The sequence below is a fragment of the Phaenicophaeus curvirostris genome, chromosome 1 (genome assembly GCF_032191515.1).
Source record: "Phaenicophaeus curvirostris isolate KB17595 chromosome 1, BPBGC_Pcur_1.0, whole genome shotgun sequence".
Classification (NCBI taxonomy): domain Eukaryota; kingdom Metazoa; phylum Chordata; class Aves; order Cuculiformes; family Cuculidae; genus Phaenicophaeus; species Phaenicophaeus curvirostris.
This window is the reverse complement of record NC_091392.1, coordinates 44,459,701-44,589,228: the sequence shown is the minus strand read 5'-3', so window position 1 is coordinate 44,589,228 and position 129,528 is coordinate 44,459,701. Positions and strand designations below refer to the sequence as shown.

The 129,528-nt window shown below is 41.9% G+C and overlaps 4 protein-coding genes and 1 pseudogene across 4 annotated transcripts; 3 read left to right on the top strand and 2 right to left on the bottom strand.

Annotated features, from left to right (window-relative positions):
- Window positions 1-17,292: 17,292 nt before the first annotated feature.
- On the bottom strand, window positions 17,293-26,108 carry IFT27 (intraflagellar transport 27). Its single transcript, XM_069856601.1, has 7 exons — window positions 25,982-26,108; window positions 22,007-22,086; window positions 20,893-20,952; window positions 20,177-20,236; window positions 19,113-19,230; window positions 18,693-18,802; window positions 17,293-18,481 (listed from the first exon to the last, which is right to left on the bottom strand). Exons 1-7 carry the CDS (start codon window positions 26,013-26,015, stop codon window positions 18,374-18,376), a joined length of 570 nt encoding a protein of 189 aa, XP_069712702.1. The 5' UTR covers window positions 26,016-26,108; the 3' UTR covers window positions 17,293-18,373.
- Window positions 26,109-38,502: 12,394 nt separating this feature from the next.
- PVALB (parvalbumin) lies at window positions 38,503-48,230 on the bottom strand. Its single transcript, XM_069856587.1, has 5 exons — window positions 48,070-48,230; window positions 47,713-47,780; window positions 45,618-45,750; window positions 45,102-45,211; window positions 38,503-39,598 (listed from the first exon to the last, which is right to left on the bottom strand). Exons 2-5 carry the CDS (start codon window positions 47,771-47,773, stop codon window positions 39,570-39,572), a joined length of 333 nt encoding a protein of 110 aa, XP_069712688.1. The 5' UTR covers window positions 47,774-47,780; window positions 48,070-48,230; the 3' UTR covers window positions 38,503-39,569.
- Window positions 48,231-73,738: 25,508 nt separating this feature from the next.
- NCF4 (neutrophil cytosolic factor 4) lies at window positions 73,739-84,646 on the top strand. Its single transcript, XM_069856578.1, has 10 exons — window positions 73,739-74,152; window positions 75,909-75,993; window positions 77,284-77,437; window positions 77,737-77,807; window positions 78,607-78,734; window positions 79,763-79,820; window positions 81,367-81,465; window positions 82,204-82,334; window positions 82,427-82,492; window positions 83,285-84,646. Exons 1-10 carry the CDS (start codon window positions 74,121-74,123, stop codon window positions 83,511-83,513), a joined length of 1,053 nt encoding a protein of 350 aa, XP_069712679.1. The 5' UTR covers window positions 73,739-74,120; the 3' UTR covers window positions 83,514-84,646.
- Window positions 84,647-86,949: 2,303 nt separating this feature from the next.
- LOC138720370 (cytokine receptor common subunit beta-like) lies at window positions 86,950-101,404 on the top strand. The gene is made up of 13 exons (XM_069856562.1): window positions 86,950-87,869; window positions 89,516-89,645; window positions 91,588-91,772; window positions 92,068-92,216; window positions 93,078-93,249; window positions 93,345-93,477; window positions 93,579-93,739; window positions 95,595-95,740; window positions 95,844-96,018; window positions 97,051-97,141; window positions 97,415-97,484; window positions 98,625-98,728; window positions 99,015-101,404. The coding sequence occupies exons 1-13, from the start codon at window positions 87,800-87,802 to the stop codon at window positions 100,189-100,191; spliced, it is 2,763 nt and encodes a 920-aa protein (XP_069712663.1). The 5' UTR covers window positions 86,950-87,799; the 3' UTR covers window positions 100,192-101,404.
- An 8,763-nt stretch (window positions 101,405-110,167) lies between these two features.
- Window positions 110,168-127,313, top strand: LOC138720382 (cytokine receptor common subunit beta-like; annotated as a pseudogene).
- Window positions 127,314-129,528: the final 2,215 nt, after the last annotated feature.

The window sequence follows — 129,528 nt, the reverse complement described above, 5'->3', positions numbered from 1 at the left end:
GAGGAGCGCTCCGGGGCCCCCGGTGGTGCTGAAGGACAGCTCCCCGGGCGGCGGCGCGGGAGGAGCGCTCCGCGGCCCGCGGTGGTGCTGAAGGACAGCTCCCTCGCCGCCCGCGCCGCCCGAGCCCCAGCATCCGCGGGCGGCAGCCGCCCTCCTCCGCTCTGCGCGGGAGGCAGGCGGGGAGGGGCGGAGGGCGAGCAGCCTCCCCCTCCACCCCGCGCCCTGCGCCTACCCCGCCGCTGCCAGAGCCGGGGACGGTGGCTCCTCGAGCCGGCCGAGGAGCCCGGGGGAAGGAGCAGCTGGGGCTCGCCCTCTTTCTCGCTTTTCTGCCCTTTCTGCCCCCACCTCCGCCTCACGCAACCCGCGCGAAACTTCAGTCACCCCGGGAGATGGGTGAAACGTAACGTGGAAGGATAATTTTTTTAAAAAAATGAGCGTTTGTTACTGTTATTATTCCCGCTGTTACAATATTTAAGTGCTCGCTCTTCGCTCTTCTTGGTTCCTCTGCAAGTTACATATGTTTTGGTGTTGCTCATTTTCCATTCCTCTGACTTCCCCTGACCGGTGTTGTGTGAATCCCTGTGTTCTGACTTTGTCTTTATAGCTTTCTGTAAAATCCCAACGCCTGCTCCAAGAAGCAGACATTTTGGGAAGATTCTTCACAAGAAAGGAGGATTTATCATTATTAACATTATTTTGTTAAAGAAAGGAATCACCAAAATGAATCCCTGACTCCCCAGCCCCCAGAAAGCAATCCAGCTTTCATAGTCTCATTTTACACAGAAAAGTGCATGAGCTGAATGGATGCAGACTGAAATCTATCACTGCTTAAGTTTCCTGTGTCAGACACAACCCGATAGTACCGGGAATGTATACAAAATTGTGCAATACTGACATCTAAGTATGTCATAATCCTCTCTCTCTTCCTCAGCAATATCATTACACCAGGTTAATTACATTAGTCACCTCCTGGTTCTATACATGTAACTGCTCATTAATGCAATGATCATAAAGAAAAGAAATAATCTAATTCTTGATGCTACCAATTTTGTTTCTCTCTGATCAGATTCATTGTTCAGTGAAGAAGACAGCAGAAGAGCTGCTTCAGGTTCACTGCCATTCTGTGAGGGGAGCAGAGCTGAGGGAATGGGGTGCTGGGAAGTTGGGTCGGTTGTAGGGCTTCAGCCACATTGCAATTTCATAATTTTATTTATCTCTCTTCCCTTCCTCCTTTCTGGGTACAGAAAGGGGTTACCCTTTCAGGACAATCTCCCCCAGGACTGTTGGACATGAAGGGCTCTATAGCAAGCAGCAGCGGGGGGCACTGGCCACCCTACAGACCACTGATGATTTCCCCCATTTGGAGGGCACAGACCAGGCGGCCTTTGCAGCCAAGAGTGAGATAGGGGTGTTTACCAGCAAGCATTTGTGGAGTATGGCATCAGCTGTATGCAGATCACCACCAGCAGGCAGGAAAAGCCCTGGGGAAGAAGGAGAGGGGAATGGGGAAGGAGAGTAGGAGACAGTGCAGGCTGAGACCACTGACACATTTTGGGGGGGCAAACACAGTCCCTAGCTTCAATGAGGGACTCCTGGTCTTGTCATCTGCCACAGTAGCTGCGGGTCTCTTGTTGCACTCACGGAGCTGCCGAATAGCTGAGGAAGGGCGAGGGGGGAGGTGGCCACAATGCGCCTTTAGCTCTCCGAGTACAGCCGGCTGCAGGAGTGCAGAGGATGGTAGCTGTGGACAGGCTTTCTAAACTTGTTCTTGGTTTAGAGGAGTTTGAAAGGCAGAGATGCAGAGAGCACCCCTAAGATGGTGGGAGATCATGGCACTACAGAAATGGCCTGCAGTGAGGAGGAGGAGACTCCTCTTAATTGAGGAAGCTAGAGAAGACCACTTGAGGACCTCTCCTTTAGTTCTCAGATATTTCCACTGAAAGAAGGAAGGGGCCTTGAAGAGGAAATATGTAAGGCAGGAATAATTCTTGAAACTCTGGGTAATTTTCTTTTTGTGTCGGTGGTTGTGCCCCTCCAACCCCACCCTAATATTCAAATCTTTTCACTCTTCAAAGGAGTGTAGAGAAACTGGGCCAGAAGCCTGAAAGACTCTGAAGAGTAAGAACTTTGTCTGGCTATTCTGGCTCTCAAATACATCAGGTACCAACATTTTATGTGTGAATGGGAAAGACATTCTGGAAATCTATGGAGCTTACTCTAGAACTCAAACTGTGGAGTTCCAGGGAAGGCAGGCTCCTCAGTTACTCTGTACTCTCAAAAAACCCGTAGCACGACTCTTCTAGTAATGCGAAACAAAGAAACCTGTCTGGAGTAGAAGCAAAAAGGTCTCAGGCCTTTTGAAACCAGTGCAGTGCATTCAAACAGGAGAGGAAGGGAAAGAAGGGACGATGATGTGTGTTTTCATTTAGGGCTCACCTGTGTAGCCCATGCGGTTATATTTTACTGCTACAAACAGTAGTGGTTAGGGTATGCTGGGCTGCACAGATGGAGTTATCACTGAGTTGAGGAGCTTGCTTCTGTTGGTATCTGAGTCTAGTGAGACTTGTTGGGTGACCAAGCAGTCACTGCAGAGATTGTAGATTGGGGCTTGCAGGGGACCCCAAGCAATGTAAGAAATCACAGTTTTCATCTATATCAAGAAAAACAATGTTGAAATGTCAGGATTACTTATCTTTGCATTTAGCAAATCCAACCAGATACAGAGGATGAAGCTGCAGCTGGGCCAAACCAGAGATTCTCAAACCAATCCAAACGTGTTGTCTTTATTACATATTTCTACAGCTTTGGCCAATTTGATTTCAAGTGACTACAGCAACAGGAGAGGGACATGTTCTCCCCAAAGAAACTGCCAGTGTAAGAAGGTCAGGTTTGGAGGGTGGTGACTCCTTTAATCTCTGGCTAAGAGGAGTGAGACTTGTGAGGGCTCAGTACATCTGAGGATCAGAACTAAACATGACTTCCTGCCTCACGCTTCCCAGTTTCCAGAAATAATTATCTTCCTGCTCTCTGGCAAGGTTTTGGTAGTTGGAGGCGGGGTGGCGGGGCTACAGGGGTGACTTCTGTCAGAACCTAGTAGAAGCTTCCCTCATGTCCAATAGAGCCAACGCCAGCTGGCTCCAAGATGGACCTGCCACTGGCCAAGGCCAAGCCAATCAGCATTGCTGATAGCACCTTTGGGATAACACATTTAAGAATGGGGAGGAAACTGCAGCTGGGGAGTGAGAGTATGTGAGGGAAACAACTTTGCAGACACCAAAGTCAGTGAGAAGGAGGGGAGGTGGTGCTCCAAGTGCCAGAGCAGAGATTCCCCTGGACCCTATAGTAAAGACCATGGTGTGGAAGGCTATCCTCCTGCAGCCCATAGAGGCTGACAATTGAGCAGATATCCACCTGCTGCCTGTGGAGGACCCCACGCTGGAGCAGATGGATGTCCAAAGGAGACTGTTACCCCATGGAAAGCCTACATAGGAGCAGGTTCCTGGCAGGACCTGTGGACCCCATGAACAGAGAAGCCCATGCTGGAACAGGCTTGCTGGCAGGACTTGTGACCCTAAGGGGACCTACACTGGAGCAGTCTGCTCTTGAAAGAATGCATCCTCTGAAAAGGACCCACACTAGAGCAGCTGGTGAAGAACTGCAGAATTTCTTCCCTTCCTACTGAAGAACAGCTGCGGGAAGAACTCATGAGAAGTTCATGGGGAACTGTGTCCCGTGGGAGGGACCCCACACTGCAACAGGGGAAGAGTGTGAGGAGTCCTCCCGCTGATGAGGAGGGAGCAGCAGAAACAGTGTTTGATGAACTGACCAGAATCCCCATTCCTTATCTCCCTGTGCCAGCATGCGGAGAAGAGGTACAGAAAGTCAGGAGTGTAGTTAAGCCCAGGAAGAAGAGGGGTGTGGGGGAAGATGTTTTAAGATTTGATTTTTATTTCTCATTGTCTTACTCTGATTTGATTGGTAATAAATTAAATTAATTTCCCCAAGTTGAGTCTGTTTTGCTTCTGACAGTAACTGCTGTGTGATCTCTCCCTGTCCTTATCTCAGCCCATGAGCCCCTTGTTTTATTTTCTCTCCCCTGTCCAGTCGAGGAGGGAGAGTAATAGAGCAGCTTTGGGGAGCACCTGGCCTCCAGCCAGGGTTGACCTTCCACACCCTCTACAGTTCTAAATGCCACAGAGGAATGGAACAAAGGCAGTGCAAATGCCAGAACGCCCTGTGTGACTGCTTGTGCTGTGGCCAGATGCAGTGCTGAGAATTCATCTTTCCTACAAAGAATCACTGAAAATGATAATGCAAAACAAGAATACAAAATAAAAAACGCTGGTAGATTTTTACAACGGTTGCATCTTACTGAATAGCACAACATAGAATGACATCTACAGAAGAGTAAGGAGAGGGAAATTAATAGTCTGGAGGAAATAGAGAGATTTTAAATTACATTTTAAATTACTTGAAATGAGAAGCTGATGAGACAGTGAGCCGCAGGAAGTCTGCTTCCAATGGCAAACCAAGAGTGCTGCTATTTGTGGAGAGAAGGGGCAGTGCTCTCAGAAAAAAAGGGGCACAAGAAAGATGCAGGAAGGGAGATGAAGGGCATGAAGTCAGAAGCAACTCCATGGGATGGTAATGGAACTGAACAGAATGTTTGTGCATTGAGTGCTGCAGTGGAGATTTGCAGCACACAGGACAAAATCAGAAAGTAATAGTATATGAAAACTGGTATCTAGGAATCTTCATCCTGGGGAGGCCAGCTCAGAAGGAGCTGCTATAATGAGATGTAAAAAGAGATGGAGTTAATGCAGCTGTGTTCACAGGCAGAGCAGAGGTGTTAATAGACAGATGCACCAGCAGAGAAGACGTTAGGAAGAATAAATTGGGGTTAGGGTGATGATTACGGAACTGAAAGCCAATGGGGCAGTGACGATAGAAATGAGATATGATGCAGAAAGAGAATTAATATTTAAGAGACTTCACTGGAGAAAGTGGAAAAAAAAAGTCACCTATCTGTATGGTTATACAAGCAGAGGAGGTGGTCAGAGCAGTCAATGCAGGCACCCAAAGCTGAGGGCCCCAAAGCACTTGAGAAACATTATTCGCATCATATCTGCATAATGGTAGTTTTCTTAGATTGATTTAACAAATCAGCAAACAGAGGAAAGAAGATTTGTGGTTTTGCCAGAGAATTACAGGTGGAGATGATAGAGAGATAGCAATAGAGATAGAGATGGAGATGAGCTAAAGAGAGAGACAGGGAAATAAATACACATGGAAGAAGCCACAGTGGTCCTCTCTTTTTATCTTCAGATTCTATAATGTAAGGATCAGCAAAAAAGGCAGTTTAAATGTCAAATATTCAAATCCTACAGGAGATTCACCTCTAATGTAGCACTGCAACTGGAAAGGAAGAAAAAAGAATGGATATAAAGGGCAAAGAGGTCTAACAATTAAAATGAGTTGGTTTCCATGCAAAATTTATGCTGGTGTTGCCCTGGAAGTGCATTACAATCTCCTGCGTTAGACAACTGTGGAACTCTGGCAGGCACCAAGTATGAGGTTACAAGACTGCAATACCTGGAACTCTGGCAGGCACTAAGAATGACTCCAGGTCACTTTCTGATTTATATCCTCTTCCAAGCTAAATGTTGTGCAAACAATTGATTTAGCCTCATAACATTCTTACAAAGTAATGGTCACTAGTTTGCAGGGGACTGAGGCACTGAAAAATTCAGAACATAATGCCAAAGCCCTGAAGTGAAAATACTTGCACTGATTTTAGTGAAAATTGGGTGCTGTTATAAATGAATTGGGTACCCACAGGTACTCAAGATATCTATTTCAGATTGAGTCTTGAAGCCAGACGTCCTGTGCTTTCCATGCAAGACTAACTTTTCTCACATAACCTTATCTTCCGTTGAATGGCAACCTTTGAAATGTTTGCTGCTTGAAGATGGTTGGAAAAACACAGTGTCAGTGCATGAGCCCTGTGGGGTGATTTCTTCAGAAAAGGAAAGGCTTCCTTCTTTACTTGAAAGAGATAGTGCGGAAAGACTGGGATTCCCAGGATGAATTTTCCACCATGATGAATTGCTGGGATGTGAACTGTTTTGCCTTTCTTTCTCTTTGCATGCTGGGTTGAGCTTTGTATGCACAGCAGCCTCCTAATCAATAGGAACAGAAAAAAAAATCGATGCATGCAACCCATTAGCTCTAACAGAGGGCAGGCTGCTAACAAGTCACTCTAGCTGGAATTCCAGTATTTGGTAAAGCATCCTCAGTGAGGACATATGCATACATGTAGATACAAACATACTGAGTAAGACTAGCAGAGATAATCAGTTATGAGAACATTCCTCATCCCACAAGCATATCTAATCCCATGTATTTGCATAACTACATTAAACTAAAGACATGATTTTCCCTACCCAGATGCTGTCCCTCATACTTTTCCACTGCAGAACACACATTTTTCTACACTTAATCTGTAATTCCTGGCTATCTTCATGCTGGACCATCCTATATATGTATAAGTACACGTCTCTGCACATCCTTACTCTTTCATAAACCATACACCATAGAAATCCAATCTGAGCCCCACCTACTCACAAGCATACAGTTATTCCTTCTTCTTTGCTGTATTCCCAGATTCTTCATGGAAATTTTTTTTCTTACCATTCATATCCAAAATCAGGCACAGGTGTTTCCCATTGACATCCAGATACATCTAACCCTCGAAGTATATTCCAGGAAACAAAAAGCTGGTGAAAAGACTATGGCACAAGTTTTGTAACTAAAACCTGTTCTAAGGTCAAGGCATAGGGAAAAGGTCTCCAGAATGAATCAGAGAGGCAATGGGTCTCACTGCCCATTTTGCATGAAATAAGGGTACAAGTAAACTGTCTTGCTTCTGATAAAGTCTTTGTCCGTCCATCCACTGGCTGTAACTCTTGATCTGCCTCTCATGGTAAGGCATCATCTCTCCTGGTCAACTTCAGAATCCATGAGTTAAAGAAATCATCATTTCTTGACAAATAGATTAATGGAACTCCAATGAGGAAATGTGCAGCAGTTACGGTTTGGGTCTTAAAGAAGAAAAAAGGTTGTTTTCATGTAAACATAGCAGTAATCAGAGAATTGGAAAGAATAAGGTGAGAAAGAGAAAGGCCTTGTTTTTTTTTTCTGAGCTGAAGCTTTTCAGAATCTTCCTGGAAGCATCAGCACAATGACAAAAGCTGAGGGAAAGGTGAGGCCTATAGTAAGGATAGTTCATGTTGACATGGATCAATATTCTGTGATGTCAGGCTTTCTTGCAGTGTAAAGGGCACAGATGGGGATGGAGGAGAGGATCCTGTGCTGCCTCGTCTATTCAATATCATCATTTAAAGCCACAATCCAGCCCAAACATGAGCTTTTGCCACCTGGTCCTCAGCAGCCACTGAGGTATCACTGGGGCTTCATGTATGGGGCAGACTTGCTCTCCTAGATCTGGTGATACCGACACAAGTAACCCTTCTGCAGGCTGGCTAGATGCGCTTTTGTCTTCTTTAGGACATTCTTACCTCTTCTTCTGCCAGATAGTTTAGGGTATTAGGGGAAGAATACTGAACTTTCTTTTTGTTCTAATACTACATAATAAATCAGGGTTAAAAGAGACTCCTTAAGGAACATCCTAAGCAAAACAAGAGAAAAGGTTCATCTCTGGGATAGATTATTTAGTACCTCCAACTTTTCAGAGAAAGAAAGTGAAAGAAGCTCATATCCCAATACCTGTTGGTGTCCCAATACTGTTCAGGAGGTCAGTGAGTGGGAAATCTTAGGAAATTCAAAATCACCAGGTCCCACTGATGTCAATAGCAGGCTACTGATTTTAATAGTAGAAGGGTTTCTTTCTGCAGTCCCACATAGTCTGGGAAGAGTTCCATGAGATGTACATGTATTTTAGACACTGTTTCAGAGAAAGCCAGCTGATGTATTGTGCCCACGGAGTCACTATAGGTACTCCTAGAATTTGGTCTTACATTACCATTGTAATGGTTTAGGATCTCCAGTGTGAATTCCTATAGATAATTCAGAATAAGCCAGTCAGATGCTAGATTGGAGGATTATGATGATGCACAGAAAAGTATACCAGGGACAGAAACCATAGAGAGATGATATATTCTGCCTGGGGAATAAAGGCCCATTTTAAAAAGCAACTGAAATACATGTCTATTTAGGCTTCTAACTCCATGTTTAGACATTGAGAACTGTCCTGATTTTCAGATGTGCTCAGCAGTCAGCATCTCACATTGATTTTGCCAAGATGTAGAGGCTCCAAATAACTCTGAAAATCTAGACGTCTGTTTTGATGTCTAAAAGTCATCTTAGCAGATTAACTTTGGCTTCATATAACAACACAGTTCTTAACAGATGTTAAATCAGAAGTCCCAAGACCAAACACTGGTCTCACTGGGATTTGCCATGTTCAGTCATTTGCTGTGGCTACAGACCACTTGTGAAAATTTCTGGGAATGGCCTGAAAGCAGGCCACATACTGTGGCAAATCACGGGAAGTGATGAATCTACTGCAGAGCAAAACAATACCCAGTGGTGCACTTGGATCATCCAGCTCCACCAGACCAGGCTCAGGTCCTCTCCACGGGCTATGTGAGCTTCCTTGGCAGCACAAACCCCAGCAGAGGCTGGCCAAACACTCCAGCCCATCTTCCAAAGGTGTGGGGGTATTGTTTGTTGTTAATTTGTTTGCTCTGTTGTTGTCCACTTTGACACAATGAGCAAGTCTGGCAGGGGATGGAAGATGTAGCTCAGCCAGCTGTACCCCTCCATTGTACCAGGGACACGGGACCGTGCACAGGAGAAGGCAGTTCAGAGTCAGGAAAAAGGAATCTCAGGTTGGTTATTCCCTGGGTGAAGGGGATGGTTGGGAGATGAGCAGCCCCCTGTGCAGAGTTGGTCCTCCCACTATGCTCACAGCATAGAAGTGCCCTTCTCTGACAGGACACTTTTCCACGTTGTTTGCGACTTTTAGATAAAACTATTCAGTTGCCATCTTTCCAGTAGCCAGTCTGAAACTACAAACCACTTCCCTTGTTTCACAGACCATTGGGACGCTTCTCTGCAACTGACCTATATTAGTTATAAGCTTCATTTGTTCTGGCCTGCGCTCCTCTCTCTTCTCCCACATGGAGCACAGACACTGCTCCTCCCCCTCAAACAAACACCTTTACACATCCAAGGACATTGTAAAAATAAAATGATCACAACCTGGCCCTCCGGGAACCTCAGTTTTACAGTTTGTCCCACTCTGATGCCAACAGAATTCACAACCCAGTTCGAGAGAGACAGACAGTGAGTGAGAGAAAGCAGGCAGACAGGCACATACAGAAGGAAACAGAGGAATCAGAGAGAGATAAAAAGGAGCAGAAGAAAAGAAACAGGGCAAGCAGAAGGAATAAGCTGCAACAACAAAGGAAGGCATGGAAATAAAAGTCTAGAACACAACAGAGAAAGGGAGATGGAGTTACAGGGAAGAGTAGAAATTTTAAATGATAGAAAGTTAAAGGAAGAGATGGAAAAAAGACAGAGGAAAGGACAGAAGAGAAAATAAATGGTCAAAGGGAGTGGGAGGGAGGTCAAAACAGGCAACAAATAAAGGTGGTGTCTATTGTATGTGGCAGAAGAATTAAGAAGGTGCTGTGAATTTGAGAACTGCTTTTTAAAACCTCCTTTTCCACTGAGAGTACACTCTGAGGAAAAGGGCAAGAGGAGGGAGAAGAAAAGGATAAACAAATGCCCGAGCTGCCATCTTAAACAGCTCCGAGCAGTCAAGCAGGTACACTGGAAGCAGGCAGTCCACAGGTTGCAAATGCTCAGGTACACACTGCCATTCAGCACACAGGAAACAGTCTGCACTAGCAAAGAGGCATTTATACACTCCCAGGTCCATTTGGTCTCTGTGCACTGGCAGTGAGCCTGGCATGCGTAAAAATGCTTCTGTTTAGTAGTGAGGGATTGTGCTCTGATCTCTGCCCTGCATCCTCTCTCAGGTTCCAATAAGAAAACCTCAGCCCCAAACATGAGTGCTGTCAGTCTCCTTTCTTCTCATGAATCCGCTCCCTCCCCCCTGCCCAATCCCAGTTCTTGTTTGCACTCTGAGGGCTGCCTTGCCTTCCCATGCCTCTTTCTTCCCCGCAGTTCATCTCTAGCCTTGCTCTTTTGTTCCTCTTGCTTTATCTCTCTCTCATCTTTCCTCATGGCTCTTCCTCCTCACTGCCATTCAGCTCCCCTTTACATATGTCTATATGAACATCCCCCCCCCAACCTCTTTATCTCTATCTCTGTAGTTCTCCACATACATATTACTGTAGTACCTACCTGACACACATCTCTCTCTCACAGACAACCCGTCTATCTCCACACCACACATCTGCCAAATCTGCCTGTCTTTCCTTCTTCCACAGCCTTTTCTCTTGCTGTCCCCCAGCCAGCCCATTTCTTTGTCTCCCCCGCCTCTTTCTTCTCCTCTTTCCTTCTCCCCCACTCTGCCCATCTGTCTGTCTGTTCCACCTTCCCACAGTTCTCTCCAGCTGATACACATGTACCCCAGTACATCTCTCTCTCCCCTCATCTTCCCCCCCTCCCACCTCATACACTTCATCTCTTTGTGTCTCCTACACACCCAGGCCCACGCTTGCTCTCTTCCATACTGAGAGGAGGCGGTGGCAAAGAATTTGCTGCTGACCGCTGCATTGCTAGGAGGCAAACACATGGCTGGCCTTGTGCAGGCCAGTTTCTGCCTGAGTGCCCCAAGTCACATATCCCCAGCATCATCTCCGGCACTGGGAAAACAGATGGTGTAATAAATGAGTGCAGTCTGATAAAAGGAGGGAAGGGTGCCTGCCTCGGATACCCCTCACACATCCAACGTGGGCACAGCACTCTCGATCTTATACCAGTCCAGTTTTGTGCCACAACTCACCAGCTGCGTATGGCACAAGCTCTACCCTAGGAGCAGATGGAGAGGAGAGGGGTAGAAGAGGGTGGCAGTAGATAGAAAGACCAAAGGGCTTTTTCTCTAGCAGCAGCTTATAAACCAAGAAAGAAAACTACATGGGGGGATCTAAGTAGTCTCAGGATAACGAGGAAGGCTGTAAGCATGGGATGCGCATCAGGATTGTGGGAATGCATAGCTACAAGACCTTCATGTGCTGGGACAGTTAGGAGGAAAAAGGCAAGAAGCATGGACAGTGTAGAGGAAACACCTATCAAAGCTGTTGTGGACTGAGACAGCATCCTGTGATCACTTCTGTCTTGGTGAAGAAGGAAAGCCACCCTACTTGTAGTCTTAGCTGGGAGTGCCATCAGAAGTAGTGACTTAATCCACTTAAGGGAAATATCCCCAGGTCACAATAGGTGCAGAAACTAGAGGACAGAATCTGCATTATTCTGCTTTTGTTCACACTAGAACTGTCCTGTGCCCTCACCTGCTTCCATGACATTGTACAAGAATGCTCCTTTACCTCCTCCACTACCTTCCCAGACACCTGCATCCAGAGACTTGCAGCATCCTTTCCTCTGCATTTACCTGAGTCACAAGAAACCCACTTGTTACCCATTTCCAAACCCACCAGTGTTCCTTTCCCCATCTAAGATTTCCACAATCATTGTCGCTGATCTCTCTCTGCTGACAACAGCACTGAAAAGCATTATCTTAACCCTGTAAGACATCTTTCCTAGATACTGTGTTCTGCTGTCCTTACAAGCTGATTTTATGCCCAGTGCTTCCACTGCAACATGAACTAGTTTCACAGTCCCCAAACTGAAGCCACGCAACATCACAAAACCAAAATCCTAGACATAGCACACAATGGCCACACACAACTGTTAGACTAAGAGAAAGTGACACTTCACAGGGATCAAAATGAATTAGCAAAACAGAGAAAGGAAACCAATACAGAAAAGAGTCCTCCCATACAGAGCTGAAAGCATTTTTTACTGCAGGTAATTTTATTCATGAACAGAGTGTTTTCTGTCTGCTTTACATTGACATCACATACATTGCATTTTTCTATTTTTCAAAGTTAAATATCGATACTCTGGGGACATCTTCTGCTGTATGAACTAAACACACAGTTTTTACTGCGAGATGTCAACACTCAGGTTGCAGTGGGACTTCTGCTTGGTCACATGAGGTGCAGGTTCTCTTTTCATTCCCTAACTGGATGTGTTCAGGATGCTGCAGCACAATTAGGCACAAGTTTATGTGTCGTTCCTTCCCCCCTCAAAAAAAAAACAAAAAAACAAACAAACCAGAAGAGTTTAAGCAAATAGGTCACCTCACTTCCTGGCAAAAGCAAAGAGAGCTAGTGCTGCAACTAATTTGTGTTTTAAATGATATAAAGATATGCAGGTAACAATTTTAGGCATTTATTCCTTCCACTTCAGAATCCCCCTGGAAGAATTGTACTCAAAATGAGTTTCCAACATCTCTTAGCACTCTTCTACCCTTTCGGTCTGATAATGTTCTTAGCTTACCTACTTTATTCTTTCTGGTCTCACCTGGATATGGTAAATCCAGCCACTGCTCCTCACAGCACCACAGCTTGCTGTTCCTATCTCCCCACACTACTCCTAGGCTTATCATTCTGGATTCTTGCTATTGTCCTAACAAATCCCAGTGTCAATCCTGTCATGCCTTGTTCTAACTTTCTAATCTTGAACCTACACTGACGATTATCACTGACCTTACTCATCATGGCTCTGAATTTCCCGAACAGACCTTGTGTCTGAGATCTTGGCCCTGAAAATCTCTGTTCAGTTATTTATTCTTACCACCTGCGATGTCATCCACCTCTACTCTGTATCCTCACTTTATTTCCATACATCATTCTGCTAGACAGGAAAAGCCTTTGGTCTTCCCATCTCTAATTCCTACCATCCCACTCTGCCTCAGCAAGCATTTTGGGCTCTTCATTAAAGGATATAAACCTTACTCTTTCCTACATATTCCTATTACACTTCTGCACCTGCATTTCAACTGTGTGGGACGTGGCAGCTGATAAGTTCTGCCTATATACCTATTCTGCTCACAGTCCCTAACTCAAAGTCCCTGTATCGTGTATTTTTCCAGTGCTTGTGCATAAAGATTACACGCTCCACATTTCTCCAATTGAAGCATATCTGGCTGGAGGGAAACTCATCAAACTGACCCCATCCCTGACCCTAGCTTGACATGTAGGGTCTGTCACATTTCCCTTTTAAACATTGCCAGATTTGGGTTTGATTTCAGAGACCAGGAAAGAGAGCAATTCCAGGCTTCTCTTGACAAACAGCTCTAAGGGAGGAAATATGTGAAGCTGTGACAGAAGAACGAGAGAAAGACCCCAAAGGAGTAAGAAAGAAAAAAAAAAGAGCAACCCAAAACTCCAAGTCAGAATGCGAACAGCCAATGTCTGTGAAAGTTACACGGTGGCAAGCTCTGAAGGGCCAACAAGAGGCTGCCAGGACTCCGCTGGGGGCTCCTGGCAGGAAATTACATTCTAGACTGAGCAACATCCCCGTCTCCCAGGTGACTTCAACAGGGAGTCACAACACCCAAAAAGCCCTGAAAAGACTAGAGATTGAGTAGCTCTCTTCGTTCTCCCTCCCCTAAGCATTGTTGTTCTGGGTCAACAGAGCCAAGGGCAACTGGAATAGAAGACGTTGTTCTCAAGGCAAGATGACAGCAGGAGAAGGAAATAGGATGCGAGAAGCAGAGAGATGATGTGCCCTAAGGCTAAGAGAGATGTTGCAGGGGTCAACATAGCCCTTGAAGAGCTTCTGCTCAGATTCCACCTCTGCTGCAGAAGGTGCCCGGTGTCCCTTAGCCCCAGCTTCCATGGAGCACCATCTGCAAGATGCAAAAATTGCTTGCTAAGAACAAGCAAAGGTTGATGTTCTCCATCAAGTGGATATGAGATAGATGGACTGAGAATGCATTGGGACAGAGGGATCCCATCGTGGATGGTGTCAAGAAGAGGAATGTCCTCCTGCTAGCAGATAATGTGCCATCACACTGCTGGCTTTATATAGGCAGATGAGACAACTGCAGGCAGTTGCCACCTGACCATCATAGATGCAGTAATTATTACAAGCAGAGAACAGTCCTGAGTGGGGTATGGACCCCCATGGATCTGTGTAAGCATGAGTAGAAAGCAGTTGCTGCCTACAGAACAGAAACACACTCTTTTCCCTGCTGTCAGCACCTGCGTCAGGCTCCTGGTTTCTCTTGAGATACAGCTCTTAATTGGGATAGATTGTACGTTTTCTGCTGTAGCCCAGCCTAGCTCCCAGTTTAATTGCTAGTTTATGACTTAGCCTGTTTTGTGCTTTCCACACTGCTTCTTTCCCCTCTTAATCTAATAGAATTATAGAAAGTATTGCTGGGAGGACCTCAGGAGGCCACACAGTTTATCCTTCTGCCCCAAGGCAGTATTTCATTTCCAACAACATCATGTGTCTTTTGCTATCAGGTCAGATCGGTCCAAGATGTATAGTGGGTAAAGAAATGAAGCTTACCCAGGGGAGCCAATTGGCATAAAAGCTAGATCCAGCCCTTTAAGTCACTGAAGTTATATCAGAAATAACCCTGGTCCAGATGGTGTCATTTATCTGATCAGTTTTCTGAAAGATGTCCTTTCTTAAGTTTTAAGTCTCTAAAATGAACAAATCCCTAGAAGAAACTGTTCTGACAGCATCATTTCAGTATATTTAATGCTTTATTATAAACAGCAGTGACCACTCCATTGTTAAGACTGAACAAATCTTATCACAGTATGATCAGCTTTGAAACTCCTATTAATTCCCTCAATAAAACCGGATCTTTCTGGAATTTCACATCCTGCATTTCACTCCATAGCAGAATATGTCTGGCAAGACAAAACAAAACCATTAAAGCATTTTTCATATGACAACTTTACACAAATGAATTTCCAGTAAAACTTCAGGATGTCAGTCAGCTTCTTAAGGTTCTTTCTTCCAAGACAATTTGACTATAAATTCCACTTTTGTTTTCTTTTGTCTATTGATCTCTCTAAAAAGAAATGTCTCCCAGCCTTGGGTGTAGATAATATAGAAATTAGAAGGATAAAAAAACCATCAGCTACAGATGTAACAAGCTAAGTAAAGCAGGGCACAAGTATAAAAGGGATTCTGTGCAGCAGAACCAGAAGGACCAAATGAAAGGTAAAATGGAGGGACTCCAGTGAGGAAAGAATTTTTTTTTTTGTCTAATCAAATGAGCAAGCAGGAAGAAGAAGAACTCTTATCTCTTAAAAACGGATAAAAGCCTGTTTGTTTCCTCCCCCTTCTTTTGAAATTTCAGTTCTGGTTGAGCTGGGTCTCTTTTGAGTTATAAACATCCATGCTGAACACCTGCAGCACTGCACAGCTGGACAAAGTAGGGGAGCTGAAAGAAGACAGCAAGCTTCCTGGTCAGCAGACAGCCTTTCTGCCTTCCTCCCACTGTTCTCCACGGTGTCTGTAATTCAGAGTGACACTAAGGCTACAGGCAGCAAATATGCATCCTCACCCTACAGAAGTGACCACAAAACCAAAAAAGTTTCTGAACACATTAAGAGAAACTTAGTAATGGCTTCAGACTCTTACTGATCCTGCTTGTCTGGCTCACCTACCCTAAACTCCTTCACGCAGACACAAAACCATTTTCCACAGCCTTCCCATATCTGGCTCCCATGTTCTCTAACCACTCTTCACTACTAGCCTCTACAACCAAGGTCACAAAGAAGCTAGGAAAACAGTAACAAGCATCACTCGCATTCCTACAGCACATTAGCCAGGAAGAACAATACAGTACGCTTTTAAAGTGAATTTGGAAGGACTAAGATGGTTACTGTCAAACATGCTATTTTGAAGGACATTACATTGTGTCTGCATTAGAGCTTGAAACAGCCCTGTAAAAAGCAAGTTGGGCAGCATGTTTTAGGCACAACCTCTTTTCTAATTCTAGTCATGGCCTGTGGAAAGAGGGAAAGGGGCAGTGGGTGAATCCCTACCGCTAGCTAATTAGATCATATATTTCCTCTCTCAGGCAATATATCTTTCCCTGCATGGGATGCATTTTTCTTCACTAACCTCTCAAAAGCAGCTTCCCTATAAATCACAAATCACCACTGCAAGCATTCCCTTAATGAGATCCTCCAGCTTTTGCATTCATTTAATAAAACACTGTTCACCAATCTTCATCTTGCTGGTGCATTTAGACTGTTTATTTGAAGTTATGGGAGGTCCTTCTGATGCAGAGAGATTGAACTCTCTGGTTAAAGACGGCATAGGACTGATTTTATCACCCATTCCCAAGGCATTCACCCCCCGCATACCACGTCACAGGTGGCACACACACCTAGCAAGCTATTCTCAATATGAAAAAATATCTGTCTTGGGTTGTAATCACATCATCCATGGAAGCAGGGAGAAACGAGCCACCAAATCAGAACAAACTGCCTTTAGTTCTTTAACTAGATCAGCACAGCATCCAAAGTAACTTTCATTCTTAATCGTCAAAGGTATTAGCATCTGCAGACAAGACTCTACTCAGCCCATGTAAAGTCAACACCTCCCCCAGGATTAACAAGACAACTCATGAGGAAAATGCCAATAATGCTAACCCCAATGAAAAAAGATTGAGTCTTCTAGTTACTGTAAGCTCATGGAGGAGTCCTTCCTTCTTTGGAGGTAGCAAGTGCTTTCCCAGAAGTTTCTGTCATTTTTTGAGGTGGCTTCTAACAAAAGAACCCATTCATTTTCTTTTCCTGTGGGCTGAGCAAGTACTTAAACTCTTTAGCTGGTATTCATGGTCCCCAGCTAATTCCCAGCATCAACACTCTGTTGCCAGTGAAATGAGCCCAGCTGCTTCTCCAGATTCTTGAAGTGCTTCATAAACTCTGCTACAACATCTGCAGCCATATTTCTTATGTTCAATCCAATGTACTTTCTCTAGAATTTGGGCATATAAGTGGTTATAAAATGCACGTATAAAAGCTTTGAAACACAGACTCATGAAAAGCCTGCCTGAAAAATCACCCACTACTTACTCCCTACAAAATTCAGCTTCCCTTTCCCAAGGAAAGCTAACATAATTTGGTAGAAGACAAAGGTTACAGTTTTTAACCCGTTGGTGTTAGGCCCATTTAGAAGACAGATGCCTTCACACACTGCATTAGCAAACAGACTCTCACACATGCAGCATCAGTACCCCACACAAAAGAACAGCCACTGGCAACAACATAATCATGGTCTTTAATCCAAAATTAAAGGACAAGCAGGGAAAGTTTAACAACAAAGAGGACTCTGCTTCTGATAAGGTTTGAGAACTGAACCAAATGAGAACATGGTATTGCCAGGTTCAGTTGACAAAACAAAAAATGATACCAAAACACATAAGATGACAGATGCATGAGGAAGGAAAGATAATTTCTTTTAAATTTTGCTCTCATCCCTAGAATAAAAGAGATATTCTTGCTATCTGACCCCATTTTGCAGATAACCCAATTTGGATATTCCTGTAAGAAGTCCTGCTCACTTCAAGAGAAGCAGCTTCTCAAGAAATCTTGTGACCTGGGACCAGCAGAGGGCACTGCGTTACTAAATGACAGCAGTACAGATGCAAGACGGTTCCTACCAGGCAGTGAAATTGAGTGACGTGTGAGAAAAGAACCAGATTCTAGAAGTTAGAAACATGTAATTAGTCACCAACATAGCAGTCCTACAACTGTTAAAGGTAACACTGTTAAAACAGGCCTCAAACTCTGGGTGTTTCCAGAAACACACCTAAATCCAGCTTGGTCCCCACACATCGGTCTCCATGTGTTGATTTTAGGGTATAGGCCACCTTGTGAAAATGCTTTTCGAGCAGCAGGGCTAAATCAGTCCTGCCCTGGAACATATGTATCAAGGCTGGGTTACTTAAGATGAAAAACATCCTGTCAGCTTCCTCTCTCCTTCTCCGAACCTCTAAATCCTTGCTTGTAGCAGCAGGAAGTCTGTTCAGACAAGAGACAAGAAAATATCAAAGCAAAGAGCTGGCAATTTCCATTCTGCCCTCCCCTTTTACTCCCCGCCTCCTCCAACCTAGCAGGCTTTCAGCGAGCAGAGAACCAAGTCAGAGGACATGAAAGGAATGCTGAGGTAGCAGCTTCGGAAGAGTGTCTTTCCACTTGCTTATTTCTAGTTTATTTTGAATTACCAGAAGATGACCATGAAGAAGCAAATAGCTCAACTTTTTTTTCATCTCTCTGTATTCCATCCTGCAGGATTCTAGGCACTAAAAGGAGCTTAGAGGATAAATAAGTCATCCCAGTCACGGCCTCCAAGCTAGTAAGTGAAAAGTTTCCACTTTCTCTTTGTACAGTTGGTGGAACGACTTGGCCAGGATGTGGAAAGGGGCCTCGAAGTTTTTCATCTCCTTCTGTAAAGAAATAAGAAAGTTGTGAATGACAGATAGAACAAACATTCGATTGTTTCTGTTCTTACTGCCTCACAAAAGGCAGATTAAAACGGAGGGTGAGTTAGATGACAAACAAGTGGAGGAGAACCTCCTATTATCTTTCTTTACTTGAAAGAGAAGATAAGTTTACGAACACCCACTTCCACAGGCGGTGAAAGGAGCAGATACCCACCACTGACATCTCACAGTATTCCAGGCCATGTTTCTCAGCCCACTCCTGTGCTTGTTTCTGCTCTACAACTCGACGACCCATCAGGTCTGTTTTGTTCCCCACTAAGACACCTACAGGAAAAAAACCCATAAAACATAGGAAAAACAACCCAGAAATGGTGATGTGTTAGCAATAACTGCTGAAACATTTGTAGAAGTAGCTGAAAAACGTGGGGGTGTGGAGGAAGTCTACAACTACCTAGAAAAGGTTCCACAAGGGAAACATATTCATTCCTTATATGCTTTGTGATAAAAGCAAATGAGTTGGAGGAAGCCATGCCTGCCCCAGGCTTAAAATAAATACTCCATGTCACCAGTCAATGGGAACAACTGTTGTCACACAAGAGGACAGGAGATAACAAGAATCTCATCTATTTCTTACCTGGGATATGCACTCCAACTGCTTGAGCCCTCAGCTTCTCCAGCCACTTGGAACAGTTGTTGAAAGATTGCTCATTAGTGACATCATACACAAGGCACAGGACGTTGGGTTGCTCCCACTGCGCAGCAAGAAAAGAACATTGTCAGCTCTAATGAAACTGATGTGGTCAACAGCCAGTCTGTAAACACTGCAAACACAGATGCTAAGACAAAAATAAAAAGACTAATATACAGGAATCCTATGTCCTGGCTGAGGTTTCACATTTCAGTTGAGTTGACTAAATGGATAGTTGGCACTGGGAAAAGTGGTCTTGCTCTCTCCCCCCATTCCTGTCTGCATGGTTCTGCTCCTTCTATCAGCTCTGGCATTCATCTGATCCCTGGGGAAGCTGATTCTTCATGCTGAATCAGAGCAAAATCCTAGGGAAAAAAAGTAGAAATGTTTTCTTCCAGTTTAAGAAGCTGAGCCAGTTTCTAGAGGGTTCCCTTGCAAACCAGACCCAGTGCAAGGGCAAAAGTGGAATTGCTTCTTGTAGAGCAATGAACCATTGTGTTGACTTAGCTATCTTATGAAACCCGGTGTCAATTAATTGATCCTACATCTCAAAATGAGAGAACACAATGGAGAAATGTACAGGTAAGAACACAAATGCACGAAGGAAAAAATCAAGGGCAGTATTATGCTCAAGGATAAGAATGAGTCCTTGTTGGATCAAACACATCACTATAACACAAAAACCCCCGCTGCTGGAGTGGCAGCAAAATAGATGTTTTTCTAAGAAATAAAAATATCTTTAATCAACAGCACACAGTCATTCTCAGTTCAATATCCCTATTTCTTTTGTAAGAAAACTGAATTACTATCTGCCTGCCTTCCTCTGGAAAGTATCTCTTCCAGTACTTTCACAAGTTTTAGAGAGTTAGAACAGGAAGCACTGGCAACTGAGGTAATTGCTCCCATTTACACTAAAGACAAACTTTGCTACATCTGCCAGACTGGGAAGTTCAGATCTTCAAAGCAAAAAGCACTTCTTTGGAAGAAGAGGACTGTTACATAAGACTTACCAGTTTCTCCAGCATTTCAGAAAATAGATCTTTTCCTGCAGAGTCAAAAATGAAGAATTCCTGAAAGCGGAAGCAGAAAGAAGGGCTCTTGCCAGGAAAAATGCAGTGTAGGGAAAGATTTTTAAAGTAAATACTGGAACTCATAGCTCCGGCATTTTTTTTTAAGTACAGCAGTGTCATGTCTCTAAGGGACAAGCTCCCCACACTGAGAATACTCCAGTTCAGATAGCATGAGAAAAAAAAAAACCAACCTATTTTTTTGTATATAACCAATCAAAGGGTTACCACCCCTAATGGAAACAGAATACGTGGAATAAGACAGTAACCTTTACTATTTGAGCAAAATTATACATGTGGTCCACATTCCTGTAGTGGGAATACAGGGTCTGAAGGGAAAGTAACAAAGTTCCAGCTTCTGTGGTTCTAAGAAACATGAACTAAACCTGAATGCCCTAAAGCACAGAACAGAATCCTAACAAAGCTGGCAACAGCTTTGGTTTAAGATGTCACATTGCATACTAGTATGTAAAACTTACATTTTTTAAATTAAACTAACCCTGAAGTATGGGTAATTGTACATGATCAGCCTCATTTCCTTAATGCAACTTAATGACCTTGCCAACATGCGGAGCAGTATTCCTCCAGAATGAGACTGAAGTGTGGTTTGAGCTCTGGATGTCACTTTCTGACCCAATTTATGTCACAGAAAAACTCACCACACTATCACTTGTCTCTGGAACTGATACAGCCTTCACCAACAGATCTATGCCCGTTGTCTGTCAAGAAGAATCAGGAAAACAAGGATCAGAAGAGTTTTTAAGAGCCTGTCTGACCACATACCAACTATGCATTAGATTGAGGCAATTCTTGTGAATCATTACAAACCCATCAAACACAGACCGCTGGGAACTCAGCAATACTCCTCATAGCTCTGGAAACATACTACCACCTACATGTCAAAGCCACATAGATCAGTTCTGATGGGGGAAAAGGACAAAGAAGAACCAATGTCTAAAGGTTTGCTTATACAGAACTAAGGGCATTAGCTGAAATCTGCAGGGCTACGTTCACTATCACATTGCTGCTCTAAAGCACGCCTTAGAACATTTTGCACCAACCATGTGATCAGCTAACATAAAGGACTGAGGTTATTTGTGCCTCTTCCACCTTTTATCTCATTCTGCTTTGTAGCTTGTTTGTTTGTTCTATTTCTATCCTTAACTTCTGGCTTCCATCTTTGTTTCAATGAATAAACGTATTTTAGGGTTTTTTTCCTCCACACTCATATTTTCCTTTTTTTTACTTTACTTATATTTACTTTTATTTTTATCCTGCTTCTGATTAGTCATCACCATTGATTCTCACACTGAAAGACTGCAAACTGTATCCTCTTCATCTGGGAACAGTTTCTGTAGATTATAATTATCTTGGGGCTATGCAGCACATCTTCATGTTTGCATAGTGATAAGCGCACTGTCCACATGCACATTTAATAGTGGGAATTAAAAGCTTTCTCCTTCAGTGATGCTTTTTCATACAGCAGTCCCTAAAGGGGGAAGCTCTGTAACACCACAAAAGCTTGTGAAAACATTGGTTCAGCAGGAAAACTATAAAATTAACTCAATCACTCTGCATTAAGTTTCAAAACCAGCACCCATACAATGACTTACAGAATATTAAATGGTTTCTCTTCTGAATCTAGGGAAAGAAAACCCTGTAAGACTTCACCTTGAATGCCTCAACTTAAAGTCATATTATTTGTTTTGCTCTAGACCGTCTTAGCTTTCTCCTGCGACTCAGAAAAATTTTGGACAGCAGTTGTATGCTTACCAGCGTGTAGTTCTTCTGAAAATGAGCCCCATCACTACAGAACATCTGGGCTAAAGCACTCTTCCCCACAGCTGGATCTCCTGCAAAACCAAAAACACAAATGATTTTTGTTTCATTTTAGAGAATCTCATTTTCCCTCAGTTCTGTTACCATCACATGCCATAAGAGCTTGGATGCTGTAACTCTGAATACAAGCAAGATAACTGTCACAAGAACAAAAAAACCATGAAAGGTAATAGCCACATGAGGAAATGAATATTGCCATTACTGGTGCTGACATCAGATTTCTGTTCTACAAACAACAGTAAAGGGCCCCCATACCAGGTTGGAAATGCTGTTTGTTCTAAAATTCATGTCTACCCTATAGCCTTTACCTAAGAATCAAAATTTCCCAGGTATGTCATCATTTACAGAAAAACACAATGTGATACACACAGACTGGGCTGCCTAGAAGACCATTTCCCCTCCTTAGATTACCCATTTCCCCAGATTCAAATTCTTGTTATATACTGAGTTTATGGAAGGGACAGGTCATTATGTACTAAAAAGCTGCTTAAGCCGGTAACATTCCTCGATGAACTCTTCTTGCTGACCCTGCTAAGAGAGCAACTCTTGCTGACTCAATGCTGCTGGTGGCTCATTAGTTGCATCCTGAGCATAACATAAGCAAATGTCACTTGACTGGAGAGAAAGAGCCTGCTGATTCATCCCTATATGGAAGGAAAATCAAGGAGTTTTAGTTTTCACTCTTCTAGAGCCAAGGCTTTCTGGTACGGCTTGCACGACACTTAAGGCAAACCTGGCAGCTGCCTGCTTTGGCCTGCTGTTAAAAAACTCCACAAGATCCAAAGCAAAGGCAGAGAACTGCAGAATTCAAATATGTCCATATCACTCCATGAAAAATATCATAATCCTTGCAAAACAAAGGCTTCACTTTGCCAGAGAGCTTATCCTCTTTTCACATACTGTCTCACTATCCTGGACAGTGCAAAGGACAGGAACCAGGAATTAAATATGTCAGTAATTGTAGCTTTGCCCTTTAAGGAACACTTGTGACAGCCAAGCCTGGAATACAAGTCTTTTACATTATGTTGTTAATAAATAAACCCAGAAAGTGGTACATTTTGACCCTATTACTGCTTCCTAGATGGTGTTTTGAAGGAAATCAGGAAAGCTATCTATTCACATGATAGTATGGAGGGGAAAGGGTGTTTTGTATAGCGATAATTGCTCCTAGATGCATTAACCAAATGTAGTTCTTGTTTAAACATTTTTTGCATGCTTGCTTACTTTGAGATGAATTGAGCTCATAATATTTAGACAGGAAAATCTGGTAAGTCAGCTTGTTTGTTCTCTGATCAGTTCAAGCCTGTGCTGAAGACAACACTCTGTTCTGAGTCGAAGCTATTCTGTATTTCAATAGACAATTAGATCTGTCTTTGTAAAATCAGGCAGAAAAGCATACATTGCTCCAAACTGTGCAGGCATCATCCACTGCAAATTCTTAATCAATGTGTTGCCTTTCTTCAATTCCACAGCCTCAGTTCTTTATCTCTTCTTATTCTTTGCCATCCTCTTAGCCCATTACATCACTACACTTTCTCAGTATAAGTTTCCTTGCCCATTTCATTTAGTTCACACTCATCTGCCAGTACTGCATCCCACAGTATTTATTCTATCCATATTTCTGTTCTTCTGCCAGAATCTGTAGTGTGTCTCTAAAACGCCTGCTACTGCCAACTGTCTTTCTACAATGAAAACCTTTTTGTAGACTCTCCACAGTAAGCTCAAAAAACAACATCTTTACTGTGTGTCTGTGAATTACACTTGAGATAACACAGGAATCGCTTTCTATTGTCAATAGTCTCTATTTTGCTAATAAACTCCCTTTTCCCCTGTTGTTCTCTTTGACCTTGGTGCAGCTCCCAATACTGAGAGCTACTTTATTCTTCATCACTGTTTCCAAAAACCACCTCTGTGTTTTGTGCTCCTACCTATGTAACTGCATTTTCTTATTCCCTTTAGGCTGTTGTGGTTACTTATCTCTTACGTCTCTTTCACTATATTGGTCTCTTCTGCAGAAGAAAAGTTATTTTGCCCGGTCTGCTTCATTAATTTATTATTTTTAATAATACATGGATATTATTGTAGCACTTAGGAGCACTACATGTGGGACAGGACCTTCTTGTTTGTGTTGTGAACAGAATTGAAAAGGCAGCTCTAGACCCTATTAGGATTAAGCACACAACTGGGTCATCCGAAGAAAACCTATGTGAATTTAAAATGATGATGGAATTGGCCTCTGGAAATGCTAAATGACAGAACTTGAAAGACTTAAGCAAAGTCTGTATATTGGGAACTGGAAATATCCAAACTGGAAAAAATATGTAAGTTTAAAATGTAGAAGACAGGCAAGATACTCATGCTGTCCACAGTAACTATCAGGAGAGGCACAAGGGAAATTAATTCTTTTGCCTTTGCCAAAGATTCCTCCTGACTTTGTCCTGGTTAGCTGCTTCTGAGGTTAAAAAAAGGCAAATGTCATACTGCATGAAAGAAAATAGGTTTGGAGAAAAGAGTTAAATCTGGGAGTTGTGTACACACAAAGGTTGTACAGATTTGTGCTTCTGGCTGAAGCTGCAAAGAGCTTCAACATAGAGGGAGGGAAAAAAGTTTTCTTCCTGCAGTGTTAACAGTCATCTGTGTTTACTTTCAGCACCTCCACAATCCATCCTGACTAAATAAATTGGTGTCCTGACCTCACTTTTTTTTTCAGGTTAACCTTCAGCTTGCTTGGGGAAAAATGCAGCTCTGAGAAGTAAACATGCTTCATCCTTCTACTCTTTGCATCACACTTTCAGTATCATCCACATTTCTTTCACGACTTTTTTCTCCAGCACAATCACAGAATGGCTGGGGTTAGAAGACACCTGCAGAGATCACCTTGTCTAACCCCCTGCTAAAGCAGGTTCACCTACTGCAGGTTGCACAGCATCACGACCAGGTGAGTTTTGAATATCTCCAGAGAAGGAGAATCCACAGCCTCTCCAGGCAGCCTGTTCCAATGCCCCATCACTCTCACAGTAAAGAACTTCTTCCTTGTGTTCAGATCATAGAATCATAGAATCATAGAATCACCAGGTTGGAAGAGACCCACCAGATCATCGAGTCCAACCATTCAACATGGATGGAACATCCTGTGCTCCAGTTTGTGTCCATTGCCCCTTGTCTTGTTGCTGGGAAGAGTCTGGCCCCATCCTCTTGACAGTTGTCCCTTGGGTATTTACAAGCATTGATAAGGTCCCCTCTCAGTCTTCTCGCCTCCAGACTAACTAGACCGAGATCCCTCAGCCTCTCCTCATAAGAACTGCTAGGTTGGAAAAGACCTTTGAGATCATCGAGTCCAGCTGTACCTGTTCTCTACTAAACCATCCCCCTGAGCACCTCGCTTACCCATCTTTTAAACACCTCCAGGGATGGGGATTCAACCACTTCCCTGGGCAGCCTCTGCCAGTGCACAATAACCCTTTATGTAAAGAAATTGTTCCTAATCTCTAATCTGAACCTCCCCTGGCGCAACTTGAAGCCATTCCCTCTTGTTCTACCACCTGTCACTTGGGAGAAGAAAACAACACCCACCTCTCTACAACCTCCTTTCAGGTAGTTGTAGACAGTGATGAAGTCAAAACTGGACACGGGATTCGAGGCGCAGCCTCACCAGCGCCCAGCACGGGGACACAATCGCTTCTCTGGTCTGAGCGATGCTCCAAGCCCCTCACCTTCTCCGTGGCCCTCCGGTACGTCCAGGCAAGTAACAAGCAGCCACGTTTTTTTTTTTTTTCACCGTTCCACGGTCCCCACCCCTCTCCCGCCGCCTCCTTCCCCACCTCCTCTCCTCGAGTGCGCCCCCCCCCCCGCCCCGGGGTCCCGCCGCCCCCGCTCCAGGCCCCGTACCGCCGGCGGGGCCGGCCTCACCTGCCAGGACGCACTTGGCAGCGAGTTTCACCATCGCCTCACGGCGGGGCCGCGGGGCCGCGGGGATGCAGGAGAGGGGGCAGCGGCCTTAGCAACCGCGCGGCCCTAGCAACCGCGCGCCCCGCCCCCCGGCGGAGGCGCCTCCGCGCGTCTCGATTGGCTGCGAGCGCCGCCCATCAAGCGCCTCGCGGGGCTCCCATTGGTCTTCTCGCCTTTTCCCCGCCCACCGAACGGCCTGGCGCTCAAGCCGGGGGCGGAGGCGGAGGCGGGGCCACGCGCTGACCTGGTGGGGAACACAACGTCGGGGGGTTCTGCCTAGCAACCAACTGCGTCATCAGGGAGCGGCTTGTGATTGGGTAGAAGGCAGGGGGCTGGACCACGCAGCCCAAATCACAGAATCCTAGAACCACAGATTCCTAGAATCCTAGAATTATAGAATGGTTTGGGTTGGAAGCGGCCTTAAAGATCGTCCCATTCCAACCCTCCTGCCATGGACAGGGACACCTCCCAGCAAACCAGGCTGCCCAAGGCCCCATCCAACCTGGCCTTGAACACCTCCAGGGATGGGGCAGCCACAGCTTCCCTGGGCAACCTGTGCCAGGGCCTCACTTCCCTCTGCATGAAGAAATTCCTCCTTATGTCTAGTCTAAATCTGCCCCTCTCCAGTTTATACCCAGTGTCCCTTGTCCTATCACTACAAGCCTTTGTAAACAGTCCCTCCCCAGCTTTCTTGCAGGCCCCCTTCAAGTATTGGAAGGTGGTTATAAGGTCTCCCTGCAGCCTTCTCCAGGATGAACAACCCCAACTCTCTCAGCCTGTCCTCCTATGGGAGGTGCTCCAGCCCTTGGATCGTCTTTGTAGCCCTCCTCTGGACCTGTTCCTACAGCTCCATACCCTTCTCATGTTGAGGATTCCAGAACCGGACACAATACTCCAGATGAGGTCTCACAAGAGAGGAACAGAGGGGCAGAATCCCCTCCCTTGCCCTGCTGGCCACGCTTCTTTGGATGCAGCCCAGGATACGGTTGGCCTTCTGGGCTGCGAGCACACTTTGCCGGCTCATATCAAGCTTCTCATCAACCAGCACCCCCAAGTCCTTCTCTGCAGGGCTGCTCTCAATCACATCATCCCCCACTGTGTACTGAAATTGGGGCTTGCCCCAACCCGGGTAGAATCATTTCCATTTACAGTGTCTCTCTCTGTCTAAAGAATTTAAGGTCAGACAGAGAACTGGTACTGTCCCAATTAGTGGAGATTTGTCTGCCAGACTAGCCCTTACATTTTAGGTGCCTCAGGAAAAAAAGAATCCAAAGCTACTGGAGAGTGCCCAGAGGAGGGCCATAAAGTTGGTGTAGGGTTTAGAGGGGAAGCTGACTGAAAACTAGCCAAATCAATTGGCCTGTTCAGCCTGGAGAAGAGAAGGCTGAGGGGAGATCTCCTCGCAGTTTACTGCTTCGTCAAAAGGGAAGCAAGCTCTCATCTTTTCTCTTTGGTGATCAATAATAGGACCTGAGGGAATGGTAGGATGATATGCTATGGAAGGTTTAGGTTGGATATTAGGGAAAGGCTCTTTACTCAGAGGGCAGTGGAGCACTGGAACAGCTCCCCAGGGAAGTAGTCGTGGTGCCAAGCCTGACAATATTCAAGAAGCATTTGGATGACACCCGCAGGGCATGATGTGAATGTTGGGGTAGTCCTGTGCAGGGGCAAGAGCTGGACTCGGTGGTCCTTGTGGTGCGTTTCAACTCAGGATGTTCTATGGTCCTATGATTTTATGTTGTGAAGTTCAAAACAACATTCAAATTAGTCCTTGGAAAGTAATAGAAGATGCATAAGATTTCTGGGAAAATTTATACATATGCATGTAAGGGGGAAACACATTCTGTAACCTACTTTTTTTTCTTTAAGCATGATTGATGAAATTATTCCTCCACGCATCCAGTGCTGTAATAGAAGATGGAGGGACTTTTTACAAAGGCTTGTAGTGATACGATGAGGGACAATGGGTATAAACTGGAGAGGGGCAGATTTAAGCTTGACATAAGGAAGAATTTCTTCACAATGAGAGTGGTGAGGCACTGGCACAGGTTGGCCAGGGAAGCTGTGGCTGCCCCACCCCTGGAGGTGTTCAGGGCCGGGTAGGATGGGGGTTTGGGGAGCCTGATCTAGTGGGATGTTCCTGCCCATCACAGGGGTTTGGGAGTAGTTGACGTTTAAGGTCTCTTCCAACCCTAACTATCCTATGATTCTGTGCTTTTTCTTGCTTTTCATTGTTAATTGTTGCCTGGAGAGAGTTCACTTCTTGCTCACCAATTCCTTAGTTTTTTTCTTCTTTGTTTCTCAGAACTTTGTTCCTTTTTTCCCTCTTTCTTTGTTATTTTTATAGTCTTTCACACTGCAGTATTTTGGTTCCTTTAGTTATTTGTTTTTCTTCTTTTTCAAATATTTTTACTAAGATCTCCCTTGACTACTCTTACTATTTCTGTGCTCTATTCTGGCTCTTTAAACTAATCTTTCTTCCCTAAGCAGTCCCAGTCAAACTTGAGTTTAGGTAAGAGCTGAAAAAGCTGACTGTGAAGCTTCCTGTTTTCCCCTCCTTCCAATCTCTTTGAAAGATCTTGCACTGTTAGAGAGCATGTCATTAACAATACTTTTTCAGGGTATAAATTTTGCTTGGCTATACTTTAGGTTGTTTACTGTGGAGCAAAGAATCTGCTTACTATGAAAAGCAGTAAGTAATTTTAGGAAGAAGGGAATAATCAATAATGCATCTGTATTTGGATTTTAAGGTTGGACATTCCAAGAGTAGAGTTTGTTGAAATAACTTTTTCCAAGTTTTATTTTGACCTCAAGATAGTGCCTGCTTAGAAGGTGGCTTCTTTTTGTCTTTTCTAGTATGAATGACTCTTTCCGTGTTTGGGACTATGTGACGTATCTGCCAGGCATCTAGTCAGGCAAGCAACATGAAAATAATAAGTACCTATAGCAAAATCAAAGGAGTCCTTTCTATGTACAGTAAAAATATTGTTTCTGTGATAGAAGTGTGAAAGATACTTCTGTAGCCTGAGAGGGCAGAGACTTTTATTGGAGTCCTTTAAGAAAGAAAAGAAGAATTAATCCCAGGCCTCATTATTGCTTTCACTGTTTTCCATTCCTGAATCCTCCATCACAACAAACAGGTATGTGGTTATTGATGTTCTTCATCACTTATGTCTAAATAGCTTATCTCCTTTTTCATCTTTTCTGCCTTCCATTACATCCTCCAAGAAATTCACTTGTTTCTGTGTTGTTCCATTTTTGCAATCTTTGCATTATCCTTTGTTGTCTATTTGTAATATTGTCCCAGTTTACTGACAGGTCTGTATGTGAAGACTTTGAGGCTCCATTATGATGTACTTGAGATTTATTGATTGTGGCTCTAATGTAGTGGTATCTATCAGCATTTACCAAGGTATCAAACATCTCTGCCATTTTACACTGGGACCGGTGTAATAGAAGGCATAAATTATGTTGGAAGTGAGATTTTCATTGCTATTTAAAAATTCTGCTTGAAATCTGCTATCTCCTTTCTCCTTCTGTTTGCTACTTTTCTAGTAGCACCTCGGTCCTTCATCCCATTCTCTCATTTCTTACTTGCCTTCACATGCTCTTGTACATAGAGCTCTTCACAGACTTGAGTTCTCTCTATTTTGCTGTCCTTTTACCCCATGCTTTTGTCCCCCAATCACAATTTTTTCCTCTGCCTGACTTCTCACAGGTAAAAGCTCTTCCCTTACCAGCATTGACAGTGATAGATTTAGGATGCAGTTACTTATCTACACCTTCTAATCCAAGCAGAATCGCAGTCTGCTGTTAGCAGTCCACAGGGGTTGCTGCTGAATAAATTGGAATACGGGTAGCTGTGCTCACTGAAGCTTCTCTCAGCTTGAATACGTGAGAAAGAAAGAGGCAGGGAAACCCTGTGGAATTAAGAAACCTCAAGAACAACAGAAGATGATGTCCTTACCCTAGAGAAGTGTTTATTAGGTTAAATCCTTTACTTAGCAGCTAAGGAGAAATAAAGTAATTTTTTTATTCACACATTTAATTTCTTCCTCAAATAAAGCAAGATGCTAATAAGTGGGAAATGCGCATTCTCTAATGTGGGCAGGATAAGTTGCACTGACAGCCACAAGACCCTGAAATTTGAAGTTGCGTTTCTTTAGGCAGTGGTCACAGAACAGCAGAGAAACTGCATGTGTCCATGGTCAGATTGCATTTCATCAGGCAACAGAAGACAGTGATGGTGGAACTGCAGCTCCAGTAAGAGTGGCAAGGAGCTTCAGAAACAAGGTAAGGCTTTGCAACGAGGATTAAACCTAGGTCATACGGTCTTTTAGACTGATGTATGGCTTGTGCTTCAGATTCTGTTTGGCACTACACAAGTAATTTCAATGCCTCCTTCACAATGTATACCTGTTAAAAAGTTCCTTTTGTGAGGCAGAATTCACTAATATTCCTAGGACTTGTTTTTATAGTTATTCATGTATAATGCAAACATTCTGGATATGTTCCGAGTTGAGCAGGTTACAACCTGTAACTGAAATGTGCTGCCTAATAAAAGCTACTGAGGAAGTAATGTAGCTTTCTTTGGAGTAAGCAATGCTTCTCGGGGGGCCATTAATGTTGAGGAAAGGAATCAGTAGATCTTTCTGTAAGAAATCTCTTGACTGCAAAGCTTTTCATCAGTTCTTTTTTAAATCTTGCATTACTAAAAGGAAACAGCGTGACAAGAAAATATCTTGCGAATGAATGAATATTCAGAGTTCATGCAGCTTTTGAAATCTGTATAGATTCTTACAGAATTGACTCTGAGTGTTTATCAGTGATATGTCTGGAGAGCTTTGAAAACTGGAAGAGCAGATGTATAAATTTTATTGTAGATTTCCGTTCTTTACACTTTCCCTAAGTAGTAGAATAAATAGAAACTTCATCTATTTTGAGGGATACTTCATTTGGCATCCCCAAAATTGCCTTTTATTTCTCTTCAGAGTGAAGCTGTTAGCACAGAAGTATGAGTTTGAATGCTTTGTACATCGCTGTTGATAACGGCATTATAGTTCCAGGTCTTCAGATTTTGCTCTTTTGTGGTAGGGACTGAGACATGGATATGAAGGCTTTTTGGCTGAGACTCAATTCACTGAAATGTAACATTATTATGAAACGGTTGAATCAGCCAAAGGATTTTTTGGCAGTTGCAACAGTGCTTCTGTCTGATCTGGCATATCTATCATTTGTTTCTGATCTACTGTGTTGAGAAAGTGGAAGTTAGAAATGAATGACGGTTGTGGCATCAATGAAAAATGTTAAATTATTAGATGTAGGTTAGGTACTTCTACATGGCTGTAAACTTGGCTCAGGTATGGTAATTGTAGCTATTATGTCCTCTTTTCCAAAGAATATGGAGTGATGGATAGATTTCTCAAGGATGCGTTTTGAGGGAAATAATTATTTTGCATACAAGAATGTCTGGAAAAATTCCAGGTTGGATCTTTGTTTGCTTGTTCTTGCACATGGAAGCTAGGAAAACTGGAGTCACAATTAAGTATTGGGTTGTACTGAAAAATTAGAAAGCTAGGAATGGTGCTGGGAACAAAGCCTAAATCCCTGTTTAGTTTTTAACAATACGCCCCAAAGCATTAGGCATGGATCTGGAACTTCATACAGAAAGTCTTAGTGTTGTATAGATCTCTGCATGGGGGTGGATCTGTGACAGACTGAGGACTTGCTGTGGCCTTGTGTGTGGCCTGAACCTTTGAGCTGTGAGTACTTTGTTATTGGAGCAATCGTTGTCACTCTCTTTTGCACAGAGTCATGCATTGGGTGATTGGATGCTGGTAAGTGAGCACTGAGTATGCTTCTGAATCATGAGGAAGGAGTTAATCTGTCGAATACTGAACATATGAATACATGGCATTTGAGAATGAGCTACTCATAATTCCAGAATGCCAGTCATTATGTGGTGATGATGGTTATTATATCAGCTGGCAATCTTTTTTTGGATCTCTAGCTGCTGCCTGCTTAGAAAGCAACTCCTAGGTTTACACTAGTTAAAAACTACAAGACAGGCTACATTCAAATGAGGAGATTTATTAAAAATTAAAAGGTTATGTTTTGGTTTATATTCTGCTTATGTTTTTAGGGTTTGAATGCTCAAGATTTTCTCTGCAAGTATGAGAGCTAGATTTTTTTTTGCTGTTGCTGAAAACTCAGTGTCAGCCATATGACTCCAGGACCTGGAAGAAGAGAAATAGTTGAGACTCCTAATGAGATTTTCAAAACTTTACAACACGCTTTTTAAATATCATCTCCACTCTTCCAACAGGTTCATTCTAGGCACAAACTTCCACCTCATCCATTTCCTCTTTTTTCCAAGGTCAATTTATTATAATGTATTTAAATTATAATAAAACCTTTTCTGCATTAAGCTTTTTAAATCCTCCCTCTAATCATCTCTAGTCTTCCCTGCTCTGAATTGCCGTTTCTCCAAGTCCCAGACTCTGAATTTCTGTGTTGTTCACCCTCTGGCCCCTGTCTCAGAGCTCTCTGTCCATCTATTGTTGCTCTCTCCTACTCCAAAAGCAAGGCTCCCGCTTCTGCATTCCCAGTAGCTGTTCACACTAGCTACTTCTTTCCCTTTTGCTGCTGAGCCTTGCTGGTCAAAGTCTTTGTGGCTTTCTTCCTACTGGTGTAGGGCCTTGGTTCCTGCTTCTGTTGATTTGGGCTACGCAGCGAACTTATAAAAATTCTGAATGAGAAAAATCCTGAGCTTGTAAAAATAGGATACATCCAGGCAAAAAATTACCTGAGAGCCCATCATTGTTATGTGCTCTGTGTTTTGTATTAAATTGACTAGATGAAATTTCAGGTTAATTTTCATCTATCGGGCCTTCAGTGAGAAATAATGTAAGTTCTATTGTATCAGTTATCTTCCTTTGTAGCATTCAGAATGAAGATACATTTGAACACTAGGATCCTCAACAGGCCAAAAAAGACATACAGTCACTAAATCTATGGGCAAATGTCTCTTAAGTCTCCCCTGCTTTGCTAAGACAGCTATCACGTGCAAACAAGAAAGCTAATACATGCAGAGAGGAACAGAAAAACACTGGCTTTGGTAATGGAGATTGTTACAGAACGTAATTGAACACTGACTGCAGCAAAGCTAAAAGGAGACTTGCATTACAATGACATAAAATCTTTATTTTTTCCCCTAACCTCTGATTTCAGCTGTCTGACGAAGAGCAGGTGCTGGGCAATAGCTCAATTTCAACAACCCATTGCAGCTGAAAGAGTAGCTGTGATTGTGCTGTATCCAGCAAAACTGAAAATTACTTTGGGGGGGGAATGCAAATGTTTTAAGACAGAGAATCTTCATTCATCTGCAGTAGGAAGCATAAAATTAGCACAGCCACACAATTCTTTTTCCTCTTTATATTAAAGCACTAATAATGTTACATATAAATTTCAGTATCATTTAGCAAAAATGATACAATTTTTTAAAGTGCATTGCATTGTGAAAATACAGGAAGTGTAGTTTGTTAACAAATAAAATGATAGAATTAAAAAAAAAAAATAAAGCCTTAGAGGCAGCATTTCCAAAACCTGAAAATCTCTCTGAACATTTGGCTTTTCAGCAACCCAGGGATCTTCCCTCCAGTAATCAAAGGTTTGGTGTTTGACCTCTGGTCCTGTGCTTTATATCACCTATGTAGAAGCTCTAGTGGCAAAGCTGGAATTAATAGAGAGTCACTTTGTTCTTACCACCTGAATCCATCTGTTAACAACAGTGTTGTGGCACTGTAACACCAGCGAAGCCAACTGAATTTTTGTACATAAACAATTGCTTAGGCAAGCATTTACTAGAATTAAAAACTGTTGTTGCAGTAAGAGTTAGACACTCCGATCCAGACACTGACAAGATCCTTTCACTTTGATTTTCTTAGGTGGAAGACCAAACGCGTTTATGAAAAACCCATCTTTTTAGCTGCACGTTCTGTAAGTTAGTAAAGTGATTTCCAGTATTTTTATTTGGATTTCCTGATCTATTTATTGTTATAGCTCATGCAGTCCCATCTGTTTTGCTGGTGGCTGAAGAAGGGACTCTACTATCTGTGTTTATTTTAACTCCTGGTTTTGAAAGTGTATCAGTCTTTGTTAAGCTCTGTTACTTTATTGACCAGAAGAGCACTAACCAGAAATGTACTTTCTTCCTCATGAAATAATTATCCCACATTAGGAGATTCTACAGTCTGGGGAAGTTTTGATGATTGATCTCTAATTCACATGGCTAACCCCCTTTAGACACATTTTGCTTAACTCTTTTGTTTAGGAGAAAAGTTGTTTTAAATTTTGAAGCTCCAAAGAGTGTTGCGATTCCTAAAGGGTATGTCTCTTTGGAAAAGAGAACGTGCCAAATTTCTCTCTCAGAATGAATGGGTGGAAAACTGGTTGGATGGCCGGGCCCAGAGAGTGGTGATAAATTGTGTGAAATCCAGCTGGAGGCCAGTGACAAGTGGGGTTCCCCAGGGCTCGGTGCTGGGTCCAGCCCTGTTCAATGTCTTCATCAATGACTTGGATGAAGGCATCGAGTGCACCCTTAGCAAGTTTGCGGACGACACTAAGCTGGGTGGAAGTGTCGATCTGCTGGAGGGTAGGGAGGCTCTGCAAAGGGATCTGAACAGGCTGGACCACTGGGCTGAGTCCAATGGCATGAGGTTTAACAAGGCCAAATGCCGGGTCCTGCACTTGGGGCACAACAACCCTGTGCAGTGCTACAGACTAGGAGAAGTCTGTCTAGAAAGCTGCTTGGAGGAGAGGGACCTGGGTGTGTTGGTTGACAACCGACTGAATATGAGCCACCAGTGTGCCCAGGTGGCCAAGAAGGCCAATGGCATCTGGGCTTGTATCAGAAACGGCGTGACCAGCAGGTCCAGGGAGGTTATCCTCCCTCTGTACTCGGCACTGGTAAGACCGCTCCTCGAATACTGTGTTCAGTTCTGGGCCCCTCACCATAAGAAGGATGTTGAGGCTCTGGAGCGAGTCCAGAGAAGAGCAACAAAGCTGGTGAAGGGGCTGGAGAACAGGCCTTATGAGGAGTGGCTGAGAGAGCTGGGGTTGTTTAACCTGGAGAAGAGGAGGCTGAGGGGAGACCTTATTGCTCTCTACAACTGCCTGAAAGGAGGTTGTAGAGAGGAGGGAGCTGGCCTCTTCTCCCAAGTGACAGGGGACAGGACAAGAGGGAATGGCCTCAAGCTCCACCAGGGGAGGTTTAGGCTAGACGTTAGGAAAAAATTCTTCACAGAAAGGGTCATTGGGCACTGGAACAGTCTGCCCAGGGAGGTGATTGTCACCTTCCCTGGAGGTGTTTAAGGCACGGGTGGATGAGGTGCTGAGGGATATGGTTTAGTGTTTGATAGGAATGGTTGGACTCGATGATCCGGTGGGTCTCTTCCAACCTGGTTATTCTGTGATTCTGTGATTCTGTGAATGTGCAGCAGCTTAGGTTCAAGCACATGTTAGCAATGTAAGAGTCCAGGACCGAGAGGAGGCTCGACATGAGCTAGCAATGTGTGCTCACAGCCCAGAAGGCCAACTGTATTCTGGGCTTCATCAAAAAAAGCATGGCCAGCACGTCGAGGGAGGTGATTCTCCCTCTCTACTCTGCTCTCATGAGACCCTGCTTGGAGTATTGTGTCCAGTTCTGGAATCCCAACATAAGAAGGATGTGAAGCTGTTGGAATGGGTCCAGAGGAGGCCACAAAGATGATCTGAGGGCTGGAGCACCTCTGCTATGAGGACAGGCTGAGAGAGTCAGAGTTGTTCAGCCTGGAGAAGAGAAGTCTCCAAGGAAGCCTTATGGTGGCCTTCCAGTACTTGAAGGGGGCTACAGGAAAGCTGAGGAGAGACTTTTCCAGTCTTTGAAAGTATGTAGAAACTAGGAAAAAATTGTCCTTACTTCCCCCCAACAGATGCAAAGTCAGAAAAGGCAAAAGAAGCAAACGAGCAAGGTTTGCTTTGAAGAAGTGAACAAAGAATGGAAGCAATCATAGGATATTAGACAGTGTTGAGCTCAGGACCAGTGGGTACACTGTAAATATAAATCCTATCTCAGCTTCTGCAAAGTGAACAGGTGCTATGGCCTCCAGTCCATTGATTCCCAAAATAAGACATGTGGAAAACTGCTGATCCATGAAACTCCATTAAGAGCTTGGCAGGACCCGTAAAGCATAAACAATTATGAATGTGTTGGTTTAGGGTTTGGTGGATGGTGATCAGAGAAATTTTGAGACTTGGTGATGGTCTGTTGGTACAAAACCTTTTTTGGTTAATGCGAATGTCATTTATCAGATGTTCATTTTTCTATGACTCGAGGATTTGGCTCTTCTTCCTTTTGAGTTGTAGCTGAGAGCCAGCTCTATTTCTGTCTTAGGAATATGTAATACTGATGTGAACAAGCGGTGTCTTTTTCACATGTGTAAACATAATTTATGTACATTAAATCATTCAGTTGTGTCTCGTTACAAACCATTGGCTGTGAGTCTAAAGAAAGGACGTGTACTGATTACTTAAAATTTTGTTTTCAGTGTGATGGCTGGAGTTGGGGTTTTTTTTCATAATTTGTACTGTATTAGAACACGGGAGAAAATTATGAAGCAATTAGTGTTCAGGGCAAAGAAGAGGATGTAAGATGCAAATTAAGAAATTAAAGGTAAATGTTCCTAGGAGAAACTTAATTTTGCTCCTTTGCTTATGTGTGGGAAAACTAAAACATCTTTCTTCACGAAATAGTACATTGCAGGGGGATGTGGATTTTTTGTGTTTGTCAAGCACACTAATCCACATCCTGCTGAAAGCCTGGTTAAATCTTGTACCAAGTTCTGCTTTCTTCAGTCTTTACAGTAGTTTCTGTGACAGTCTTGAAGATGTTAAAACAAGAGCAACATGACAATGAATTATTAAATATATTGTACGTGTAATGTTTTATTTTATATTTTGTCACTTAAAATTCTGCATTTCTGCAGCATTTTGAGCCATGACCAGATAACTGCCACTTAACAGGGAAATTCTGAGAATTTTTGTTAATTGGAAATGGGGCAATTCAAGATTTGGGAAAAGTTTGGAAGGAATTTAGGTGGGAAAAGTAAGAATTGAAGACAAACACTGAAGAGCCAGCAGTGAAAAAAAGGTAGTATTTCGACGGTAACTGATAAAACAGTCATTTTGTGTTTGGACAGATACTTATTTATGTTACACATGTGTTTGATTTTTTTTTTCCTTTGGTGATAGAGGCATGAAATATTGAAATTTGAACTTTGAATTTAAAATACAGTTAGGAAAACAAGATTAAAACAGATTTTATGAAAATTCTGATTACATAGGTTCTGAGTATACCAGTTGCGTAGCTAAATAAGCTGACCAAATGTGTATTTAGAATATCAGGTACTGTCAACATAAGAAGTAAAGATGATATTTTGCAGGTCTCTCTACCCAGCGTAACTTTTTCAGTGTGAAATAAAAGGATATTTCTCTTCATCTTATCCATTACTATATAACTGAAGATTTTCAGGCTAAATCAGGCATTCAGTGTTGCTTGTTCAGGTGTTATTGAGGGAATAATGTGAAGAAAGACGGCTTTAGGAATCATTGGTTTCTTTGGACTTTTATAATAGCAACATATCTCCATAAATGTCGCTGTAACTTGCTTTATTTCACAAAATACACTATAAATAATTTTTTAGACTCATTACTGGCTGTGTTTATTTGCTGTTGTTCTAAAAGCCCTGGGTGAGATTTCAGATTTTGAGCCATCTAGTGAAGCATTAACGTATAAATCCTTGCACATCCAAAGAAGAGGAAGAGGCTATAAAGGGCTTTTAATGTCAATTCTCTGATGATGCTTCAATAGCTGGGTTCCTAATGTTTTTTCTGTACCACGTATGCTCTTGTAATTACTCTTTATTGCCACTTGAGGTCAGCAGCTGCCGAGAAAAAGAAGTCAATAAACTGTCGCTTCGTGGCAATCCGTTTTCATTTGCTTTATTTAGAGTACTTAAAAATCAATACTTTCTTCAGATCCGTGTATGTTGTGCAAAACCAAAGGATTCCTTTTGAACGCACAGCAGATTCAGCAAAAAAAGTCTTCCTTTTAAGTTACTAGAGAGTGAAAATCCGGAGTGGCTCTAGGGAATGTTTATTGGCTTCCAAAGAGCATTGGGGAATCACTATGGCAGAGAATGCTATTCTGCGCAATGTGTCGGTGCCAGGCTTTCAGCCTTATCTTTTTGTTTATTACTAAATTAGTGATAATAAATCTGAGTGGAATAAGGTATTATTGCTGCAGGGAAGAGTTTGGAATCCAGAAATGGCAAATATCCTTGCTTTTTATTGCAGTAATAATCAATGTTCTGTCAAGATGTGGTAAGATGTTGCCTAAAAGGGTTTTTTCCCCCCCTTCCTTTTAATCTCTGATTAGGAAAAAAAAAAAAGGGTAAAAAGAATAAGCCCGGTGCTAAAGTTACTGAACAGGATTTGGGAAACAAGTGTTTAGCTATTGGCTCTGTCATAGGCTTACAATTGCCTAGTTGTTTCCTTTGCTTGAGTCCGTTTCCTACGCGCAACTCAAAAAAAGGATATTCTGTCCTCTGGTGAAGTTTTAGAAGAAATGGGTTTTTTTGATGGGATTTTTTGCTACACTGTTTTAACAGTGGGAGAGTCAACAGCAGCATCACATGAATCTTGGTGTCCCCTTTCCTGAAATTCATACTGTTGTTTCTTGTGAGTATTCTGTTCTTCGTGTCCTAGATAGTTGTATAATATTACTAGTAAACATATCCTGTGTTTCAGAAGTGACTGCATTTTATTAGTTTATGGAGTTATTCCCATACATGATTGGCACCAACACATATTCCTGTCAAATCTTTTATCCAAAAATACCCCTGTACCAGGCAAATTTCACAAATGATACAGTCAGGGATCAATTTACTGATCACCAAAATACAGCAGGGGAGATGTAGGTTAAATATTAGGAAATACTTTTTAGCGATGATACTAAGTCAAAAGATCAAACTGCCAAATGAAGTTGGGTAATTGCCATCACTAGAGATTTTCCAGGCTTTGAGTATGCATCTATTTAGAAGGGATGGCTTAAAAATAATGCAGTCAGTTTTGCCACCATTCAGAACTTGGGCTGAATGACTCATTATATGCATGTTTTATCCCAAATAATTTTTAAAATTTCTTCCCACTTTAGCTAGGTATAAAGCAGCGGGGATGTCAGCAAAGAAGAATAAAATTTTCTCTCAGTGTGTGCCAAGCCTACATGAAATAGGAAATGAGTTACAGTGAGAGAGAATAAAGCCCAGGTTGATGTGACCTTTATTATTTTAACAGTGTCTTTCAGCACAATTACAGAGTTGCAGGATTGCAGAGAACAGAGCTGGAGTATAAAATAACATAAATAAATAGAACAGGAGCCGAAGCAGTCAGCAGAAGGTGGTTGGAATTGGGCAGTGAAGGATGGGTGAAGGGTTCGCATTGGTCAAAGCCTTTATGATTCAGCCACCATAGTTGCAAATTCTGGAGGAGAGAAAAAAAAAAAAAAAGAAATGTTAAAGAAAGAATATGTAAAGAAGGAGGAAGCATATTACAAGATTACAGAGTCACCGGCATAGCAGAAATATCACAATAACAGAAGAACAAAGACATCCAAGTTAATTAAAGGGAAAGTATGACTGGGGAAATCTTACAGTGACATGAAAGGATTTTTTGAGGGTAAGGGAGAAATGCAATACATGCCAGACTGTCAAGACTGTCCACTGCTATTCATCTGAAGAACTTGATTAGTTCCCTGTTATTCCTTTGTAAATCTCGGTAGGGAAAAGGAGAGAACTAGAAATTTAATTTTGCACTGAGATAAATTTCTTTTATGTCAGAGTTTGGCAAAGAGACTCATTAATGGGTCTTTCAGAGTATTCATGTCTTTATATTATAAGTATATTACATTCAAACTCAATTTTGTAATGGCAAATTGACTGAAAATGACAGATTACATAAACAGAAGGCTTATACAAACCTACGTAGCAGTCTTGACCACATTGATGATAACGAGAGATATTTCTGAGATCTCAGAGGGCCAGGATTTTACTTGGTAGCTTTTATTAGTGTTACACGATAATATTTACATAAATGAACCTATTTGCAGTTTGCTGTTATTTTGTGATTTGGTATATATGATGCCATTCAGCAGAGTGATAAAGCATGGAAAAGGCACATTTGTATCCCGGTGAACAGCTGCCTGGCGTACTGCATTCTGCACACTCTATTACTCAAGGAGGTTATAATTTCTAGCTCCGTCTAACCTTGGAACAGTAATGCATGAGAATACCTTGCACAGTTCCGTGTGCCTCAGAGCATTAAAAATGACAGACTAAAGGGAATTCCAAGAAGGGCAACAAAGATGATAAAGGGATTAGAGGGCATACAGAGAGGGTGGTTTATGGGTTTAACATAATCAGCTGAGAGGAAAATGACAAATAGGGGAGGCAGTCATCTACACAGGCTCAAGAGAAAATTATTGAAGTGTGACATAATGAAGAGTAACGTCCTGCAACTCAAAAGGATAAAAGATTAAAATTAGGCATTTTAAAGAACATTCTAATGTTCAGCTGAAAAGTGTTAAACTGTAAACAAGTGAGATCTTTACTGACTGGTGTGTGCAAACAGACAGCACTTTTGATGGTGTGTCCAAAAAAACATGTTGCCAAATGCTGACAAGTCAGGCTGAGAAATAAAAGTGTCAGAGGGTTTAAATTAAATCCAAATTTATCCATCATTTTGAAAGATGTAAATCCAAATTAGGATTAGCGATGCAGATTACTTAACACAAAACATGTATAAATCCTGTTCACGGTGGGTACATAGATAGAAAGTGTTGCAAACTGAATTTAAGAGATAACAAAAAGTACTTGTGATAGAAACCCAGACTGCTCTGGGTAGAAAAGGAAAAAGGCTATGATTATTAAATCACTGTGTGAATAAACTGTGTAGAGAGAAACATGAACTGCAATTGATAAAAACATTTCCAAAAGGGAAAACTAACTATGCATACTCTATTAGAACAAGTTGTTGTACTTGCCACAGCTAAATTAAATCCTTTCTGTAATAATTTGTATCTATGGAATATATTTGGAAAAGGTTATTGAGACTTGCAGCCAAATATTTTCTGTAATGCATTATGATAGCAATATTACCACATAGTGGCAATATATTTCATGGCCATTTTCTGGTAGCCAGCAAACCACAAAATACTCCTTCAGGACTAATGCACTTGATGCTTTTCCCAGGATTTTCAATGTAATTTAAATATTTCAAAGATATTCCAGTTGAATAATCTTGTAAAGTAGTTCACTATTTATTTTCACCCGAAGGTTCATCTGACCACAGGTGGCTTGTGGAAGCATTGTTACAAAGCCTACTCATACACACAAAACTTCTGAGATAAGGCAATGTATATCAGCCCCTGCTTGTTGGTCATTCTGGTGTTTATTGCCTCTGATGGGCCTGTTAGAAAAGAATCCTTGAGATTAGACTATTTTGTTATGTAAAATAATTTACTAGTGGTCTTGTGCCAAAGCTCTGACTTGAAAGGAAAAGATTGTTTTGCTGCATTCAATGTAGTTTAGTAGTTTATACCAGACTAATGCATACACTGTTTTAATTTACTGAAATGACAGGTGTAATCACAGAGGACACATTGTAGATGAATGAATTCTCTCCTCAGAATGTGTTTTTTACATTATCCATACAACAGCAAATCTGTTTCGGAAGCTTCATAAGTAATGACACTGATTTGTTTTGGAAGATGCGAGAGCACAAAGGGGGATAAGAAAAGGACTTGCAGAAAGTTTTTCTTCTTCGTCTTGACTTCTACCTGTGGCAAGGCCATGACTTATCATCTGTAATTTGAATGCCTGATATCTTATTTTTACAACATTTAAAGAAAATCATTGAAATATTTTAAAATATTTGCAGAGATAGAGCTGTATCAGGGAAAATATTTTGCCCTACGGGGATAAATATTTTGATATTTTTTCCTGTCTGCAGTGCATGATCTTAAAATTTTCTATGTACTTTCCCAAGGCTATTGACATCAAGAAAATGAAAGTCATGATGTTCATGTCCAGTGCTAATACACTAAATAATTTTTTTAAAAAAGCACATTATGAGCAGAAATCTTCATTTTCTTTTCTCCTCTTTCTTATAAATGTTCTCCTGAAGCTGACATTGCTGCTTCAGCATCACTTCCCAATCCAGTCTGGAAGCTAATATTTGTAGTTTTGTTAGGTAACTTGGCCTTGTCCTGCAATTTTTGTCCAATTTGCCATCTTCTCTGCACATCAGTGGAAGATGGAGGGGGCACAACATCACACAGAAGATGATTGTGCCTTGCATGCACAGGCTGCAAGTTTTCAATGGTTTAAAACTGGCAGATCAGCCCCAAAATTACTAATCTTGGTCAAACAAGAGGTAAAATGGTGGAAATATTTCTCAGCTGAATGGTCTTTCAGGAATGATAAAAGGTTTAAAGCAGGAGACCGGAAAGGAAATGTGTAACGTGAGGCCTCTAACCTGAAGAAGGCTGATTAGGCTGAGATTAACTTTTGTGACAATACACCTGAGAAAGAGGGCTCAGTGGTGTTAGAAATCCATGAAGATCAGTTCTTACAACTGCTGTGGGCTCGTTAGGGACAGCATTCGAGGGCCACCTAGTGAATTAACATGAACCCCTGTGAAAAGCTGCATGTTTGTGACTGTTTAGTGGTGTAAGAAGCTGATGTTTGAAACAAAGGGTAAAGGTGAAACCTGACAATTCAGTTATGGGGAAACAAACAAATGATTTGCAATGGAAAAACAGCAGTGCAGTACTGAATATAAATACGATATGCATTTGTGATTTTAAATTTTATTTACGTAGGCTGTTATAATCTGGAGTTTGATTTATGAACCAAATGAAAACTGAGAAAGCATCTGTCATCCTCATCCTTTTGTCACAGTCACTGCTGATAACTTTGCATGTATTTCAAGCCTTTCCGGTGTAAAATTTTGCTGCTGGGAGTTCAATTAAAGGAACGGAAAAGAAACCAACCAATGTGGTATAGTAGGGATATGGCCAGAAGAAGCAAAATTTAAAAAAGCCCTTCATTCTTTTCTCATTATTGCATATAGATTCAGAGTAATTACGCTTTACAGTTAAGGACAGGTAAATGTTGCAGAAGAAAGGGATAAGGAAAAGAGATGTTTCATATTGCTTTGTTACAATATACCAGCTTGCAGGTATCGTTTCATCTTTACAAAAGAAAGTAATGGTCAATCCTATATAAAAAAAAGTTAGTGCTGTATCCTCTTCAATAAACCAGAATCAATATCACAGAATCATGGAATGGTTTGGGTTAGGAGGGACCTTAAAGACCATCCACTTCCAACCCCTCTGCCATGGGCAGGGACACCTCCCACTGTATCAGGCTGCCCCAGACCCCATCTAACCTGGCCTTGAACACCTCCAGGGACGGGGCATCCACAGTTTCCCTGGGCAACCTGTGCCAGTGCCTCACCACACTCATGATGAATATGGTTCTTTTATTCCAATTGATACTACTTTTGTCTTGCAGCCTTCCAGGAATAACTGAGAATGTGTCTGATGAGAGGTTGGCAGATCACCTGTAGCTTACTTACCTGGATCAAGTTTTCTTCTGAAACTCTTGCCCTCTGATTTTAGTACCACTGCCATTAATTTTAATGGGAATAAGGAGAAGCTATATAATAAAGTGTATGAAATTTCAAATAATTACATGCTCCTTGGGTTCAGTAGCACTGTTGAAGTTTAGCAGGGGCTTCCCCTAGATGCTTTACAATCATGATCAGAGAAGTTAAGAGACTTTAGTCTGGAAACAGGATCATAGTTTCTTATATGCCAGTGTTCTATGGACAGGCAGGTTAGCTAATATATCACCTGACTCATTTGTCAGTGGGTGGTTTTGTACATAATTTTTTCATCTTTTAAAGTGAAAAACTATGTTAGTTAAGCTTATTTTGCTTTTTATGCTTTTTTAATTGCTTTTTATTTGGAGACCACACTTTTTACAAATCCCAGAGAACAGGTAACACAGGGAAATGAGAGGGCTTTTAGATATGTTTTAGATTTCACCCTATCCTAGGGTTTATCAGTGTGGAGAAAATTTAGCAGTTGCCTGTTGTCTAGATGACTTAGTGCTCTGACCACAAACCTCCTCTACTGCCTTCTCCAGTGAAGAAAGATTTAATTCAGAAATGTTTCACTTCGTGTCTGTTCCAATGTGTCTCAGGGATACAGAAGAAAGAGGGAAAAGGAGCATTTTTGTATGTGGGCTAATTTGATTCATCCCAAGAGGGAACCGAAAACAGCAGTAATTTTTTTTATCAATGCTATGAGAGGGAAACTTTCATTTCTAGTAATTCTCATATTTAGTAAAACAGAATGACAAGCTTTCTTAGCTGTGAAGAGCCGTGTAAACACTAGCAAAGGTTGGATAGACAGTTATTGTTTAGACATTCTGTAGCAGACTGACTCTACTTTGAATTTTAAAAGCATTGCTTTGCGAAGTGTTGCATTACTTTCCTCTTTACTAATCATTAAGCAGAAATATTGGCACTCCTCTTTTTTCCTTCTCCTTTCTAAGTTTTATAGTCAGGCCGGTGTCTTTGAGCTTTCAATGTCCAGACCCCCGCTCCACTGAGATCCACAGAAAAGTTAAACTAACTGAAGTCGAAGTTGGATGGGTGCCTGGTCCTGTGCTCTGTTGGGTCTTAGCTACACCTCGGCTTCTGTAAACGCTGCCCCCTCTAGTGTCAGAACTCGGCTCCTGTTTCCCCTAAAGCCTGCAAGCAAGGTACAGCAAATGAAGCAGGACTTGGCATTGCATTAAATGCAAACCGTGTCCTTCAGAAGGTCACAGCCCCCAGTGATCCCTAGTTTTCCTCAGTTCTTGTATGTAAGAGTAATATTCGATTGTTACTGTCAAAGTTTACTCCTCTAATCACGTACCATCAGCGCCAATTTTACCATCACCGTCCTTATCTCCAGCAGCCAGAAGAGCCTTCGTTTCTGTGTCTGATAGGTCTCTTCCATCTGGGGTAAACCCCTTCAGTACAAACCTAAAGAGGAGGCATGGGAAAAAAAGGAGTTTTTTTCAGAGCATTTGCACTTTGTATTTAACTCTACCACTGTTTTCATATACGAGTTGGAACCTCACGTTTTATCTTCCGTTGCTGACCTTCCTTAACATTCAGGAAGAGTACTTTACCCTGAAACTGCATCTGACTGAAGAACTATCTGTTAAGGTATTGATCACTCGTGCGTTTCAGGGTCCTGCAATAAAAACTACAGCTAGCTCCCTCCATGGCACTTTAGAGTGTATAATCAGCAAACAACTGATTATTCCACACAAATATTGGTCAAGAGATTGAATTGTATGCTATTACCTCGAGTCCTGTAAAAAAGGAAACAGGAAATTAGACCCTTAGGGAGAAGTTAATGGAGGAAGGACATATCTTTACTTACTTTAATTCATCCTCTTCAATGAAGCCGCTTTGGTCTTTATCAAGAATATGGAAAACCTTCTTCACATCTTCTGGGCTCTTCTTTTTCAACCCCACCATCTCAAAAAACTTCTTGTAGTTGAAAGATTCAGCCGCTATAAGAGATGAAAAGCCAGAGAACTGCTTAGAAAAATCATGGAAACATATAGCAACACATACCTGTATTTTTCTTCCTTCCTGCTGCATGTCCTACCCCGGGAGGCGCGGTCGAGCCTGGCTCTGCTAGGAGCTGGGTGTAAGCACTGTAGTTTTCTATCCTTCACAGACACTAACTGAAACAGGCAAAAGGGGACTCTGTTTTGCAGGTGAAGAGTTGAGAGGTACAGAGGGATGTGGACTTGCCCAAGGTCACTCAGGAAGTCTGTGACAGAGTTGGGAGCTGAAGTCTAATCTGCTCGGTCTCATTCCAGTGCATTAGCACCCCCACGCCCTATTTTTTTTTTTTCCTCCTTTTTGCTAAGTTTTACGCTAAAACAGTCACCTGAGAGCAGACTCTGGCTATTAACATCCCTGTTACCTTTTGGACATTCCCATCCCTGGGGGAAAAAAAAAACACCACTCTTGCTCAACCACGCAAGCCCAGCACTGATGAGAAGTGTTTCAGAGCACATGAGTATTTCAGTTCTGTTTCTTTTTTTTCCTGAAGCGTTCCTAGAAACCAGCGCTACATTTCGAAGGCTAAAGGTATCGTGGTTGATCAGCTCAGGCGCTGCGAGGCGGTGCCGTGTGCTGCCTACAAGACCTTGTGAGGCTCGGGGTAAAAAAAAAAAAAAAAAAAACAAACCAAAAAACGCAGAGCCCTTGAAACGGAGCTGAGATAAATGAATTTACCTGCTCCACCTCTCGCGTCCTTTAACCGCACCCGCTTTGTCCCACCCGCCTAGCCCAGCCACTATGGTGTAGATTAGAAATCCAATACGGTGACCTCCAAAACGTGTTGTGTGGACTTGTTGTTTTCCCTTCCCCAGGCATTATTATTCCCGCCGCAGTTTTTTTCCTATTGCATAAAATTAAGCAGGCTCAGACTTTCGTGATCTGCTTGACTGAGATGTGTCATTAGTCGCTGCTAATTGCATCTGCTCCGGGACTCGAAGGTGGCCCCAGAACAATGGAAGCTAATGAGAGGAGCAGCTGCTGGATGGAGCAAAGCAGTTTGGTCGGTCCCTTCCCCTCTCCGGCTGCTGAGTTTATTCGGGCTCAGCGGGTTTTGCGCTTCAAGCGTGTTTGGGAAGGTCATGGCAGAGAGCAGGACAGAGAGAGGCTGCTCTGCTGGACTGTGCGATCAGCCAGGGGGTTTGGGGAGGTGGGATGGGGTTGGGACACAACGTGTGCATCCCGGAGCGGCACTGCTGCCGTTTCACTGAGAGCACCCCGAACTACCCGAATCTCTGTAATTAAGATGAAGGTCCTGCTGTCAGTTTAGGGGTCGCGATGGATTAGAGGGGTAGGGAGCGTCTGAAAGCCGGAGGAGGCTGAGGAGGCAGGAGGGACCGCTGCAGCCATTCCTCCCGCAGAAAGCTGCTGCAGTCGAGCAGTGCACCTCCGTGCTCTACTGTTGCCTTCTGCTCTATCCCGAAAAGGGAAGCGCACCTGGGGATTCCACATAGGAAGTAAGAAAAGAGTGGTTCCTTATCTCATCGGAACGAGAGGCAGCAGTTCTGTAATACCTGAAACTGAATTTCGAAGGTGACTGGGAAGCTGCCAACATCCACGGCTGGCTTCCCTATCCCACCTCAAGATATAATCCACCCTGGTTCGCTGAGGGTTTTGTTCCTTTTAGAAGCATCCTCTCGGTAGAAGGCAAGTCTGTCCGCAGTTACTGTCTTTAAAATAAATATTCCCCCTCTGTAACGTGCAGGGCAAGTTTGCTGGGGGTGCAGCCCTACACTTGATAAACCTGTCACGCTTTCACTGCACTTCTGAAAACACATCCTCGTTTGAGATTTTGTCTAGCCGAATCCTCTAATCTTCCTCGAGTTTAAATAAATGCATTGATATCCTAAGCTGGAGAGACGAAGGAGGGGAAAGAGGAGGGAAAAAAAAAAAAAAGCACTCACCTGAAAAGGCTCCCACAGCCTTCTTGATATCCTCAGCGCTGAGCAAGTCAGTCATAGCCATCCTGCAACTGTTTGAACAGGGAAGCAAGTGCGAAAAGATTAAAAAGTGCTTTTCTCATCATTTCGGCTCATATGACCAAAGCTGCAGTGCTGTGTGGGGATGTCACACCGGGGAAGGCTGGAGCCGCGCCAGCTATATAGCTCCGCGTGGATCCGAGCCACGGGCTGTCGCTCTCCAGCTTGCAGAGCACCGGGGAGTCCACGGAGGCTCAAGAGGGGGTGCGGGGATGCCCCTGCGGGGGCCGGGGTGGGGGCAGTTGGGGGTCGCTCCCTGGGAGGCCGGAGCTTGAGCCTTACGGGAGCAGCGCCGGAGTCCGTGGTGGCAGCGGCTGGAGAAAGAGTTGTGTCAAGGTCAAGTTCTCGGGTGCGGTGGGAGAGCTAGTGGTGCAGAGCAGAGCCTGTTCCTTTAGTAAGTCGGGAAGAGCTTTACCAGTTCTACTCGGAACTGCAGCATATGCCAAGCTTGGAGCTGCTCTTGAGGTCGGGAAGCGAATATAAGGTAGCTTTTGAACATTCGCCTTACCGTTGAAACACTTCAAACATCTCCCTCTTCTCCCTTCCCCCCCTCCACACACACACATTCCTTTCAGACCTCGTTTCTTTCGGGCCAGTCCATATTAAGCATCATCCTCGCTGAATGAATTATCACATCCCTGTGAATCCTACAGATCCCGTTTGTAAGGCACAATATGCTGCAAAAATCTTCCACGATATGATATGGGGAAGCGAGATAAGGAGGGACGAGTTGCTCGTGCGGAGCTCCTGGGTGGTGGGGGGCTTCCCAGGTGGGACCGGGCACTCCAAAAAAGAAGATGATTTAGGAAGTGTAATGTGTTTTCTAGGTTTTTGGGTTATTTTCTCCAAGAAACCGTGCCCATGGCAAGCAGTCCAAGTCCTTGTCAGAGCTTGGGCAGGAGCCACCAGGCTGAGACAACCGAGGTGAGGGCCCAGGAGCAGGGCAGATCCCTGCAGGAGCAGTGGCATCTCTGCTCCAGATATCCCCACGCTGCCTCCAGCGGGTACAGCCCGATCCCGCTGACACAGTCGCACCCTTGTCCTGAACGGGGAGCGGCCTCAAAAAAAAAAAAAAAAAAAAAAAAAGAAAGACCAAACCACCCCCAAACCCCCAAAATTTAAAAAAAAAGGAGGAGGCTGCTTGCTGCCAAAACTCGGGTCGCTCTGTTAGTAATTCCGCTTTCAAAAGTAGGAGCCCCCATCCTTCCCCCCAGGTTTGGCTCTAAGGGTGAGTCATTAGCACGCCACCCAGCGCAGAAGGACGGAGGAGGAGGAGGTGACACTGGGGTGTCCCCCCCTTTTTCTTTTTTAAACAGCAGCTCTTTACTTGTGGGAGGGACTGACGTTTTTCTCTCGTTGGAACCCCCACCCCACCCCGCATTTCTCTTCCCTGAGCTACAAGAGCGACTTGTTTTCCTCCAAGGATAAACAAGGAAATGGATCAGGGAGCCGAGTCCCTCTCCCCAGGCCGAACGCCTCTTTTTTTCTGCTCTACAAGGGATGCTGACCCGAGATAAGCTGCAGCCCTCCAGAAAGGCTCCAAGCATCCTCCCCGCACGGGGGGTTCTCGCTCAGCTCCCCGCGTTGTTTCGGAGCTGGGAGGTAAAAAGCGTGCGGTGAAGACAGCGCTGGGGTTACTCGGGTCTCTTGCGGGACTGAAGGTTGGAAACCGGAGCTGAAAAAGCCTCGTGTAGCACAGGTTAAAACCCAATTAGTTAGTTAGTCTGTCCTGCGCTCAGGTTAAACGGAGACCCAGCTGCTTAAGAAGAGAAATCAATGGTCAGGTAGGGTTGGACTTGATCTCAAAGGTCTTTTCCAACCTAGCGATTCCATGTGCGTGATCTTCCCTCATTGCCCTCGCCCTTCACTTTTCTTAACTGGCAGAAGAGAGTCTCTTCTTTTTCCCAACAGAGACGCTTCTTCCCTGCTTTGCCGAGCTCCGTGCGGGCTGCAAAGGAGCTGGGCCTCAGTCTCCACTGTTTCTTTTCTTTCTTGGGAACCTTTTGCAACCCCAAGGCTGAGGGTTCCTCCTTCTCGGAGCCTCCTTTTAGGTCCCTGCCTCCCGGGGAAGCTCCTTCCCCCCTGCCCCCGGGATGCTCTCCTTGCGGGTCTCTCGTGTTTCGGTGTCAGCCCCGCTGTGCTGACGGGGCAGAGCGCCTTTGGAGGGCTGCCCCCGCGAGGAACTCGACCCCGCTGCGCTGGCACACGCCAATCAGGTTAATTAGCCTCCACGCCGAGCGAACTCGTGCCCTGGAATCCCGGATCCTCCGCATCCCTAACGATGCGCGAACGGATCCGCCGGGGCCCCTCCGGCCCCATCGTGCTGTGGAGGCGAAAAGTGAGAGGTGCCAGAAAAACGAGGCTTCGGATCAGGTGGAGCTGCCTGGATGGCGTAAAGAATCCTTTCCCCCCCTTCCTACCCTCCCCTCTCAAGCTCCCCCCCCCCCAACCTCAGCTCCCCCATCCCCTGTTAGGAAGCTGAGAGGCCAAAACAGTGAAAAGTTATCGACCACAAAGGGTTAAACAGCAGGCAGCTCGGGGGGCTGATACGGAGAAGGACGAACCACCGAGCTTTAGTCAAAGCCGCTATGTTATTCTAATATTAAAAAAGGCGTTTCACGAATTGGCAGTTCCACGCTCGACCCTTCACCTTTTTCTCATCATCCCTGCGAGATGAATGACGCGTTTTTCTGTATTCCTGAGGTTTTGCCAATTTTCCTGCCCCAACTGCTTGCACAATCCACACGGTGGATTTCCAAGTTGTCTCCCCAGAAGATCTCGTACAGATCAACTCCCCCCTTCCACCAGGGTGACATTCGTGCCAAGTAAACGATCAAGTGAATCGAATAGAAATCAAACCTCTCTTGTCAAACACACACAACGCAGGGAGAGTTTCACGAGCAGCAGAGAACCCCCCACGCCAAAAGTTGAAGCAGAAAGCCAGGAGTCCTTTGAGAAAAAGGGTAACACGTTTCCTTTACCTTCCTAATGACAACACCAAGGAGAACAACTTCATCCCATCTCTTACGATGGTTTATGCACAGAGAGAGCGGCGGGTTTTGGAGGCCCTTTGCTTCACGACTGAGCGTTTCAGTAAATTTTGTTCTCTAGGTCCTTGCTCGCATTCTCGTTCACTTTCATCCCTCTCCTTTCCTCTACTGTTATCTCCATTTGTTCACCTCCCCCCTCCTTTTCTTCTCGTCCCCCCCGCCCCTCAAGTGGTCACCTATTTTCTCCTTTTCACAGCCCTTTCTTCGCGTTTTCGGTCTTCTCTGCGGGAAGCCAGAAGATTTGCACCTCTTTGTCTCTGGGCTTTTGTTTGGGGGAAGAGGGATAGGGTGGGAGTGATGGAAGTATCCGTATCTGCTTTCCCTCGAGCGAAGGTCCTGGGTTCCTGCCGGGAGCGGGAGAATTTGCTGTGGAAGTTTGAACATTTTCTTGCTACTTACCTTTTGGGTCTCTCCTAAGCACGCTTGGAAAGGGTGTGAGATACCGAGGTGGTCAAAAAGAGGTGGAACTCGGGGTAGGAACCCCACTTATATAATCTCTCTTGCTCTTTCTATTTTTGGCAGGTGATACCCACTCCTCACTGGTATCAGATTCAGGGATTTTGGTGGCGGTGTCACATTTATCTTTCCCTTAACTAATCAAGGAAGGCTATTAATAATCCTTGGCACTCACCTTCTCCTGGCTGTGAAAACCTATTACCTCGGCAAACCCAGGATCCGCTTGAAGCGTTATTGTTAAGGGGAGAGGCAGAAGGTATGAATCAGCTGTTTGGGGGCAAATGGGCACTTCATCTTCCATCAGATGGAGGTGGAGATCTGTCACGACGAATCAGTTCAGTTCAGGAGATGGGACCCTGCTCAGAGGGAAGGGAATAGGAAGATGCAACCTTCTCATCAGGCTGAGGGAAAGCAAAGACACACTCAGGTGTTGATTGATTGGAGTGGTTGGACTCGATGATCCGGTGGGTCTCTTCCAACCTGGTGATTCTATGACTCTATGATTCTCTTCATCCCTGGCAGATACCAATTGAAACAAAAGAAAGCAACCTTAAACTGCATCCTGCTCCTAAAGATTCAATAGTCAGCTTTACCTCTTGGTCTTGTAGGAAGACATAAGTAATTTCTCCTGTAGCCAACAGCAAACTCAGTTGTGTAATTCTTGTTGCGTATACTCATGGGAACCTCCAAAATCTCCATTCTGGGCCCCACTGGGCAAGGTGCTGTGGAAGGCTAAAAAATTTACAACCTGAGCTTTCTTAGGAGAGGCAGAGCATTATAAATGAAGAGATACTATATATACAGTCACAATATATTGGCTGTAACCTTTTTAGCGTATAAATTCTCTTTATGCTGAGTTGCTCATTCCAGAGAAAGACACCTTTGAAGACACCTCTATTTTTGCTCCGTCAAGCAATAATAACAACAATAAAACTGGCGTTGAGAGCTATTTGCTATTCTGTAATACATCTGGGGACACTTTCCCTTGTATTTAATGTTTTTCTGGCAAGGGGAAACATTTTATAAAGGAATACTTTTATCTGGAATATATTTGTGGGTAGACAAAGAATCTTTTCTGTTTCAGAACTGAAACATAACAGTTTTTAGGTTAAAAAGCAGCCAAGGCTGTTGTGATACAACTGAAATTACCTTTCGGAAAAGTCAGGTGCTGCAAAAGTGGGATTCGATTTTCTAGCTTGATTATTAATCCTAGAAGCAAAGAAAAAGAATTGAGATATGTTTGGTATAAGAATATTTAAATATATTTCTCTACTGAAAATATAATTTTGATGGTGAGTTCTATCATGAATTGGAAATTCGCCAGCAGCTTTAGATAATTTCTAAAGAGGAGGCTTTATTGAACCAAAGATGGCAAATGTTAATTTAATTGGTTTAATGTTCTCTCTCACTCTCTCTCTCTGTTTTCTTTTCACTATGCTTTCTGTAGTAGTTTTTGAATTTTCAGTGTGCTACAGTAATACAGGAAGTAACAATACCTTTCAGGTAGCCTCCTTATTTCTCACAATGTGCCTGTGCCCTAGCTCTGAGCAGGTGAGACTTTACATTTAATTACCATATGATATAACTGACTCTTGTGGGTCCAAATGTTTCAACCAACTGGCGTGTTTCCTTTGGAGCTGTACGATTCTCAGTACACTGTTTGCTAAAGTCAATGATGTGAGGTTTGCTTTACATTTTCGCATATTATGTACCCTTGATGTAGTATCAAGATAAGATTCTGGTTTAGAGATACCAGTCTCTTGTGGTTGTTAGCCGTGTGCTCTATTTCCCTTTGGTAGCTGGCAGAATTTCTCTTTTACCTTCTTTTGGCAGCTTATAGAGGGTAAGGATTGTAGGACTGTCTTTTTAACTACCAGAGTGTGACTTCCTTTTCTGTCTGTTCTATTGGAATCAGTGCATTTTTCCAGTGGTGAAAGGAGAGCAAGTGCGGGGATAGTCATTGTGATTCCTCTGAGTAATTCACTTATGTGAAAGCAATCCTGATCAGTGGAAATCCTTTCTTATCCTTTTAGTTAGTTCCTACTAAGGCTTATTTACAAAGAGAAAAGCAGATTTGTGACCTCATAGGGCACATAGTGAGGTCTTTGTTACATGACAAATATTTAATTAAGAGAGGTTTTGTTGTTGTTTTTTTTTTGTGGTAAGAATAATACAATCAAAATCTGGCTTGTCTAGGTTGGTCGTACAAATCTACCTGAAGCTGTAAGACATGGAAGGTATTGGCAACAGGATCAGTGAGTGTTCATATGTGAAATGATAGAATTTAGGGAGGAAATTTATGTTACTGCACTCATTATTTTCAGTAATGTGGTTACATATTTACTCTATCTAAATCAGGTTCATCCAAGCAAAGATTCAGACTGGGCTTCCTCTTTAGAATAACATACACTGCAGAGTCAATTGGGTGGCTGATCCACTATAATTTCTTTTGCTCTTACCCACCACACATAACTAACTGTAATCTGAATAATAAGGTGCTTCTGGTCCGTATCAGCTGATGTACCTGGAGCTTTTTATGTTATCATTATAGTGCCAGAAAAGAAATTTAAAAAGAAAGCTTTTCCTGCTGCTGTCTCCCATGTCTAGTATGCGTGTTTTGACAAGCAACTTTAGTCTTCAGGGATACCAGTCAGCCACTTTTCACTCACCATGCATTTCTTTTCCTACTTACTTTTTAAAGAAGCCGTATGACTTCCTTTATTTGAAAGCATGTTCTAAGGATTTTGGGTTTCATTTATAAGCAATGTTTCTCGGTTGCTAGTTAAAATTTCTCTTATGTATTTTAATCTCATCTATATCTCATGTAAGTCTCTGGATCAGTTTTATTTTTCACTGTCTTCTTGGTGCTTATGCCTTTTATTAGATTTTACAAACAGTTATAATATCCTACAATCCTTGGGTTAGCTAAGTTCTACAGAATTATTTATTTTACATCTTTTCTCATTAATCAGACTCTCTAGACCCGTAATCATCTTTTCTTACTTATTTTTAGTATTCCTCTGGTTTTGTTGACATATTCTTGTTTTTGTGGTGTCCAGCATAGTATGGAGTTACTTTGCTGTCTGAGCTTGTCGTGTATTCTAAAGTATCTTTTAAAGTCTCCAACTATAAGACAAGAATGATGAATCAGGTTGAACTTGCTGTAGTCCCAGATGTATGTACAATCTAGTACCCATCCATGTAGCATTTAGATTTGGAAAGAATTCACACAGTGATTTAAAATATTTTAAAAATAATTTGTATACCTGCAGCCTTTTTTGATTAAAAATGTTTTGAAGCATTTTATAACCAGCATTCATTATACAGGAACTCCTTCATTTTCCTCCAAGGCAAAGCTCAGTGCTGATCTCAACTATGTTTAGAGGCCTTCTCATGAGGTCTTAGGTGTATTGTCCTCTTTCAACTTACTTCTAAAGAAAGAAAGAAAGAACTATCATATTACTATAATTTTTAACTGAAATGAGATGCTTCGGGTGCTCTGTATAACCATAAAACATACAATATTGTGATTCAGGATTCTAGAAACCCTGTACCAAAATTCTTTTGGAGCAGTAGCAGTAAATAAGAGTTTTAATTAATATAACTCAACTGGGAATTATTAGGAAGACTAAATGTCAATACCCATGTTAGAAGTTGTTCAGAATTTTGGGACAAATCTCTCCTAGCAAAAGTACTACCAACCTTTCATGTTGGTGAATACAACTTGTAGTTTTTCATGAGATACATTTACATAGTAAAGAATAAGCACCTGTTAAATTTAGCCTGCTAGGGATGTTGTTATGCGGTGAGCTTTTATGTGTTGGAGAGGAGAATGGGCAAATTAATGGAAGAGTGACCCATTGAAGGTTATCAAACTAATACAGGCCATAGCCAGCTTGTGAAGTTTCTGAACTAACATGTTTAGGATTTGGGATAGGATTAGGGGAAATTGTCATAATGTGATTGCCTTGCGCTTACATTCCTCCAAAGGCTTTTATCTTTATCCACTGCTGGGGACAGGATGCTGGGTTAGAGGACTGGAGGAAACTTATTGTGATTCAGTATGGTTGTTTTTATTTTCCTCAGCATAGTTTTTCACACACATGAAAAGTGGAAGGATCAGGTGGACAGAATGCATACAGAAAATAAATGGCTCAGAGTACCCCTAGGAAAAAGTCTTTTTCTTCGTTAATATAAACCAGGAAACTTTAGTACCTGTTTACTGTTGCTTCTGACTGTATGCTGCCCTTGAGTTCATATATGCCCTCTTTAGGCTGCATAGTTGTTCAGGTATATATATATTATACTACTGCCCTGTAACTGAAAATGTCATTTGTTTTGTATATCCTAATTATAATTTCTTTCTGCCATATGGAGTATATCAGATTGATTCAGGCTTTTTAGGTTCCATTACTTCTCCATAGTCCATGCAATGGACTATTTTTCCATTTGCCTGAGAGGAGACTGTATTCCAAGTATCTAAGCTGAGTGGTTCCATTTTTACACACGATTCCTCTGATAATTGGCTCAAAAGCTGAAATTAGCAAATGATCACAAGAGATACCCCAGAGGGAGAAGTAGGTCAATAATAGTCCGTGCTACCAGTGGGCTGTGGGGGCTCTCCAGCTTGTATTGCAAATAGTGTGGAAAAGAAAGTGAGATGCCTTAAACAGTATCACCCAAAGGAGATAATACAAATGAAAATCAGTAAAAGGTGTTTCTGTGTAAACCCCTGGTGAGAATTAGGCTCAGATTACCAAAGAAGAAAAGAGCTAGTGCTAAAAGTGTAGGTCTGTGTATCATCACACCTCTCAGCAACTCTCAAATGGATACTTGCAGCAGGAAAAAAAGCTGTTAGTCCCAGTGGGAAACCTTGACCCCAAGGTTAAGAGAATGGAAACAGTTGTTTTTTTTTACAACAAACACTTGTGGGTATCAGACATTTGTCATAATTGACACTCTGGTGTTGTTCACACTGGGATGAATAAGCCCATGTAATTATTACCACAGGGGTTATATTCTACAAAAACTAGCACAGCAGAAAGATGACTTCATTACTTATTCCCATTTATACTAGGCTGCTGGTAGGAGAGCAGGCAAAACATTTAGATCAGGGTAAACAGCTTCTGGGGAAATTTGACTTCAGTTTTAGCAGATGGAATCCTGCACTAACCCAAACTTTGATTGCTATTCTTTAATGAATTTGGGGATTTTTTTTCTTATGCTCTTATAATTTGTTTCAGAGCTGTTACTGGACAGTGAGATAGATTTACAAGTCAGAGGTTTGTAAAGAATTTTATAGCAGTGATGCTGAAATGGCAAGTTGGGGCTTTTCCTGCCAACCTCCCAAGTGGAAACTGCTGGCTAAGAAAGTCTATAACTAGCAGTACAAAAGGAGCAGGGTTGTGTCAGCTCTTTAATTTTTGTCAATATTTCATTAGAAAACAATTATTCCACTTACATGACTGAAAAATGAGATATCTTCTGAGGCTTAGGTCATGACTTGAATGCAGTCAAGGAGAATATCAGTAAATAACAATCATTATTCTGTGGAACTCTTTCAGTGATGAAATGAGTTGAACAGCCCCAGTCATTAATAAACAGAAACACACAAAACAAACTTATTGGCAGTAAAAGAATATCTTCATGTACTTCACAGCCTGAATTAGACCCAAACACTGAATTCTCCAGTACCTTCTCTTCTTTATCTTGTTATGTTGCCTAAAGGAATGACTGCAGGAAGAAAATCCCTACTTTTCTTACCTATGCTAAACTTCTTAAGGGAAAGGACGGACATTCAAGTGTTAGCTTGTCCAACAGCATCCACTTTTGCATCTGGGATTCCCTCAGATAAATGTCAAATTGAAAATTTTCATAAGGACATATATAAATAATATTATAATAAGTATAATAAGTATTTTCACTGCCATTACCGGTGTACCACAACTTCTTACAATTCACTTCTGGATATTCCTTCTGATAATGATCATAGCAACTTGCTCATAATCATAGAATCATAGACTGGCTTGGGTTGGAAGGGACCAGGAAGGTCTTCTGGTCCAAAACCCCTACAGTGAGCAGGGACATCTTATATATGGGGATTTGTTTTGTTTTGGTTTTTTTTTTCCTAGGCTATGTGAAAAAGTTTATTCCTGTAATTTGAAATATAATTTGAAAAAAAAAAAAAGCTTTATTGGCCTACCCCATTTTATAGAAATGTACATTACATTTTTTTATATTCTACACGTCTTAATTGATGCTTATTATGGGCATACTTTTTTTCTTGAACGTTTGTATTGTTTCTCCTTCCTGAAAAGGTTAATGGTGATCTCTTACATAAATCACCTCATTGCAGGGCCTTTTTGCATTTGTCCTTTCAAAACCTTGTGAATACTCCTTATGTAAGTAAAATAAATATTGTAATCTAGGAGTGGAGCATCACCATAACATGTGGTACTGATCTGAATGACAGCTACAGCACTTTTAGATCATGCTATGATATTTTGACAATTATTTGTAAGAGACAATAACTCCCAGGCCTTCGAGTTTTGATGTCAGTGGGACGCACAAGTTGCTGTCTCGAAGAAGAATGATCTATTTCAATAAATTGATCACTAATAGTAAATTGATCATTAATATCTTGCTTTAGGATGAAGCGGAGACTAGCAAGATACAACTGATGTGCTGATTGGCAGCATTTTGCCTCTTTGAAATGTATTACATCACCTCTGTTATTTTTCTGCATGTCTGTTGACATTTCTGCCCTCTAATTTAGGAAAGAAAAAAACAACAGCAGGGCATGCTAAAATCTTCATTGATCTCTGAGGTAGCAAACTTCGGCGTCTTCCATCACTGTCATCTGACTGCCTTGGGATTTATTTTTACAGCAACGCTTTCTCCTGTTAAGGGGTAGACAACTGAAACACCAACAAGTCAGTTGTTCGCATGAGACCACACAATGGCACAACAAATGGCATGCTGCATCCTCTCCTGGGATAATATCTTCCAAAATGGACAAGCCTTTTCTTTTTTCTTGCTCTAGATCTTATTTGTGAGAAGAATAGCTTGTAATAGCAGTTTTGGTTGAGTGGAGCAAAGGGATCAACCATTTCAAGATCTATTTGTTACTTGACTTCTCCTTTTCTACTAGGTTCACCCTGTGAATATTGCCTCTTTTCCACTGGACTTCTCTTACCCTTTCTGAATAGAACTAGGTTTTTATAATTATTATATTATTCATAAGCATGTATATTATAATAATGCTTAAAGCTCTAATCCCAAGAGGCAGGGAAAGGAGAGTGGCTCTTCCCTCTCCCAGCAGAGAGAAAGTTTGCTAATGCCCTGTGAAGGAATGACAGATGATTTCTCTCTCGGGTTACACACTGTCTAAATCCTCTTCACCATTTCTCTCCAGCAATGAGAAGGCAGATGCTACTGTAACAGCACAGAACTTCTGCGGATCCCTTACAAGGAGCCTTTATCACTGCTATGAGTAAAAACAAATTACTTGCTTAGCCTTTCATCCTATTTTTAGAGAAGTTTACATTTCTGAAGGACATATTTGTGTCCCTTACTTGGCTTTGGCTAGTTTTCTTTTCTTTTAGTGTGATATGGGAGGATGAAGGTGGGAGAAAGCAAGCGTCTGTTTCTCTGAGCTGTTGTGTTGGAATTTGTTAACCTGACATTTTGTGAGCTGTGATGTGCCCCATTCCCTTTCGAGCTGTTTCTAGTAGCCATGGGGATATAGACAGCAGAAATCACACTTCTTGGACACACTTTCTCTCCTGAAAAAAAAAAAAAAGGCTGGGGAAAATGATAGACGCATTATTTTGGAAACAAATCTTTGATGTGTCCTCTGAGTAAATGCTATGAAGTCTTTGGAGAGGAATTTTTTTTTTTTGTATGTCACCCCTTTACTGTAATCTGGTTTGCAAGAATTGCTTTTACATCTAGAGAGCTGTAGTCTCCACTCAGTTGTCATTTTAGGACCTGAGCCATCTTCCACAGTTGTCACTGGGACTCTTTCTGGTGTTTTTAGTGGCAATTTCACTAGGCTCCTCCTCTAGAGATTTTTACAGAAATTGCAAAGACATAGAGATCAATTAGTACCACTGAGTAAATACTTTGAAGAGAGAAGGCCAGTTTGTTAGGAATTTGATTGACATCATCAGTCTAAGAGGATTCTCTTGTTACGTATCAGTGAATTCTGAAAACTGCTAACGGTTTAGATTGCAATTACTGGCCCACAAGTAAAAAATCTATATCTTGTGTCCTTTCCTTTCCAGCATCCATATTTTTTCTATGTGCTTTATTTCTTTTTAAGAAAGAGTACCTACTGGACTGTGACTTTTTATGTTTTGTTTTGTGTGGTCATTTAATTAATTTTTTTGGTGTTGTGTAAGGATATATAATTGTCCCTCTTCTCCCATAGAAGTACCATAGAAATTCACAGTTCTGGAATAATAAGGGTTCATCATATATTGTCATCAAAACTAGCCAGCTACTGATGTTGACATGAAAATTAATTTTTTTTTGTTTTGTGTATTTTACTACTCATTAAGAGCAAGAGTGAGAGAAGGAGGGAAATCTGTTCTGATAATTGCTTATGGCTATGAGTGAGAGAAGCAAACAAGGGAATGATCGTCTGAGCATAAAGACTGGGAAGCAGATGCATACATACGCACGCACACGTGTGTGTGTGTATGTGAATAGTATATATATATGTAGACAAATAGCTTTTTTCCACTTGTGTCTGTTGGAACAGGTGTCTCAAGCACTCATGCAGCCTTAACCCAAGTGTGTGTGTACAGATAGCTCCTCCACATACAATGTACACATCTGTAGAGGAGAGTGCTTACCTGTGTGCAAATTTATGTCAATGTATGCATGCACACACCTGATATAGAGTTAAATGACAACTTGTTTCAACAGTTGAGTTTCTAAAATCAGGGAAATTGGATGATCTTGAAAAATGCGTGGAAGCTTTGAGAAGTCTCTAGAGAAAAGCATGGTTCTGCTGCGTCTTGCTGAGTGGAGCATTTGAAGCTTTCTGCTCTGCCTCCCTTACCAGTGCATCTGATACACTGTATGGGGATTTCAAAAGTTTAATTTAGCTTAACTCTTGGCTGCAATCAACTGCTGATAAATTTAGTTGGGGGATTAGGGAACCTTAAAGACTAATAGCTCCTTAAAAGGAGCCTGAAGATGAGACAGCCAAATAAAAACATCTGTTAAAGTGTCCCTTGGAATGGTAGCACACCATACAGTCATAGTTTAGAGTAATAATTAGGGTTTTTTTTCAGGCAAGAAGTGACTTTTGTAGATACAGACACTTGCAAAAAAGAGAGCCAAATGTCTAAGTATTTAAGAGAGGTCTTCCCTTTACAAAGTGGAGGAAAGGATGTCCTGACTGGAATCAATAACATATAACAAACACCTTTCTCCTCTAGTTTTAGGGAGTTTGCTAGCCCTTAAGAAATAGCTGTTGTAAATTCCTTTTCCCCATTACATCTTTTTTGTAGACTGTCATGTTTAGATAAAGTCTTTGCACTTCTGTGGCAGCATTAACTCAAGTCTAAATTCTTAAGCACGGCTACCGGATCTTCTTAGCACTGTCCGTGCTTGGTAAAGTAGAGGTGTTGACCAGTACTTTATATGTGCAGTATAAAATGGAGACTTAAACTAGGTAAGTAGAAGAAAACTCAGATATTTATTTGGAGGATAGACTTATTAGAAATTTCTAGAAGTTTATTTTCCTAGATGCTTTTTTCTCACTGTTTTTTTAATTACATCTAATTCTGTAGGTCCAACTGTGACTAGGGCCTTCCATGAGTATTGTCCTTATGCGTCTCATAGCAAGAAACAGTTCTTGTGTGAAAGACACTGTGATATTGCACAGTCTTCTGCTTTATGCTTAACTTTTAAACTATGAATAGCCCTTCTGAAGCCAGATTTGTAGCCTAAATGAGAATGCAGTAACCATTTAATGACTTTTTTCCTTGTCTTTTTCACGCCTCCTTCTGCTATCCCACAGTTAACATTTTTAGTTTTTCTATTGCCCAACGGCCCAAGAAAGGACTTAGGTGGGAAAAGGTTAAAAACAAAAAGTATTTGAATAATTACTATTCAAATTAAGATGGAGTAATTATTTGATAAAATTTAAATCTGCTTAAAAAGAAATGTCATTTCACACAGTGTTTCATTATCTTCTGGGTTTAGCAGCCTGATGGCTATTATTTCAGCAAAGAGTTCATTGAGATTTGAAAAAGGATTATATGAAAAACTAGAGTATCTGCTGCTAGCCTAGCTAAATCTGGTAGACTTTGAAAGCATAAGACAAACATCAGTAGGGGTAAGAATGTGAATTATATTGCCAAGGCAGGCAAATTTCTTATGTATTCAGCTTTTCTTCTGCAACACGTGGAATAAAGCACTATTGGAAACAAAGTATTCGGACTAGGAATACAGGTCTGCTCTGATGAATCAAAATATGGATTGAGAGTGAGAGAAACTAGCAATTTTTCTAGTATAAAAATTTCTGAAGTTCATAAACCATTTGTATAGTCAAATCATGACATATGTGGATCGGTAAGCATTACGTCTGGTATTCAAACACACACAAACAACAACTTTTCAGCAACTGACTTTTCAAACTATATCTCTGAAATACCAGTTAGAGTTCTATAGTTTTGTGGTGAAAGGGTTATCTTCTGTGTTTCTTCTGCTCTGAACCAGGTATATTTGTAAAACTCTGCAGCTTTTCTGCCTCGTGAGTCAAATATCTAGCTGTATAAATTTTTCTTCATCCTTTTTTTCACTGTGTCAGATATATAGCCAGGCATGCTAAGTATCTATAACCTTTTTATTTCTTACAGTAAGAGTCTTGATGCCTAAAGACTATGGCGCTAACAATAGTAAAGAGATTGAGAGTTATGGGAGCCAAGCTACAAAGGCAAAGTAAACTCTGAAAAGCTATATTTATTGCTAATAAAATTAGTGCAGATCTAGTGCTTGTGCAGTGCAGAAGTTTAGTCTCTCTATTAATTTTCACAGAGGCTGTATTCCCCCCCTCCCCTCATTTTGAGCACTGAAAACTTGATGTGTCAGGTGTCATTTGAGGAAGGTTGCTCTAAGCTACTTTAGGCATCAGACTCTCTTGTTTATCTTCCAAGAATCAGTAATGCAGCCAGGCTTTCCCCGGGATTACCAGGTTAGTTTATGGCTGTCTTAGTCATTGCAAAGCTTCCCCACATAGTTGATAGACCTGTTGACAAGAAAGAGCTGACAAAGCAGGAGCAGGCCCAAAGCCAAATAATTACCTGCTCCTTAATGTAGGTGCCTCGAAGAATTATTTTCCAACTCAGAATCAGAGATTTAGGACCAGAAGAACAAAGGATGAGATAGGAATAAAAAGCAGACCAAAAAAAAGGTGCTGTGGAGAGGAAAGTATGTTGAGGAGGAAGATGGACTTGAAGAGGGATGAGTGCCACAAGAGGACAATGGTGAGGAGGGAAAAGTTGGTGTTCAAAGATAAAAGAATGCAAGAGGATAGATGCAAGAGGTAGTAAAAGCAAGACACGGAGGTCAGCTGATTGCTTTTTACTGGTAATCCAATCCAAGAATATCCATCAATGTGCTTTATTATGAAGTTATTAAAAGTTATGGTTTTGAAAGTCATGTTTTTATGAGAACTTGTGTTTCCTCCCATTCCTTTTTTTCCCCCTTCTTATATGAGAAATTTTATTTTATAGCACTGTACAGTAGACTGTCTGAAATGTTCACAGTTGCCAAATGCATGTGAAATTTAATTTAATCCAAGCAGAGTGTCCTGGATAAGGTGACAGGTAGCTTGGATAGAGACTTTGGTTAGCTGAAGATAGCGTCTGGTATCTGAATATTGAATAAATAAGGTTTGAAGGGACCACTGGTTGTCATCTATGCAATATATTTCTCAAAGCTAGGATAATATATAAGTTAGATCGAGCTTGTCTAGTTGAAGTTTGCAAATCTCCTTGATGGAGATCCCATGGTCTTCCTCGACCTCTGTTTCAATGTTATATTGAATCATTTTTTCCTATATCCTATGAAGTGTTTCCCTTGCTGCAACTTGTGATTCTTGTTTCTTGTCCTTTAACTGTGCACACAGGGGAAGAGTCTCGCTATGTCACCTTTTTAACTCCATTTTGTTTAGTTGGATTACCAATTACATCTCCCTTCCAGTCTTCTCTAAGCTAAACAAACCCATTGTTCAGCTTCGAGCTAAAGTAGAACCAGTTTTCTAACTTCAGCTATGCCTTGTCTGAGTAACTTCATTTTCTGGAAGTTAAATGCACTTTTTTCAGACACTGTTTCTCTCTAGAAATGGTAACACAGGCCATTGGTGTGCAGAAAGGCTGTTGCTTATACTTATTTCTGTGGAAAGCAAGGCCATCCTTAAGCTGATGGAGCAAGTTAAAGTGTCAAAAAAGGATCACACGTGCAGGGAAGAGTGGACAGGACAGGTGACCTCAAACTGACCAACAGAGTATTCCATCCTATATATGTCATACTTGATACTAAAGTGAAGAATCATCTCTCTTCTTTGATGATTGATGTCCAGTGAGGACATCATCTGTCTTTGATCCCGATCCTGGACCTGTGTGTTCTTGAATCCAGTTCCTGAGTCCAACCTGGGATCTTTTCCTCATGCCTGCTCTGCAACGTCTGTGGTGACATAGTCACTGGGGGCTGGGGGGAGGAATTTTCTAGATTTGTATATTATTATTATTATTATTGTTATTGTTACTGTTTCATTAAAGCTGTTTTAGTCTGAAACCGACAAGTCTTTTTATCTCATTTCCCTTTCCACTTTCCTTGTGGAGGTGGGGATAAGGGAATTGGGATTACAACTGCTTGTGTTTGACTGCCAGTTAGGATGGGTCAGAGCTAAACCATGACACTCATTTACTTCAGCCTTTCCTCATATATCGTATGGTCCAGCTTTATTTGTTCTCTGTTGAACTCTCTCCAAGTTGTCAATATTTATTTTGTTTTGCGGGCTCCAAAACTAATCATGGTATTGCAGGTACAGCTTTATAAGCATTTGGTAGAGAAGAACTATAATTCTCTTGCATATATTGAGAGAAATAAAGGAGCTAATATATAAAATAAGAGGAAAAAACCCAATTATTTGAGCAAAGCTTCATCAGCAAAATTTCAAGTATCGTGGATCTGAAAGTATAGTTGTGCTAGGCAGCCATGCTGTCAGACAGTAGAAAAAAGGCTCTGATCTACTAGCTTTTATAATGGAGAAGTCTTGGCAAGGAATATTGCTACCTCAGGACTCCTGCAGTCTTTTAGGTGCCAACTAAGTGTATGCCAGGCAGTGCCCAGGAGGGCAAGGGCGAGATTCTTGTTAGTTTCCCCTTCCTCTCTTCTCATGTAAATCATCTTGGCTTATCTAAAAGATATAATTTATGACCAGCCTGCTGGCTGGTCAGCCTCATGTCTCTCATAAATTAGATAGCCAGACACATGTAGGTCAAGTCTGGAAATGCAATGCACGTGTTTAGAGGAGGAATAGATTCTTCACAATCCTTCTTTACATTAGATTGTTTCCACACATCCCTATTTATTCCTATTCTGTTCCTCTTTTTGTCAACTGCCCATTGTCCCTAGTTTTCCTCTAATTCTCTTTCTCCAGAGAGCACGTTTATGTCTGTACCAGATCAGCATATGAATTTAGCTGATTTTTATGCCTAATCTTTTGTTTATCCCACACCCTAGATATGGTTTAAAGGACTATGTTCCTCTTCCCAGTCCTTACTCCGTTGTTCTCTCTACACAGGCACATATTTCATGATGACAGGAACTGCAAAGAAAGTTCTTTGAGTATCACAGCTCATGATGTTCTGTTGATGACAAACAGCAGTAAAGGTTTCAGCTCTTCAAAAATTTTCAAGAAAGATTTTATTTAGTTTCATAGGTCTCTGGGCTGTAAAAGCACTTTCTGTACAGCAGGGCCTATAATCTGTCATTTTTTAAAGACCAGATCTGTACTTAATACTGCTGGTCAACATGATTATAACAGAAGAAGCATTAGTGAGGAGGATGCCATACTACCCAAAGAAGTCTTTAGACAGTGCAGTTTAATTTGTTCTGGCATAAAGTATTTGCAGTAGGAGAAGTTACTGACATAATTCCAGTGTAAAAGTTATTTTTTTTGTTTTTAGCCTGTAGTTCCCTCACTGTCTATTGGTTGATACAGTCACGATGAGAAAAATTGGAACTGGGAGGAGACAATGGTATAGGACATTTTCCTTCTGGCATCATCAGCCCCAGTGCAGAAGTGAGTAGTATGAAAAATGGATCTAATTCAGTACTTCCTCTGCTGCAGAAAGTGATGATTCCACTAAGAGGCTTCAGCAAAAATTGGCCCAGTTAGCTGGAAGCAAAGATGGGCACCTGGCACAAGGGCTTTTCTAGTCAGTTAATTGGGATACATCCAGTTCAAACCCCTTTTGAGCACGATCAGGCCAGGTTTTCCCATTTTAGTGGAATGTTACAGTGCAGACTATCTCTGTGAAATGCAGAGATGTTAACCAAGGTGAGGAAAAAGAGACCTCAGTTTGTTTTTTAAGTCCTTGATTATAATCTTGCAGAAACCACTTCTTATGTCATCTCGGGACAGCATTAAAAGAGCCTTGTGGCCAACAGCCTGATTTAGTCTTAGACCAATCAGACAGAATATAATACAGGAAAAAAGTAAGGGAGAAATCAATGCTCGGAGCTGACTGAGTTTTTGTAACTGTTGGCAAATCAACTGGACTGGGCTGTTGACAAACAGGACAGGGAAAGCTGGAGATAGATCCCAGGTAGATTTGAGAGCCAAAAGTTGTCCAGACAGCTTGGGAAGCTTGTTACTTATTTCTTGTTTGGCTGAGTTCCTTCTCCCTGCCCCCATTTCTCTGCAGCAGAAGCAATGTTGAAGGGTGTGTGTACTCTGTCTGGCAGGCTGTTGGAGGAGTCTCTGGCCTCAAATTACACAGCATGAGAACTCTGTGCATAAAATTAGCAGCAGAGTTCTGTGTATTAGGCGCCAGGGAAAAATGTCACATTCAGCAGAACTCAGAGGCGAGAGGTGGAACAGAAAGAACTGGAACGGGGCATCAATCCTCCTCTACTTTTTACTGTTTTGCAGCAGACATATCTGAGACTATCCTAACCAGCTGGCTTGGAGCAAAGATTATTTGGGTAGTAAATGGACTTTATTTTATACATTAGTAACAGTGGTTTGATTTTTCTTCCTTTTTTCTCCACCTTCACTTGCTCTTTTTCCTTTATTCTGAAGATTACTTACTTTTTGTCTTTTCACAAGGACATCACTTTTCACTCATGAAGAAGTGCTATTGAAATATAGTTTTCTGCCCTCCTTTTCACCTCCCTGTGGTCTGATTCCTGGCCAGAAACCTGCTGTAGTGGTACTACGTTCAAAGTGTGCAACAGCTTAAACAAATTGTTAGTAGTGCAATTTGGAAAACTGGAAAAAGTGATGGCAAACAGGGCAAAGGCACAAAAGCAGAGAGAGAAGCAGCTATTCAAGGACCGGATTCTTTAGGTACTATCTCAGCAGCAGCTATCTCATTCAGAAAACTATTACACAAAAGGTCATGGTTTAAGGGTGTGTTTTGGCTCCTTCCTTACATCATAAAAGTGGTTGCCACACCAGTGTTGGATTGCCCTGAAGGGTATGTGTGTGAAAGGCTGTGTTAGCTCGTGATGTGGAGATTGCCAAGAGACAGAAATGTACACTTGCCTGAATTGTTAGGGCAAATGTACATACGTACATTCACTGTGTTCTCAGTCTGCTTTTGTAAGTCAAAGTTATCAGCTAGCAATCCTGGTTTAATGTATTCTTCACTGTTCATTCTCTGTATTGATGTCTGTGCTGTGAGCTGGGCTGGGAAATTGATACATGGCTTAAAAGAATGTTTTCACAGCAGGGTCACTTAGCTGATATATTTTGCAGTACAGCCTCAGATGCGCCTTCCTGTGGGGCATGAAAACCGAGAGTACGTGAGGGCAGGGACTTTCCTAGGCTGACGCTGTCACCACAGATTAATTTCTTGAAATCCCAACCTTAAGTTCCCCCACTACTTTTGCTTGGCTCAGATTAATGAAGCAATCCACAAGCAGGACGATGTATTCCCAGATTTGATAGCACTCTGGGGCAGAAAGCTGCTCTTACTTTTGTTTCCTTGTTGTTTTCCGTAGTAGGGCAGGCCCATTGTCTACTGCTGCTTGACATACATGGCAGTTTAGCAACTGCGTTCTTTTCTAAGAGTTTGGGAATCAGTTCTAAGGCCTGGCATCAGGGTATTACTGGCACATTTTTAATGAGCTACATTTTTATACTATTTTCAGTTTGCACTGTAGGTGATTTTGAGAGCAGGAGGGTTGCTAAGGAGAATCATAGAATGGTTTGTGTTGGAAGGAACCTTAAAGATATCCAATTCCAACCCCCTGCCATGGGCAGGGACATTCCACTAGATCAGGCTGCCCAAAGCCCCATCCAACCCGGCCTTGAACACCTGCAGGGATGGGGCAGCCGCAGCTTCCCTGGGCAACCTGTGCCAGTGCCTCACTGCTCTCATGGTGAAGAAATTCTTCCTTATGCAGCCCAGAATACGGTTGGCCTTCTTGGCTGTGAGCTTCTCATCAACCAGCACCTCCAGGTCCTTCTCTGCAGGGCAGCTCTCAATCGCATCATCCCCATCGCATACTGAAATTGGGGATTGCCCTGGCCTGGGTGTAGCACCTAATAATGGTTATAGTTTCTCAGTTTTCCCCTGACTTTTCCAAAGAACCATACTTCTCTTGAGCCTTTTTCCTCCTTACCTTTCTCTGCGAGAAAAGTATTAATGCCAGCTCCATTTTACTTGTGGCAAAGCTGAGGCATAAGGAATCATACAGCAAGCCAGTGGCCAAACTGAATGCAGCCAATTGTGAGGTCTCTTTATCTCTTTAGCTTCACATAACAAGGCAGCCTTCTGCCTGTTGGGAGAAACAGGCTGCAGCCTTCGACGCTTGCCATGCACAGGCTGGCAGCTGGTTTGGGATCAGATTGCTTATTGGTATGGTAACTGGTGGGCTCATTCCTCAGGCTTATCTTTCAAGGAATAAAGGCTGAAGTAATAGAAGGCCAGTAGGTGAGGCAGCAGGTGAAAGACTGTAAGTATATGCCGTGAGGAATACTGACAGAATAGAAGTTTGAAAATTACAGGGTCTTGATACTTATTGCCTCTATATTTGCCTCTTGCCTGCCTATACTAATCTCTAGCCCCCTCGTCCCTCAGTTTTATTAGGGAATATTGTCCCAATTAATGAACCATTAGAAAATGATCCATAAACTCTCTATAATGAGCAGATTGGATGTGTCTGTGCCGGAAAATTGTGCTTCTTTGACTATATCAGTGTAGCTTAAGTAGTACAACTCCCCTAGGGTAAATACAATTATACCAGTGTAAAAGTGCATGTCCAAATATAGCTGAGTCCCAAATGGGAAGGTACCTTTATACCAGTAATAACTAGGTCCCCAGTAAGGCACAGATTTATTTCCTTATCTTTAGGAACCTGAGGTGACAATATTGGGAATACAGTTACTTTATAATTCATGTATATTCCAAGGAGACAGATAAAACCTTCAGAGCGGGAGCTGGCCCACTTGATGTCTAATTTACTGGCCAGTGGTGCCTGTCTCTTCCCTGTCTATTCAGAGAACTTCCACTTAACTAAAGACACTTATCTAAAGATGCTAAATTAAGTAAAAGGAATTTAGTCACAAGACTTCATCAAATGAATGGGGAAATTAAACTATTAGGAACAGCATAGGATAGTTTGAATGCAGCACTGCACAAATTTTAAAAAATCCCAACCCTACTTTGAGATTTGAGAAAGTTCAGTGATTTTTTTTTTTTTTTAATAATTTGGAAAGGTCTTTTGAACTTGTGAAACAGATGAAACAGGATTTTCTTTGTCGCAGGTATCAATAACTCTGGCAGATTTTTGTCTCTCAAGATGATTAGGTGACTAAACCACAGATATTCTCCTGCCACAAAGGTTCACTGCTGCTATGAATTTAAAACTAGGTTTTAAGCTTCTAGGGGAGTGGTTGTAGGCATAGTTCTCTCAGGAGTTCTTGGAGCTCTTCTACTTCCTTGTCTGCAATGACCAGTTACTAGATTTTGACACTGGTAGTCGACTGTAGCATACAGGTCCACCTCCAGCCCACATCTGTCATACACAGCAGCAGAGACAAGCTCTGCCCTATTTTTTCCCCTATTTGCATCTTCTGTTCTGGAAGTGATTTGCTACCTGGATGAAGAAATGTTCTTTTGCTGTTTCTGAGCTTCCATTTTTTTTCTCTTAGCCTAATCTTGGGCTTCAATACCCAACTTTTAAAAAGATTTTAAAAGGAAGCAGGATTATTGTAAAGGAAGAATTGTTTTCCACAGAGAGGAAGATCATAATTCTACTTTGGACATTGCTTTGCATAAGAAAAGGTGTCAAGATCTGGCTATGGCATCACAAACTAAGAAAACCCAGTATGGTACTGTGGAATGCATATTTCCAAAATAACCGATAATGACTAAAGAAAAAAACTCACTTTTTTGTGGTATCTTTCCCTGCAATACTTATTCCTTGTTCTGCTCAAGCAATTGAGATGCAAAAGCCAAGACTTGGTTATGGGATTTAGTTTGAAGTTCCAAGAAAAATGTCATTAAAAAAAAAAGGTCTGCTGTTTCTTTAATAATTGGTTCTGTAAAGACCTTTTATGTTGAGGAGTAATTTATTCTAGAAATTCACTGTCAGGAACAGTGGTAGGTGCTGACCTCTACATTTCTTTATCTCAGGGTAGATTGTTTAGTTGTGCTTTTATCAGCAGGGTGTGATCATAGTCCTTTTTTGCAGATGCCTACAAGTTACTTTTCACCCTAAACAAGCAGTCACGGAAACTGTGCCCAGATTTAAATCAAAGCAAATTTCCAAAGTTCTGTTTATCTGTACTTCTGTGCCTTTTTTCCCCTCTCAACACAATGTGTGGCAAGGAGACTATCCATGTACTCAGCCAATATGGATTGAGTCCTTATTTAATGAAGAATATAAAATGAATCAGCTCAACCTATGTCCTTTCTGGGTTTTTTTTGTGTTTTTTGTTTTTGAGAAGTTCAGAAAGATAGGACAAATTCAACAATTTTTTTTATGGGTTTGTTTTCATCTGTCCTGAAAGCAAATACTGAAGAAAGAGGATTTCATAGCTTACCAGTGGACCAACTACTTTCTAAGTCTTTTGTAACACTACCTGCAAAAAAGCACTAAAGATTACAGGGCAGAGATGAGAAGCAGAGCTGTAATTCGTTATTTGTGTGCTATTATAATAATGATAAGGGGTTTAAACATGACTGTATTTGAAATAAATATTGCAAAGGTGTATTAAAGCATTCTGTAAAGCTGATGGAAAGCGTAAAAGTATGTGATGTGAATAGAAAATGAAACATAGTGATATCACTTTTTCCAAATCAGTGTCATGAGTTGCAGCTCAGTCTCAAGCAACTATGGAAGAAAAGACACTCAACTACTAATGATACATCGATACAGAAACAAATATTCCACATATCCTTTGAAAACAACAGGTTGAATGAAAGTATCTTGCAAGCGAACTCTGCTGTATGTGTTTCTGTTTGATATTCGGCTTTCTTGCAGTGACTATTAAAATGTTATTTCCTTTATAGATTAATCTGTGATGAGACCAGGCATCTTTTACAAATATTATTCTTATTCATTTTATTATGTCACTTAACAAATTTATGCTATGGCTGGAGATCGAACAGAAATATGCAGCGCAATTCTAGCATTAGGTGCATCTGAGAGAAGCCATTATTCTAGAGTGTAGAGACATGCACAGAGACATGTAGCATTGTCATGAGAATTGATTCAGCAAAGTGGTTTTGCTAAGTTCCTTTGACTTACCTTTTATTAGTAGTTCATGTATCTTTGGTGACTTGGGAATACATTCCCATTTTACATTAAAATTCCATGTTTGTTCTGGCTGTTTGGTTATAGCTGATACTCTCAGATTTCCAAGGTGTCATTTATCTTTGTATAAGTATTTTCTAACAACGTGTGCATTAAGCAGAAGGCCACAATTTCACAGCTTACAGGCATACACGGCCAAAATAATACAGTTGGTGCTGAACTGTGAAAAGGTATGTAATGGTGTCAGCATGTGGTGATGAGTCAGTCTTCTGAGGATTTTCTTAGTAGTCTTTAATTAATTAAATTGTCACTAATTCTTCCACTTGGGTTCCTGCTTTCTCTTGCACACGGTTGGTGCACAGTGCTGAAATGACCATGCTGCCCATAGTGTTTTCTCAAAACTGAGAGCTGGCCACGTCAGCTGATGAAATTGGATACTCCCCTAATGTAGGCGTATCTCTTGACATAGGTACTGTCATTAAGGTATCAATTTTGTAATGGACATTTATTTCATTCATCAATAATAAAGTAATTATTTGAACAGAGAGAGAATGTGGGTTTGAATAGACCAAGCCTGTTTCCTCAGCTCAAACAGCAGAAATTGCTATTTCTACTATAGTAGCAGAATAGTAGAAATTGAGAGAAAACACCTGATAGTTGAGGAACAGATGTGGCACAGAAGAACACAGCAAAGTAGTATTTCAAATCTTAGTCCTCACAGACTAAGTGAGACTTCTAACCAGTCAGTTATCCACTGCTCTAAGGCAGGAATTTGCCTTCTTATCAGAAAAGAAGGTCTTGGGTTTGGTTTAGTTCAGAATAAGAAAATATTGCAGAATCAGAAACTTCCTTAGCAGTTTTAGTGTTATTCTGTCAGATTAGTATTATTACCAGCTATAATCTCTATTAGGGAATAGTGGAAATGAGGAGCTGCTCTCAATTTGTTTTACTCATCTTACTGCAAAGCAGTTGCATAGATAATTTGTCTGTGAGGTTGTCTATCAACTTGTTCTGGAAAAGCCATGTCTCCAGGAAAATAATGAGCAAGTATTTTTGCATTGAATCATATCCTCTGTCTCTTAAAACACGTATTTGCATTGTATCTAAATTATCTTCCAAGAGATTTGAAAAGACTAGAACATCGTTTCTATGATTTTCTTGTCAAAACGATGATAGGCATCAAATATAGACAGTTACCTTAAAAGAACCCTTCCAGCCTTTCTCTTTCAATTCTATTAAAGTTTGCACAGTCCTTGTGCTTTCCACAATCTTTTTTACACCTGTCAAGAGGGGCCCCCTGAATTTTCATGAGTTCATATATATTGATCTTGTGATTAAGAGTTCTGGTCAAGGTGATCTGCTTGTATTTCCTTCTGAATGTCAGGAGAAAGCAAGAGGATTGCAGTTAGAAAACTTGATTATTGTCTCTCTCACTCAAGGTAAAGGAAAAAGCCTGACTTTGGGTTACATAAGGACTGCAGGACTAATCAAGAACATGGAATACACAGGAGACAGTGGAGGTCTGGGAAATAGTTATATCCAACATCAGCACTTAAAACTACTTTGCTAAGTCTATGTGGGCAGCATGAAGTAGCAGATCAGTCCAAAAATACAGTTCAGACTTTTGTAGCTTCTTCTTGTCCTTTCTTATCAAAAGAAACTACACCCCCTCTCAAATCTGACGATGGGGCCTGCAGTTATCTACAGGGAAGAGATGGGTGAAGAATTTATTTCATTAAAATGCAGTGAAATGCATCTCAAGGCTGATGCTTACAATTGTAAATAGAATTTTATTTTGAAGGATATTGGTTGACTTTTGCTTTGTTCAGTTGAGAAAGAGGAAAAGCAACCAAATATGTACTGAACATGAAAACTGAAGAGACTCAAAGCCTGAAATGGGGAGGCAAAGATAGTATATGTGACAGCTTTTGACAAAGACAGATAAGCTATGCTGCAACTTATCCGCAGTGTTAGGAAATGACGGTTTCGTCACTTTCTTCCTTTTATTTTCTTCTTCAAAGATTGTCAACTGATGTTTTACAAATGCTATAACACTGCCTTTGTGTACAAAGCAGGGCAGTCATGATTCTCTTTGGATGGCAAATTGTTTTGAGCACATGAAGCTGAAAAGATCTCTGCTCTTTCAAGGACTAATATCTTACTTGCATTGATCCATCCTTCAAAGCTTATTTTCTAATTTCCAGTGCCTGACATCCTGCTACCTATATGTTTGACAAGGTCGAATTTCCTGACCATACTTTTTACTCCCACTTGAAAATTTATTCTTTAGCTCCACCTCCTGGTTCTTGGTCCCTGGAAAGGAGGATTCTCAGGAATCCTCAAGAAGGAATCGGAATTACTAATCCTAGTTTACAAACTTTAGTGTAGAGGTGTATTTGTAGACATTTTAGCTGGGAAATACCCCAAATAGAATTTGTTGAGCTAGGATATGGGCTTTCCACAGAGACAGATGTTTTGGTGAAGAGGTAGACAACGGAATATATGGCTCATGGCTTCTGCTTTTTGTTGGGCTTTCAGTTTCTCAACTGTGGCAATTTTAATACATGACAGACATCGCACAACAGCCTTTCTTTATGACTTTTTCCTTTAGTACTTCCTCTATCTCATGGGGGTGGGGAGGTACAAAAACATCGTTTGACACTCGAACATTAAGAAAAGATCTCTGAGGCCTTGCAAAGGACTCTTGATTCACGCAGGGAGAATTGTTTTGACTGTGTTCATCCTATTCAACCAGGAACTGCTCAAGAAGTGGAGAAATAGCGCTTAGCCATCTGGATTTGAGAAGCTGAAACCATGTCTCTTCCCCGACAGCTGCGAGAAAAGAGGTAATGTGTCTGTCCCTCCTCCCGCCTCCCCACAAGCCTCCATGTAACTGCTGCGATCTGTTAATTTAATTTGGCTGTAAGCTTCTTTGACGATTCTGAAAGGCTTCTTGTTATTGTATCTTCCAAACTATTAGGCTGCCTAGTGTGGAGCAGACCGTTTCTTGAGCTGGAATGGACTTTCTTTCTTCTTTTCCTGGGGAATATTCACCACCTAGGACAATAGTGTGTCATTGCTCCCTTTACAGCTGCGAAGAGTTTCGCTTTTACTGGGGTTTGTGATATGAGTAGTTCTGTCTCTTGATCCTATAACCACATCCCTCTTCATGTTAAGTGGTAGTATTTATGGTGTTGTGGGTGGTGCTGATTCATGTCATCCCCCTCATACAGCAAACTACTGCAAGACTTTGCAGCACTTCAGCCTTTCAGATGGGCTACGCAGTGTGGAAGCCCCTGCTTGGGCTATTCTTCTAGTAGGATAAGTTTAGCCAAATGCTAGGGGTTTTGTATTATCAAAATATTTAACATTATGTCAATTTGGCATTTCTTAGATGATCCTTTTTAAAGTTTTTCCTTTTTTTGTCTGCCTCATTTGTTATTCTTTTTCCCTCATTTTTGATCATTTTTACTAAAACATAAATGTAAATACCACTCTAATAACATTGAGTTGTAAGTTCGAAGAAAAGTGAATTTGTCTTCTGTTTGTCAAAGATGATGTACCAGGGAGAAGGTCTCAGAGGTAAAAGCACCTGCCAGTCCCCGATGGTTTATTTCGTGAACAATATAGACAAGAAATATGAGGGTGTAGTCATATGGTTGCCCATTATGTGTTACTGCACAGATCCTCCCTTCTTGCTTCAAATCTAGTACTTTCTAGGATCTGCAAATCTTATTCTAACCTTGCCCACTATCATGTGTTTCTTCACGCATTTTTGGCATTTTCAGACAAGTGTCTTTGTGCTTGCTTCATGTTGTCTGCTGTGACTGGGAAGTCTCCATGTAGATATCTGCTGGGCCACTTTTTTTTCAAAGCATCTTTAGGAGACTGCTTTACTGTGATGTTTACAAAAAAACTTGACAGCTAGTGCAGGTGCCACTAGTTATCAAATAGAACAATACTATGTCTTTTTTTCATTGCCTTTCTTTTATGGTTGTGCTTATCTTTCCGTTGTTTCTTATATGTATAAGGGACATCATATGCATCTTACACAGAGTGTATGGCTTTTAAGAATTAACTTTGTGCTGTGAGTTTCTACAGCACGTAACACAACAAGTCCTTTTCTCAGAACTGTTTCCTATTCCCTACAGTAATGCAGTAATAATAATGACATAAATCATGGTATAAAATGATCTCCTTAGAATAAGAGATACTGCTGCAGAATCATTATTTTAAGTCTACTAGATGCTGTAGGAAGGATTAAGAATGCATCCACAGCTGATCACATTTCTCAGGAAAAGCTTGTCAGCTCAAGTGTTTCTTTTGTACTCCTACTACTCTAGCGAGCCTAGGAATGATAGGGATGTTTTTCAGGCTTGAGGAATCTTCACACCTGTCACTGACTTGTGCTGAACTTATGGAAACTGGACATCTCAATATCAGACTTCCAGAAGAAAAGAATGACACCACAAGTTTCTAACTTCTTAGTTTTCACACTAGATACTGTTATGTTGCCTAACTGTCTTTGTTCTGAATGGCATAGAGACCTCTGAGAGCTAATGCCAATATAAGTAACCTAAATCTTCTGTTCTTACTTGACAGCGATTTTGACCAGCTTCCAGATGATGTACCTGTTTCAGCCAACATTGCAGATATTGAAGAGAAGAAAGGCTTTACTAATTATTATGTAAGAAGGGAGATTTTTCTTGTCTCTATATGCCCTCATCTGTGACTGGTTTGGTTGTGGGAGCAAAATGCAGTTAATCTCGTGTAGCTGCTTTTTGGCATGAATTGTTCCATGTGGAGAACTTCTCAGTGCTTCTTTTTTTTTTTTTTTTTTTTCCCCTGGAATGGTGATTAGTCTATCACAGATTTTATCTAAAAATTTATCATCTGCATGAAATGTGACAGAAGTATCCTTTAAAATTGCATGTTTTCTAAATACTTGCTTTATTTCTGATTGATTTCCTGTTTGAGTGCTGTACCTTTGTTGAAGACAGTGGGAACAGAATTCAAAGAGGGTAGAAGAGCAGGGTTTTGTCTTCTTTATTCCATGGTACTGGTAAATTAGAATGCTTCCATCTCCACAGAAGGTAGCATATTGATAAATCATGAAATAGCATGAAGGAAGGGAATAGTAGTGAAAGCACTATGAAATTTTCTGAAGAGAGGTTTTGTATAAGACCAGTCTGACTTCTGGAAGGTTTGCTGCTTTTACTGGAAACGTTGCTCATGAAAACTTCCCACAGTAGTAAGCAGGTTTCACTCTGCAATATAGTGACGTTTGGTTGCTCAGTCTTTGTTTGCTGAAGGATCTGGCTGCGACATGACTCAGAAGTCAGTGCATGCAAATTGTGGTCTCCTTTGGAGCAAAGCAATTTTGGCAAGAGATAAGAAACAAGACAGTGGTTGGAGGAGAGCAGTGGAAGTAAGACAACTAAGCATCTTTTTCTGGCCTTACCTTTGGTCAGACCATAATTTCTGAAATTATGTGCTTTAAAGTCAAAAAGAGCCATGAATGCCTTTAGCTATGAAAATCAATTGATTTAGATGCCTGTCTGTAAATTTAGATGTCCAAAGCATTCTGCTATAAAATATTTGTACTTGCCTCCCTAATATGTTTTGTTTGTCACTGAGTGTAGGTGTGTAAGCATAAAGTAGTGTCTAATCTTCCCAGGTTTCCTTTTAAGATTATGTGATAGATAAGAGCCAGAGGGACATGATCCAGGGGAAAGCTGGACCCCCACATATATGTAATAGATAGCAGCCAGAGGGTCATGATCCAGGGGAAAGCTGGACCCCCAGATATGTCTGGTGCTAACGTGCTATTCCCTAGTATTCTGTCCCTAAGAAAATATTCACGCTACCAGAGCACTGGTGTTTCTATTTTATACCTCACTTCCTTTTTGGTAAGTATTTTTGTAAGTATTATTTTGTAAGTACAAATATCAGCATGAATCCCCCTTCTCTGTTTCAGATGTTTGTCATTGAAGTAAAAGTTAAAGGTGGTGGCAGATACCTGATTTTCCGACGCTATCGTCAGTTCTATGACCTGCACACCAAACTGGAAGAGAGATACGGGCCAGAGAGCAAAAATAGTCCTTTTACCTGCACACTCCCCATATTGCCAGGTAAGCTGCCAGTACCAAATCTGTGCATGATTAGCAGCTTTCTCAGCCCCAGACCGTACTAAACGGGAGCGCATTGCAGGGAAGCAGTTGTGAGAAGGAACTAGTACCCAGCCCTGGATGCTGGAGAAGTCAGGTTCCATTGGCAGTCCCTCCGTTCGTGATAAAGTTCACATAGAAGCCTAAAATCCTTTAGAAAATATGTATTTTCTTGGAGCTCCTACTTTCTCCTGATTGCATAATTTCTCTGACAGGCTCCATTTTTTTTCTTCAGTAACTGTCACAGGTTTTATGTTTTCCAGGAAAAGTGTATGTTGGGGCCAAAAGGGAAATTGCTGAAAGCAGAATTCCTATCCTAAATGTCTACATTAAGGTAACACTTAGTTTTAAGGTAGAAACTGCAGTGAGCACTGCAGTGACTTACCCCTCAAAATCAGCCAAGTGAGACAGTACCATTACAGACCTAGGTATCTGGTTCTCCCTGTATTGTTTTTCCTCAAGATGCAGTGTCCACATTGTGGAACAATCTGCAATTTTATCCCCAAGATTGTTCAGACTGTAGGATTTGCTGCAGTATGCAGTTCACAAAGACTCACTCCCTGCCTATATATATATGTATATATATATATATATCTCCTTAATAAAACCAACCCAAGATGTACGAGGAAATGGAGGATCTCCAGATGTTGTGTGATTATGGAGTTGGTATGTGCACCTAAGGGACTAGAAGGGTGGGGTTGGCTTCTGGGGGTACCTGCTCTACAGTGAAGATGCAGCCAGTAACATTGAGGAGAGAAATTCTTTTTTCAGGTTAGCTGAAGGCCTAAAAAGTCCTAAACACTGGCCAAGACTTCTAGTACTTAAGATTGCCTTCTTTTCACAGTCATTCATGTTCTGAAGAGAAACATAAAAAGCCATTTACCCCTTCTGCAGTAAATCAGGCACAAAAAGAGTGAAGCAATACATTGGCCAACTCTAGGAGTAAACAGGAGAAACTGTCAGATATTCATCTGTGTCCTGCTGAGTGAGAAGGGAGAGGAGGGAGGTTTCTGGCAGTAATGAATATCCTTCGTGATCCTGTAGGTCAGAGAGGCATATTTGTTACTTGTAAATAAATAGAGAATTGGTGTCTCCCACTGCCAAACTCTGCTTCCCACTTGCTCTTGGCACAGAATCTACTCTGCTTACCCGTTTGGGTGTTGATGGATGAAGACGTACGGCTATTCTTCTACCACTCAAACTTTGATTGTGAACAGGTGCCTCACAGGCTGAGGCGGCTTCGCCCACGGACGCGCCGAGTGTAAGTGATTGACATGCTTTTTTTTTTAGCATGGCTTGATGTAAGAGATGATGTCCAGTTTTGAGGGAAGAGAGAGATGAGGATCACCACAGAGATGAGGATCACCACTGTGTTTCCCAAGTGAAACCATAAAGTCCTAATATGGGGACCTTTGCAGCAGAGTGGTCACAGGTTATTTCTTGTTTTCAATAATATCAGATTTTTTAAAGTGGATGTAGTACTTGCATTAAAGGAAAATTCCAAAATGGGAGTATAATTTGCTTTTAAAAATAATACTGTTCAACTCTATCTGTTGATAATTCTTTAATGGTATTATCTATTCTGATGTGCAGAATATAGAGGCCAAGCTTAAGGACATAGGCTTACACCACTGAAGTCAATGTGAGTTTCAGCACTGAATTCAGTGAGATCTGGTTCAGACACTAAATGAAACTGAATACTTAATTTGTTCCTGTCCTTTGTCTAAACAGGGGCCTGTCCTACATTGCAGCATTGACACCTCTTTGGAGAGCTGCTAAGTAGATGTCATACTTCATTACCCTCCATACAAATTAATTCTCCTTTCAACATAGCAAGGATGGACCTGCTTCTTTTTTGTTTACCTCAAATGGTGCAAAACCCGAATGTGTATATGCATTCCTGGATGTGTGTATGATGGCAGAATTTGAACTGAACACCATAAATGCTAGAAATGGGGATGCCCAGAAGGCAAAGTACGGGGGGCTGAGCAGTACTGTGGAAGAGAGGTCCAGGATACTGACTATATTAAAAATTCCATCTGTTCTCAGCAGCAGACATCATCAGATTGCTGCTGCTCTGCACTGAAACAGGGAGAACTAGGGCAATGTTGTTGCATCCACATTTATTTACTTCAGTGCTGCACACAGATTCTCTTGCAGTTTCTCCAGTGATCTATGGCTCGCCTGCCTCTTAAATAATGAAAATGCAGACACTGTACTACTGGTTGTGTAGTATTTTTGATGCCTAGAATGACATATTTACCTCTCTGTTGTCTCCTTTCTTTGCAGTAAAAGCATTTCACCTCAAGTGCCTGTTTTTGACCGCATGGCAGCCCCACGGGCTGAAGTGAGTACTCTGCACAATCTGTCATAGAATAGGAGATTGAACTCTGTTTTATTTTGGTATCTCATCTATCAAGTTGCCTTTTCCAATTAGAGCTTGGGGAAAGAAGGGAAAGTGAAATTAACACAGGAATTTATTTTCACATCCAGGGATGAAACAAAGGATGGAAAGAAGTTTCCCGTTGCTCCTTACTTGAGTAATAAGAAGGTCCACCATGAAGTTACAATGGCAGGTGGTTCAAAATTGAGAGACATGTACAACTTATGCCAAATGATCTACACATGCATAAGAATACCCATAAGTTAAATTTAAAACAAGCACAAGCTTCAGTCTCATTGATTTCAGCATATGTTTAAAGGCTTTGCAGATGAGGCACCTAGAAGTTTCTGTAACGTAGGTGTCCTACTGAAAAGTGCTTATGCTGTATTTTGCTGTATATTGTCTTGCTATTAAGCACATGGAACTGATTTGTAACCAGTGCTTGTCTGAGCATGGTCTTGCTTCCTAAAACATGTGACTTCGCCTTGTAAAATTAAAAAAGGCCGTGGAAATGCTTTGAGCATTTGGTTTGTTTTTCACACTGAGTATTGCAGGTCTTGGATCAGTCACGTCTCTTCTTTTATCTATTCATTTATTAGTATTGAATATACCTAACAAAAACTTTTCAATAGATGAAAAAAGGCTTTTGAAAGAGCTAGTAAGTAGATATTTGAACTACTAGTAAAACAGCAGCCATTATCTTGGTATTAACAAGACCAAAATAACTGTCTCAACACAGAGTAAAGAACACCTTTCCATTTTTACTCCTTTAGGAGCATTCAAATGTTACCATGTTCTCTAAAGACAATGAGGGAGATGCACATTTTTGATAACTCAGCCACTTTAATTAGTCAAGAACAGCCTGCTAGGGTGGTAGCATGGACTTACCTCTTTTCTTTTTCCCCTGAAGGAGGACTCTTAAGTTATATTTTAACTACATGACAATTTCCCAGACTTCTCCAAATCTTAGTTCAGTATTCAAGGCTGAAAGCTAGATGTAAAAACAACAGTTAGTTGCCCTTAAACTGGGACACAACACATCTGCAATTTTTAAGGCTCTGCGAGATTTTACAGCAGATCTGAAAGCCATAAAACTGCAACCAGAAATAACGTATATTTTTCCAGTTGTTATGATTTCAAGTTTTCAAGCTGTCAGTTGTCTTCAGCACTGTTGACTTGCTTGCTGTTAAGTGTTTTCAACTTAATTATATTTATTTATCTGGCACTCAGTGTTCTGCCACTTTAAGAATCCTAGCATGGAACCCTCTCAGAGCCGCATTTACCCGAGTGCTTTTACTACTTCTTCAAAACATTTTTGTGTGTGCTGAGTAGGAGAAGAGATCGTGAGAAATGCAAACTACAGACATATATATGACATTACCCCAGAAATACATCTGTGATAACGAAGTGCATACTACCGCACCGCTTTATGCTCCCACACCAAGAACAGAACTGAAAGATTCACTTTTGTAATTCTGTGAATTAATAATTTCAGTGTTACTTTCCATAGGCACTGTTTGATTTTTCTGGAACCAATAAATTGGAACTCAGCTTCAAGAAGGGAGACTTGATCTATCTACTCAGCAGAGTAAACAAAGACTGGTTGGAGGTAAGAGTGCAATAGCAGCACTGAGTTATTAGCATACCTTGAAATATACGATTAGAAAGGGCTTTCCTACTCCTTGGGACCTGTCTCCTCCTTTCAAAGAGAAACTATATCATAATCAGGTCTTACTGTCAAGAATAAATCCTAAACTCCAAATTTGAAATTGTTTCCTTCCTTGGTGGTTTTTAGCTTACAAATTTTGCCCTCTAGACTTCAGTTTTAATTTTCATTTGCTTCTGCTGGAATGCTTTTAAGTTCTTTGGAGTTGATTAGAACATAAGAAGGCCACAGAAAATAGACGGAAACTCCATTTCAGCGATTAATTGGTTTCTTGCCTCAGGGTTAGTTGCTATATACTTCATGCTTCATACCACAACACATGTCAGCTTGATTGGACAGAATTCGGGCAATGCAGCATCCTTCTGAAAAAGGATGAGGAGAACATACTGTGTGTTTGCTGATATGATATCTTTTCTTGTTCAAACACCACAGTCTTCCTTGGTAACCATCTGACTTTTATTTTTTTACACCCTGTTTCACTCCCCTGCCTTGTATTTGACTACACAATTGTATAATCTTTTTGTAGGGATGCCACCAGGTCACTTACATAGCCTTTCTTTTCTTGATTATAGTAGAAAAATTCTTACTGTTCTTTCCAAGGAAATTAATTGAATTCCAGAACTTTTTGAATTTGGCCAATATGGCACAGTTTTCTTCATTTAACACTTTCTATCATTCTAGGGAACAGCTGGGGATGCTACTGGGATTTTCCCATGTGCTTTTGTGAAGATCATAAAAGATTTACCACAGCAGGAAGATACAGTTAATAAAGTTCGTTGTTATTACCATGATGAGAGTGTAAGCACTATCAGGTAATGAGAAAAATAGTCTTTCAGTTTAGTGCTGAAGAAATGCTGGCAATTATCTTCATGATAGGTCATGATGAGATTTGTTATTGCTACAGGGATATCTCGGTGGAAGAGGATCTGAGCAGCATTCCATCATTAAAAGATCTCATGGAATTGATGAGGTACAATGGAAGCAGTTAGTCGTGTGTTTAGGACCATTCAAATGTTTGTTAAGTTCTCTCCAGCCCTAGATTTTCCACATACTACTTGATTATCACCAAGCTTTGGGTGTGAAATACTTTTTAAGTGTCCTGGAGAAGTTGTACTCTGAATTGCCCCAGGGCTATCTGTGCAAATATTAGTCTGCCTTGGGATTGCCAATAAGTATGGAATGCTACACACTTCTAACTCAGTTATGCTGGGTAGAAGTTTCCATTTCTCATTCTAAGATCCCAGCCACACCCTCATGCAAGGATCTTTTGTCTAATGTACTTCTTCAGGATGCAGGACACCTCCTTCTAACACCTGTTAAATTAGTGCTAGACTAGATTAATCTACATTTGACCATTAAAACATTAGAACATCAAATTTTAGAACAGAGCACCTGTGTTAATATTCTTTCATTTCCTATCCTACATTCCCCTCAGAAAAGCAACCAAGAGTAGGCAAAAGTGGGAAGCAACAATAGTCAGCTCTTACGTATGGGAATTTTATCAAACTCACAGATTAATTGAGCCATGCATGTCGTGTTACTGGAAGCGGTTCTTGATTCTGACATATTTCTTTGCTTAGGCACAACACAGCGTGAATGTGGCTGTATGATTTGTATTACTAGCTCTACCAAGAATGCCAGGACACCCAAGGCTTTGCATGGCTTTTAGCAGAATGAGTTAGATTGCCATTATAGTGTTCACCATACAGCATCTCCCAGGCATTCCTTGATCTCTGTGATCAATCCATTTCTTTTCTGCCAGGCAGGAGTTTGACCAAGATGACATTGTTTTGAATTACCGAGACCTTGATGGTGATCTGATCCGGTTGCTCTCCGATCAGGATGTAGAACTCATGGTGTCTCTGAGCAGAAGAAAGCCTTCTAAGAAGCATTTCTTTCCTTGGGAGTTGCACATCACTCACAAAGACGACTTGAGTGTCTACAACACTAGTCCAGAAATAGGTGCTACTCAAACAGTAAGAGCCATATAAGTGCCGTATAGAGATGTTCCAGTAGGTAGCTATGCAGTCCTTCTGTAATCTCTCTCTGCATACAGTTTCTTGTAACAAGTCTTTAAAGTGAGCTAGAAAAGAGTAATTTTTATTAATATCTTATGTTTTATTGTCAAATCTGTACTTAGTTACCTTCTTCAGCGTTTTAGCATTCCTCTGTAATAGAAACATCTAGATAAAGACCAGAGAAAGCAAACAATAGATTAATAAAATCACTGGCCGTATTCACAAAGCAAGTCAGTGTTACCCTGCAACAAAGATCAGTTTCCTGAGCCTCAAGACCTGCTCTAATCTCTAATCTCACTCCTAGAGCTAATTATTTGTCCAGAATATCTTCATAAAGTTTTTTTCTAGTCTACCATAATTTTCTCTTCCCTTGCTGAGATGAATGTTTGTATCCTAGTGCTAATGAATGTGTAATTATTTCTGTCATTTAGAGGTCTAATTGGGCATTCAGAGTTTGCAGCATCAAAAAATGTTTTTCTTATTTCATTGAAGAAACCACAGGCCATCTCTGCTATGTTCTTTCCACTGACCACTATTTTGAATTCTGTGAATCAAACCTTGTACATCTGTGGTGTTCCTCAGAGACCGTTTTGTAATTGTACAGACTGCTTATTTCTGCATTTTGGGAAAAAGTCTTCTGCTTTCTGATACTTCTTTGCAATGTAGAACTAACAACAAATTATTGCATCAGATTCTTCAATAAATAAAATTACATATGAGTTTATTTTATCAGCTTCTATTCAAATTGAGTTTTTTTTGGGATGCAATAATTTTACTCCTTGAAAGGGAGATATTCCTGAAGAAGAGTTCAAATGTTACCTATTCAGCTTTCCTTAAGGAGGAGTTCATTACTGAAGAAATACATGTCTTGCAAGAATTTCTTTAATGATCATGCAATTAAAATATTTTCTTCTTGAACAAATTTACTGAGTTACAAGCTATGTATGTTTAACATGAATTGTTTGCTATCTAAATTCTATATCTCAAAACCACCATGGAGTCATGGTGTAAAAAGACACCACCAGATGTAAAAACACTCAGTAAAAAATAAGAAGTTAAAAGAGTTTTCAAACACCATGCTTTGGATTGAAGTGTTAATTTCTGTGGTATTAAGCTACAATTCCCCATTTAAAAAAAGTTTTGTCCTAGATCTTGACTTGTTAAAATTTGTACAGAAAAAATGGAAGATTAATGAGCATCTGAGGGTACTAAGAAACAGTTAAGTAAGGTGCATAAATAACTAACCTGCCCCTCCCCAAACTGGCAAAATAATGTTTTCCCTTTTTCTTAAATGTTCCTGGTAATGTTATCAGGAAACAAAATCTTCAACAACAACAAAAGTATTTAAGGTTACTTATTCTTTAAACTTGCTTATTTTTCTTCCTGATGTATATTCATAATCTTATTTACATACATTATCTTCAATATTCTATTATCCGTAGCCCTGCACGATGCATATCCGTATATGGGAAGTAAAGGAAAGAGTTTATATTTAAAGATAAGCATATCACTTGCTATATTAGGATCCATGAATCATTTCTTACTTGACACATAGTTATTAAGTGCATAGTTCTAGCGGTACACCAATCCTGTACAGACTTGTGTAAGAAAATGTACTCTCCAAAGAGTTGTAAGATATGCTACAGGCCATACCTGCTTTCCAGGTACAAAGGTTCCACCTGAAGAAACCATGCATGTTGAATTTAAGAGGCAGATAACATATTTAGAAAAGACATAGATTATGTCTTTCTTTTTTCTAGTGATGGAGGGTTTTAGATGACCATATTTTACTAAAATGTTACAAAACGTAACTTCCCACTTAACAAGTGTTGCAGCAATGTGGTTTAGGAAGGAGGTGAAGAAATATACAATGACAACGTTAGTGATCTTACAGCTTGTGATACACAAGGGAATGCGCTGTAAGTTTGAAACCTAATTGGCATGCCTGGCCTGCAAAGTTTCTGGTGTGCAGGATTATTTGTTACCTGTTCCTAGAGTCCAACCGAGCAAATAACATCTGAAGATTTTCACTGACTGCTAGGATCCTGTGATGTAACCACCAGCTCAGCAAGTCTATTTGAAGATGGGAGAGCTGTTTGAGTGAGGAAGGAGAAGGAAGGAAGACGTCTGCTGGCAAACAAGAAACTTCTTTGCTAAGTATGGGGGAGAAGAATATACATAAACTTATCGTGTAATGCAAAGTAAATTCTGCCCATCTGGCAAAGTTGCATATTCCCCTCCTTTTCTGTAGGTTTTATATACACACCTCCAAAATGACACAGTGAGTTTCCTAAGATGCTCTCATGTTCTTCCTCTTGCTCTGTATGTATTCCTACTCACAGTATATATTTTTTCCCTTGTATATTGATGCAGTTCTTGTGAGACCTTAATTGTGCTAACCATGGTTTTGGTCAATACTACAGGGACTTAGAGAGGGTGCAGTTGCAGTGTGGGGCAGACAGTCTCTGGCAGTTGTATTCTGTACCTGGGGACTGATCTTAGTCCCCTATAGTTTATCTCCAAGACTGCAAACCTGACTGTGTCTTTCCCTTATGACTACCTAACTTTCCTATAGCTCTTATTATTGAAGGCTACTGGGCTAAGTTTTAAAGCTGGATTTAAAACAGTGTGTCTGCTTTGAAAGTAATATAACTTCAGACCAACTTTTCTTGCCAGTTTTCTTTTTTTTCCTCTATGTACTGTAATACTTATAATTCATTATTAATTGTTGTTGAAATTGGTAAAATTTACTTTAAATATTACTCAAATTCAAGGCGTACAGAGATAAAGGTGGTTCTCTCCCTCCCCCAACATATATGTGCAAAAAACTGTAAAGAACAAAGTGATCCTTGTCTTGAAGATTGTTTAGCCTAGAGAGTAAAGAAAGAAACAGCACTGGAGTGAAACCCAGAGAATTCTTTCTTAGTCTTTCTCACTTCTGCTGCAGTCAATCCTCTTTTTTAATAAAGATACGTAAGTCCTGTGATCTGGTAATTGTTAAGATGCAGATAGGCAATGACAAACTTCCTTCCTCGCCCTTCCCAGTTAAGCAGTCCCATCTAAGTGCATACTTTGGGGGATCAAATAGGAAGTGAAGACTTCCTATTTTACAAGCAATTACACAGACTTTCCTCGAAAGGGCGTGGTTTGCTTCTTTGAAAGTGGCATTTGAGGTGCATAGAAGTTATATAGCACTCATTTTGAAGACTTATTTGCCAGGAAAATCCTGTGGTCGCTATATACCTTATGTCTCTGGTTCTAGGGAGGTGCGGTTTTGCTGGTTTCTGCACCAGCGGATTCTGATGCTATGGGAGGAGGCTAGAAAGGGAGAGTCAACCATCAGGTTGAATTGTCTGCCTCATAGACAGCTCTGGATCCAGGTAAGCAAACTCCTTCCTCCCTGAAAAAAAAAGTAAACTGGCAAAGATTCTGCTCTCATACAAGGGATTAATTATCTGCAATGATTATTGAAGGGCTCAGCCATCTGTTTCTGGTGTAAGGAAGTGGCATTCAGGAATCTGAAAGTCAATAGGAACTTAAAAGGAGATTTTTTCATGCTCCTCTAAAGTAGAAAAATGTTTGACCTCTGTAACATGCTTGAGTAGGTGAGTTTACTATACTTTCGAGAGAGCAATGAAAGATGGCCAAAAGGACTTGAAATTCCAGTACTGAACAAGGTGGCCCATGGTCTTTTGACAAGATTGTTGTTTATACAATTTGCATTTTGTTTGGAGAGCAGCTGGAAAAGTAGCATGTGGAAGAGAAGCCTGAAAGTGCATGAATAAGGAAATTCAACCCCTATAGCTCCCAGAAGCTGTGGTTGGGGATCATATTTTTAAAGAAAGGTAAAAACCAACACCATTGTGGTTCATTAGGAAGGCTTTGAGCGTGAAGAGCAGAAGGATGAATAAATCTGAAGGCTGAGTTCTCTTCACAGAGTAAGACTGGATTTTGTTGCTACTCAGCTGAAAGAATCCCTGCACTTCCCTAGAAATGTGCATTTAATTCCTCATACTTTTCCCATATTGCAAGCTCACACAAAAAGAAGACATAAATTTTGTCCCAAAATAAACTTGGTAGAAGTTCTTTCTGAATGTCACCCAACATGAAACCTAAAGAAGTTTCCTAATTCGGTTTTACTTCTCTTTATGTGAAACGAAAACAAGAAGCTTCACAATAAGTAAAGCAAGACTGTAGCCAGTGGGAAACGAAAACAGTTGTCTCCTGAATTAGGATCAAACTTGTGTGCAAAGGACAGTATGATCATGAAAGGCTTTTTCACCCTTCTGCTGAATCTATATTTGGTCTTCAATGTCCAAGCCATTCGAGGTGAGTTTAAAGTATATTTTCTTTTACCCCTCCATTATTGCCTTTCTTTTTGTATCTGACTCCTTTCAGTCAATGGTCTTCCTCATTTTCTGCTTGTTTTTCTGCTTCCTTCTGCCACCATCTTCAATGCTGTAGGAGAACAGCATCTTGATTAAAACCAGAGTGCAGCAGATGTTTATGCAGACAGATGAGTTGTAGGTTGGTGGTATGGAAAGGTGAAATACTAAACAAATGGATGAGATGAACAAGCTGACTGGATGATGAGTGAATAGAAAGAGGGAACAGACCTTGATAGTTAATGAAAATGTAGGAAAATGAAGGGCTGCATGATTCAGATGGTAGTGTACAGGAACAGAGGCAAGTAGACAGACACAGGACAGCAGTGTGTGAGGGGGTTACCAGCAGCAACATCCAGATGACCTGATTTTCTTCTTGTAGAATTGCTGACAGATAGAGAGATCATCTGCCATATCCAGTGCTTGTGTTCCTGAGTTTAACATCTTTCCCCTCTCCTCTCCTCTCCTCTCCTCTCCTCTCCTCTCCTCTCCTCTCCTCTCCTCTCCTCTCCTCTCCTCTCCTCTCCTCTCCTCTCCTCTCCTCTCCTCTCCTCTCCTCTCCTCTCCTCTCCTCTCCTCTCCTCTCCTCTCCTCTCCTCTCCTCTCCTCTCCTCTCCTCTCCTCTCCTCTCCTCTCCTCTCCTCTCCTCTCCTCTCCTCTCCTCTCCTCTCCTCTCCTCTCCTCTCCTCTCCTCTCCTCTCCTCTCCTCTCCTCTCCTCTCCTCTCCTCTCCTCTCCTCTCCTCTCCTCTCCTCTCCTCTCCTCTCCTCTCCTCTCCTCTCCTCTCCTCTCCTCTCCTCTCCTCATGTTTTTGACGTGTAAAAAGCCCCTCAGCCAAGCTGATAGTAGTTCTCATCAAGAAAAACTCTTTGAGAGAGCACACTCATGTGTGCACACTGATACCTCTGTCATCTGAAGGTCATATCCCAGTAGTGAGTCACAGATATTACCTTCAGAGAAAATAAAGAAGGAGAAGAAAGCAACTTTTTTTCATAGTGCATGTACCAGAGGTGGCCTGTATTTTCCCATTTCATAGTTGTGAAGCTAAAAAAACCCCAAAGTTATGCCTGATGAGATGTCTGGCTATTTCTAGGTCATAAATCTTATTCCAACAAATTACTTTGGGCATTCTTCTGAGTCATAACAGGTTTCTTACCAGAGAACCTCTCTTTTAATTATGCCTTTCCAGTGGCATAACCTTTACTAGGAGGTCAGTTGCAAAGAATCATAGAATCACCAGGTTGGAAGAGACCCACCAGATCATCGAGTCCAACAATTCCCACCAGTCTCTATACCATGCCCCTCAGTACCTCATCCACCCGCACAAAGATGAAATGGTCACCATATGCCTGATGACCTGGTATCTACTAATCCCTGGAAACAACAACTGTTTTGAAAAGAAGTGAAGTAGTGCTGAATGGCCACAACTCTGTACATACTTTCACCAAGAGTCATTTTCTGGTGCCATGAGAATGGTGTTGTTGCTAGTGCCTTCCCTATTCTGCTGGTAGAATCACTATACCTCCTGCTATCTCTACTTATTTACATTTGTAATCACTGCGTATTTTTTTTTCTTGAATTCCTTTCTCAGAGAGTATCCCTATGAAGAGCTTGAGGTGCTACAATGACTACACCTCACAGGTGACCTGCACGTGGACAGAGCGTTTGGAGGCTCATGCCCTTGTTGGCATGGTTCTTTATCAAAGGGATAATATTATGATGTAAGTACCTGAAATATGCTGTGCTGAATGAGAGTCCAAAGGGAGCTTGACCACAACTTGGAGTCCTGAGGATCAGCAGTCAGCTTTTCAGAAAGCATGGCCACCTCTTTCTATCATTGGGTTAAAGTAAATGTTGTGCCTGCTTCTGAGGCCTCTTGTAGGAAGGGAGGAGTGAGTAGGGTGGGCTAGTAGAATTATTATTATCATCATTGCAATTATTTTCCCATAATTTTGTTGTACAATCATAGATATGAAATAAAATGGGGATTATAGGTTACTGTGAATAGAGAGGAGAAGATAGTGTCAAAACAAGTGTGAGCCTGACACTAAAAGGGAGGAGACATTCCTGTTATTATTTTGCCTATTTCGGGGCATTGCTGAGATTATGGTTTTGATAATTTCTGAGAAACACATACAGACTGTGTGTTTGTGAGATAAAGAAGGCTGGTAACTTCATCTGGCTATTGCTTTTCCTCCCAGAGATACTGCTCTGTTTATGACAGTATCTCTCTGCTGCATCTGTTTCCTTGTGAAAAGGGAAGTGAATCACCAAACTGGATCAGTTGTGAGGATAAGAAGGGACAGAAAAGAAGGAATAGTCACGAGAGAGAGGAAGACAAAGATGGAAAATTGAGAAGATGATGAATTAAAATCTAGGGATACAGGAAGGAAAGGAAAGAGGAATTAAGAGATTTAAATGCATCTGAAAGCAGTGGCAGGTCTTTGGAACAGGACCTGCAGCTAATATTTCTTGGAAAAGATGATATAAAATTACTTGGACCTTTGGAGGATTCTCTGTGACATTGTAGCATGATGGAGTGTATGGATCACACAGGGAACATGACCGATGGGAACTAATTGGACAATCAGATATTAAGTGTGAACAGTCACACAGCTGAAATAAAAATGGCCAAGGATTAAACAAGATCAGCTGATACATGAAGTAAATCCCAAACTGTAAGGTAATGCTGGTGAGTAGATGGAAATATCTCCTGGACTTCACAACTCTTTGGCTGACTTTTATTTAAGGGTGCACGCACGTATGGTCAGTCTCACCCATACTTCAGGAATATTCCTTGTTTCTCTCTAACACCCTTTCAAAAATAATGCTGAATAATGCTTGCTGACATATAGTTGGCCATGAGACTCCATCCTATCCTGGAAGACAGTATTTGGCTTCAGATATTCATAACTTAATTTTTCTCATCTGAACTGAAACAATGCAATATACTGGGCATGAAGCCATAAGCACAGACAAAATTCCAGAGGGTACAAAAAGAAGCAACGCATCTGTCCAGCGGCTCAGGCTACTGTAAGCACACAAAGCTTATCCTCTCCTGTCTGGTTTAAAATACTCCTTCTAATTTTCCTGATACTCCTTGGCCTGGAGAAAGGCTGTCTGAAAGGTTGATTAACATTCTGGGTGAAATCTGTAATGAATGCATGAGGTCGCCTGACAGAACAGAACTACTGAGGATATCAAAGTACATTTTGGTTGGAAAATGTGTTTTTTGAAGTGTCTTTCTGGGACTGCAGAATGAAGAAGATAAGTCCTTAAGAAGCTAAGGATCATCAGAAACTTTATGGCCTTTGACTCTGAGTAAAAGGTGCATTTCCATGCATTATTTTTCATCATACTATTTCTCACGCAAAAAATATAAAAATATGTAGAGTTAGGCTAAAAACTAACTGGTCTGGTACCAAAATATAACATTCATCTGCACACCTTTGGAATGGGAAGTCATTAGACAAAAATCCTGGTGTTAAAAATATTTGTCTTATTAACTGATGAAAAACAGGACTAATAAGTACAGTGAGAAGAGGAAATAACTGCCTGAGTAACTTATCACAGCATAATGGAATGGAATTGGTTTCAGATATTTAATTTTGCAATAACTATAGGTCTTCAAATCATCTTTATAGATCACTTTCTCTTTCACAGGGAGAACAAGGAGATGTTTTGCGAACGCCAGACAGAAAATGACTTGCATGAGCCTGCAGACTCCTGTGTGCACTGGATTTGTCACAACGTTACATACTATTTTGGAATAGGGGTAGATCAAACTTACAGCTTCAAACCCAACAAGATACTTCAAGCAGAATTAAATGTTGACCTTTTCCAAAATGGTAAGGACTAAATACCAAATTCTCATTTTAAAATGAATATTAGGGATCTTTGAGAAAGAATTTGCCATTCAGCCAGGATATGAATTCCACTTCCATCATGAAAACTGCCAGAGTTACACGTTGAGAGGCTGGGACAGGGAGGGGAGAGGTCAAGTTTCTGTAAGCAGATCAAGCAGGAGCTACTTGGTGTGGCAAGGATAAGAAATTCTGGAATTGGGGAAGATTACCTAGGTATTTTCTTCCCCTCTTTGTGTCCTCACTATCTCATCTTATGGGCTGCATCTTCACCTTCCAGTTCAGCTCCTCCCACCGCAAAACCTCTCAGTCAGCTTGATGAGATCAGGAGACTTCTTGCTGACCTGGAAAGCAGCTGATGGGAGCCAAGGGCTGGGCAGTGCACTGGAGTATGAAATCACCTACAAGCGGATGTGGGAGTCCTGGGAGGTAAGAGCAGAGGAGCTGGGTTGTCCTGGTTTGGGCTGAATCCTTTTTGGTGGTTGAGAGCTGCTGGCAAAGTTGTGCAAATGAATGGCTTTTCTGTTCTCAGGAACCATGAGGAGATGCAACAAGTGTTGTTTCAGGTCAGGTGGGATGGGCTCTCTCTTTGCAAGTTACTTGTCCTTTGTTCTTACCATTTGTCCTGAATGCAATGAAAAGATTTGTTCTTCTCTGAAAAAAAAGCAGTGTGCTTGGTTTTTGAGTTCAAATTGATTTTGCCCTGAATCCCTCCCAAATGGAATTACAGCATGTTCCAACAGGAACTTGCCGGTTCAATTCGGAGAAGAGCAAAATATATTGAAGCTGCTTCTTCTTTCACAAGGTTATGTTTGGTGGGTTTTGTTTTTATTTTTAGGTGTCCATGCTCTTTGCCCTATTGTTTCCCGAGATCTACATATGTTTCTGTTCTGTACCTATAAGGCTGATCTTTAGTTTTTAAGAGAAGTGTCTTGGTCATATTCCCATAAAATTCTGCACGGACTAGTGTTGTGAACTTGGATAGATGTTGCTGAAGACAACTGAGGCCCTGCAGGCTGCAGAAGCTGGCTGACCTGCTGGGGTAGATTGTGCCTGTGCCTTACCTCTCCTGTGCAATGCTGTCAGCAAGCACACCAAAACCCCTCTAGTATGGGAGCAAGAAGCACTGCAGTGTGAGCATGGACCATCACATGCGTGGGAAAGCTGGGAGATGCAGCCCAGTAGTCACCTCCTATCACTCCTTCCCTGACTCCCCTCCACCCCTCTTCTCCATTACCTAACTCCTCAAGTTCTTCCCTTCCTGCTTTCCATCTTTTCTCCCCAAAAAAGAAAGCTACCTCGGTCTGGCTCTCCAACACCACACATTGCCATCTCAGCCATGAGGACCTTGTCCCAGGGAGCAGCTACGTTGCCCGTGTGCGAGCCAAACCGTGGGCGGCCAGTGGCTTCTCTGGGCAGTACAGCGAGTGGAGCACAGAAGTCTTGTGGGAGACCCCTGAAGGTATCGTGGGATGGAGCAGAGCCATGCAGGGTGGAAGTGCTGGCTGAGAAGCCAGATCTTTCCTGTCACTGACTTTGCTCTCCTCTTCTCTGAAGGCGGCCTTCAGCCCAAGAACCTTCGCTGTCTCTTCAATGGTGCAAATCGTCTGACGTGCAGCTGGGAAGTGAAGAAAGCCATCACCACCTCTGTCCTCTTTGGCTTGTTCTTCAGGGCCACCCCAGCATCAGCGTATGTGCTTTGCCTGTGACAGTGTGCCTGCACCTCTCCCATGGAGTTTCTGCTCTGTTCCATTCCCCTAATCTCAGCACAAGCTCTTTTTCTCCCCTCAGAGAAGAGGAGTGCTCTCCTGTGCATGAGAAGGCTTTGCCACACAGCCCATACGTGGTCCAGAGCTGTGAGATCCCTGTTACCAACTCCAGCAGTCAGAGCCAGTACCATGTGTCTGTCCGGGCCAAGACGGAGGAGAAAGTGATTGAAGCCTACAAGAACAGTGAGTTGCTGTGTGGTTTCTGGCTTCTCTTGGTTGGAGAGATGCCTGGCTGGGCATATGGGGCTGAGGATGGAGGTGGTGAGGAAGTGTGTTGGACGAGGAAGAGACTGGGACTGAGGAATAAAGGAACTGGAGCCTGTTAGGTCAGAGGTCTAGGAGAGGTGGCTTGTAGCTGTGGGGTTCCTCGGTGGCACTTGTTACTTGAAGGAAGGTGCAGCAGAGGAAGCTGCTACACAGAAATTTATATTGTGACCCTGAGCTGCTCTGTCAGTGACTGTCACCCTGCTGACTTCTCTGTGATTTACCTTCCTGGGTGTCCCAGGTGACAGAGAGCTGTGGTGAGAGGTGTTTGTGGGGAGTATGTCACTATGTGATTTCTCAAGAAGCCACTGCAGCTCTTGTGGGCTTGTGCAGTGGCCTGTGGAGCACTGGATGAGGTCGGACTCCTCTGCTGAGTGAGGTGTGCCAGGTGGATCATGTCTGCTCACAAGTATCTGGAGGCACTGTTCTGCTTTTTACAGACTAGAACTGAGAGGGCTTCTGCAGTGTGTGAAAATATCCGATATCAGCTGTGGAAGAGCTGAAAATCTCTGGAAATGTGGAGGATCAGTACAGATGTTTCAAATAACGTTTTACTGCTCTTCACCAGTTGCTCCAAATCCACTTGATGGCTAGTCACAAGTGGTGCTCCTCAGTGCTCTGTTTTGGTTCCAGTCTTGTTTAATATCTTAATCAGTTTTCTGGATGAAGGATTGAGTGTACCCTCAGTAATTTTACAGACATTAACAAATTGGATGGGAGTGTCAATGTGCTTGAGGGTAGGAAGTTTCTGCAGAGGGATTTGGACAAGCTAGATTGATGGGCTGAGGTTCATTGTATAATGTTTAGCAAGGCCAAGTGCCAGGTCCTGCATGTTGGGTCACAAAACCTCCACAGAACGCTATAGGCTTTGGAAAGAGTGGCTGGAAAGCTGCCTGGCAAAAAATGACCTTGGGGTGCTGTTTGACAGCCAGTTGAACGTAAGCCAATAGTGTGTCCAGGTGGACAAGAAGGCTAAGAGCATCCTGGCTTGTATCAGAAATGGTGTGGCCAGCAGGAGTAGTGATTGTCTGTACTTGACACTGCTGAGCATGCATCTTGAATACTGTGTTCAGATTTGTGACCCTCACTTCACAAAAGACTTCGAGTTGCTGGAGCATCTACAAAGAAGAGCAGTGAAGCTGGCGAAGGGTCTGGAGAACAATTCCTATAAGGAGTGGCAGAGGGAAAGGAGATTGTTTAGTCTGGAGAAGAGAAGGCTGAAGGGAGACCTTGTCTCCCTCTACAAGTACCTGAAAGGAGGTTGTAGGGAGGTGGGTACTGGTCTCTTCTCACAAGTAACAATTGATAGGACAAGTATCTTCAAGTTGTGCCAGGAGAGGTTTAGATCAGATGTTAGGAAAAGTTTCTTTACTGACAGAGTGGTGAAGTACTGGAACAAGTTGCCCAGGGAAGTGGTGGAATCTCCTTCCCTGGAGGAGCCGAAAAAATGTGTAGATGTGGCACTTTGGGATATGGACTGAATGATATTAGAGGTATTGTCCAATCTTAATGATGCTATGATTCTATGATTCTGTACACAGGGAAGGCTGTAAATACTAATGGATATAGGTTTTCTGTTATTTAATGGTCTATGGGTTTATTGTATTTGACTAGAAAATGAAGATGTGGGGAATTAATAAGTGTTGAAGAGCTGAGACTTTGTACATTGCACAAAACAATATTGTTTTCAGTCTCTGAAAATAACTCACAGTGGTGAAAGGGAGTGCTGGACCAGTATGTTGATAAACACTCTGAGACTTTTCCTGTGTTCCAGTTAAGGTGCTACCACCTGCAAATGTGTCAGTAACAGTGACAGAGAACCAAGAGTACGAACTCAGATGGATAAAACACAATTTGCCATATAACTTCATAAAGCAGAGATACGAAGTTGAGTATTGGAAAAACAACCAACATGAAAAGGTAAGTCTTAGAAAGAACAGAAGTCCTTGATTTCTCTGTGCTGGGCAAATAGGAAAGGCAATTCCTCTCACCTACATCATTTGTGCTTCTTTCTTTTCCCCAGACTCACCAGAAGTTAAATATCAGCAACGATGAACCTCCTTTCATCTTCACCCTGCAGATGCTCGATTCATCTACAGAATATAGGGGGAAAATGCGTGCGAGGGTGAATACACCTCTGGATTATGAAGGGCCTTGGAGTGACTGGAGTGAGGAGTTCACCTGGAAGACCGAGAATGGTACTTTTCATTCAGGCTGCTCCTGTAAGGTTTTGTGGGCTGTTAATGGCTGAAATGCCTCTCTAGAAAAATGCATTCTCTCAGCTGGGGTTGATGTTTGGTCCAGCCACAAGCTGGTATCTGCCCTGTCTGCATCCTTTCAATGCAGCAGCAATGCTAATGAAGGAGGTGAGCAGGAATGACCAATTAATCTTCTTTCCTCCTTCCCTTCACAAGGTGAGTACAGCCAGCCAGAAAGGTTGCCACATGGAGAATCAAGCAAAGATCCTTCCAAAAGATCATCCTTGTTTCCTGATTCCAGTAGTCCATTCTGCTATCAGTGACTGAAGAGCTTGAGTCTGCAAGAAGGCAGAATACAAGCCATTGGTCTTTTCTATTTGCAGAGTGAATGTAGGGTTGCATAAAACACACACTAGAGTCTACTCAAGATAAAAACATTTACATATTTTTCTTGGTTTTGGATTTAGAGGTAGAATGTTTGCTATCGTATGGTCTTACACCCAAAATAATAGGACCTGACATGATTGATCCTGAAGAAGCTTGTAGTGGTAAGACAGTGGGCAAATTCTGATGAGTGTACTCAGGAAGAAATGGGTCTGTTGTCAATGATCAGTTATCAGCATTAGCAGAGGAAGCTCTGTCTTAGAAAATTCTCTGAGACCCCTCATCTGTTCAGGACTGTACAGAAGAAGCAGGCCTAAGATGTGTGAAGACATGCCTGTAATTCATGGGGGAGTAAGGTACCTACCCACCCATCTTTTTGTTAGCATAAACTGTTTACTCTGAGGTCAGCAAAAAATAATCAGTAAAGGAAACGATGAACTCCTTTGATCACTAAGCTGTTTAGGCCACATTTGGTCTCTCCCACTTTGGAGGGTACCCCAAAGGATAGAAGGCCTCTTGATCCTGTCCCTTGATGTGCTGCCTACATTTCCCCAACCTGCTTGTATGAAGACTGATCAGAGTGAAAAGCCTGTAACGGGAAGTAACCACTCTGCAAGTGGTTATCTTTTTCTCTCTTCTCTCTTTCAGTTCTGCCACCAGCAGTTCTCCCAGTGGTGTTCCCAGTTGTCATCATCAGTTTGCTAATAGTCGCTTACTGCAGCTATAAGTATTTCCTCAGGTAGGCTCGCACAGACCAGGAGATTTAGCAGCGTGTTGGCCACGTGGGTTGCTTAAAGGCTGAGGCACTGCTTATTCCCAATGAGAGAGAGGTCTACATGGAGATAAGCCTTGGTGTGCAATGGGCAACGTTGTGCATGTCTGTGCAAGGGTGAGAGTTGGGTGGTGGTGTGCTGGGGCCTTGGTGGTGCTTTGCAAGGTGTTTGGGGTGCAGTCTTTTCTGGATGCAGCCACATTGAGAAGCAAATCTTGAAACCTCTGTGTGTTGTTGCAGGAAGAAGCAAATATGGGAGGAAAAGATTCCAAACCCCAGCAAGAGTCTCCTGATCCAGAGCTACCTGCGGGTAAGTGGGAACTGCACCTTGAAGGGTTCATTATTTCTCTCTCTATTTTTCAGGACTGGTAGTAACTAAGAGCTCTTCTCGTCTCCTGGTCCACAATTAACAGATATCTTCATTAGTCTATTTTATTTTAGAAGAAGTTCTGGTCATATTCAACATAAATGTGATCTTAAATCTATACTAGTAGATTTATTTGTGTTGTGCTCGTCAGCCTCACTGTGATTTGAGACAGAATATTTTCAGCACTTTAAAATTTTAACTGACTGAAGTAATCTAGTTTCATTAACAAACTTCATCAGCTTATACTTTCAGTCTTCTCCAAATAGTAATCAACACTTATTCAGGGCTTTATAGAGTAGGTAGCCCTAGAAAAGAAACTTTTGTTTTAAAGGAGCTGGATTTTCTGCAATAGATTTTGCCACATGCCCCTCTGTTACTTGGACAAGCATTCTTTATTGGAAATCAAGGAACACAGGCAGAATTTGTCAAAACTATTAAGTAGAACCTCCCTCCCTTCTTCCTCTCTGAAAAAAAAAAATCAACATCTGGAAAAGGTGGTATATGCATCTCTAGATTTTGGTGCTGCCCAGCTTGCTTGACTTATGACACAATGGTATTGCCTGTTTCTATGCTTTTAAAAAGTGTTTCTTAAAAACTGACCAGCACTCATGGACTCCCAAATCCTCAAAAGCAGATTCCCATGGGACATTGCGAAGCAGTTCCTTGTGTAGATTAAAGTTTGATCTCTTTAAACCCAACGTAAGCAAGTCTGCTGTCCTCTTTTCTCATTACTCCGAAAATTTTAAACTCAACTATTTAATGATCACTGTGGCCAAGCAGCCACCTGCCACCACACCCCCATGAGTCTTTCTCTATTCACAAATAACAAGTCTAGGAGGGCAGCTTTCCTAGTCAGCTCCCTGGGTACCTGTAGTTCAGTCACTGGTAGGGCAATACTGGTTTGAGGTCACTGTCTTCTGGAGAACAGAACATACCTTCTAGTAATAAATGAAGTTGTATCCCTATTGCCAGATGCTGCAGGCTCTCCTATTTGTTTTATTTGTCCATGAGGAATGTATTATTCTTGATTCTACTGCCAGCGATACCCTACCTTTTTGTAACGTATGCCCTTTTATTTTTCAGAAAGTACCTTTAGGAAACTGGCCAACAAGTAGCCAACTGGACTTCAACAAATACAGCCTTTCAGAGAAGATGGAGCAGGCTAGTATCCTTCAAGTTGTGGATAGGTGAGTGAAGAGCATATTCTAGTGACACTGTGAATGACAGTCTCAAAGAGCTCTCAAGTCATGGCAGGATATTATCAAATGTTCTGTCACTAAAAAGCCTATGCAAGTTGCTTTTGACAAAGGGATACAATTTTTTTTTGTTATCTTCTTTAGCCTGCTTCTCCATGAAAGATTTTTTCTAATCCTGTGTGTAGAGATATGTGTGTTTTCAACTAAACTTGTTTTATAATTAATGTATACCACAACAGTATCTCTCATGAACAACTTTTAACTTTCCTTCATTCAGGCAGATGAAGACTTCGTCAAAGTCCCCTGAAGGGCAGACTATAAAGACAGACGTTTTGCCTGTTGCTCTGGACCTACAGAACTCATACCATGCTTTAAATGAGCCAGAGCACGCCCCACTTGTCTGCTCAAGTCAAATTGCTGGTCATTCCTTTTGTGTTTCAAGAAGAAACAGTGCTGATGCAAGTATTGCTTCTCGGGCAGCGATCCCTTGCTTTGCTTTCAACGGTCCATACTTGTACAGCTCAATGATGTCCTCCCAGCCTGATATGCATCACACCCTGGCAGCGGACCCAGCAGGGATCCATGAGAAATCAATTTCCCTCCAATATATGGCTCTCCCAAAAGAAGACTGTCCTCAGGCTCCACAGAGTCAAGAACAGACAGGAGCAGGTCTTCCACAGCCCTTCCTCCTCCCAGATGAGAAACAAATGATTCAGCACCTCAACAATGAGAATGAAGTCTCACTGGCCCCATCAGCCCATGGGAAAGGCATGAACGTGAGAACAGAAGAGCAGAAATCTCCAGCAGCTCTTAGCTGCCCCTTGGAGTATGTCACAACAGAGAGCCTGTTACTGCCCTCAGCCAGCGACTCCACCCTTCCGCCCCTTCTCACTGCTGAGGGGTTACCTTGTGACTCAAACAAGCCCAAGCCTCCCAGTGACCACACTAGCCATGAGGTTTCTCCTGGGAAAACTGATGTCATTGTCCCAGTTTCAGGTCAATCACCAACCTCTTCTCCTGAATTGCACCTGGATACATTTGGAGACTATCTTACTGTCCCTTTAAGTCTCCATGGACATTCAGAACCCACAAACACTTCTTTGCCTGTCTTACAGAAGGGAAACGATCTTCCTAGAAAGCAGCCTTTGTCAGAAGGTAACTTAGTGGTATTAAACCCTGACAGCACTGAGCCAGTTTTCCTCTGCCAGGTTGGTGACTATTGCTTCCACAGCCTAAAATCTGGTGTGAAGATGGATGTTAGTCAGGAAGAGCACGAAGTAAAGAAACCTTCTGAAGGCAAGATAACACCTGTGAAACCTGTATCAGATAATGAATCCATCAATGGCAAGGAAAAGGATGTATCAAAAATGCAGGCTATTCAGCTTTTCAAAAACCTGAAATCAGATGATTACTTTTCCTGGCACCAATCTTTGAGGATCAGGGAAATCCGTTAAATGGGCAGATATCAATGAACAGCAAAACTACAGATAACTGAAAGAGGTTGCAAATATCTGATTAAATTGAACCCTTAAACCTAGGAATAAATAAACTCTAGTTTCCTTTCCTAGCTCCTAGTCCAACATGTTGGAAGACTTGAAGTAGCTCAATATCCTCAATGGCCTTCACAGATTTGGCACAGAAGACGATCCAAATATTGCCCTCTGGGGTTTTTCAAACTTTTTGGCTTATCTACGGTGAACAGTTTAACCGCCTTATGATCCTGTGACAGATCATAGTCAGCTTGCAATATTACCAGATTGCCTGAGGCAAAACTTGTGGCAGGAAATGTGGACTTATCTGCATGAAATGCTGTCAGAAGACAGATTTGGAAACCTTAGAAAGAAAACTTATATTCTTAAGAGCAATTTTGTTGAACTTATGTGTGTATGTAAAACAGATCCAACAGTCACCAAGGAGCTTTCCTATCTCTACCTTTCCACTAATGGCATGAAATAGGTATTGCCTAAAGTGAAAAAAACCCCAGACAGTAATATAAATGTAAATAAAAAAATAAGGAAAAAACTGTTGAAGTCCAGGAAACCTTTCTGAATCACAGAATCATAGAATCATAGAATCATAGAATAGTTTGGGTTGGAAGAGACCTTAAAGATCATCTAGTTCCAGCCCCGCTGAGATGGAAACCGTAATGTTAAGGTACAGTGTATCACATTGTATTCTAATGGTAAGAAGGAAGCATTGCCAAGATACATAAACTAGGCTGTAGAGAACCATGGAGAAGATACATTACTGAAAGAAAACACAAGAACTCATAAGAAGTGGTGAGTGAAAGGAATGAGACAGCTAACAGAAAATGACAGGCAAGAAATGTTGTGAAGGTGCAAAAGCCTCTGTCTGCTGGGATTTTTCTATTTCTAAGTGTTAAAATGCTATTTGATTTTCTTTTAAGTTGATTGGATGTTTTCCGTGTGATATAATTAAATATGTAATTTATACATATAGATTTTTTCTTTTTGCTGACTAATAAGCTCTGTTGAGAAAGAGAAGCCATTTTCCCCCACTTCTGCTATAAAGAATGTGGTATAAAGTAAGAGCATTTCTTCAGATCTGCCAGCTGTTTCAGACCTGAAGATGGGGTTGCATTAAAAAAAATTCTTTCTGTCAAATATAAAATTTGTACTAATAAAAAAATATTCTTTCTTCTTACAATATTTTCTTTCATATATTAAGAGCATTGTGGTTACAATAACATTACTATTAGGTCATCTGATCAGGTCTTAAAAATTCTGTAGGTTCAGCTGTGTCACCTGTGAGGTAGGGTGTCTTCTCCTGACTTTGCTATAGTATTTGACAGAGATAATCAGAAGGAATTCTGTATTTGTGCCAGCTGATTCCTCCTGCTGGGTTAATGGAACAGTGCTGATTCAGAAATTGCAGTGAAATACATTTTTTTCTTTCAGAATTTAAATCCTTATACATAGCACTTTAAATCTGAAAGGTGTGCAAATTCAATTTGGTCTTCTTGACAGCAAAAGGCAGGCAGTTGCAGTCTCTGATTGATAGAGAATATTAAGGAACAATTTAAGGGATTTTCAATTTAGTCCTTTTCTAATCAATGGATTTTTTTTGTTAGTCTTCTCCTTGGCCTTTTATGAGTAGCACAAACAATTTCTTCCAGGCTATATGACTGTGCTTTATCTAGGCATGTAGTAAGAGGAGGTGTTCAAATTTATATGCAAATTTGATTACTGGATTCACACCTTAGATATGCATCACCTTGCTGCCCCTTGAATTGCAGTGGTTTTAATAACCAAGCAGAATAGTAAGTGAGAGAACTTTTATTCAACTCAGTGGCTTTTGGATGAAGTTCATTTGCATTGTGATCTGTATTCTAACTCTGCAAAGTTATTCTGCAATTCTAAGCTCTGCAAAGGGATCTGGACAGGCTGGACCGCTGGGCTGAGTCCAATGGCATGAGGTTTAACAAGGCCAAATGCCGGGTCCTGCACTTGGGGCACAACAACCCTGTGCAGTGCTACAGACTAGGAGAAGTCTGTGTAGAAAGCTGCCTGGAGGAGAGGGACCTGGGGGTGTTGGTTGACAGCGACTGAACATGAGCCAGCAGTGTGCCCAGGTGGCCAAGAAGGCCAATGGCATCTTGGCTTGGATCAGAAACGGCGTGACCAGCAGGTCCAGTGAGGTTGTTCTCCCTCTGTACTCGGCACTGGTGAGACCGCTTCTCGAATCCTGTGTTCAGTTCTGGGTCCCTCACCACAAGAAGGATGTTGAGGCTCTGGAGAGAGTCCAGAGGAGAGCAACAAAGCTGGTGAGGGGGCTGGAGAACAAGTCTTACGAGGAGCGGCTGAGAGAGCTGGGGTTGTTTAGCCTGGAGAAGAGGAGGCTGAGGGGAGACCTCATTGCTCTCTACAACTACCTGAAAGGAGGTTGTAGAGAGGAGGGTGCTGGCCTCTTCTCCCAAGTGACAGGGGACAGGACAAGAGGGAATGGCCTCAAGCTCTGCCAGGGGAGGTTTAGGCTGGACATTAGGAAAAAATTCTTCACAGAAAGGGTCATTGGGCAGTGAAACAGACTGCCCAGGGAGGTGGTTGAGTCCCCTTCCCTGGAGGTGTTTAAGGCACCTTCCCTGGAGGTGTTTAAGGCACGGGTGGATGAGGTGCTAAGGGGCATGGTTTAGTGTTTGATAGGAATGGTTGGACTTGATGATCCGGTGGGTCTCTTCCAACCTGGTTATTCTATGATTCTATGATTCTAAGAGCTACCTGTTTCTCTGTCCTCCTGGACTTCACTGGGAATTTGGAGAAGCTGCTTTTGGCGGTAGGATTTATAGATACAATGACATTTCTTGTGACCCCACAGAGCATATATTATGATCTGAATATCTGAAGATCACTTTAGGATGCTGGAACTTGCAGAGTAACAAGCTAAGGGAACTGTTTTTTTCTTTTACAACTATAACAATTGTTTTAGGGCAGGATGAGTTTCTGCTCTGGGAATTCACTGTTCAATATCTACCTAACTGTCATTAAGTAAAACATGCAATGGACATAGGAAACCAGGGTCACAACTTGTGGGTCCACTGTGCCAGAAGAATCCACTTCTCACTGGGGTACAGAATCAAAGCTTCCATAAACTTCATCTGTTGCTGATTGTATGAACCTTCCACTCCCTTCTGCATGAGGTCCAGCTGCAGTAGGGATGGTAAAAAGAGTTTGACAATCCTGTAGTCCGATGATTCAAGACTTAGGAGCTGTTTCAAGTCCCATGTCTTCAACTTCCTGATCATAAACTTCAGCCAAAAAGTTACTGTGCAAAAGAAGGTTGCTGCTACCTTCCCCAGTGCTAGGGTCTGATGTGCAGGAGAGGAATCATCATTCCGATGATTCAGGAGCCAATTATGACAAGCTTCTCTCTGTAGGGCTCCTTGCTAAGCAGTTCCAGCCCCTCTGCCTATATATCTGAGTGATGATTCACCATTTTTTCCTAAACAGTCAAAAAAAGGAGATATAGGCATCTCAATTAATACTGTAAACTGCATTTTACAACTCTCTATTTACACTGAATATACAGTAATGAAATCATTGCAACCTTTTCCTTATTGTATACTCAAAGAGTCTGTGTTTTAACAGCAGGCAATATTCGCTTTGTTGCTCTGAAGTAATCAGTTTATTATTCCCTTATCATAATCTTCCTCAAACAGAAATGCTTTACCTGAATTTGCATGAGATTAGGGTAGTAAGTATATTGTGACCTCAATAATTCTAATTAAGATCCATGTTGAACTAGTCTATTGTTCTATTTCTGCTAGCCTGGGGGGTGTCTTTTATGTAAGGAAGGAGAATGAGGCTGAATGGTCTATGAGAAAAGGAAGCATGCAGTGGAAAGCCCTCCGAGGCCTCAAGGAAAAATAGCTGGAGAATTTCCGAGAATCCCGTATCTCTGCAGGGTAATCGAAAACAAACCCAAGCCAATCTGCCAGTCCCTCTGTAGTTTTGTTCATTCAGTTAAGCACATTTGTACATGCAATCTTATTCTCACACAACTCCAATGAATGGTCTCTGCCTCTTCTCCTCGCTCCCTACGTGCTCCCTCTGCTGTCACTGAAGGGCTGAGATTTCCATGAAGAGAAACCCCGCATGTCGTGTTCTGTACATGGGGAATAACTAACACAATGACTTCATGCCCTTTTAAAGTCCTCCCAAGTGGCTACCTGGATTCTGTATGCTCCCACCTTGATCTCAACAACTCCTGTTATTACACTACAGATGTTTCCCCATGGCATTAGGTGTGTGGAACCAGACTGCTCTGCAAAGTTGCTCAATATGAGGCAGATTTAGGTCAAAAGCTCCAAAGATTTGTTGTGTCCTTTTGAGTTTATTGATAGAGGAACATACGGTCCTGATTGCCGAAGGCTAATTTGTTTGTCTAGAAAAGTAGATGTAAAGCTATCTGAAATTACTAGCTGGCTTTTCCTATTCTCTTAAAAAAAAAAAAAAATCCAGCTCCTTGTTTACATCATGCACATACATTGTTAACTTTTGAGATGAGTAATTTTGCATCTGCTGTAGCGTTGTAGGGCACTTCTAATCTATTTGTCCTTCTGCTGCATTCAGAGTTATATGGCATGTTGACACACGTTTTTGAGTGTATTTATTTAGTTCATTGCAAATTTATGATGGATTCGTGATGGATTTGTGATGCTATTTCCGCATTTAAAGACACTCGTTTCTTCTCTTCTACTTGCAATAGAGGCTGCAATATGGGAACATAAGGCTAACACATTGGATCTGAACAGTCATTTCCTCTTGCTAAGTATTCTGTCTCTGCCAATATTTGCAGTGGATTCTTCAAACCAAGGTGTAGTAAACATAGAAAAGTATGCAGTAAATAATCAAATACTTAACTGATACATTTAGCTAGTATCTGGCTCAGAGCCTTCCTGAGTTGGATGTTATATCTAAGCTGTTGCAGATAACGCATACTTAGCAGCACTGGTCTCTAGAGATTCAACTAATCCCTTTCTAAAACTACTTAATTTTTGGCTTCATAATGTCTGATAGTAAAGTATTAATCAATTCATTTATAAATAAAAACATTCCAACAAAAAAAAAGTCCAAATTTTCCTGGACTCATTTTGTGTCAGTTGCATGGCAAGTTGCTCCTTTGTTCTTGTTCTAGAAGAATTGATGAACCATCACTTATTCATCATCTCCTGTTTGAGATGCTACAAACTTCTGTCAAAACACCACACAGCTGTTTATTTCTCCAAGCTGAAGAATTCCATAATACTTAATCTCTCTTCCTATAGGTCCTATACTTCTGATAAGATTTTTGTACTTTTTCTGTTCCTACAGAATTCCTTCAGACATGAGATGGTACAAATTGAATATGATATTGAAGAAATATATCATTTAGCCAGTCTATGATAATTGGACTCTACTATTAGTGTTATTATTTGTCTGCTTTCACAGATTCTTTAACCTAGTTGTACAGTTAGAACAGGTTTTCATATCATATGAGTGTCTTTGTATTTACTAACATTGAATTGATTAATTGATTGAGAGTAGTCCTGCTGTGAAGGACTTGGGATACTAGTAGATGAAAATTTAGATCTTAGCTAGCAATGTGCACTTACAGCCCAGAAAGCCAATTGTATCCTGCCTGCAACAAAAGAATCATGGTCAGCAGGTTGAGGGAGGTTATTTTGTCCCTCTGCTCTGGTGAGACCCCACTGTGTTCAGCTCTGGAGTTCCCACTACAAGAAAGATATGAACTTGATAGAATGGGTCTGGAGAGAGCCATGAAAATCATTAGAGAGCTGGAAAACCTCTGCCATGAAGACAGGTTGAGAGGGTTGGAGTTGTTCAGTCTGGAGAAGAGACCTTATTGTGGCCCTTCAACATATAAATGGGGCTTGTAAGAATGATGGAGAAAGACTTTTTACCTGTAGTAAAAGGACAAGGGACAATGGTTTTAAACTGAAAGAGAAGAGAATAGATTTAAATTGGATATAAGGAATACATTTTTTGCAGTGAAGGTGGTGAGACATGGAAATGAGTTGCCCAGAGAAGTGGTAGATGCCACATCATTGAAGTGTTCAAGGTCAGATTGAAGAGGACTTTGAGCAAGCTGATCTACTGAAAGATGTCCCAGCTCAAGGCAGGGGGGTTTGGACCCTTCCAACATAAACCATTCTATGAATCTGTAGTTCTATGATTATAATTATAATTACATACCCCATTTATACATAATAACTTAGTATTTCTTCTGTCATTGTTACATTGGAGTACCCTAAATAAAATTCCAGGTGAGAGATCTCTCATTATTCAATCTTCCAGATCATTTATAATTATACTGAAGATCATAAATTCCTGTGAGAACTCACTTAAAGCTTTCCTACAAAATGTAAACTAACCATCAATTTCTCTCATTTGTTTTCTTCCTTTAACTGTCTTTACTGTACATGAGACTATTTATTGTATTTCTTAGTTTCTTGCAACCACATTTTTGAGGGGCTTCATCAAGCTTTTAGATATCTAGGTACAAAACTCTTTTTTGGCTGATACTGAGGCCAGTTAAAGCCTTATGATTATTTACTAAAATTACTTGTTTGGCAATTGAATTTTCAAATTCCTTTACAGATTTTTTTACAAGAAAGCAATTGAGAAAGAATGTAGGCTATGGGAGGCTTGTAAAGAAAGTCACTAAGTTTTATCAAACTGAAAGATTTAGTTTGAAAGGATCATTGTAAGTTATCATTTTTCTGTATGTGTCTTACCTCATTTACTTTTTCAGAAGATCAGAAGATTAAGGCTACAATAAACCTACCTTTATAGCATGGGTAGACTTGCAAAAGACCTAAGTTCACTTTGAAGATTTTAAATGATTCTTTAAATGGTGCCTTTGGTACTGCAAACATTTGAACATTTTCACAGATTCTTTGGCTTGTTTTTCCAGTCTTGCTATTTTTACGTATGTCCTTAAAATGTAATTGTAGTAAACTTGTGTCTTTTGTTGTTTCAGCTCATAATAAGTCTTGTGTATTATTCAGGATTAAATCAGTTTGTTTCTTTTTTTGTGCATGCTTTCACAAATAGCTCTAAGAACCAATCATCTATAGCAGCTAAAATAGGAGAATCTGTGATTAGATTCATACTAACAAATAAGACAGACTAAGGTCCATTTTTAGCTGTAAGAGTAATTGACATGGACAAGTCGTGGAAGAGTTGTGTATCCAAGCTCTTTCCCCAGCAGTAGAAGGTGACCCATTTCATATTGGAAATTGCCCCTGGCTTGCTCATTGACATGGACAAAAGCCAAGTCAAAGAGTTCAGCAACAGCTGATCGGAGTCTATGATTTCATTCCAAAGCTCAAACCTTTGTCTTGATCTGGTTTTGTCTATCAGCGCAGACGTAGCCTCATCGAGGTTCACTGTGATGTTTACCTAGTCTAGTATGATTGGACTGTCCAATTGTTACTGTTTCTCTGCCTTCTGGGCTCTCTGATAGTCTCTAGCATTTCACTAACCTGCTTTTGGTCCCATAATTGATAGCATCGCACTAACAGCATGCTGTTCCTTTTAGTGTGGAATGAAATTCTACAATCATTGAAATTCTGCGGTACAATACAATGGTTGATACATGCTGTGTTTGACACTGTACTATCTTTAGCATTACTGTGTAAATGCAAACAACTCTTCTTGTAAAAAATGTGTATTCTTTTACAAAATGTGTGGTTTTGTATTAGTGTTCCACCAAACAGCTTCTTTTCAGCGACCTTCTATAATTCCTATTACATTTTTTGAAAAGGCATTCACCGATGGTATTGCCATTTAAATCATATTTTAAAATTGAAGTATTTGTATAGATATATGTGACCTTTTGTCTTATACTAGTTGCATATTTTTATATGCTCTGCTTACCTGGGATATTGTTTTTCTTTGGTTTTTTTTCTTGCCTTCTATTCTATCCATTTTTCCAGGCCATAGGCTTTCTGTTATTTCAGACTACACAGTTATATCGATCTCAACAATTTACTTTCCATACCTGGCATGATTTCCTCGGTTTTCATTTTAAAAATGCCTCATAGCATTTTTAATCTTAAATGTCAGCTCCATTGATTCTGTTTTGATTAGGTGGAACCCACCTTATATAAACTTAATCCACTTCAAAACATTTTCATATACTAATAAATATAATACCTATTTCCCTCCACACGTTAATCAATCATGACTGAGCCTTTGTTATCTGCCACAGCATATAAAACCAGGACCATCAAAGAATGTTACTACGTAAGACTGCATTTTTAGCCCCCTGATTTAAACTTTGCTTTAGTACCTCTTGTCTGCTGTTTCTTTGCTGGTGATATGTATATGGACCATAACTATTGGGTCTTTCTTGGCACTGAATAAGAGAACGTCTAGATTCCTCCTGGTATGTGGCATCTTTTCAAGTGCATGGGTCTTTTCTAGTAAAATATCTGTCCATGTTTTTATTTACTTGGTCATGATCTTGTTTAATTTTGTTAGCAATGAAGGAGATATTTTACTTTTTCTGGTCTTGAAGGGAGCCCATCCACTTAAGGCACCCATCAGCCTCTGCTGAACACCGTATCTGTTATATAACTCCTGACATAGAGTCACACTAGCATGGTGAATTTACTATTGCTGATTCAGAAACACTCCCTGCAAGCTCAAGTTAATGTAGCAGCTTATCTTGTATACTAGTTGAATGCCTCAGTTCCATCCAATGGATCTGTAATCTCATTTTCACCAAGCATCGCTCTACTGCAGAAGCACTCCTTCTGATGGGTAGATCCTTTGTGTCTAGGGGTGTGAAAACCAAACTGGGGTAAATTAAGTAATAGGAGTAATAGATTATTGCTTGGAATTACAGTGTGAGTGTTCCTAACAAGCACGAGAAGAAAAAAAGGCAATTACTTATGAATGATTGAAGCTACAAGAAACATAGAGCATGTGTAGTCACTATCAATCCTCAGTTTTATCCACTGAGGTTTCTGCATGTAAGTGGGATAATTGTTCTGCTTGCTAAGAAGGAACTGAAGGGGAAAAATTCTTATTATTATCTGTGAAAGAACCATGGAAAGAAGGAAAGTAGATATGTGCCCTTTTGGGACTATAAGGATGAAAAGTCTCCATCCTCAAGATCATGTCCATACATTGTATGCAGTGTTCACTTTTACAGCATATCCTGAAAATTATTGCCAAGTAACTTTCCATTATTCTTCTTCTATTTGGCTTCCTCTGCTTTTCATTTATCTTTTAAAAAAAAAATCTTCTAATGCACTTCCAGCTGCCACTGATTCATAAGAAACTGTGTATGATGGACTCCAAAGTTGCCCAGACTCTGGTACTTTCAGTTGATAAAGGTATAGCCCAAAACTATAGTTGTCTCTTCACAAAGACTCCAGTCTAGGTTAGAGAAGCTTCACTGCCTCTCACTTCTTTAGATGCCACCACTGTCCTTCCTTTTTTCCCTAAGAATGAAAAGAAGAACTAAATATATATTAAATTACACTGTCTCCATTTGAATGTGTTTGCCTCACTTCTACTGATGCAGACTGATATTATCACTTAAATTAAAACAATGTAATCAGAGTGTGGCTTGAATTTCAATCCCTTAACACTGTGGGCTTGGTTTAAGCAGAATCCACACTTCTAGTGCTGCTGTTTGGATGGAGACAGTTTTATACAGGCCAGGCTTAGCAACAGCAATGTGTCCTTAAGACAACATTCTCAATGTAAACTAATATTTTATTTAATGATCGTTTAACTTGATGGGAGTGAATTTTTCTTTCAGAAAACATTGCACACAAGGAGAATGATGATTTAAAGGACAGATTTTGAGTTCAGATCAACAGAAAAGAGAACAAGCAGAAATTTTCAGCCTCTGTTAAGAGATCATTACATCTTACTTGCAGAAAAGTGAGTCACATGTCTTTGAAACATTTTAAGCATGATAGAACAGTGAAAAGTACTTCCTTCCTTCTTCCTCTTAATTGTATGACATCTGATCGGGAACCTAGTTGGTGGACCTATGCTATAAACAGGAAGGTCAGTGAGAACAAATCAAGCACGCCTCTGGTGCTGAAGACTACAACACCACAACTGAAAGGGCTTATTTGAAGGCATAAGGCTGTGGGTGTTCCACTGGCAGTTGCATTTGCACTGACTCCACGTGAGTGTTAAATAAGAAAGTCAAATAATCACTTGCTGTGAAGCACCTGCCTTGAAGACCACTCAGCATTCAGGTAAGGCAAACGTGTTGTTACTGTGGGGAAGGAATTGGCAAGAAGCCCTCTCTTCTCAGACAAACAAGGACTTAAATGTCCTGTGAATCAGATCTTAAAGTGAAGAAATAGGAAGACTAGATCTCTCAATTCACCAAAAGTACATTTTTGTGAGTAGGAGTGGTAAGGGAGGCAAGGAAGTGTTTCTTTTTGGACAGGTTCGTGACTTGACAGAACAGCAGGGTGTACTTTATATGGATCAGATGGGTGAATCAACACGGATAATTAATTTAATTCCTCCTCATAACTTACGGGTTATTTCTTACTCTCAAGGTGAAGGAAGGAGGTGGAAAATCCTATCATTAGTTCCAAACAACAAGCTTTGTCCTTGTTCTCCGGTGAAGAGACAGAAAGTTTTCCCTTCAATGAATTATCTTCATACAAATCAAATCTCAGAGACCATGTCAGTGTTAATGGAGGAGGTGGTCTAGGGCTGACGGAACGCCCAAGACTCTCCCAGATAACCACATGAGTTCTGCTTTCAGCTACAACCGGTGACAAAGAAGAAAGGACAGTGGCTGTTGAGCATGTGTTTGAGGAAGAGCAGCCAGTGATAAAGGGAGTTTTGTCTGACAAGATCATGCTTGTGTGCAAAGGTGTAAAGATGAGAGAGCTCATCAGTCTTCTGGCTCCATACTTGGTTTTGGGGGTTGGAAATATTCGAGGTGAGTTTCAGACTCTTTGCCTCTATTTTTAACTCCTTTCTTTTCTCTTACTATTCCATTTATTTTAGCTTGATATTTCAATGCTGGTGTTGGTATTGATATTGCTATTTAGGCAAGACCCAAAACTTCATGGGCCAAACAATGTTCAGAGCCTGTTAGGATAATTACTTAAATCGACCAGTCGTGAAGTTTCATATCTGCGTGGGCCTGACTGTTACAGTATGAGCTGGGACTTCACCTGTCCCATTGTTAGACAGCATTTTGGATACCAAAAGTAAAACTTCTTTTCCAACCTGCCTTTTTTTCCTCAACAATAGATTTCTCTTCATTATGTCTGTTGACTTGTCCTGCCTCCAAGTGATAAAGTGAAGACTTGGCTGCTCTCTAAGAGGCAGGGAAATGAGAGCTAATTGATAACACAGCTGGCAGAACAGAGGCACAGAACCTGTACAAGTGAGGAACTTAGTCATTCCTTGTAAGCGTTGGAGGCTCTAGGGTATTATATAAAAGGCACTGAAATAAAAGGTATTGAAAAATTTATCCATTACACACCTATTTTTCCAGATATATACATATATCATTGGTACTTGGGAGGATTATGCTCCCTTGCCTAAGGTGTGATTCACAGTACTGACCACGGACTCCGTGGTCTCTCAAGCAATAATCCTACAGCGACTGAAACAATCTTGTCTTTGCAGCACATTTCAGTTTCTGGACCTGAAAGTGACTTGGCTTGGGCACAGGTGTTTCTTGCAAGACTAGGCATCAGCTGCCCTAGGCCTGCTAGGAATGGCAAAACCATTCCTCACCATTTCTTGACTGCTGTTTCTGAAAAAAAAAAGAGCTCTGAACCAAGCTGACCTAGTGTCAGAAGTTCCCATCATAGCAGAGACAACTCCCACACCTGATTTTGGAGCTTGAATTCTCAGGGAAAGGAACATTAATTTTCCCAGGTTAACAATGACCTTTCCACAGCACAGACACATCTCCTCCTGGAACAGAGCTTTTTCACAAAAGGAAAAGTGGGTTCTCTGAAAATCCACCCATGAGGAATGCTTGTTTACTGATAGAGGGACACAAATTTTTCAGCTGCTAGATTTTTTTAAAATATGTTTTCCCTGTTTGGAAGCTTTCTCCTCTCTGTGGCTTAAGTGTCATTGTAGCTAAGCAGAGTGGGTGTCTCTCACTTTTGCTTATGACTTCCTAGAGGAATAACTCTTGCTAAAGCAAGTGAGCTTATTCAGTGGGGACATGAATGTATTCACCACCATGACAACAAACCACAAAGTCAAAGCTAAATGTCCTGCTTAATGAGGCATCTGTTTTCTTGCCTTAAACAATAAATCACTCACTCATATCTTGCGTTTTCTGTCTTTCTGCCAATACACCTCCTGACTACTAGAACAACAATAGATTGGTGAGAGCATTTCTTTGGCTTTTTGAAAATATATAATTATGTTTTTAGAAGCTGTTTTTCTAAATGTCTCCCAGATTCTTTCTGTCATAAAGGGGTACAAAAGTTAACACTACGCTCCCCAGGTCCTTGAGGTCTTTCCATTTAGCCATGCTCTTATTTATTGCAAAACCATGCAGAGATTTACCATAACTCAGAACTATGTTGATCCTAAGACACTGATGCTGTTGTGAGTGCTCAGCAGAATAAACCCCCATTCAGCATTGCCCAGTAGGTCTTGGTTCTCTCAATTCCTCCTACTAAGAATATCAAAAGATCATTCATAGGAGACAACAGGCTTCTCACTGGGGAGAACTGCCCTTTTAGGTTTTCTGTGTTATATTTAAACTAGCTTGACCAGCCTTCCATACATGTTGAGCTGGAGTTTCATGGAGCATCAGGCTTCTGTAGTGCAGGAAGAGAAAAAGAGGTACAATCTGAAGTCTTAGGTCACAGTTCACTGTATCAGAATGGCTGTGATTCCTGTCTACAGATGGGGAACAGAAGGATGAAGATATGTTTGAGGTTTTAACCAGAGTTATAAGACCCTTCTGCAAAGACATGAAGTCCAATGAGACTTAAAAATTACCAAGCTTGATCCTTTGAACTTATCTTTTGAACTAAGCTATTTCTTGAAAATTAATTTTACCTATTACAAAACAATTCCAGCTTTTCTTCACAGGTTGTAGACCAGAACCTTACTTTTCTTGTATGACCATTTTGATTTACAAAGAAACAGAGGCAAAAAGTTGAGGAGTTCTGAGTCCTAAGACTCAGGATAAAATTCTGATAGATGGCAACATAATGACAGTCCAGCCTTTTCTAAGAGCAGCAGCTGCTGTTGGAGACATTTTGCCTTCAGGCTTTCCCATGATTGTTTATATTTTATTTGTGAAATCCATGCAGTATGACCTGAATAGCATAGTGGATATTCCCTGCAGATCTCATCACCCAGCTCCTCTCTTCTCTGTCTCTGCCTTCTCCAGCACAGTAGCGAAGCTTGTCTTCATTTTACCATTTCCCACTCCTCCCTTAAGACCAGCCAGTCTTCTCATTGTCTCCTCTTTTCAGAGACCATCCCAACGCAGACCCTACAGTGTTATAATGACTTCGTATCTCTTACAACTTGCACATGGTTGGAGTGTTCAGAAGCTCATCAACTCCTGAATGTGACTCTGAACTTTAACAGCAGGGAAAAGTAAGTACTCAGCTGGTATTCAGTGAAGGTTCTAAGGCAGCTTGGCTGCTGAGCCTAAGAGATGGAGCTGGGCAAAAGGACAGCACGCTGGGCTTGCAGCCAGCATAGTATCCACCTTGCAGACCCCAGTGTTATGTTCAGCCTAGGGAGAAAGTTGGAACTGTACAGGATGAGGAAGAATAGGAAAAAGAGCGTGGTAGTTAAGATCAATTTCATTATCTTTCGAATCACTCTCCCGTGCTTTTGCTGTGAAAGCATACACACAAAATATGGCAGGAGATTATTGTGCCTGAGTGGAGAAGAATGTGTTACACTAGATGCAGTGGTGATAATAACTGATCAGAAGAGCAAAGAAGGCTGCTTCTTCCTTATGCCAGTAAGAACACAGCTATGTTGCAATAATTTCTGCAAAAGAAACTGTGAGAAAACCAGAAGCTGTACGTGTTTGTTTGACTCATTTGGTTTCCTCTCAGAGATACAAGGCTACATCTTGCTCTATCTTTTTGCTGCTTCTGCTTCCTTTCAAGAGAAAAACAGTACAGTAAAACTATAGAGCATGAGAGAGATGGAGGGACACAGAAGGCAGAGATAGGGAAAGGAGAAAAAAGAGTAATAGTAGGAGCAGGAGATAGAGGACTAAACAGCAGAGATTGGTGGGTGGAAAGAAATCAAGTGAAATAAGAATAGGAAGAAGTTATCTTGGCTTTATTTTTGAGAAGGAGCTCTGGGGTTCATTCACGAGTTGACCAGACAATTGTTGAAGTCAATGGGGAAGGTTTTCCTTACAGTCTCTACAATATGGAGTAACATTCCAAATGTTAGCAGATTGCTGTGGATTTAAGTCTACAAACCACAGAAGGGTTCCTATGGCACAAAGAACTCCATAGTCTGCATGGAAAGATATTTTTTTTTGTAGGACTGCAGACGCATAGTCCTCAAAATCCTTCTGTCCCAACTGCTAGCTGCATTTCTTTGGCTTACCTTCTCTGACTTCTCTAGTCTAAGCGTAACATAACATACATATGTACACATGTAAACTGCCAGTCCTACTGTAACAGCAGCAACAAGCTTTGCTTGCAAAGGAAAGGTGAGCTAGGATTTGAGGGTGACAGCAAGGCACTGGCCTCATTTACAGTGGTGTAGTCCCACAGTAACAAGAAAAGCAGAACAGTGGGAGTGACAAGGACCAGCCATCAGTCCAGATCCCCAAGGAAGTCACTATAAAGGAGCCAGGCTTAAGGTCAAGCTAGGAAGTCAATTCCATGGATCATGATCAGCAACGTTTATCACCAGGTACAGGTACAACTGTGCCATAGTTCAGGCAACTACCAAAGGCAAGGGCCTGAAGCTAAAAGCAGCTTCTGAGTAAAAGTGGGCAGGGCCCCAATCAGGCTGATTCCACCTTAGACAGCTTTGAGCATGGGTAGCCAAACCCCTTGGTAGAGGTGGGTGGTGAAAGAGGTTGTGCTCAGGTCCCAGACACATACCAACCCAAAATGGTTATTGTAAGTGCATCTTCCTTTGAGGAAAGAAAGAGAGAATAAAGCAGATGTGCTTGATACTGTCATTTAATGAACTATAGAAGTATGACAACATAATGCAGTGATAAGCATCGACTTCGAAACAGCATGTGGGGAAGGTTTCAGGAAACACCACCTAGCAGCATCTTACTCAGACAGTCATGCTTTTTTCTGTCTAATAAGGAAAAAAGAAATGACCTGCAGTTCCCACGAAGGTGTAAGCCATGCTGACTGCCAGAACTTCACAATGCATCGTGTGTGTCACATCCATGGACATGATCAAACAGTCTACAATTTCAAATTCGACCTGGCATTGCATGCAGAGCTAAATGTCTACTTGTTTCAGAATGGTAATGATGAACCACTATGTCTTGTCTCTATTCTTGAGCATTCAAAAGTTTTTCAGATTAATCCTAGATTACACAATCCTAAATTACCTAATCCTAGAAAGATACTTGGGTCAGCCCTTAACCTGAAATGTAAGCAAGAGTCAAGTTAAATGGCCACACTAGCACCTTCAAATTCGGTGCATTCAGAATAGACAAAAATCATAGAATCATAGAAACACCAGGTTGGAAGAGACCCACCAGACCATCGAGTCCAACCATTCCTATCAAACACTAAACCATCCCCCTAAGTGCCTTGTCCATCCGTCCCTTAAACACCTCCAGGGAAGGTGAATCAACCACCTCCCTGGGCAGCCTGTTCCACTGCCCAATGACCCTTTCTGTGAAGAATTTTTTCCTAATGTCCAGCCTAAATCTCCCCTGGTGGAGCTTGAGGCCATTCCCTCTTGTCCTCTCCCCCGTCACTTGGGAGAAGAGGCCAGCACCCTCCTCTCTACAACCTCCTTTCAGGCAGTTGTAGAGAGCAATGAGGTCACCCCTCAGCCTCCTCTTCTCCAGGTTAAACAACCCCAGCTCTCTCAGCCGCTCCTCATAAGGCCTGTTCTCCAGCCTACTCACCAGCTTTGTTGCTCTTCTCTGGACTCACTCCAGAGCCTCAACATCCTTCTTGTGGTGAGGGGCCCAGAACTGAACACAGTATTCGAGGAGCGGTCTCACCAGTGCCGAGTACAGAGGGAGAATAACCTCCCTGGACCTGCTGGTCACGCCGTTTCTGATACAAGCCAAGACGCCATTGGCCTTCTTGGCCACCTGGGCACGCTGCGGAGCTTGAGGCCATTCCCTCTCATCCTGTTCCCTGTCACTTGGGAGAAGAGGCCAGCTCCCTCCTCTCCACAACTTCCTTTCAGGTAGTTGTAAAGAGCAATGAGGTCTCCCCTCAGTCTCAACCTACCTTAAATGACTACAATGGGAAAAATGGGGGTAGATGTACCAGCTAACCAGGATTAGGATTGAGAGAAGATAGTGAAAAAGCCTTCTGTTTCAGCACCATTCTCTACATTCATTACAACACATTCTTTCACAAAGTTGCTATGAAGCTTTATAACAGCACTGTTCTCCTTACTTATCTCTTCTTTTCATGAATATATTTCCCAGGTCCTGTAGAGTTTGCACTTTGATGTGAAAAAGAATCATGAATTATTTGTAGCATTCCAGGGAAATTGTTAAATATCCAGATTCTGCCAATCAGGGAACATCAACTAGGCATTTTCTTCCTCTCTTTATGTCCCTGTCATCACTGCCTCCTCTCATGGGTTGAACTTTCACCTTCCAGTCCAGACCCTCCCACCTCAAGACCTCTCAGTTCAGCCCCTCCCACCGCAAAACCTCTCAGTCAGCTTGATGAGATCAGGAGACTTCTTGCTGACCTGGAAAGCAGCTGACGGGAGCCAAGGGCTGGGCAATGCACTGGAGTATGAAGTCACTTACAAGCGACTGTGGGAGTCCTGGGAGGTAAGAGCAGAGGAGCTGGGTTGTCCTGGTTTGGGCTGAATCCTTTTCGGCAGTTGAGAGCTGATGGGAAAATTTGTACAAATGAATGGCCTTTCTGTTCTCAGGAACCATGAGGAGATGCAACAAGTGTTGTTTCTGGTCAAGTCAGAGGGGCTTTATTTCAGTTTGCAGGTGATTTGCCCAGTCACTTTGTCCTTTGTCCATACCATTTGTCCTGAATGGAATGTAAAGACCTTTTCTTCTCTGAAAAAAACAAACACTGCACTTGGGATTGAGTTTGAACAATTTTGTAAACTTAGTTAATTAACTAACTCATTTATTTGTTTTTAAGTGTGCATATCCAAAACTTGTCAATTTCCTCTCTTCTCCACTCTCCCTGCTTTTCCACAACAACAGAAAGCTACCTCGGTCTGGCTCTCCAACACCACACGTTGCCATCTCAGCCATGAGGACCTTGTCCCAGGGAGCAGCTACGTTGCCCGTGTGCGAGCCAAACCGTGGGCGGCCAGTGGCTTCTCTGGGCAGTACAGCGAGTGGAGCACAGAAGTCTTGTGGGAGACCCCTGAAGGTATCGTGGGATGGAGCAGAGCCATGCAGGGTGGAAGTGCTGGCTGAGAAGCCAGATCTTTCCTGTCACTGACTTTGCTCTCCTCTTCTCTGAAGGCGGCCTTCAGCCCAAGAACCTTCGCTGTCTCTTCAATGGTGCAAATCGTCTGACGTGCAGCTGGGAAGTGAAGAAAGCCATCACCACCTCTGTCCTCTTTGGCTTGTTCTTCAGGGCCACCCCAGCATCAGCGTATGTGCTTTGCCTGTGACAGTGTGCCTGCACCTCTCCCATGGAGTTTCTGCTCTGTTCCATTCCCCTAATCTCAGCACAAGCTCTTTTTCTCCCCTCAGAGAAGAGGAGTGCTCTCCTGTGCATGAGAAGGCTTTGCCACACAGCCCATACGTGGTCCAGAGCTGTGAGATCCCTGTTACCAACTCCAGCAGTCAGAGCCAGTACCATGTGTCTGTCCGGGCCAAGACGGAGGAGAAAGTGATTGAAGCCTACAAGAACAGTGAGTTGCTGTGTGGTTTCTGGCTTCTCTTGGTTGGAGAGATGCCTGGCTGGGCATGTGGGGCTGAGGATGGAGGTGGTGAGGAAGTGTGTTGGACGAGGAAGAGACTGGGACTGAGGAATAAAAGAACTGGAGGCTGTTAGGTCAGAGGTCTAGGAGAGGTGGCTTGTAGCTGTGGGGTTCCTCGGTGGCACTTGTTACTTGAAGGAAGGTGCAGCAGAGGAAGCTGCTACACAGAAATTTATATTGTGACCCTGAGCTGCTCTGTCAGTGACTGTCACCCTGCTGACTTCTCTGTGATTTACCTTCCTGGGTGTCCCAGGTGACAGAGAGCTGTGGTGAGAGGTGTTTGTGGGGAGTATGTCACTATGTGATTTCTCAAGAAGCCACTGCAGCTCTTGTGGGCTTGTGCAGTGGCCTGTGGAGCACTGGATGAGACCAGACTCCTCTGCTGAGTGAAGTGTGCTAGGTGGATCATGTCTGCTCACATGTATCTGGAGGCACTGTTGCTGCTTTTTACAGACTAGAACTGAGAGAGCTTCTGCAGTGTGTGAAAATATGCGATATCAGCTGTGAGAGAGCTGAAAATCTCTGGAAATGTGGGGAACCAGTACACGTTTCAAATATTGCTTTACTGCTTTTCTATACACAAGGAGAGCTGCCCCCATTAATGAATATAGGTTTTCTGTTATTTGCTGTTAATTAATATGTATTTTCAGTTGTCTGTCTATGAGTTCGTTGTATTTGACTAGAAAATGAAGATGTGGGGAATTAGAGGTGTTAAAAAGTTGAGACATTATATATTGCATAAAATAAGATTGCTTTCAGTCTCTGCAAACAACTCATGGTGGTGAAAGGGAGTGCTGCACTGGTATCTTGATAAACACTCTGAGACTTTCCCTATGTTCCAGTTAAGGTGCTGCCACCTGCAAATGTGTCAGTAACAGTGACAAAGAATCAAGAGTATGAACTGAGATGGATAAAACACAACTTGCAATTTGGCTTCATAAAACAGAGATACGAAGTTGAGTATTGGAAAAACAACCAATATGAAAAGGTAAGTCTTAGAAAGAACAGAAGTCCTTGATTTCTCTGTGCTGGGCAAATAGGAAAGGCAATTCCTCTCACCTACATCATTTGTGCTTCTTTCTTTTCCCCAGACTCTCCAGAAGTTAAATATCAGCAACGATGAACCTCCTTTCATCTTCACCCTGCAGATGCTTTATTCATCTACAGAATATAGGGGGAAAATGCGTGCGAGGGTGAATACACCTCTGCGTTATGAGGGGCCTTGGAGTGACTGGAGTGAGGAGTTCACCTGGAAGACCGAGAATGGTACTTTTCATTCAGGCTGCTCCTGTAAGGTTTTGTGGGCTGTTAATGGCTGAAATGCCTCTCTAGAAAAATGCATTCTCTCAGCTGGGGTTGATGTTTGGTCCAGCCACAAGCTGGTATCTGCCCTGTCTGCATCCTTTCAATGCAGCAGCAATGCTAATGAAGGAGGTGAGCAGGAATGACCAATTAATCTTCTTTCCTCCTTCCCTTCACAAGGTGAGTACAGCCAGCCAGAAAGGTTGCCACATGGAGAATCAAGCAAAGATCCTTCCAAAAGATCATCCTTGTTTCCTGATTCCAGTAGTCCGTTCTGCTATCAGTGACTGAAGAGCTTGAGTCTGCAAGAAGGCAGAATACAAGCCATTGGTCTTTTCTTTTTGCAGAGTGAATGTAGGGTAACATTTTACTCTGATGTCTGCATAAAATTAAAAAGAATGAGCAAAGGAAACGATGAACTCCTTTGATCACTAAGCTGTTTAGGCCACATTTGGTCTCTCCCACTTTGGAGGGTATCCCAATGGATAGAAAGCTTCTTGATCCTCTCCCTTGACGTGCCACCTACATTTTTCCAGCCTGCTTGTATGAAGAGTGACCAGAGCGAAAAGCCTGTAACGGGAAGCAACCACTCTGCAGGTGGATAGCTTTTTCTCTCTTCTCTGTTTCAGTTCTGCCACCAGTGGTTCTCCCAGTGATGCTCCCGGCTCTCATCATCGCTTTGCTAATAGTTGTTCATTGCAGCTATAAGTACCTCCTCAGGTAGGCTTGCGTTGTGACCAGGAGATTTAGCAGCATGTTGTCTCCATGGGTCACCCAAAGGCTGAGGCTTGTCTGTCCCCCATGAGAGAAAGGTGTGCAATGGGCAATGTTGTGCATGCCTGTGCAAGAGTGAGAGTTGGGTGGTGGCGTGCTGGGGCCCTGGTTGTTCCACGCTGTGCAGAGCAACACGGTGTATGGGGTGCAGTCTTTTCTGGATGCAGTCACGTTAAGAAGCAAATCGTGAAACCTCTGTGTGTTGTTGCAGGAAGAAGCAAGTATGGGAGGAAAAGATTCCAAACCCCAGCAAGAGTCTCCTGATCCAGAGCTACCTGGGGGTAAGTGGGAACTGTACCATGTACAGTGCTCCTGGAGAAGTACAATTTGGAGTTATTCCAGGGTGAAGAGAAAGAAGGAAGGGATGTGTTGGGATGTCTGGTTGAGGGAGAGTTGTCAACTCAGGGTATGGACTGTCAGTGAACTGATCGCTGTCTTGTCCAGGAGGATTATGAAAGCCTTTACTACAGACTTTGATCTTCTCCCTGTTTTCCAGAAGAATGTATCTAGGTACATAGGAGACAAGTATTTAGTATCCAGGATCTGAGAACTGAAAAATAAAACCAACTCTCCCCTCCAATGCATCTGGTCAGTTTTGCCATCTGTTGCCTCTAAAATGCCTCTGAGACTCTTCATAGGTGAAACCTGTTGTCCCTAGATGGACTTGATCTTTCTCCGTTCCTGGTCAGGGTGTTGCCTGAGTCTCTTCAGTGCTACCTTCTATAGTCTTTGCATGATTACTTCCCTGTATACTCCTCTGCAGTTGCTGGAAGTTGACTTCATACTTTGAGAGCTATTTATCTCCTACATGCTATTGACGTGGACAATTTCCTCCAAGTAAGAAAGGAGAAGGTAAAGAAAAGGAAATGTATAGTTCCCATAGTTGTATCTTTAAAGGCATTTTTAAAAGTAAGTGGCTTCTTTTTTCTTCCATATCTCTCCCTCACTCACTTCCTGATTTCATCTGCAAGGGCCACGCAAATCTTGTGATCCAAAGAAATGATTTCCCAGTAGGTGGATATCATCAAAAGAGATGTTGCATGGAGCATACTTGAAGTTTTACAAAAACAGTGGCAGGGTTCCTTCCTTGAGCTGACTCCTGTGTGTTTTAGTTTCTCACTATTGTAACTCCACAGCTTTATCTATCTGCAAGTCTCCCTTGGAAGTGTTGGCTTTGTTTTTGATCTCGCATCTCTAACGCCCCTATCTCCTTAAGGCAATGCTGCTAATCTCTACAGACAGAGAGCTCATGCTATTTTTGCCACTGTGTTTTATCTTCTACTTAAGCTAAATTACTTCCACCTCATTTCTGGCTCACTGCGGTGCAAGTCAGTGATGCACAACTCCAGGGAACGATGGTCTTCACGAAGATTAACTTAACAGTTACTTCTCCAACTGCAACGTTTTTAGCTGTCCACCCCCATCTTCTCTATCAGCTTCATCCTCAACCTTGTGATCCCTTTTGTCTCATTTTATGTTTTCACCTTAAGTGGAATGCCTGGTCTCAGCATTGCTTTCGAGGTACACATGGTGGGCTGTCATGGTCCTCAGCTGTTTATTTGTCACCCAGTATTTCTCAGCCTCTTATTCAGTCAGCAGGCAATGTCTCTCAGGCATGCATCCAGTCAGCTGTTGATACAGGTGAAGTGGGGTACGCGAGACTGCTTTACGTGATGCGTATCTGCATTTTTGGCAGGCTCTGATGAATCCCCCTTGCAAATCAGTCATTGTTCTAAAGTTCCTTCTGATTAATTTGGCTGTTGATAAGACTTCATCAACTTCTTTTTCTGTCCAAACACAATAATCAACACCAGTACAAGACCATCTGCTACTCTAAAAGAAACCCAAATCAGAGTAGCTTTTCTACCTATCTCATATCCAGCTCTCCACCCACAGGTGCTGTGTTAATCCTGTGGCTTTCATAGGATCACAGAACCATAGAATGGTTTGAGTTGGAAAGGATCATAAAGATCATCTAGTTCCAAATTCCCTGCCATGGGCAGGGACACCTTCCACTAGATCAGGTTGCTTTAAGCCTCAAAAGCCTCAAAGCCCTTTCAGAGTTTTCATCCCTGTAGCATCCCTCATCCTAAACTTTGTAAACATCCCAGCAATTTTGTTTCTGTGGTCAGTCAGCACAGAAAGACAGTCATTTTAGCTCCACAGGTGAAATGTTGCCCACAGTGTCCTCATGTGTTGCCGAATCAGAGTACACATTGCATGAAACAGCAGCTCTGAGGTTTATCATGGCAGGAACCTGTAGCTGCAGCAGCCCCTGACTCCTGTGCTGTATGAAAATTCATCAGGGGTAGACAACATGAAAGTGAAGAAAGAGGTTTTGGAAGGACAGGACATACGTTGCAGCCACAGTGGTGGGATTGCTTCCACTGTGACTTCCAGATCGAAGAGAAATGGATCTCAGCTTGTTTTGGCTAGAGAATGAAGGATGACATGTGAAGAGGGTGTGCAGATTAAAGCAAAGACAAATGAGGAAAAAGCTAATAGAAGATGCTAAAACAAATTAAACGGGCATGAAGGTGCCAGGAATACTTTCAGACTGGTATTTTTTCAACTTGCATCAATTAAAGACTGCCTGTAGCAATATTTCCACTATATTTAAGTGAGGAAACAGCACGGCCCTAAAAATCACAACAGCAACATTGTTGGGAGAAAAGTTATTTAGAAAAGATTACTCCTAAACCACAGGTTGATAAACTGATAAACCACATCATACAATGTGAATGTCTGGAAGCTCATACTTGTCCTAAGTGTCTATCACAAATGTGCTGCTAGCATTCTTGTGCCATGGCTCCTGGTTCTTCCTGATCTTGACAGAAGGTCTCTTTCCTCAGAAGTGTTACAATATTCATTTTCCCTCTTCAGGAAGCTGTCAGCCAGCAGCCAGCCAGCCAGGTGAGCTTCAAAGAGGAGAACACTTTTGAGGAGGTGGAGCAAATTAACTGCCTTGACATGCTAGATGGGTAAGTAAGCAGCCCACTCCCTGCTCCTCCTCTCTTGAAAGCTTCCTTACTAACCATCAGTCTATGCATGGATATCACCCACTGCGATGGGGAGGACAAGGCATTTTCACCTTTATATCTCCTAAGTCTGTGTATATCTTCCATACATCTATAAGAATTAATTGCTGCAGTTGCAGACCTTGACTTCCCTGGCTGGAAGTCTAGGGATAAAACCTGCTTCCTTTCTTCCTCTGCATTTCCTTAGGGAATAGTCTTGAAAAAAAGTCATTGATCTAATAGGGTGGAAATTTTGTTGGCTGAATTCCTCCCAGCTCACCTGAAGACAACTTCCCTCTCACAAAACCCCACATATTTCCTTACCTCTTCATCCTCTAGAAATCACACACATTCTGCTCCTTGAAGCCAAGTCTGACTTTCAAACTGGAATATGAAAAAAGAAATGCTGCAGAGGTCTCGGCCAGCATGCAGCTGATCAGAAATAGCTCCAAATTGTCCATACAGCCTCAAATATGTGTCAGGTCTTCAAAGACAGAGCAGGGAGGTGACCACAGTGCTGTGTTCAGGAATCTATCCCAGGTGGCAGAGCAGTCAGGGAGGCTGACACAAATGAAACTGACTCTTAGGTTTCATGATAATTATTTGCCTCCTGGGAAAGAGGGTCAGCTCCTTTTAATATATCATTTTGTAAGTCACGAGAAGGAAAGATGGATTATGTTTGTTTCTTCTTTGCAATTTCTGTCTTCCCTCTTTGTCTAGCTTCACATTGAGTGCTTGTAAGAGACCGGGGCCCTTTATTTTGAAGAAGTCACTGCGAAGTATCACTGAAAGCTTGAGAGCTGCATAAACGCTGATGCTAGCAGTCACATTGCCTGATTCTATACCACTAAATAAATCAGAGCCAAGATGTAGTATCAAGCACTGCCTTGTAACTGCTTGCACTGCTTTGCTGTCAGCATTCTTCCAGCCATGGTTTGGCCTCTGCCAAGTAGTGCTCTCCAAGATAACATCCTGGCACAGTCTGAGAGATCATAGAATCATAGAATCACAGAATCATAGAATCACCAGGTTGGAAAAGACCCACCGGATCATCGAGTCCAACCATTCCGATCAAACACTGAACCATTCCCCTTAGCACCTCGTCCACCCGTCCCTTAAACACCTCCAGGGAAGGTGAATCAACCACCTCCCTGGGCAGACTGTTCCAGTGCCCAATGACCCTTTCCGTGAAAATGTTTTTCCTAATGTCCAGTCTGAACCTCCCCTGGCGGAGCTTGAGGCCATTCCCTCTTGTCCTGTCCCCTGTCACTTGGGAGAAGAGGCCAGCACCCTCCTCTCTACAACCTCCTTTCAGGTAGTTGTAGAGAGCAATGAGGTCTCCCCTCAGCCTCTTCTTCTCCAGGGTAAACAACCCCAGCTCTCTCAGCCATGTGAGATAACACAGGGTAGCAACCATTCTCAGTAGGCAACGTGGACGTGGCTGTACTAGGTTAGGCTGTGTCTGGAGTCCTTCAACAGGATTCTAACAGGCTTTGCATCCAGGCTGTGCAACACATCCTGTTTCACACCATGAATACAACTAAAACACAGTGGTCACATCATGTCATGCACTTTGAACTCAATAAACAGACCCAGAACCTTAGCTGCGTTTTAGACTGCAGAGACACTGTGGGTGACCCAGATGACTACCATGGCTATACCACATGGACACAGCCAGTCTAAGGCATTTTACCAGAGGGCCAAAGAATAGCCCCCAGCCCTATTTTATTTGCAGCAAATCCATAACTTTTCTCAAAAGCTGATTTGTGCTTTTATATCTTGGCATTGAGACAAGTGGGTGATAGACAGTTGTTCTCTTGCTGTGGCACAGAAAAGGTTGAGGTTCGAAGTAAGATGTAAAAGATGTAGCCAAAGGTTCCTTCTGGTTTCCTGGAAGGCAGTGTACCCCCTTTAGAGCATCTCCTGTTATTTGCAGGTATCACCTCGGAGACCTGTTGGTTAGAGAGCTGTTGAAAGAAGCTAAAAGTCCTGTGCTTTTTCACCTAAACAGGATGACTGAGAGTCCAGCAGAATTCCATGGAGCTGAAGCAAAGACAGCACAGTTTTCCCGTGCTTCACAAAACTTCTCTCAGACTGCTGGAGTGCCACATAAAACCTCACATTCATCGTCCACACTTGCCTGCCCATTGAATCAGGCTGCTGGTCCATCCTGCTTGTTTGCCAGGCTCCCATGCAAGAGTACAGCTCATGCAAGTATTGCTTCCCAGACTTGCTTTGCTTTCAATGGCCCATATTTGTATAACTCAATGATGTCCTCCCACCCTGGTATGCATCACACCCTGGCAGCAGACCCAGTGGAAATCTCTGAGAAATCAGTTTCCCTTCTGTATGTGAACCTCCCAAAGGAAGACTGTCCTCAGGCTTCACAGAGTCAAGAACAGACAGGAGCAGGTCCTCCACAGCCCTTCCTGCTCCCAGATAAGAAACACCTCATGCAGCACCTCAGCAATGAGAAAAAAGTCTCACTGGCCCCATCAGCCTATGGAAAAGGCATGAACGTGAGAACAGAAGAGCAGAAATCTCCAACAGCTCTTAGCTGCCCCTTGGAGTATGTCACAACAGACAGCCTGTTACTGCCCTCAGCCAGTGACTCCACCTTTCTGCCACTTCTCACTGCTGGGGGGTTACCTTGTGACTCACAGGAGCCCCAGCTTCCCAGTGACCACTCTTGCCATGAGTTTTGTCCTAGGAGATCTGATGTCACAGTCCTAGTTTCAGGTCAAGAACCAACCTCTTCAGAATTGTACCTGGATGTGTTTGGAGACCCTTCAGGTCTCCATGGACCTTCAGAACACACATAAATGTCCTTACATATTTCTTGAAAAGGAATATTTTTTTTCCCCCAAAGAATCTGTGTTGGAGAACAATGGAGTCTTATTTAATCCTGGCAGCATCATAACTGTTTTCCTCCACTATTGGCAATTGCTACCCTGTCTCTAATCTAAAACCCAGAAAGAAGATGCAGATGAGTCCAAAAGATCGCCAAGTGTATTTGGTTTACATGGAAAAGTTTTAGTAGCAGGGAGGCTACAGAAGTGGCTTCTGTGAGATGCTAGAAGCTTCCACCATTTCCAAGAGAACCAGTTCCAGCTAGCTCCAAGATGGACCCACTGCTGGCCAAAGTTGAGCCAATCAGTGTTGTGAGCAGCTTTGTGATAACATATTTAAGAAGAGGTAAAAAATGCTGCACAAGAGCATCTGTGTGAATGGAGTGAGAGTATGTGAGAGAAAACAACTCTGCAGACACCAGGGTCAGTGAAGAAGGAGGGTGTGAGGTGCTCCACGAGCCAAAGCAGAGATTCCGCTGACAGTCTGTGGTGAAGACTATGGTGAAGCAGCTTGTACCCCTTCAGCCAACGGAGGTCCACAGTGGAGCAGACACCCACCTGCAGCCTGTGGAGGACTCCATGCTGGAGCTGGAGGATGCCTAAAGGAGGCTGTGACCCCGTGTTGGAGCAGGCTTCTGGCAGAACTTGTGAACCTGTGGAGAGAGAAGTCCATGCTGAGGGTTTTCTGGCAAGACTTATGACCTCATGGGGACCCATGCTGGAGCAGTCCATTCTTAAAGGACTGCAGCCCATGGAAAGGACCCATGTTGGAGCCATTTGTGAGGAACCCACATTGAAGAAGTTTGTGAAAGACTCCATGCTGGAGCAGTGGATAAGTATGAGGAGGAAGGAGTGGCAGAGACAATGTGTGATGAACTGACTGTAACCACTATTCCCCATTCCTCTGCCTTGCTTGTGGGGAGGAGGCAGAGAAATCAGGAACGACGTTGAGCCTGAGAAGAAGGGAATTGGAGGGATAGTGTTTTAAGGTTTGGTCTTATTTCTCATTATCCTACTCTGATTTGATTGGCAATAAATTAAATTTATTTCCCTGAATAGACTCTATTTTTCCTGTGATGGTAATTGGTAGGTGATCTTCCTGTCCTTATCTTAACCCATGATCATTCCATCATATTTTTCTTCCTTTGTCCAGTTGAGAAGATAATGCAGAGGATAACAAGGTCATTCAGATCTTCAGAATATTAAAGAAAGCTATTGTGGAAAGGAAAGCAGTCACTTCTGAGATTCAGAAAAGCCTGCTGGAGTTGTAGGCAACTCAGATAACGAAGTATAACCCCATTTTCTTTCCACAAATACTAGCTCTCCTATCCAACTTCTAGTCCAACATGGTGAAAGATACCAAGCAACCCTACACACTTTTTAGTTATATTAATATATTTGGTAAAAGGGATAGGCAGTAATTCCCATGTACCTCTGTATAGATAGGCTTGCCTCCGATTCCCCTGACAGGTGTGACTAGTGGGGGAAGAAGCCAGATTTAGCTGGGGTCTCTTTTCTAAAAATGAGTAATCAATTTCAGTTCAAGGCTCTCAGGTTATAGGAAAAGAAAATTTTTTTGCTTGGGCACATAATAAGTTTGAATAATCAGTCTTCCTCCTCAAAAGCAATGCATCCAAGGGTGTGAAATAGAAGGAATTTTATTAAAAGGGATAAAACTTGGCATAAACACTAGTAGGCCTATTGACTAAAGTCAGTAATACAACCTGAAAGCATCTTGGTAATGTAGCTCATTCTGATCCTGCTTTGCTCAGAGCTGAGAGTCCCTTGTGCATCTGTAAGATGTTGCTCTTAAACCTCTCCTACTGTTTCAAGTGTGGAGATCCTACCCCTCATACTTGGTGGCTGCTCTTGGCAGCCTCAGCCCATCAAGCCTGCAGTGCTACCCCCTCAACATTACAGATCCTCAGAGAGGAGCCTGTGGCAAACAAAACCCCAAGAGTACCCTAAGGAAAATACCATTTGGGTAGGGAAACACCACAGGTAATTGCTAACCCTCAAATCACTACTGTTTCTTGATGGATAACAGTGTTTTAAATACCTTCATACTGAAGAGACAACTGCATTTCACACCTAGTGTGCAAGAGTGAAATCCCCTGAAGTCAATGCACTTGCTCCCTCTTTGTTGTGATCTCCAGCCATTTCCAGCATCGTTGGATTTCTCTTCCATCCCATTACAGGCCAGATAAGCAGCAAGCAATCCATTCCTTTAGGAATACTGGGCTTACCTCTGGATAGAGTAGCTCTGAATTTGAGTTTCATTTCAGTGCAAGCTTTACAGCATAGAAGAGGGATTTTAGTAGGAGGCTGAAGACTGAGCTAAGAGTTCTTGCAGTGACTATCTTCTGTCCTTACAGTTGTTACCATTTCTTTAAGGAGTAATTAAAAATCTTTTGCAGTGGAGATACCAGAGCCTGGGATCCTTCAGGATAGCACAAGGCAGACAGAAGTTAGAGGGTTAAATGGAAAGAAAAAAAATAAAAAAGACATTGTCTGGAGAACAGGAAATCTTTACTGGGAGTGATATCCTGCAGAATGATCTGTGCCTCAGCTGCAGGGACACATAAGTCTAAATTGGGAAATAAATATCAATTTCTGCAAGAAATACTGCAGAAGCTTGGATGTAATTGGTATTTTCTATTTCAAATTGCTGTAGTATGATTATCTATTTTTCAAGAGCATTGACTGTTTCTAGATGACTGAAACAGTTCTTAAATAGCTGTTTTGGTGAATGGTTTAGCTAAACCAGAGAAGAACACATCCTTTTCCAAGCTCTGCCCTACCAGATAACAACATTGGCTCAGAGCTGCCACCCAATGATCAGACTTTGTAAAATCACTTAAATACAGGCTGCACATATTGCAAAGCGCTGCCTTTAGCGACACTGAATAAAGGAGGCCAACTGATTTCTCACTGCTCAAGAAAAGCAGTAAAAGGCCATTTCCTCCAACGCTCCCTTTCCACTCCTTCCCCAGCATCTGCATACTCCATAACTCAATGCTTTGCCTGCAACAGGGTCCTTTGCTTAGAAAATTTCAATTGTTAACTTATTAACTTTGCTTTTTTAATTCTGTATTGATTTTATGCTGGTTTATGAAGTTGAATCAGTTCAGAGGGTGGGCAGGGCAGTGTCAGCACCAGCACAAAGCAAACAAGAAGGAATGAACTGCTGAGTGCAGAGGAGTGTGTAGAAGGAAGATTGCAGCTGCAGCAAGCACTTATTT

What these genes read in the sequence shown, in the direction of transcription:
- PVALB (XM_069856587.1), bottom strand. Translation starts at nt 47,773, where the DNA reads ATGGCTATGACTGACTTGCTCAGCGCTGAGGATATCAAGAAGGCTGTG. An exon ending in ATTGAAGAGGATGAATTAAA is followed by an intron (nt 45,212 to 45,617) that starts GTAAGTAAAGAT and finishes CCTCCTCTTTAG; the next exon opens with GTTTGTACTGAAGGGGTTTA. An exon ending in TGGTAAAATTGGCGCTGATG is followed by an intron (nt 39,599 to 45,101) that starts GTACGTGATTAG and finishes TCTCTCCTCCAG; the next exon opens with AATTTGCAACTATGGTGGCT.
- NCF4 (XM_069856578.1), top strand. Translation starts at nt 74,121, where the DNA reads ATGTCTCTTCCCCGACAGCTGCGAGAAAAGAG. An exon ending in TCCTAAATGTCTACATTAAG is followed by an intron (nt 77,808 to 78,606) that starts GTAACACTTAGT and finishes CTCTTGGCACAG; the next exon opens with AATCTACTCTGCTTACCCGT. An exon ending in GATCTCATGGAATTGATGAG is followed by an intron (nt 82,493 to 83,284) that starts GTACAATGGAAG and finishes CTTTTCTGCCAG; the next exon opens with GCAGGAGTTTGACCAAGATG.
- IFT27 (XM_069856601.1), bottom strand. Translation starts at nt 26,015, where the DNA reads ATGGTGAAACTCGCTGCCAAGTGCGTCCTGGCAG. An exon ending in TTCAGAAGAACTACACGCTG is followed by an intron (nt 20,953 to 22,006) that starts GTAAGCATACAA and finishes TCTTCTTGACAG; the next exon opens with ACAACGGGCATAGATCTGTT. An exon ending in AGTTGGAGTGCATATCCCAG is followed by an intron (nt 18,803 to 19,112) that starts GTAAGAAATAGA and finishes TTTTTCCTGTAG; the next exon opens with GTGTCTTAGTGGGGAACAAA.
- LOC138720370 (XM_069856562.1), top strand. Translation starts at nt 87,800, where the DNA reads ATGATCATGAAAGGCTTTTTCACCCTTCTGCTGAATCTATATTTGGTC. An exon ending in CAATGTCCAAGCCATTCGAG is followed by an intron (nt 87,870 to 89,515) that starts GTGAGTTTAAAG and finishes TTCCTTTCTCAG; the next exon opens with AGAGTATCCCTATGAAGAGC. An exon ending in CACCTGGAAGACCGAGAATG is followed by an intron (nt 96,019 to 97,050) that starts GTACTTTTCATT and finishes TCTCTCTTTCAG; the next exon opens with TTCTGCCACCAGCAGTTCTC.